Here is a 144179-nt window from a genome sequence, read left to right as displayed (position 1 = left end):
GACAATTCACATTCCCCTTAACTCCAGTTTTAGGGAATCTGAAGCCCTTTTCTGAAGTCCTTGCGTATCAGATATGCACAGCAATCCAAAGATGTAGGAAAAACACTCATAACAAAATAAAGCAAAGTACATATTTAAAAAGAGCTCAAGAGTGAGCACAAATTATAACAGAGCTATGGTCATAGAATATGTCTAGTAAATATCCTCAGTACTCATTAGTTGTTTTTAACCAAATATAGGTTTCCAAAGGACTTTGATTATTACTTGAAAGAAATTTGGTGGTATTTGAACACGCTCACCTGTTTCTTCTCATCTCTGTAGAATTTTCTGTCAAGCAGACACAACACAGCCTTAGTAAATGCCCAGAGAGCTAGTCCAATGCCGAAGTTTTTATTTCCCATTTGAAATAAAAGTATGGAAACACCAGATTAGTGTTGGCAGTTATGCTACTGAGAATACCGAATGTACTCCAAGAGTGAATATGGCAGCTTCATTCTGTAGCTGGAGCACAGAGTCATGTCAGCGTGTTTACTGTAGACTACTGTAGATCAGAAACTAAGAAACAGGCATGGAACGGAGGCATGCTGGTAAGTAAGAACATCTTCAGCTATGGGTAGTGTGGTAAGCAGACTGACAATTGAGATGGGACATGACAGGAGGCTTCCAGAAGGTTCTCCAGTAGTTAGTAAGAGCAGGAATTTGTCAGAAGGAATAGATGTCCTCTCATTCTTGAAAAGTTTAGGTAGATGAATGGACACATTGCCATGATGGGGAAATGAATCCTCTTCTAAAGTGATTATTTTTTGTCACACCTCAATTAGGACAGATGACTTTGTGGCCTTGGAGATTGTGGGGGTTTCTTCCCATCAATAGCCAAATAACTAATTCTGTAGCAGACACTAGCTGGGGACCTCTAATCCAACTCGGTTCTGATACTACCTAGAGATAGTATCAAATTCCACAGGTTGACAACTGAGTCTCTCCTGTGTTCATCTATCCAAAAGTTCCCTACACCTAGTCCTTCTTGTTTTTCAGTGGGGTTTCCATTAACCAATACCCATAGTAGGCTTGGTATAAAACCCTAGCCAGACCTATCTGTTTCAGCATTCTGCAAGGCCTTTTTGTGCAGCATCCACCCTCAGGTGATGGGGAAGACTTGCTTCAAACATAGAGGGTCTCACTTAGAAGAGAGTGGGTCTGATTATTTCTCTATGGTCTGCTCCAAGAAAGCAATTGACAAGGAATAGAATCTCTCTGAGCCACTATGAGTCCTAGATATTTTACATCCTATAGATTTCTTTGAGGCAGAGGTTACAAGTTATAAGGGAACATGAATAAACATTTTAAACTCTGTGTGCATGTGTGTGTGTGTGTGTGGGTGTGTGTGTGTGTGTGTGTGTGTGTGTGTTTGAGAGACATTGAAAGCTATAATTCATGCTTTAAGTGTAATTAATCTTCTTCATGAATGGTTTGATCATTGAACTTTAATCTCATTTTTAAATTTTTTATTTATTTTTTGTAAATATGTGGTTTTGTCTGCATTCACGTATGCCTGTGTACCACCAGATATATGGCTACTATCCAAAAAGCCTAGATGTTGTTGGATGTACTGGAATTTGAAGTTAAAAGGTTGTGAGCCACCATGTAGGTGCTGGGAATCAGGACAGCGCTGTTCTTGGTTGAGCCATCTCTCCATTTGTGCATAGACCTCCATTTGTGAGTCTAAGCTCTCAGAATACTGCCTTGGAGTTAAAATGTTTGCACTGTAGTCTGTCTGCACAGTGGTAGGAGAACACATGGCACAGGAAACTGTGAGGCCAAAGAACCCCATAGAGCTGAAGAGAACCCTTCGTGTACAAAAGGGCATCTGAGAAAGGGCTCTCCGGTTCTCTCCAGGATTGCAAATCCATAAATGACACCCCTGATACCTTGTCAACTAAGAAAGGATCCTTGATCATGACGAAGATTAGAGATAAACAACATGTGACTAAGCACCAGAGAGGGAGAGCCTCTCAAACTACAGCCAGATAAATTATAGACACCAGACAGAAATGTCCTCATCTGCGGGGAGTGTTGCAATGTTGTGACGGACTAAGCAATGTTTTCACGTATGCTGTTGTTGGATTATTGGTAGTACATTGAATTATAAACACCAATTCATTAAAACCAACAGCAGGCAGGATCTCCATCCTTTACAAAAGAGAGTTATTTAATGGAATGGAGTATTTTTAAAATGTAAGCACTTTTGTCATTTCATGGGTAATTGATGCAGAACATCCACGAGGGTGTTTAAATTATGAAATACCACTGGGTGCACTATAAGAAGAAATTTTGCATTCAAATATTTACATTGTGCTATAACCCAAACACGAGGGAGAAGAAATTGATTTAATGACTTCAGTGTCTGTTTATTCGTAAGCATGACAGCCTTCCTCACTTGATCGCCTGAACTGACGTCAGCTGTGTATTATAAACTCCATAAGATAAACTTCATAAGCCAGAGTTTGTTTCTGAAAATGTTTGAGAAAGCATAAACATTACAACATTTGTGGACAGCTGCATGCTTGAGGTCCTATTTTGTTCAAGGGCACAGCTAAGTTATCAAACAAGATTAAAGTCCCAAGTAGGGAGGGTGTACACCCATAATCACAGTCCTGGCGACCCAAAAGGTCAAATAATGTGTAAATTCTGTAGTACTCTGTAAAAATCCAGGTACATAAATTACATTTGAAATGAATACAAAATTAGAAATGCCTGCTAAAATGTATTGGCCAAGTTGATTTTATTTCAGTCAGTTTAATATAGTTAATTTTACTAAAAGTTATTTGTACAATAGTCATTTCATCTCTGTGGTCCCACTTGGTATGATTTCAGTTACCAGTGAGCAACACTGAGACATCAAATTGTTAAGTGAAAGGTACCAGAAAGAGTTAATATATTTTTTTTAAAAAGCCATACTGAGAGGCAGGAGAGCCTCTCCCACCACCCCATCCCACACTTTCCATGACGTGAGTCATCCCTTTCCCACGTGTCCATGTGGTATACTTCACCCCTACTAGCCACTGAGCCATTTGGACTGTCAGTGTGATGTCTAATTAGTCCTTTTGTAGTTGTTGGACACTGAACAACAATAGTCCCATCATACATCTCAGTCACCTCATCACAGAGACACGGTCATCTCATAGCATCCCAAGAAGAAGGGGGCAAGGCCGTTATACAAAGATAGTTTGAGAACAGAGTCCAGCTTGAGCTTTAATCTCGAATCCTCCAGTGCTTTGGCATGCCAACATACCTAAATAGCATTTTATTTTATTGTCAGCTGTTATTTTTGAATCCTTATGGTTTTCAATTGATTGCTTAAATTTGACCATAGGTACTCGTATACAGAGAAAACATGGTAAGCTTAGATTTTAGTACTTCCTGTAGAGTCAAACATGTCCAGGGAATAAGATGACAGTGGGTTTTTTTTTTTTTTTTTAGCTATTCAACAAGTTTTTATATTATTTTTACTTTCCTTTACATTCCCACAAGTTAAAACTATTATGTTGGGTCTGTGGTTTAAGGGAGGATAACTCACAGTCCCCAGATAAACACAATCTCATCTGAAACACGATGACCAGAGACTGAGCTGTGGACTCCGCTGCCCCCCCCCCCCACTGAAGTAGACCCATCACTTCTGAATGTGTCTGTATTAGAAGATAAGGTGGTGGTTCTCAGCCCACTGGAGTTGTCTAAGACTATCCGAAAACACAGTTACTTACCTTGCTTCATAATGGTAGAAAATTTAGTTATAAATTTGGTAAAAAAAAAAAAATAATAATTTCATGGTTGGCAGTCCCTTACAACCTGAGGAACTGTGTTAAAGGGTAGCAACATTAGAAAGGTTGAGAACCTCTGCCTTTAAAAGATTAATTAAAAATAAGACCTTTAAGGCCTGAATTAAATCTATATCTTACGAAGATGGCTTTGGACACAGAGAGACTCCAGAAAAGTCTGGCTGCAAGGAACAATGAACACAGAGCAGCTGACCACAAAGCCATGGTGAAAGGGCTCAAAGCAGGGTCTGCACTGGGACATGAGATGCCAGGAGGGATAGCCATTATGTGGAGTCCTCCAAGGAGACTCTGTGTGTCTATTCAACACAATCTGACAGTAACACTGACCATCCTGCCATGAAAAGATGGCAGTGTGGTCAAGTGACTCTTCTGCGTGTGTTTTCATGGAGCAATGTCTTCTTCCACTACTGAGGTACATTGACACTGTGCTCCAGAAACATGTCCCTAGAAAACAAAGGACTGGTAAATCCTACTTCACAAAATGCATCAAATAATTTAAATAATTTCAGTGAAAGCAGCACATACCTCTAATCCCAGCACTCAGGACGCAGAGGCAGGAAATGTCTGTAGACCAGGCTGACCTACTCAGACATTCCTATAGGGAATGGCACTACTAGGAGATGTGGCCTTGTTGGAGGGAGGAAGTGTGCCACTGGAGCAGGAGGTAGAGGGCACTGAGGTCTCATAAGCTCAAGTTATGCCCAGTTTGGCACACAGTTACTTCTGTTGCCTTCAGATGAAGATGTAGAACTCTTAGCTCCTTCTCTACTACCATGTCTGCCTGGATGCTGGCATTTTTCTCTCCAGGACAACAATGTACTAAATCTCTAAAACTGTAAGCTACTCCCAAATTAAATGTTTTCCTTTAGAATAGTTACAACCATCACGGGGTCTCTTCTCAGCCAAAAATCCCCAACTAAGACACTATCTACAAGAGAAACTTTTAAAAGCTTATATATATATAATGCTCTTGTGGATAAAACATCTAAATAACAGCTTTACTTGTAGTAACAATACTTAGCTGTGAAAACATCAGGCTTATGTTTTTTTTGTTCAAAGATAAATTTACACACAAATTTGGGGAACATGGGAGTAAGTGACAGTTCACTGGGTAGAGAGAGACTCCTGCTGTACAAGCCTGGAGAACCAAGATCGATTCTTCCGACCTACAGGAAGGTTTGGGGAAAGAACCCACTCTACAAAGTTGTCCTCAGAGCTGCACACACATCATGACATGTGCCCCCCAGCACAACACCATGCACAGGATACACCATAATAATGACACATGCAAAGTTATTATTATTATTGTGGAATAACATTTGCAACACAAACAATAGGGAATTAATACCTAAGTATTTAAATTCCCTATGAATGGGACACTGTTGAAATGCTACTTGAAAGAGAAACAGTCTCTCTGAAAAATGAACAGGAAGCTCATAAAATAGAATTCAAATGCTCAATAAATACATAAAAACACTCAACCTCCCATCTAATCAAAGTTTATTTTCTTTCTGTCTGAGATGCTATTTTAATTTTCTTTCTTTAGTATATAATCCTCAATCATAAATATAAACGAGGAAGTCTCATAAATATTTTAATTTTCTATCAAGTGTTCTTTATGTTACCATGACATGAATGGGAGATGAAGCAGACAGCTGAAATAGGTTGCCCTGGACTGTTTTACCTGCTGTGATACTGTCCTTACAGAACAAGAGCTTAACAAGCTCAGTTATATGGCTATGACTCTCACTGGTCCACAAACTGCCTACATTTCCATTAGGCTTCATCAGACTTTGGGAACAGCAACATGAATTTCTCCTGACCTGAGTTAAAATGCTGCACATTGAACTTCGCCTCGGTTCAGTGGTCACCTGGATCTATCATTTGGTGGGGATATAGATCTCTCGGTGTATAGCTGAACCCTTGCATTTTCAATTTATTTTTTCTAATCACTAGTTCTCGGCTGTTTAGAATTACGAATACTCTAATGTATTTTAACTCACTTCTATAACCCCGTTGTTGTTTTCTCTAACATCATGTTTTTTTTTTTATTCCTTTATTTGTTTTCTTGTCAACTGGCTAAAAGCAAGAGTGTTCTCCTATGTTTTACTTACTCTCTTCTTTTAGAAGTGAGGCTACAGCATTTTTCCTTAAGGCACAAGCATTTGCTGATGAGTGCAGGCTTAGCCTCCCCCTTAAGTTTTATCATGTATGATCTCCTCTGAGCGAACTTTTCCATCTCTTTTCAAACAAGGTCTTTTCACACTGGAAAATTTTTTTCTGAATTTGCCTCAGCTGTCTGTGTTTCATCCTTAACATGATGCTGACTTTAATGTGTTGTCATGGATTGTACTTCATTATTATTATTATTATTATTATTATTATTATTATTATTATTATTATTATTATTGATTATTGATTATTCTATTAATTTTTACTTACCAGCAAATGTTTGACTTTTTATTCTTCTTCCCACTTACATGGGATATTTCTCACCCTGTGTTCTGTTGTAACCTATTGAAACATATTCTTCATTCTTGCTAAATTTCTTTCAGTAAGACTTTCTGTGGTAAACTTTCAGTCTTTCAAAAATGAGAAATATAAAACCTACATCTCTCAGTTAGATTTGCTAAGAGCAGCCAGGCTTTATTGTCTCAATGGGAAACTTTGGAACAGCATAGAAGCCAGTTATCTCTACATTTCTTGAGAAGGTGAAACATTGATTATTATGCCATTGATCATATAGACAAGGCATGAATGCATAAATTACTTTTGCATCACTGTGGCAGAATACCCAACAGAAACAATCTATGGGAAAAAAGATTTGTTTCAGAGGGCTTCAAAGGCTTCTGTAGCGAGGGAGGGAACAATTCCATGGAGGTGGAGAGAAAAATGAGAAAGAGGGGTGTTAGTGGCACTGAGGAAGGCATGCCATCATCTGCTGCCTCTAGTCAACACCTACTCATATGTCATCATATTCTAATCCACATTGATTAGGTCAGAGTGTCTGTGACCTATTATCCTCTAGAAATTCAGTCATGGACATACTCACAGGATATCTTACTAACCCTCGTAAGTGTTCTCAATCCTAGTCATTGTGACCATAAAAATGAACCATTGCCACTCTATCCAACTAGTTGACGCCTAAACATAATTCTGAAAATCCACTCCTGGCTTCACAAAAGGTCTGTGCCTATCTTACAATGCAAGAATCATTTCATTCATTTCCACGGGTCTTCACAGTCATAATGCTCTCAGCATTGTTCAAAGTCTCAGGTCAAAGTCTTCACTAAGAATCAAAGCAAATCATTATCTGTAAGCCCCTGTGAAATCCAAAACAAAATTACACACTTGTGGAACAGTGGTGCAGCAAAAGAGATCTTTCAGGTCAGATCCGGACACAGTGGGGTGATAGCCAAGCCCATAGTCAGTCCACAGCATCGAGAGAGTTCTGTGTAAGCATGGAGCCCTTGCTTCTGGGATATGAGGGAAGCATAGTGAACCCGTGATGTTTACTTTCATGATGACAGAATTGTGCTCGCAACAAGTGTTTATTCTGACTGAAGCAGGCCTGTTTGAGTGTAAGTGCTTTCATTTTGTGCGTCAGAGTTTTCAATCTATCTGAGTAGCTGCTTATGCCTCTAAATAGATGTGGCTTGAATTATACCATAGATAATAAAAACAGTTTGCTGAAATGAATGGGCTAAAAACTGAACCTTACAAAACCTCAAATGAGCAAAAATGTATGTACTTTCCATAGAAGCCTTTGAGGGAATCCTGTGGTCTGGAAGGAGGTCATTACTGCAGCCACGGCCCGGGTCACAGCTGCAACTTCCATGTCTGGGTTGACTAGGCAACTTTGTCATGGCTGGAACTGAAAATTCCACTGGCAGGCATTTCCTCTGTCCCCAGCTTATGGGGCTCATTTGGTGGCTCCGAAGATCTTAGTAAATAGGAGGCCTCTGGGTGACAAACGTGGAATGGACCTTTGGATTGGGTTGCTTTTCTTTTGGACTTGCTTGCTCTTGTGCTCTTAGGTCAGTCTTCTGGCCACTGAGTCACAGCCACGTGCTCTGGCCACTACCAAGACTGCTATAAGCTCTTCTGAGGTAGGTGACATTTCTCTGAAACCGTGGGTCAAAATAAACCTTTTCTCTCTTATGAAGGACTGCTGAGTATTTTGTTCTCTCTGCAACTTGCTCAGTCTCAGGCAGGGTATTGCAGTCACGGGGCCAGTGTTGAATAAATATAAGATTTCATCTGCTCCTTTGGAAATGCAATTTGAGACAGAAATAAAATGGTTTCTGACAAAGAACGCCACTAAAAATTCCAGGGCTGATTTTCACTGATCTGGTTAGTTAAGATCACTACAATACCTATCTAGTATTGAGCTTGGTGGGACATTCTGTTTGCCCACTTAAACTTCAGTATGCAAAAATCACAGCTAAACCTAAACACACAACAGAGGTAAACAGAAAGTCTAAGTGATCTTCAGAAGGTGACCACTAGGATGCAAAAAATAAATAAATAAATAAACAACTATTGTTTTGGCAAAGTTCCATATATTGTCTTAGCCCTGGAGGATGGGTGCTTGCTGAGCTCTAAGAAGCATCTGATAGATAGATAGATAGATAGATAGATAGATAGATAGATAGATGATAGATAGATAGATAGATAGATAGATAGATAGATAGATAGATAGATAGAATGTTTGCTTACCCACAGGAGGCTGCCAACCCCTCAGGAAAATAGGACTGCAGGACCGTCCGTCTGTCCAGCATACAGTTCTAGATTCTGGAACTTGTAGTATTTCAGGCTCAAGACAGGACAACCGATGGCACCGTCTCTATTGTGTCCTACAGGATTCCTTTAGTCTGATGCTACCTTCTTTCTACTGAGTGTTTAGTGAACTCTTAACCAACTTCTTGCCCCTAAAACAAGCACAGTTTGGGCTAAGTTCCAATGCAAGGAGTGAACTGAGAGTCAAACCCAGAGTCGCAAGTGTGCCAAATATAACTTTCATTACTAAACCACACTTCTAGACCAGCTGAGGCTAATTTACTGCCAAATTTGTTGCAGGGAGTAAAAGGTATTTCTCTACCACTTGAACAGTTGATTAAATGTTAACAGTTTGCTCAGTGCATAAGGAAAGGAGTGGGTGAGTCTCAAAGAATGTGCCTCCAAATTAGCTCAAAAAGTCGAAGTCGGCAACGGAAGGGTAAAAAGCATATTATGTTTGTTAGTTTACTTAAGGAAAGTCTGAGTGTGAGGTCTTCTAGTCATTTACAGTTTAATAAAGGAATGAACAAGCAATGTGAAAACAGGAATTCAAATTCACAGTAACATGAGGCCTTGGAATCGTGTTCTTATAATTGTTACCAAGATTTGGGTAGATACGAAAATTAATGACAATTCCCCCACATTCCTAAGAACTTTCATGTTAGGAAAAACATTTCAGATGCTTAAAATAATTACAATTAAATCACTTAGCTTGAGAGACAAAGGCTGACATAATTTTAAACCATACATTTGTTTGAATGCCCATTTTGAAGCAAGTTTATTTGGCATAATGGAAACATTGTGGATTCTTAGACTTTTATATTTGCTTATGTAGGATTTCACCTGAGACAAATACTATATAGATGCATGAAACTGTTGAGAAGAGTTGATGTGGAAACACACAATACATACATACACATGCACATGTAAGCATACACAGTTACCTTGGTTCATATTTATGTTGTGAGCCATATGCATTCTTATCTGACATTATAAAATCCTATCTAACTAAATAAATACTATTCAAAAAGAACTCCAAGTCTACAACTCAGGCAACGCATAAACAAACCATAGGTCATTGTAAGATAGGTTCCTTATTTATAGTATCATCTATGTATGTCTCAGATATCCAGAATGTAAAAGGCTGTATGACCATCTTTATTATTGTCCATTGCTTGTTTTCTATGTTGTCAGTAACATTTTTGGATATTGTTCTGTGGCCCTAATTTTCCAGTAAATCCTGTAGGTATTTTTCTCCACTTGGGGGTGTGATAATTTTCAGAAACTTGTATGTCACCTCACCATAAACTTGGGATAATGGGAATTTAATTACTTATTAAAATGCCATTGCTTGTCTACATACATCAGCTATCTAATATAATCTTATTCACTTTGTGAATGAAGCAGCTGTCACTGAAAGGGGTGCAATTCTCATTCTCAGTTACAATGCTAGTTGGATTTCTGACTAATATTGTATATCCAGCTTCAAATAGCCTTCTTGATGAAGGTTAGCCAAGACCACAATATACTAAATACAGTGTCTTCAAAAAGTTGGCACCGACCTGCCCTGCAAGTAGACAGATTTGAGATCACTCCATTCCATAGTGTACCAGAAGAATGTCCTTAAACATTGCTTAGCCTTGCTGAATTTGAGTTCCTGATCTGACAAGACAATCATAACAAAGTACCCAAGAACCACTGAGTATTTCTTCTATAAACAGATGTTATCCTCTTCCAAGTGACAAAGCTTAAGTCTGAAGAAGTAAAACCAAACAATAAGAATCACAACAAAAACCAGCCCCCAAAATGAGATCAAGGTAAGTCATGGTTAGAAGACAGAGCTAAACCTCAGTCTGTTAAGCTGAAGTGACATTTTCTGTTAACCAGTTTGGCCCTGTGCCTCATAGTTTCTTCCTTGCTGTCTCTAGGATGGGAAGATGCTGGATGTAAATTTTTTTTTTATTTCTCTGCCTTGTCCTACCGAAGGATGCATTGGTATTGCTGCCACCATTGGAACTTAGTCAAGAACATAAATATAACACATGATTGCTATCTTCATCTCTGTCTTTGATCTATGGAGGGGCTACCAAAGATGCTAATACACTAACAGGATTGTGATATGGATTGGAATCAGGGGAAGGGGAGATGAGTGGGGAGTTCTCACTCGGTACAGTATACAACTAGAAGTCAGGGTCACCCAGAAAGTCATGCATGGTGTGAACTCATTTATAAGAGGCCATTAGTCACAGAGTAGAAGATGCTACGATCCACAGATCCAAAGAAACCGAGTAGTCAGGACGGCCGAAAGGAGGGCTTGTGGATCTCACTCAGACATCAGGGGTGGCTAGAGGGAGGAAATTGGGTGGGAAAGGTGATGAGGAGGGTACAGGGATGGGGATCAGGTATGGGGAGAAGGCTGGGAGAGAACATAAATCAGTGGGAATGGGAAATCTGGGAGTAACTAAAGATCTGGAGTGGGGTAGGCTCCAGGAAGTCTATGGGAGTGAACCCAGCTGAGACTCTCAGCAGCTGGCGATAAGGAGACTGAGGTGGCCACCTCTTGTAGCCAGTCAGGACTTCCAGTGGAGGGAGGAGGACATCCACCCATCCACAAAACCTTCTACCCAAAGTTGTACTGCCCCCAAGATGTACAGATATAAAGATGGAGCAGAGATTGAGGAAGGGGCAAACCAATGAGTGGACAAACTTGAGACCCATGTCATGGAAGAGAGCCAACCCCTGACACTATTAATGATACCCTGCTATACTTGCAGACAGGAGCCTAGCATCACTGTCCTCAGAGAGGCTCATCCAGTTGCCGATGGAAACAGATGCAGAGACTCACAGCCAAACATCAGGTGGAGCTCCAGGAGGATAGATTGAGCTGGAGCTGAATGGGTCAAGGACACCACAAAGGACCTACAGAGTTAACTACCTTTGGCCATGGGCGCTCACAGAGACTGTACCACTTAACCAACGATCATGTGGGGACTGGACTTAGGCACCCGGCCATTTGTAGCAGATGTGCAGCTTGGTCCTCTCATGAGGGCCTCTAACAATTGGAGCAGGGGCTGTCCCTGACTCTGTTGCCTGCCATTGAGTCCCCTTCCCCAAGGTGCTCTGCCTAGTCCAGCCTCAGTGGGAGGCTTGCTTCGAACTCGTGTCCCAGGGTGAGGTGGTCACACAAGGGGGGGATCTTCCCTTTCTCTGGAGAAGGGAAGGAAGGAACAGAAGGGGGGATTTGTGAGGGTGAGACTGGGAGGAGGAGATCAGTGTATAAAGTAAATTAGTTAATTAATTAACGAAAAAGACATTAGACTAATATTATTAAGGATAATAGTCAAAAGGAGAACTGAATAAAGGTTTTTATATCAGTTGTGGGGCAGGGGGTGGGAGAAGCTGGTGGGACCTGGGAGATGACTTTAGCTGGATAGCTCACTGAGAAGATACACCCAAACTGTACTGTAGCAGAAAGCAGCTGGTGGGGTGGCCAGGGCAGTGTCTGAGTCATCAGATGGTACCTTGCCAGCTTCTATTGTGGCTTCTCCTACCAATTACATTCCTGGGCAACTCTTTGATCTGAAGTTTCCTCTGCCCTATCTGTTTGCAGTACAACAAGGCCCTCTAGAGGCTACTTGGAAACTAAGTTTAGATGAGGAAAAACCTTTAACACTAATCCAAACAACCAAGTTGGCAGGTTTAAAGGCTCCTTGAATTGTCAGTTTAAGCACCAGAGGCTGGTGGCGGTTGAAGACAGCAGCATTCCTAAGCACAGCTATGCAGGACAGTTTCTTACCTTCTCTTCCCAGGGAAATACCTTGGCTTCCAAATGTGGGCTTGATTTAAAACAAACACATAGAAGCCAAAAAGACAATGTCTGCAGGTGGGATCTTCCTGATAACTCTCTCTCTGTTTTTTTCTTGTTTCTTATATCCAGGAATAGAACTTCATACCCAAAGCACCCCAGGACAGCATAGAAGCCTTGTAACTGGAGTGACAGCCATCATACAGATGTTTCTCATATCTCTAATTGTTGCCTTAAGCTAGTTCGTCAAAATCAAGCATTTTTCTCTAGTGGGCAATTTGGATAAGGGTGGGGCTGAAGGTAATGGAGAGGAAGACAGTTTCTACTGAATTCTCCTGACAACCTGAAGGCTTTACTTCTTGTCTCTGATCACAAACCACAGTCAGGTGCGCCCGTTGAAGTTAACAGTGCCCAATGACACTTGTCCACAGACTAGCCAGAAATATTCTCAGACTGATCTCTTTATCTCCTGAGGGTCAAGGACAAACCAGGCTTTATTTCCAGTCCCCAGTCTCCACGGCCATGAACTCTCCTGTCAGCTGACTCTGCGCTCTTGTTCTGGCTCCACCCTGAGACCGGTATGCATATCTTAATCTGAAGATGACAGTAGGGAATTTTGCAGTTGATCCATAATAAAGGCTACTATATATATATATATATATATATATATATATATATATATATATATATATATATATAAAATAAAGAAAAGAACTACTATTTTTCATTTGTAGATCACTTGGCTACCTCTCTGGGTTCACTGTGGAGTTAACCTTCAATATGAATTTTTCATACTCTTTTTGGGAAACATGGTCTAGACTATGGCATAAAGAAAGAGCTGAACGTTGTGTGTCCTTGAACAAGTCTGCACAACTGACCGTGTGTCAGTTAGGTTAATTAAAACAATGCTTTGAGAGCCTTAGAAATGCTCATAAGTGGCAATGCTGGTACGCTACTATCCCCCCTTGATTCGTTAAAGAACTTTATTATGATTTAATAACAGTACAAATTTAAAAGTCTAGAGATGTCATTCTTTCTAAAAAGATCTATAGCACAATTTGCTGTTTTAATTTTTAAAATTTTGTTATTGTTGTTGTTGTTGTTTTGTCTTTAAGACACTCTGGATAAATAACCCAAGCTAGCCTTGAAGATTTGAGACTGTCCCTCTGCTTTCTAAATGCTGGGATAACAGACCCACCACTAATCCTGGCTTCTCATTAGCAACGCCCTGAGGACGAGCCACATGCTTGCCTTTGATCTTAACTGCATTTCAATCTGCATACATGTGTGCTCCTGTATCTGAGGTGTAAACGTGAGAAAGAGAGGCCACGAGGTGTTTAGATAAGACCTGATGGAGCAAGGCTATCCACCTCCTCATGGTGGAACCACATTCCTGACCCTGAGGAGCATTTCGGTTATAGAGCAAAGTGAAGTAAGACAACAGCGCACATGTCACTAATTGCTCAGTCTCCTGTGGTCACCAATCAATCCGAATGATTAACATAACTATCATCCAGGACTTGAAAAGTATGCTCTTAAATGTGCTACTGGATGTTTGTGCCAAAGGTTTGGACAGAAATGTGGACTCACCCAGATTAGCAGTGCCAGACTCTGACAAATTCAGTTTCAACACTTCCACTGCATCTTGGCAGAGGATCGTATCTGATGTCATCGGTCAGTGATGTAAGCCAGAAAGAGTACTATTTTGCAATAGGGGTTCTGGTAACCCTTCCCATATGTGTGGGTTGCAAGCTATCAATATTTATATCACACGCAGATAGCATGTAACATTTGTAACCTAGACAAGTTAGTTGGTTTACTCACAAGTCTTTTGCACACATGAATTGCCCTTGCGTTCAATGTCAACAGTTTAAATTGCCGATGTTTGTCTTATTTTTATAAGGCTTTTTTTTTTCAATTAAATATAATGAAGGAAAATCTTATTGACGTCACCAAAATGAACATGTCAAAATTAAAGGATTAGATTTGTATGGTGGCAGGAAATTCTAAAAGTTGGCTTAGTTTATAATTCCATTCTGTGAAAACACGATTATAGAAAAAGTTAACTTGGAATATAGTGACAAGCTGTTGTAAATTTTTTTTTTTTTTTTTTGCTAAAGTTACTAGCTTGGTGTAGCTAACATTACAGGATTTGCTCCACCCCTTCCATAGTCAGAAGAACTATATATAATGAAGTGCTCATAAATGTGGCAGACCTCAGGGTGTACTCTCACGGAACTCACAGGCAGACACAAGGAGGCAAAGGGGAAATGAAGGTGAACATCTTGGACTGTCTGGTTTTGTCACAAATACCATAAACATCACCAATGGTCTACCTACAGAGTTGGAAACATAGCTCTGAGGCAAAGGTTTTATTGGGTTGTTTTTCTCAGAATCTTATTGTATACATATTTCAGTTTTTTGTACGTGCACAGAAGTTGCCAGATGTTCCTTCGGCTCCACAGGTATGCCAGAGATTATTTTCTGAAAAAGCAACCCCCCCCATTGTTGTATCAGAAGATCATTTTACACAATAGGCGATAAACTAATAACCTTCATATATTCTGGGTGAGGTTTCTTTGTTGTTCTGTTGGGTATGTTTTCTATTGTTAATAAATAGCACTCTCTGAGTGAAGAAGATTAAACATGTGTGTTACTGTTTTTTTTTTTTTTTTTTTTTTTGAAGGGAGGGGTTCTTTTGTTTTGGTTAATATTTTGATTTGGCTATCTGGAACTCAACTCTCTGATGTTCTAATTTTGGGTTATTGTGTCTGAAACAGAGTAAGCACTTATAGACAGTAAATGTGTTTGACCTTTTATGGTGTCTTTTGTCCTTCCTCAAGAGGTAGTTCAGGGTCAATTAAAAGTAGGCCTCCCGTGTTTCTTCAAGGATGCTTCTCAGCTTTTCTACCTCTTTTTTTGAAATGCACAGGAAGAGGTAGCTTTCTAGGTGTGGTTACTAGAGTCACTGGGTGGAACCGACACTCCCCACCCCTTGGCATGATGTAACTTTGCACATGCAGAAAGTGCTGACATACATGGTGACATTACATTCCTTCTGGAGGAAACACAAAGATGAGGAAATTCCTTCTCTCCAAAGGAAAGCAGAATGGGATATTCTTAAGAATGGATGAAAAGCTGTGCCAATACATGCATGGGTCTTATGACTAACTGCTACTGTAATGATATTTAAGTCTGATTTTTCTTTAATTACTCTCACGACCAAATCATTCTGCTTATGAGAAAAAGAAACAAGCCCCCAGCATGAGACTGAATCCAGGAAGAAAAGACAGTAGCTGTTATTACTTTGTCATTTCATTGTCTATTTCCTTTTAAAATAAATTATTATTTTACAAACTGAACATTACAATTAGAGATGGGGTTGAGAATGGAAGCACTGAGGTTACTCTCACTTGCCATGCAGATATAGAATGGTTTTTATCCTTCTCTTATAGTTCAGTTTTAGAGCTACATGGTTCTTGTAGAGAATGAAACCGAAGCACAAAGAAAGTGAGACTTGCCCAAGACTGGATCATACAGCAGAAACAATTCCACAGAGGTATATTGATTCCCTAATAAGTATTTCTACGATTTTTTTTTATCTATGTGCAAATATGCTATCAACCAGTCAAAACTGGTTACATTCCACACGCAGTTGTTCCTATATCTAGTTTTCAGCTTCCACTTTGGGAACACTTGTAGGCTTTTAGTCATTAGGACTTCAGTTCAAGTGATGGATACCAAGTGTGAGTTTTCCAGCGAAAGGCTGAGATGCTGAGCAAAAGCATCAGGGGGCAGGTGTACCATCACAGACTTTATAATCCACATAGGAACAGCGCTTTGCCTGTTCTTGTTTGCTGCCCAGGTGACGTTCGGTCCTTGAGAATTCACCTGCTCATTCCCTACTACACAGATGGAGTTTGCAAATTGTTTTCATAAGCTGGGTATGATGTATGCTTGCTGTGGACAGTCCATTTTATTTTAATCGTTTAAGTTTAATGCATCTTGATTTTACTCAAGGAGCAAAGAAATTCATTGTTCTCATCTAAAAGTTGATACCAAATTCCCTGAAGTCCCTTGAGGACAGAAGGTTTGCAGTCAGGTCCATTGGGAGAGGTGGCCTTGAGTACCTGAAGAACCCAGGAGTGGCATTACTTTGACTTGATGTGTGGTAGACAACAATTAAAATGAAAATTCACATTCGAGATGATCAGAAGTATGGAACAAATCTTCCTGTGGTGACAATAAGCACCTAATAGCAAACCCAAAGAATGGAGTGAAATTGTCTTCTGTTACTGTAGCTCATTCACCACTCACATAGCTTCTGTGACACCCAAAGATGGCCAAAGCTAAGAACCAATGGTCAATTACTATATTGTGACCCAAACTGCTGTTATTTCCAAATCATCTTGTCAAGTTTTTTATCATCCAAAGATCTCCATGGGAGTCCCTGTTGCTTTTGACAAATGGCTTGATGACTATGTATTATAAGGTCTCACAATGGTCTCCCTCCAGAGCAGGCTATGTATGGTGATTTCATATTTAGACACCTGAAACAGAGAGAACATTGGTTTCCATAGAGTGCTGTGTGTTGATCATTATGGATTACACACACAAGTGTGCTGTTATAGCTAGACGCCATTTATCTACTGGTGGATAATGGATCACACAGTAGCAGTAACCCAGGCACAGTAGCATCCTCTTCTAGAGGATTACCCAGGACCAACAGGGTGCCTTGCTAACAAGTTTCTAAGAAATTGTAAAACATTAATGCCTACCCCCACCATGATCATCATGACCCATGATTGATTGATATGAAGTGTTAAAGCCAAGAAGGACTCCTCTTTGGGATGTCTTTATGATGACATTCACATCCCATCCCTTCCTGTGGAATCAGGCTGAGACTCCACTGGAGCTGAAACCACATCTTTGCTTGGCAGCTTTGGGCTATGTGGTCTTCTCTTATTAGCTCACTACACAATTTGTCTTAACTGTCACACCACCACCATAACATGCATAGCCATATCTATTTTTGATTCTTCTTCTAGCTCACCTGACTTTCCACATACAGCCCATGAATGCATACAGATTTTTCCTCCTCCTCCCCTTTCCTCCTCCTCTTTCTCATTATTACTCTTCATCTCTTCAACCAACATAAAGCTAATTGAACATATATTTGATTCGTTTTGATAGACATCTATTAAGAAAAACAAACTTTTCTAATTTTGGCCATGGAATTTTAGTTGCTTTTTAAATGAGAATAGTGAAAGTACCATAATATGAATGTTATTGTAGAAATACATTTGTTCTTAATGTGACACTCATTAAATTTTTACTTTTTCCTAGGTGTGTAGATTTAATGAAAAATAATCAGTGTGGGAAAACTAGAAATAACATGATATATACCTAACTAATGTGAACTTGCTTATAGATTAAGTAGATTAAGTTCTTAATTTACAGTGGGATTTAGCAGTAAACAATATTGCTGAAGATAAGTCTCTTTGGTGTCTATGGAGAAAGTAACCAAAGCTTGTCATGTATTTTCACTCACTTAATATTCACTTCTTAACTTTCTTTTTACTCAACAGTATTTATGCTTTGGTGGACACTGTCTGCTCATCAGTAAGATATATTTCATCTCTGCCTTCTAACGGCCTGCTCTTTTTCCCACTTAGAACTTTGACCCAGGCAAACATGGAAAAGAAGAATGGAAACTATAAATTTGCACTGTTCTAATTATATTGGTAAGGTTTCTTTCTTTCTTTTTTTAAGCACTTGTCTGGGTTCTTGAAAAGGCACAAAAAATATTACAGAGGGTCTCCTTGAACACACACATCAACAGTAGGGACTCATAAATATTTGTCAAGAGAACATGACCAATTTTACGCTTTGTCTTTTTCATACCTTTTTCTTACGTAGCAATAGAAGACAGCAAGAAAAGCACTAATTAACAATCCAACGCCAATCCCAATTGCAATGTATTTTTCATAAGAATCCACAGCATATGAAGTTAGGGTCAGATGCTCACACCGTTCTCCCGTATAACCAGTAAAACATCTTTAAAAGAGAGACATGAATATACAACTGTAAAGTCTCCAGTGACAGAAGAATCAAGGATGAGAAAAGAAATGTTTGGTAAGGCACATGGGAGCCAGCTCATGAATGAACAGCCTGTATACCTTAGCCCAGTCAGTTCAATGAGGCCTCATGTGCTCCCTCATTGCTAGGGAGGAAAGGCAGAGTGATTGACAGGAAACTGAGCAAATCAGTGTGGGGTGAAGGAGAGTCATGGTAACCCCAGGTCTTTAACTTCCTGAATAGATTTTCTTCCTGTGGGAATCTGTCTGTCTTGGAAACCTGGGAATATTCAGAGTTGCCTTTGCAGGTTGTTAGAAATGCAAATACTGACTTGATGGTTGTCTATCTTAAAGTCAGCATTTCAAACAAGTTTCAGGTTCTTGTGCATGCTATCATCTGGAAACTACATTGTTGAGTAATATAGATAGGTAGTTTAGAAAAAAAGACAACTCGATATTCAAACACAATGGCCAGTCACATTCAGATCAATTACTGTTCTCCCCTTCTCTTGCCATTCCATCATCCTATTCTTTTAAAATTATTTTTGAGATTATAATATAATTACATCGATTTTTCCCACTCCTCTTTACCATCCAAGAACTCCCATGTACTTAAGAGAAACAAGGAATTTGCTGTGAGACTGTATCTCCTAGAAATGACAGAAGCAGTGCTCATGAGGTCTCCCTAACATGGCCACTGAAATATGACTCAAACAGCATCAAGAGGCTAGCTAGTGTGGACCAGTGTTGAGGTAGTACTCATAGTTTCTCAACTCTATACAAAGAACTATGAGTAACTAAGGAATGCTGGGAGCAGGAGAAATAGTCTTCCCCAGGGAAGTACAACACCCATTGGCCAACTATTTATAGTGGACAAGACAGAGGAGTTGCAACTGTGCTATGTGTATCACCTTCTACCATCTCCAAGACTTGCTAAGTTCCTTACAGTAGTTACCTGCAAATGACTTTCTTCAGTTCATGGTGGAATGTACATGCTCCATTAATGCAGTAGCTATTATGGTCTTCCAGACAAGGATGGGAGAGCTTCAAAGCTATGGGTTCTTCTATGTAGTCAGCTAGGGAAAGGAGATGTATTAATTAACAGTTGAGTGTGTCCAGATTTCATAATACACGTTCAATACATATGTAAAGAGACCTTTTATTTTAAGAATACTTTGTCCTTTGAAATGTTGGAATTTTGGGGGGAGGGGTGTTCTATCTAAAAGGTTGGGTTCATGTCTCTCCACACATTGATTGTCGTATTCTTTAGAAGCTACACAATAAAGCATAGGGACCAGTTGGTCAAAAGGTGGCAGCATTGGTCTGGTTTAGGAGGTAATTTTGAACCATGTGTCCCAGACAAGTCACCAATGCTAATTGGGGCAGGAGGCCTCATGACACTTTGCATTGTCCCTGCATATTTCTAGGGAGTGATATGTCAACACCTACGCATGTAACTTTGTTCAATAGTAAAACAGATGTTTATTCCCTCTTCAGAGGAGAGGATGAGAACCCCCTCTATTGCTCTTCCATGAACTGCCAGGAAATGCTAACTAGATAGGGGACATTTTCATCGATTAACTAGAGAGGGGTTGTTAAAGACTGATGGAAGAAGCCAGAACCAGCATGGGCTCAGGTGGACAGAGCTAACAGCAGCACAAGAAAACACTAAGTGGAAGTTCTGCTCGGTTAAAAGGTGTTGTGGAGAAGTAGCAAAATCCTGGGGGCGGGACTGTAACAGCTTTCTCTCTCTTTCCTTTCAACACTGCAGAAATGACTACGGTGTGGAGTTAGTGATCAGAAACCTCCTCACAAGACAGCAGTGTCAGGAAGGGGTACTCTGGGAAATCATCTGGGATTCAGGATGCTACTGGTGCTGGTGCACCAGATGAAACACCTCCTTGTACTGTCTTTGGTGCTTATGCAATGGAAAAGACTCGTTGGGAAAACCGCATAATTGAATCATTGCCATCTTTAAACTTTTCTTGAGTACAATTGGTTGCATTTTATGGTGTGTTCAGTGCATAAATCCACCTCCTTACTATTAGTCATTCCTCATGCTATACTACTGTTTGTGTGTTTCTACAGAGGTTAAGACACTCCTACTTAGGTGTCTTTATGGAAAAAAAAACAGACCTAAAAACATTCTTCCTTGTGTGAAAAATACTAAATCTCTATATACCAGGGTACCAACAAGACACCATATTGCTTTCCTTTGAGAGTACACACCAGAACTTAATATTGACATTCAAATTTGGTGACTGTGGTATCTTTAACATAATATATCCCTTTAGGAATGTATTTGGAGACATTGAGAGGCTCTGCTCCAGAGCCTGAGGCAAATGCTTACAGCCAACCATTGGACTAAGCACAGGGTCACCAATGGAGGAGTTAGAGAAATGACTGAATGAGCTGAAGGGCTTTGTAACCCCATAGGAAGAACAACAATATCAACCAACCCCCCCAAGCTTCCAGAGACTAAACCACCAACCAAAGAGTACACATGGAGGGACCCATGCCTCCAGCCCTATGTGTAGCAGAGGATGACCTTGTTGGACATTGATGGGATGAGAGGCCCTTGGTCCTGGGAAGGCTTGATGCCCCATTGTAGGGGAATGCCAGGGTAGGGAGGTGGGTGGGTGGGTGGGGGAGCACCCTTACAGAAGCAGAGGAATGGGAATGGGATAGGGACTTATGAAGGGAAAACAAGGAAAGGAGATAACATTTAAAATGTAAATAAGTAAGTTATCCAATTTATTTAAAAAAAGAGAATTTTTCACTCAAACTGTGCTAAGTTTCTCTTAATTCAAGACGAACCAAGTTCACTTAAGCAAATCTAAAAGATTCTCTTGAAAATATGAGAATTTGAAAGCAACCATTTCCAGAGAAAGAGACTCATTTTCCCTTGGAGGGGAAGAAGCTGGTTATGCCTTTGTTAAACATTTATGAGATATGAGATGTATGTCTTTAAGTTATAGAGCAAAGCAAGAGGCTATAGCACAGTGCTGGATGCTTCGCAGGCAAAAGGCTCTGGGCTCTGTCCCTGCATTGCAGCAAAGCAGAGGGAAATAAAAAAATTCCACAAAGAAGGAAAAGCAAAGAAATAGCTCCTTCCTTTCTTCATTCTGTTGTTATGTAAATCAGAGACTTCATTTACTGTTCAGCAGTATGAGAGAGAAAAAGGGTGGACGTGGTGGAAACATGTCTATGACATAAACCTCTGAGATGAAACCATGTCTTCAAACTTTCTTATATTTTTGGTTGTGAGCCCAGTCTTTAACGGCTGAGCCACCTCTCCGGCCTATCTTTAAATTATTGGCTAGACCCTGAAAACAAAATAAAGAGCTCCTGGGTCCAAATCACAAACCATGGTCTTCCTATCGGGGGCCATTAGGAGTTCTGTGAGAGTCACTAGCCACTAGCCATTCAGACTCAGGTCTTGACAGGCAAAGAGCTCTCCAAGTTCATCTCTAGTTTGAAGAAGTTTGAAATATGTACGACGGTGCCATGCTTGGCAGCAGCCAGAAGTCGTTGTGATAAGCACACTGAGATGGAAAGAAAATGTGGCCAATACCAATAACAGTCAGAGCAGGTGGGAGGGACCAGGAAATGCAGCACACACTCACACAACCACAAGGCACAAGAAAAGACCTTCCCAAAACTGAAGAAGCATTGCTTCTTGTCTCTGTGATTTCTGTGGCTGCTGAGCCTTCCTGTCCCAGGTCAAAATACAACATCTCTCGTCCAGAATGTCAAAGTCATATTCAACTACACCCGGTATAAGAGGGTCATTGGGAATCAAGCCAAATCCCAGCAGAGCCCATGGCAGGTCTCAGGTTTGGGAGAGTAGTGGGGGACAGGCAGCTTTTCTCACCCCCTGCTTCACTTTCTTCTCAAAGAAAAAAGAAAAAAAGAAGAAAGAGGCTACCCTTGGCACACACACCCGTCACTTCAGTTTTACATCATCTCTCTGAAACAGCCAATTATCTACAAAGATTTAGTCAAACTTTTTCAAATGTTCTCTATCACAATGCAATTTTCTGTGGAAAGTTTTGAAGAAGTCACTTGAAATTGAGTGGGAGGAAGATACCTTCTGTGTTGTTAAGTGTCCAGTTGCTCTGCGCTGTGCTGGGAGAGATCACCGCTGCTTCTTCACTCAGAGTCGCCTTCATGGCTGGGGGAGGGGCATGGGGAAACATCGTTCACAGTGAGCTTCCTTTGTGTATGAACAACAGACCCCAAGTGGCTCTTCTCCAGGGGTTCCCATTTTCTGTTCTGGTTCTAAGTCATTGAAATTCAGACAGAGCCTGAGGAGGGCAGTCCCAGACTACGTTTTAGCTGTCCCTTGACAATAGTACAATTGTAGAACGCTGAAACACACTCATTCTCAGGAGAAAGTTTCTGTGTTCACATAACTCATTCAATCACCACACATAACTTACTGTAGGGCAGTTCCTGTTATCAAGTGTGCTTCAATTATGTAAAGCAAACACTTCAGGCTTGAGAGAGAGAGAGAGAAAGAGAGGGGGGGGGGAGAAAGACAGACAGAGACAGAGACAGAGACAGAGAGACAGAGAGAGAGCACATATTCTATAAAAGCATAATTAAATCCACACATTCCTTGTTCTGATCACTGATTGCCAGGAACAACTCTGAATTCAGAGAAAGAAGTCTTCCCAGTTGAAAGTAGTCCAATTGTAATGAAAGGGAAGCCACGCACCTTTGAGCAGGAGGCAGAGTGCTACGAGAACCCCCAGAGCCATGTCCTGCAGCTGCTGAGGTTCTTTCCCAGGTCCTCCTAGACCGAAGGGTGGAGGGTTTTTATTGCACTCTCCGAGTCTTTCTTTCATTTATATTTCATGAAGCGTCATTTGGCCGTTCTTACCAATCCAAAAACTATGTGCTCCTGGCAGCAGCGTGAAGCCTGCAGGCACTCGCACACTTGTTTAGGATACCTACGTTATCTGGAGATGTGATCAAGTTCCTTCTTGAAACACTGGTTTCCTGTCACCTGTGGGCATAATCGTCCATGTAAAAGTTCTGAAAGCTACAAAAGTGAACGCAAATGCGGAAAAGTCATTGCTGCTAGGAACTGAACCACAGCTTTCCTAGTGGACTATGAAGGATCACAGCCAAGATCCTGGCAGACAAGCAGACAGGTAATCTGGTAGGATTGGTGAAAATCCCTGATGCTACCCCGATTACCTTTCATTATGACCTTGGAAAAACGTACAAAGCATATTTTAAAAACATTTTATTTATGTGATTATAAAGAAGAAGATAACATGTTTCTTATTTCATTTTCACTTGTTACTTAGCTGAATTTATGATAAAGTTCATTAAGATTCCTTCTAACAAGCTAACATTAACCTCTATGTCATGCTGACATTTAATGCTTTATAAAGAAATCAGATGGACTGCTAGGTTCCAGCACTAACTGTGCTTAGATCTGTTCTCATGATTGGCTGCAGAGAATCAATATACTAATAATATTGGAATTATGTGTGGTGGTAATAGCCATTATAAATTTTTCATTGATGTTGCCTCTGGTTTGCCTAACTCTGATGAGCATCTCGTCCTAATGCATACAAACTCAGGGATTTTTGACTGTTGACCCAGTAATGATTAAAATGACATTATAAAAGCCCAAATACATTATTATGCCTATGCCTTCTTGTTTAAACTGAAGGGGTTACTCGTAAACTTTAACTGCCCTAAAGAACTTTGAATACTTATGAATACAGTGTGCTGAATCGGCCTGCCTTTCTACCTGGAATTTTATTTGATTATATTATCTGAATCTCGAAAATTTGTTCAAGATTGGTTAGCGTGTGAATCGTGTCCACCAAGCAAATTAGGTTTATCGGAAGGATCCTTTTCCATATTTAAATGAGAATTTGGCTTTAGAAATTACACAAGCACAAGCTTGCTGCAGTCATTACAGATTGGGCAATCACTCAACACAAGTCATCAAAGCTGAACGAATGTGTACCGATTGGCTTTCGTGTCTACACTGTAGCTCCAGTTCTACGATCTTCAAGTACTATTTGTTACATCAATGTCTGGGCATTATTCTTCACAAGAAAATAATGGTTGCGTTATAAACCAAAAGCCGTCCTAGCACCTTGTGGAGAAGTTAAGACACAGTCAACTAAGAATTAAAATACTATCACAAGTCTTTTGGCATTTCTGGGGAAGAAATGTTGGTATCTTCTCTATTCATCTATCTATCTATCTGTCTGTCTGTCTGTCTGTCTATCTATCATCTATCTTTTATCTTCTGTTCATCTTTCTCTAACTAGGCAATAAACAAACAAACAAACTTCAGGTAACTCGAACAGATGAATGAACCTTCAAAATGTTTGAATCTTTGAGGGCATAGCTGAGAGGCTGAGCAAGTATCTGTGGAGTGGGGACTCATGTTTAATTTCTAGTGCACAAAAAAGAGGAATGAGGAGAGAAAGGGGGAGGGAAGGAGGAAGGGAAGGAGAGAAGAAAGACTCAAGACTCAAGACACAGAACATGCATGAGACAGGACTTTAATCTCATTTTCAGCTCCTCCATCAGAAGACCTAACCTTTCCAGCTGTGCCCTGTGGCACAAGTTTCTGTAGAGATTACAGAGGAAGTGCCTTTAACTCCAAAACTCAAATTTTAAATACATTTTCTTTTATTAAAAAAAAAAAAACTCTAAATATTAAAGGAACCAAAGTTTTCCGAGGACAGAGGTAAGAGTTCCACTGTGGGCTATACCACATCTGGTCCTCTGCCAACCTGGTTGCATCCTTGGCACCCGCTGACCCTGGGGAACAGGATTAAGCCATCCCACCTCTGCTTTTTCTCTGAGGTCTGAACTGACAAGCCCTACTTCACTCACTGTGTGAGAGTCACTTCAGTTCTCTCACCAAAAGGGCCCCATTTCCAGTTTTAAAGGTAGAGAGATGCACATTGCAAGACAGACTCCCTGGCATCCTCTTTACTGGTAATACGAATTTAGAGTTAAGAAAGAGGGCACTCCATGGCCACCTTTCCTCAAGCCACACTTCTCTGTAGAACATTCGTCTCTCTCTGATCCTAAGTACCTCTAGACATTTATTCTGCTCTTTGTTTTCAGCGTGTTTAGTTCCTTTGGTTCTGTTGGTTATTTGCTAGATGAGAACTTATGGCTAGTTGTCGGCAGGAAGCATTTATGAGGATTGTTCGTCCCGCTGCATTTATCCTGTAATTCTTTGGAATTTGTTGGCATCCCTGGAATTATGGATGCTGGGCCACAGGAACACTTTGTGGAAAGCAAATCTATAGAGAGTGCATATTTTCTGACCTTCAGAAACGAAAGTCAGCCAGGGAAATGCCTGTGTAATGCAGCAGCTGCACCATGATGTCCAACACATGCAAGAGTGGAATTCAACTTTTCATGGCAAAGTTTCATTTGGATTAAAGCTCAACAAGCAGGATTTTTCTAGGTATTGATAAAACATTGTAGGTGAAGGCCATCATTGGGAGACACTGTAAAGTGGTGAGTAGGCTCCGAGTAACAGCCTCACAATGAGCCTTATTCAGATAGTAAGGTATGATCTATGCCCTTGACTTTCCGTAACTAGGACTTTCCTCACCTACCATAGAGAGGGTTAAACATGAAAAGACAAGAAGATTGAGAGGAAATCTTTAGACCACAATAGCCACTCCATTAAGGAGAATCTGCAAGTACTAAGTGGGGTGAAGGGACTCAAGGTGGAGAGCGGCCTCCAAGTCTGGGAATTTAGTTGTTGGTACGTGCAGTTGGAGCTTGAACTTTCATCATCGGCCATGAAGATCCACCCACTTCCAGGATTGTGTATTGTGTCATGTGCCTCACGTTCAGCATGTCTTAAATTGGATGTAATGTCTTTTCTCTCAAGTCCCCTTTCTTAATAATTCCCTTATGATAAATAGGAATGATGTCTCTCCTGGCTCTCTGTGCAATCCCATCTGCTCGTTCAGTACAGTCTTCATTCTTGCTTCTCCCACTTTCTTCTGACTCTTACCACTTTACCGAACTACATTGTTTTCATTCTGCTTCTGTTTCCTTGTGCTACTGTACAATGTCCATCAACCCCTAATGGCTTAGACTGTGTGGGGAGAAAAGTGTTTCTGCACATCTCTCCTCAGGCTCATCATAGACCCACACACTGCTGACTCCAAGTGCCCGTGGATGGAGTCATACCGTTCAGCCAAGTTTTGTCTCCAATGTATGAGAAAAGGCTGCAGTCTTTACTGCACAGTTATTTATACCCATCTGAGCCCTCTTGTTAGTGCAACGTGGACGTTAGGCAATTCAGCTCAGTTTTGTCAGAGAATCTTACTAAGTCAGCTCATGGACACATCAACCCACACCTTAAATATTCAGAATGTAGCTCCTGTCTGGTAATGTGCCCTGATGTTAAAAACTCTGGCCGGCTGTCATCAAGAAAATGGACAAGTCAGGTCAGTAAGAACTCGCTTCTCCTTGATATCTATACATCCTCATCCATTGCTTTTCCTGTCTTGGGGACTCTGCTGGAAATACCCATGAGCCTTTGCTTTTTTATGGCCATGACATCAATATCTTTCCTTGACTGTTGACTCCACTGCACTTGTTTTGACAAAATTATTCCTTTTAGTGGAAACAAGCATAACAATCTTCCTTTTTTTTGTTTAGTCTCCAAGAAGACTGACCCCTAAACACATAATATACCAAAATAATTCCTTCATCCTATTGGACTACTAGCCCCCCAATTTTTTTCTTACAACTTTATTTTAAAAATCAGAGATACATGTACAGATTTTTAAAAGCATTTTGGCACAAAAGTGTATGAATATATTTTTGTCAGTACTTGAATTTTTAAAGGTTTGATAGTATGCATTGAAATCTTACTAGTTACAATAAGTAGTACCAACATTTTTAATATTCAGGCCTTTCTGGGCCTTTTAATTTTGAAATCCAAGCTCCTTTAAAATGTATTTAACCCATGCACTTTCTAATATGTTTGCATGCAAACTGAATTTACTGCCCTGTTAGGAATACTCGCCCAGCTGTTCTAAATAACTATAGAAAACATTCAACTATCTTTTCTAGCTTTGGGCAGTAGCATTATTGTAGCCAATGAGGTTTATCTGAGGTATGATTATTGTTAATTGAAAACTAACTTTTCTTTTATATTTGGGAAACTTGATACATTTTTCTCAGCACATAGTAAATGAAAAGATAACAGGTACAGTGAGATGGCTCAAACAGTAGAAGTGATTGCAGCCAAACCAGATTTCTCTCCCTCCTACTCCAACACACACACACACACACACACACACACACACACACATATGCACACACACAAATAGAAAAAACAAACAAAAGAAACGGGTAACAAATATGTGAACCAACATATTTCAAGCTATCTTAATAAAAGATGTAGCTATAAATCTTTTTCAAAATGCTTTTATTGGACAGCTGAGATATTAGTGATAAACAGCTAGTCTATTTCCACACTGATAAAGACATGCATTGAACAAGGATCATTATTAGTACATAAACATACTGGGATTTGGGCATGAAACCACAGTATCAATTATATGGCTCTAGTCATTAACTAACCTTCATGTAATAGTCAAACACATTTACCCATTTGAATGATGTTAAAAACACAGCATCTATCTTAGGAAGATCTGTGTGTGCACAAAAACTAGCTCTTCGTTATTGCCAAGGGTTCAGTTGAAACAAAATGGTGGCATTGCAAGTCTACCAGACCCCTGCTCCCATGAACAGACACATCACTGCAGTTACTCAGTGACAGGTTCACACATTCTACTTCAGCACTGTCCTTGGATATCTGTGGGCAAACACTATGGCTTGACTTTGTCCATTCAATTGTTTGGAGAGTTTGCTCTTACCATTAGTGAGCTGAACTGAACGGTGTGAAAACCGAACTCGCATGGCCATGGCCTTACACTACACAAAGTAACCATCTTAGTTTTCAAGTGTTGTTGCAGCCTCTGATTTCTGGAATAGCTTTCACTTCTTGAATTTTCCACGGGATTGCCTTGAAGAATGCTCTTCTCCACAGACAACCGGGTGTATAGACTATATAGTAAATCATGGTTATAACAACACTTAAGTTACAGTTTACATGGCACCATTTAGCTGGCAAAACAGTTTTGAAAACATACAGTGTGTAGTACTTAGGTTATGCCAAAAATATATTTATTAAATATGAACTCGTCATTTGTGTGAACATTATGAATAAATGTCCATAAAATAAAGAATTGTTACCACAGTTGTCATTGAAATTGTTTTGATTTTCTTTTTCTTAAGACTCAAATCTATTAGCAAGAAATCCATAAAGTCATGTAAATAATCAGTTCCAGAATGGTTCCACTCATGAAAAAATAAATACATGTAGAAATAAATAGCTTTGTAGTAAAATAGAAAGAATGTCGCCTGTTGTGAAATGAGTGGCAGTAGAACTCCTTTTGTGTGCTCTCCCTGTGCCCTAGTAGGTGCTGTTCTTTGCAGCCAGAAGAGTATTCTTCAGAAGCATGGCCACGGTCATGGGTCCCACACCTCCTGGGACGGGAGTGATAAAGCTGACTTTCTTCTTAACGGCTGAGAAGACAGAACAGTTCATTATTTAAAATGTATCTAAGAAAGTTTTCAGCACACTGCATCATTTTCCCCATTATACATATAAAGTTACCAGTCTTCAATCATTTATAAAGTAGGTAACAATGAAAACAGACAGACAGACAGACACAAAAGGATATGCTCGAGCTCCTTCAGGCTCAGTTATCATCAGCTTTATATGAACAAAATCAATAAACTACAATCACTGTGATAACTTGTCATTCTTGTAATAACATGTAGCAAAAAGGCAGGCTTATAGAAAGGAAGCTGATAGAACGCTACAGTCATGAGCCTTGGAGTAGGAGCTCATTATCCTTGCTTAGCTTATGTCACAAGGAGTTACAGGGAAGGACATTTCAAGTTGAGGCATCAGGGGCTACTGGGCATGATCACAGATATGAGGGACAGAGAGTGGGAGGGAGAGGGAGGGAAGAATAGAAACAGAAACAGAGTTGTAGAGAGTGAGAGAGGGGAAGGAAGGATTCTGAGAGCTGCTAGGTTAGTCATAGCAGCCTTCCGTAGCTGGCCTCCGCGGGTAAGCCTAGGAAACTTCAGGAAGATGCGGGCTTAGGGAGGAGACAGTTAGACAATCTGTGACCTAACAAACACTGATTAACTAATTAAAAAAAATGAAGTCGGTCCCACCAGGACAGCACAAGGCAGCCACTCACCCATCTGCTTTTTGACAGAGGTGCACACAACTAGGTTGGAAAAATTCTATATTTTTAAAATTGCACTCCATCTCCTGTATAGCTGTATTTCATAGAAAAGGATGGAAAAGTTCCCTGTAGCTGAAGGGTCAGCAATGGATAGGTAGGATGTTCCTGCTCCTTTAAACTCTTAACACTCACAGAATAAGTTACATATTACACTTTAACTCACACAGCTGCTTAGCAAGCATTGTGGGTAATTTTCTTCCTTGGGTGTCCAATCTGATAAACTAGTGATCTGCCTGAGTCTCATGATCTTTTTGCTGACTGTTTTTGTTTTTTAACCACATTCTCACAATTATATTCATTCATGGACAGAAAGTAAGGACTAGGCAGAGGGTAGGAATGGGAATAGACCATTGCATGAAATGCCTGTCTGACAGGTTAGCTCAGAGTCTGCATTTTTGCACAGGTTGTTACGAAAAGTACACACATGCACACACGCACACACTGTCCTGCCTTGTGCTCTTCATGGAGATCTTCATCTGTCCAGTTTGGGCTTGTCTGAATGTTAGCAAGCATTTATTAGCATCAGTAGATATCTCAACATTACTCCGTGGGCAAAAGATTCAGCATTGCTATGCACAACTGAGCATCCAAGTAGTTCTGTCAATTTTTTCTTTTCACTTTTTCCTTTATGTTTGAAGTAAAGTGAACACACATAAGGTGTGAATGCTGTAATAGTAGGGAGGCAATAATAAATTTGTCTTAGTCAGGGTTTCTATTTCTGCACAAACATCACAATCAAGAAGTAGGTTGGGGAGGAAAGGGTTTATTCAGCTTACACTTCCACATTGCTGTTCATCACCAAAGGAAGTCAGGACTGGAACTCAAGCAGGTCAGGAAGCAGGAGCTGATGCTGAGGCCATGGAGGGATGTCACTTACTGGCTTGCTTCCCCTGGCTTGCTTAGCCTGCTTTCTTATAGAACCCAGGTCTACCAGCCCAGGGATGGCTCCACCCACAATGGGCTGGGCCCTCCCGCCTTGATCACTAGTTGAGAAAATGCCTTACAGCTGGATCTCATGGAGGCATTTTCTCAACTGAGGCTCCTTTCTCTGTGATAACTCCAGCTGTGTCAAGTTGACACAAAACCAGCCAGTACAGAATTGATTTTAAAACACTTATGAGGTTTGTCTGTCATTTTGTTTCATACTTCTGAGTGACTGTGTCAGACAAGAAATTAGTTTTTATGTTATTGCACAGTGTTAATGTAGTTTATGGTCTATTTCTATGAGGAACAGAATATGAAAGTACTTCTTTCATGAGAAAGATGTCAATGGATCAGAAAAAGTGCTCACTCGGGGAAAGATGGGCAATGTAATAAGTAAGTAATTATGTAAATAAATAAATAATATTATCAATAACAGTTTGGCATAACCATCTCCAGGCTATGGTAAGCTATATGTTTATGAAGTACCACAGACGGCTTGAGATGAAATTAGTCATGAGAGAAGATAAAAGTTCAGTTCATGCTTAATACTGTGAATTGCATCTTCCTGATTGTGTCTAGAAGAGAGAAAGTTAGTGAGCACTGAGTCATCAGAACTTCCTCTCTCAGGCTGTCTCCTTCAGGCCAGGCAGGCTTTGCACCTGCTTTTAAGGGAGATGCTTTCAAACAATGTGTGTGTGTGTGTGTGTGTGTGTGTGTGTGTGTGTTGGGGGCTTCTCTATGCTTCATTGCAGAGAAACATAGAAGACTCATGAGGCAATGATTCTATTCAGGAATGACTTTCCATGAGTCTAGAAGTAGGGTAATATATGTGAGAGTGTTTAAGAAAAACAACAAAGGTCTTTGCTGCATTGTAATAGGCCCCAGAGATACCAGTAATTTCATGATTCACTAAAGGACAAGCATTAGATTCAATTCCATAAAACCATCAAAACTTTAGAGTTACTGAAACTGACAACTAAGGCAAATAAAATACCTGTCAAGTTCTATTGTCTGTGTGGCATGTGCCCTGGGACGAGACTTACATGGAAGTAACAATTCTGTTTAAAGCAAATTATTGGAAATAAGAATACTTTTAGAAAAAGCAACAATTATCACAATATTTTATTTGAATGACCTCTCCACAAACCTTTAGATGCTTTAAAGTAACTTGTGGAGATTCCTTGGAGTGTGAGAATATGCGATGGGCTGTAAGAGCCTCTGTGCCCTGTGCACATCACCTCCTCTGCTTAACATGTCCTGCTCTCCCTTTTCATCCGCCGAGAGCCTTTGTTCGTCATCCTCAATCTAATACAGATGTCACTAGAGTTGGTTAACTCCCTGGGCTGAATTCACTGTTTCCTCACAGGCCCATGAAATTTACAGGATAGTTTTTTCTGAGTAATATCCTGAATGTATTGGGATATCAAAAGGAGTCAAACTGTGGATTTCCCTTGCACACTCTCCATATTCTAGTGTGAACCGCTCAGTGTCATAGTCTGAAGTCTGAGAGGACTGTACTGGAGAGAGAGCAGAGTTTCCTGACGAACAAGGTGGTGGAAGCTTAATGCTTGACCGAGATTATGATTCATTGTTTTGGAATTATATGGCAGCTTGGTGTTGCTAGGCAAACCCTGATGGGCAGACACTTTTGAAACCTCTATAGTGCCACAGCTGATAATGTCTCCTCTGCTAAGGCAAGTCTCTAAGTTATGGGATGATAATAACAGCAAAGTCATTTTGAGAAAAGGGTGTGAATGTGCACAGGAAATGCATGACTACCTTTTGTAAAAATAAAAAATCAAAAATCCCATTTGCCATTCCAGCCACACTATCTCTAAAACAGATCTTGTCACCCAGATTTCAGATATTTGTGGAATTGTCACTAACACTAGAATAGAATAAAAAGTGTTTTTTATGGCAACTTGGATCTATTGTCCCCTGGTCCTATCCCCATACCTGGACATTAGTGTTCCTACACATGTTACAAACTGGTTGAGATAAATTCACAAAAAATGTCCCTTGGATAGAACTAACCTTTGGAACCCACAGTCTTATAGAGATACTTATTTAAAAATGCAGTTACTCAAGCAATAATTGTGTGATGGTTGCGGTGTGCGCTGCAGTGTGGTGTTTGTGGCTTTGTGAGTTCATCTGGAGGACTTCCCTAAGCCTGTGGACGGTATGTAGATGTAGAAAGGACAGAGTTTCTGGGGAAGAAACAGAGAAGAGCCAGTGCACTTGGTAAGGGGGGAAGGGAACTTCTCTTGGGTGGAAAATGGCTTGAATCTTGGAAATACTACAGGAAGGCTGATGTTGCTGCTCTGTAGGTAAAGGGAGCTACAGGACAGGAGGCAAAACAGTAAGTGGTTTGTAGGGCATGGAATATACAATAAAACCTGGAGTTAATAGTTATTTCTGAAGGGAAGAATGGGGACAGGCTTCGTAACCATTTCCAACATTCTTACTTGAGAAGAACTGTTTTTTACTATCCGAGGAAGGACAGTAGGTAGGGAGCAAAGGTTACTTCATGTTCCAATGGAGGTGGTGAAGTGGGTGATGAAAGACACTGGGTGCTCAGTCTGTGCATGTGCTCAGAAAAATGCAAGGGTGACGTGTGGTCACAGGGTGTGGAAGATTACTCACACGGGGCTCTACTAGAGACGTAAGGCATGCTAAAATGTTCTTTAACAACTGAGTTCGCACAAAAGAAAAAGGATGTGATCGTTAACCTTCTGGAGGCAGCCGCTGGGTTTCACGAGAGGGTGTCTCCAGCTTACGTTTCCTGTGTCATTGGTTCCTTGGGGAAACTTTATGCTCTTGGTTCCCAGAGATGGCATGTAAGAACCAAAATTCAAATTGGAAATATGTCATCTGGAACATTTTCCCATTGCTTGGCAGGTAGTGAATTTTAAACTTCGGTGCTACTGTGTATTTCTCTATGGTTCTTCAGTAAGAGGATGGATGGATCTCAACGGAATTGGCTGTGCGAATATTTAGTGAAAACTATGTTCTGTATTCTGGAAAGAAAGAAAGCTATTTGTGTTCTCACAATCTGAGTTTGGGTGGAGCAACAGAAACTGATGCCAGGATTTTCTCCATTGTTGTTTGTCTTTCTAGTTTGTCTGTTGGTCGTCTTTAAAGAATCACTGTGTGGCCTCTGTTAGATTTCTCACAATGCAACAGCAAACTTTGAGCAGTAACTTCCCTTTAGGAACAGCAACACAAGAGAGGTCCCAATTCTCTCATGAGATTTCTCAGCCTCCTAGTATACATATATAATTGTCTAAATTAAATGGTTGTAGGAGTTTCCCATGCTTCTAATGCAAACGAGTAGGCATGGCCTCTCAAACACATCCACTCTAATGAAGGGGGACATGCTTTAGGGAGACAAAGGACAGGAGTACCAGAAAAACCTGAATGGCCAAGGACTGGAGGAATGGTCTGACTCAGGAGGTGCTATAAAGTGCTGCTTTAGAGCATGTCTAGCCAGAGAGCAAAGAGCCCCTCAGTGAACTTGCCATGGTAACAGGATCCAGCACAACCAAGGTAATGTACCAACCAAGCTTATCTGAGCTGGTGATCCTCTTTTTAAAATTACATTTTACTGATTGATCAATTGATTGATTTACTCTGTGCATGTGCCTCCCTCTGCCTCTCTCTCTTTCCTCCATCCCTCTTTATATTAAATCAAATCCTTATATACCTGGCTAACCATTTAGTAGATGTGAATGCCTAAAATAATGTCAGCCATACAACTTAGGAAACACTGAATGGAGCCATATAGCAACACCGTTGCCAGGAAACATCAAAGTTGCTGTCTGTTAACTTGCTCATCCCAAGTGAAGCATCTTTGCTGGCTACGGATGATGTCAGCTATCACTGCAGTTTTATTCGGATTAAATACTGCAACGACATTTTTATTAACAGCTTGGAAACTGATTAACAACGCCCCCCTTCTCAATGTCTTTTTACAGACAACATGATGATCCTGTGCTATTTTTTCACCCTCTGTTTTTAATGACTCCTCTCACCCTCCTCTTTTCCTTCAGGCACCAGACAGACTGCTCTCAGTGGTGAACTGAGAGACTACCCACAATTTTGGTGAGTCTTCTGTTCCTCTTGGCAGGTCCTTGATCTCTGTAGTTTACCATAATCAACCTAAAATAGGAGATGCATGTCTTCCTCCTAGGTAACTGCATTGTAGGGTGCTGAGAAAAAGCTGCACAAACAATCTCCTCATAGTATAAGAAAACTTTACAAAGGCGTCAGATGTTCCCTTTTCTCCCATGGATGTGGCTTCATGAACCTTAACTCTTCCCTACAAAAATATGACCACTCCATGTCAAAACACCCCACTAATTAGAATGTGCTTAGAGATTTACTTACTTTCAAAGACCCCTACTTCACAGCTACCTTGTCCTCTGTGAGCATCAGTGAAGGTGGCTGTCTGGGAGATCTCACAGTGACCTCTGTGCTTCTGTCCCCTCTCAGAAGGAGCCTGAGTGGGTGCTGTGAACACAGACTGGCCAGACAACTACTTCCGCAACCTCTACCAACTTGCCAGCTCACAGAGATAGACCGTGTCTGGGTTAAAGTCTTATTCTTCCTTTATTGCAAAGCTACACTGTGGGTTGAGCTGGTAATCACACACCCCGAAAGGCTGACATTTCATTCAGACTGATCAACCATACCACCGGCTTAAGTGAGTGGCCCAGAGACAGAGTTGAACATGGGACGTAGCTGAAGGACAGTCTATTTACTCAGAGACCGGGAACATTCTCTTTCCACTCCATGTGGCAAAAGGCACATTTAGAACTAAGAGGCACCAAAAGACATTATTTGAAGTGAATTTTGACATATCCGAAAAAGATGAAAATTTTAGAGGCTTATTTACTGTTTGCATGGTGATGGGCCTCATACTCAGAAGGTGCTTCACATGACACAAACTCAACCAATACAAACAATGAGTCCTGAGAATCCAGTCACTGGAGTGAGCTCTGGACACACTAATTGTGTAGAATCTCTCTGGAGCCTCCTTGTTCATCAGACAGTTCTGCAGAGGCTGCCCGGCTGGTTCATTCACATCTAAACAGTCTGCTTTCACGTTAAAATATGTCTGACTATGCAATAACTTTCCATCCAAATTATAGACTTGTGGCTGAGAATACCAATATCAAAAGCTTTTTGGAATGCTTAATTACTTCAGTCTCTTAAACATAAAAGTCTCAAAGCGAAAGATCACCTGTCACCTCTCAACTGCTTAAAAAACAAACAATGGACCCCCCCACTTAAAAGACATGGGGGGGGTTGTCCATTAACAAGCAAAAAAGCATAAAGACCTTTACAGACAATGTTATTTCTTCTCCAAGCTATAAAAAAGACAGATAACCAGGAGACAGGCATCCACTGACTTACAACAATAGATTCTCACTAAGCCTCTAAGTGTTCCAAATGTAGAAATCAGGCCTTGCCTTTTCTAGAGCTAGTAACATTCTTACCAAAATAAGTAAGCTTGCAAACAGGTCCCCCATGGGGAAAACAAATTCAGAACTACCATGTTCTTGTTATTATTTCTTTATCTAAATTCATGATTTTATGTAAAATTTCTTTTGGGCCCAATCTTTGTGGGAGTCTTGTCCTCTTCATAATTTGGAGCCAAGGACTACATCAGTGCTTTCTCCTACAGTGTTGGTTTATTTGTTTTCTGAATCCCAACAGGACTGGTAAAGCTATACCCTTAACTGACACTAGAAGACACGACTTGGTAATGAAATAGGGACACTTTCCTAACTCTCAACCACTGTCAACTGTATGCTTCTTGTAATTGTCACCCCAGCTAGCAGGACTCTTCAAGCTCACACTGGCACCGTATTTTGTGGACTTCTTGTCGTTATCCAATGTTATTAATACTTTTACTCTGCTTTTATAATATTAAAACAACCCCCCTTCATATGTGTTTCCATAAAACTAAAAGAAAAACTGTCTTTAGAAAACATAAATGCTACTTTGGGAAAAGTATTGTTGGCGTGGAAAAGCTAGAAGTAGTAGCTAGAGGGTTGGTAATTGCTGGTACCTTAGTGCTCATTGGAATCATAACTGCTACTAAGGCAGGCATACAAACAGCTCAGCTTACCAATAGGATCGCTAAAAACATTTCAAGGACAGAAAGAACCCAAAAAATTATACATATCTCTTTTAGAAAGGCTGGATTCCCATAATAATATCATTGACTGGCTTGGGCAACAAACTGAAGCTACTAAATCCTGACTATAAATTGCCATCACAATTCACTTACATTTGTAGCTGCGCTTTGCCTGACAGGGACAATATAAATATCCAAGGGAACTGGCTAAGAACTATCCAGATGGAGTATGGTCTCAAAACGATTGTATTAACGACCTTGGACAGTTACGTGGAGACATATATTCCTTAGAATAGTCCCATTTGTCAAGTCTGTGACCAATAGTTTGCAGATGAATTGTGAGACACATTGCACCTCAGTCCTCTTAGTATTTTATGTGGTCAAGCTTCTAAAACCCTGATAGATTTAATATTAGCTGCTATTGTTCTTTTATTGCTTCTAATAGGCTGCCTCGGAATGCAAAGAAGCCAGAGATGATTAATAGCCCAAGAAAAAGCTGATTATGTCACCATGGTGCTACAAAATGAGAATGGGAGAGGTGCCAGAGAACAGAAGGTGCTCTGCAATTTCTTTCTCAAACCCAACACCTGACCCAGATGTGCAAATGTGACTTCACAAGTCTCCATGCATAGGATAGAGCCTAGGAGAACTGTCCTCCAGGGCAAAACAAAGCCACAAGGGTAAAGAAGCTCAGGAGAACTCAGATAAGGGATTAAATACACTGATGCCAAGCTTTGCTGGCAATGCTATCTCTAGCCCTATATATATATAAAACAATGCTATCTCTAGCCCTATATATATAAAACAATGCTATCTCTAGCCATATATATATATAACAATGCTATCTCTAGCCCTCTATATACAACATATAAGCTCATTGAGAAGAAGTAAAACTAGCTCTTGAAGTGAACCAAGCGTCTTGAGCCTTTCTACCATCCCCCTCCCTTCAGGGCCTTGGGGTGCTCAAGGTTGTGTTGTTTGAGGTGCGAGAAGATGAACTTAAGGCTAAAACTTGGTGTGGGAGAGAAATACAAAATATATGGAACAAGAAGCTCACACTAGGAAGGACTGGTTTAGTTGGGACCAACTAAATGAAAGGCAAGAGAGTATAAAAGATATTGTCTTGTTGGCTGAGCATTCTAAGGAAGCCTGAAGAACAGAAAAATGAACATGGAGGCATGCAGGTTGAGTCCTTTGACAGTTGGACAAATAACAAAAAAAACAAAAACAAAAACAAAAACAAAACACAAAACAACAACAACCAAAAAAAAAAAAAAAAAAAAAGAACACTGGAGGACAGAAAATCAGTGAAGAACGAGGTGGTAAGGTTCTGAGGGGTAAAGTCACAGCCTTCTAGGTCAGGAGTGCAGTGGAAAGAGAAAAGGTGAGCTGCCAGCAGTGTGCTCAGCAATTCACATGCATTAATTAGCTCTTAGATGGTGATTACTGTGTTTAACCTTTTGACAACTTTCTAAGATAGGTATTATCACCGCTGCTTTTTCAATGATAAAATCAATTCTCAGGGGTGAAGCGATTTACCTAAGATCATAATTGTTTTAAGCAATAGAGCCAGGATTCAAACCCAAGTGGGCCTGACTCCAGAGTGTAGTCACCTATGACAGTGAGACACGACATAAAAAGGAGTGTGGAGTGGAAGGTAGCTGAGGTGTCAGAGGCTTCAGAAAGAAGAGAGACTCAGCAAAGCTGTCGGCATGAACTTTTCCCAGCAGTTTCTTAGAACAAAAGTAAATGCCTTTGCTGCCCCGTGTTGTCCTGGATTTAAATGTTGAGGAGCAAATTTCACCAGGATTTCTGCTGTCTCTCCTGTCACTTCCACATGAAAACGCCTTTGTCCTTCCCATCCCTGCTCCCCATACATGTACATCCTCAGTCAGCCCCCCCCCCCAGTTCACACTCCACACCAGCTAAACATTCTGGGTCAAATTTCAAGAGGATTATTGAACTAGAATCCCCACTCACACTCATTTCAAGGCCCTTAAAGTCATACATGATCCCAGTTTCCTTTTTCACACGTAATCATTTGACCAATCATCCGAACTCTCTTTTTAAATTATATCTACCATCTAACCACCCCATAATATTTAAACCTATTACTACCCTTGATCACACCCCATCATTTCTTATTTGGATAATTACAATAGCCTCTTAGCAGGTACCTCTGTTTACACCCTTATTCTCATCAGTCCAGCAGGCAATCCTTTTAAAAACAAGTCAAACACCACGTCTTTGCTAGCCATTCCTTAAAGAGCAAGATCCAAATGCCTTTCTGTAGTCCCGATGTGATATACAACCCCCACTGCCTCTTCTTCTGAGCTTTTCCTTAACATCCTTCCTTTTATTTACTGTGTCTTTTTACAAGGGTCCCCTTGTAACTCACCAAAACTACCAGGCACCATGGGACCAGATGGCACACACTAGGTAGTCAGGACTTCCCAGTACTAGTTCCATTACTAGGGATGTTGCCTCAGAAGAGCCATGAGCGAACGTTAGCATTGGGAGCGTAGCACATTTACAGCCAGCCCGCACACAGAAAGCCTCTGTCTCAAAGATCACAAAACAAAAACAGAAACAAAATGACAAACATGGTCTCCTGATGATCTTCACAATGACCCCTCTAGGTACTTAGGTATCTAGAATGATCCTCCCTTATGACCACATGCGTGTTTTCCCCCATTGTGCAGAGGTGGGCAAGAAATAGCTATTCCAGAGGGCTGGAGCTAGTTCCAGATGAGGCTATTAGCATCTGGAACAGCATATTCCTATCTCTCGACAGTACTAATCAGTTCTAATCAATCAATCAGTCTTTGTAGACATAGTTTCTTTCCATGAGTTTGTGTTCATTGTGTAAATGTGTGTGTGTGTGTGTGTGTGTGTGTGTATGTGTGTGTGTGTGTGTGTGTGTGTGTTTGCCTTCAAGTCACAGCCATATATATCATGTGGATAGTATTCCAGAGTCAAGAGAAGAGTGTTGGGTATCCCAAAGCTGGAGTTAGAGATGTTGTGAGCTGTCATGTGTGTGCTGCTAATCAAATACAATTGTCTGGAGGAGCAGCCAGTGCTCTTAATGGCTAAGACAGCTCTCCAGCCCAACATTTTCAGTAACATTAAACACTATTTCAAAGACTATAAAAAGTAATTATTTCCTTATTATTGTGTATAAAAATTTGTCTATTTAGACCATAATTGTATCTCATGGGATGGATTTATAACACAGAGTCAACAAATAATTGAAAACTGAATATACCTAAACTGAAGGCTCCCAAGGACAAGTTAGATATGCACACTCTTCGGTTGAAGATAACTTTCTATTCACTCAAATAGGACCACACTTGTAGAAATGATGGATTCCACATCCTGTCCACGTGTGTGTCAAGGTATGCAGGGCTATAATGAAAACTTCCAATTTAGTGTCTCAAAGGTGAAAGGGCTTGGTTGCTGTACTCTCTCCTCCCCTTACCACGAAGAACCACACACTTGCAAAGGCGGGGTGTGCAGAACTGTGCTCTCCCCATCTCTTCGCTTGAATTTGAGCATGTGGTTGGATAAGGTCTTTGAAATATATGCCACATGAGCTTGTTACGGTAAGGTCTAATGGAAGGTCTGGTGTCATCATGAGGGGGAACTAGTTCACAGACATTTCCGGATGGAAGGCATTATGATGCTAATAAAGGCCAGATGAATGCCTGTGTGCAAAAGAGAAAGAAGAGAGTAGGAGTCTTCACACTACCTCTGAGTGATAGGCCTCTAGAACTGTGCAGCAATCCGCTGGTGCTGTGTGAGGGGACTTGTTTGTTGCTTGGGCAGCTCTGGTGTTGTGCTACAGATGTGGATGGAGACAGCATCCCTGGATGAGGAGCTCCCAGTGTCCCCGACTGCCAGCCTAACTCGAGACTTTAGCTGGGGACGGCTGTGACTTGAGGTGCTGTATTTAGATATACCCTTGTTATAATAGTTTACCCTGTATCAAAGCATCATCTTATAAGGAAAAACAAAAGAAACCACCAAATTGTTTAAGAGAGGGAAAGGCAAACCACGAATAGTCTTTGAATATATCTGTGCATTTGAGCTTTAATACGTAAAATACTGCTCATAGTTCACATGTGTCAGCCATATTCCCCCAAACTATAAGCAGACAAACCATCTGGAAGGGGTGATATGTGTTAGAACTGAGACATGTTACATATAAGTACCAAATCTTCAAGGAACAAATAAAACTAACAAAGTGGCATTTGAGGGTAGGCTGTCTTCCCAGTCAAGTGTAGGCTCTTTGCTCTGCACACGTGACAATTGCCGCTGACAGTTTGTATGATTACTGTTGCCGTCTCTACTTACTGTCTGCAGCCTTGAAACAACAGGTTCAAGATACCCCATTTCAGACACTGAGCCCACCTATTCTGATTGAGAGAGGGAGGGTGGGAGGGAGAGAGAGAGACAGAGACAAAGAGACAGAGAGACAGAGAGGCAGAGAGAGAGAGAGAGAGAGAGAGAGAGAGAGAGAGAGAGAAAGAGAGGCGGGGGGGGGGTGACCATTCCTGTTCCATCTCTCTCCCTCCTTGTTAGCAGCCCTTCCCTGTGCTGTTGCTCTGTTTGGTGTAAACCTGCAGAGAGGTAGAGAGGTGTGGTCAGGACTGTCAGGGAGGGAGGAGGGAGAGGCAGGCAAAATGGAGTAGATATTCCAGTTCTTTACATTCCCTCTCAACCCCTGTGGAATAATGCTTCATAAAACCAAAGCAAAGCCATTAAAGCTTCCAACGTCTGTAGAAACCCCTGTGGTTCAGGCCTGGGGCATAGAGGAGGCTGGCATAGTAACCCACAGGAGCAGGGCTGAGTTAGCAGCAAAGGACCTAGTCAGTTCCATGTCCAGCTGACCAAACCCATTTGGCGAACAGTGACAATCAAAGCGGTGTAATTATGAGTGTCTAGGCTGGAGGGAAGTCAAAGGTATCGCTTGCCACCCACACTCTGTGATGTCTTGCTTTTGTATCTTTGGACTGTAGACTGCTCTGTCATACATGGGTGCTGTAGACTTCAAAACTTCAACAGAAAACGGTCGAAGGAAATTATAGAAGAAAGTCAGATGATCACCCTAAAGCAGTAATCTATAAAGGAAACTGAGATATCTCCAATATTTTATTTATTGCATGATTATTCATAGAGGAAAAAATTCTATATGTGAAAACTGTTCTTTCATATAGATGCTTTAAAACACTGCCTTCATTGGAGAGATGGTCAGCAGTTTGGATCCTGTATTGTAGGGCTCTTGTAGAACCCATATTCAGTGACCCACACCAATTGTACCTCCATCTCCAGAGAACCCAACACCTCTGGCCTTCTCAGACAACTATGTGCACATGTACACACTCCTCACACAGGCACAAAACATAATTAAAAATAGTAAAAATGAATCTTTGAAAATGAAATCCTGCCTGAAGGTAGATGGATGGTAGAGACTGAAGGCAGATGGATGGTAGAGGCATGCTCCGAAAATGGAAGGAGGATAATAAATATTGGTCATCCTATATTTACTAGAGGCTAGAGTCATCCCCAAATTCACCTGAGTCTTATAATCGAGGATCAACGCAAAGTGAGAAACCAGATCAGTGTAGTACTAATTTTAAGCCTCTTTCTTATTCTTGGCACTGCAGGAAAGGTCTACTGGGCCTCTGGGGTCTTCACAGATGTTCTAAGAAAGCAACATCCCCAACGCTGGGCAGCCTACATGGACAGTGCTGCAGTGGGTAGGGTGAGAGGCTGGAGTCAAGCAAGCTGGGCAATCATGAGAGGCGCTTACATATTGGATAGGAGTCTGACCTACAGAGCCTCTCACTTTGAAGTTCTACGGTGTGTTCAGATAACTACAGCTGCAGGGATACTGCAGGACTGCCAAGCTCTGATTGTAAAAGCCTCATACAGCTGCCTCAATAATCAGTGCAGTCAATTAGATTTGCTCTAATCTAATTCTAAGTGGGTTGTCTTGTCAAAGTACAGAAAAGTATCTTCCCATAATTGATAAGTAATACGGAGAATTGAAAATGACAGTCAAGCTAACAGCTATTAAAATCCATTTAAAATGGAAACACCCAAGTTCAAAGTTTTTTTTTTGTTGTTGTTGTTTTTTTTTTTTTTTTTTTTTTACTTTAAGAAAACTCTTAAGAGTCTGGTACTTGCCTTCCTGTGGAGAAAGCAACCATCCCATCCCTCAACAAATTCCCCTTTCTTCTACAGTTTCCACTTTGCTCCTCTGATGTCATGAGACACCCCTTTAGCACTGCTTCCTGGTAACTCTGGCTGACACCCCACCCTTTCCCTACTGGGTTCATTTCCATAGGAAGGCCATTCCCACCGTGCAATCTGCTTTCAGTTCCTGCATTAATGAGCCAAACTTCTCTGCAAGAAAAATGTTCTCCACCATTTGAACGTACCCACATTTGCTTTGTTCATCTTGACTGAAGTTATTGCAAAACTTTTACAGATACTTACAAAGCAGTCACACTTCCCTGTGGCAATTTGCAGCCAAATGCTACCTGTGAGATCCTGGTAAAGTCCCTCCCTCTCAATGGGGAGAGGGAAGCATCCCTTATTTAAGATCCATCCTGATGAAAAACTGAAGAGCAACATGTCAAACCTGTCCATCTGTGCAGCTGTCTCAACCTCCTCAGCACAGTTGTCTTCTTCACAGAATCCAGCTCAGTGCTGAGGATCTGTGAGCCCCCAGGGTGGTAGAGGAAAATGAGAAAAACCTCACGTGTGCTTACTATGATAGGAGCAAAATATTCTGATCTTTGAAACTTTTTCCTTACAAAAGTTTCTGTACTTTTATGTGGTCGTTTCATAGTACTCTGATGAATGTCCAAGACGCTTAACTTTAAAACTAAAAGGGACGCTGTGAGACATTTGTCCCCATTGCCTGTGGCGACTCATTCGGAGACCTCTGGTGGCTCTTTGGAACTGTGGGATAGCACTGTACTACACAACTATGAAGCCTCCATCTTTACACAACTACGTGTGATAAATAGTTTATAACTTAGGCATAGAAAATAAGAGGATGGGATAATTATAACACCATATCATAACCGTTTTGTGAACATATATCTTCTCTCAAAATAATTTACTGATCCAGACGTGGTGGTGCACTCCTTTAATTCCATCACTTGGGAGCAGAGGCAGGCAAATCTCTGGGTTTAAAGCCAGGCTGGGCTATTTAAGAAGCTCCAGACCCTCCAAGGCTCCACAGTAACACACTGTCTTAGAAATACAAGTGAACAAAGCCCCAAACCCACAGGGTCTCATTGTGTTAAGATCATATTTTTTGAATGGAATGAGGTGGTACCGTGGTGTTTTCCTGATTTACTGTGCCACTGAAGCAAAGCCCTGAGACAGGAGACTGGTTGGAATCACCACTGAGCTGGCACACAACAGGATGCAGAGGTCTTAGGTGATAGCCCTGTATCTAAAGGACCCCAAGAGTTCTCAGCCCAGCACTCTAGCCTTTCCTCTTGCATTGGTTTTGAAGATCTCCTTTGTCTTAGTCTTAGTTTCTATTCCTGCATAAAACACCATGACCAGGAAGCAAGCTGGGGAGGAAAGGGTTTATTCAGCTCACACTTCCACACTGCTGTTCATCACCAGAGGAAGTCAGGACTGGAACTCAAGCAGGTCAGGAATGTTACTGGCTTTCTCAGCCTGCTTTCTTATAGAACCCAGGTCTACCAGCCCAGGGATGGCACCACCCACAATGGGCTGGGCCCTCCCCTCTTGATCACTAGTTGAGAAAATGCCTTACAGCTGGATCTCATGGAGGCATTTCCTCGAGGGAGGTTCCTTTCTCTGTGGTAAAGCTTGTGTCAAGTTGACAGGAAACCTGCCAGTCCACCCTTCATGCCACTGTCTACTTTAAATACCCAGCACTGTGGCTTCATTAAACAGAAGCTGCCAAGTCGAGTGAAGCCTAAACAACCCTCAGATGCTCCGTTTAAATTTTTCAGCCTTCCTAAGCAAAAACTTGGTTCATTTAAAAATAAGAAAGCCTGTGTATGTTCTGTATCGCCTGGGCGAGCATTGCTGCCCCTGACAGAAGTCGGAAGAGGAGCCCGAACTGCAGCCACCTCTGCTCCTCTTCCGCTCTCTCCTGAAGCCAGTATTGGCTGCAGGCATGCTAGGTGCGAGAGGAGTTTGCCACGAACTCAGAGTCACTATGTGTTGTCAAGGAACGAAATGAGATTGAGAGGGGGAAAAAAGGAAACCAGGGTTTAAAACCGAATGCATATTGATCCATTTAAGTTGAGAAACTCCAGTGCACATTCAAACCCTGTCTGGAGTTGGCGTGGCATAGTACATGAAGATGCGGTAGAGAAATGCCGTTCTTTTAACATGTTTATAAACTTTATTATAAAAGCTTGTGCGTAAATGAAAGCATCCTATGCCAAGATTGGCCATAGCTAAAATCTGTAGAGGGTAATGAACTTGGGTGGGCCTCTGGAATAGACGCTGTAGAGCTTCACATTCCATTTTACACTCTCAAGATAGAATAAGGTTATGGGCTTATCTAGTACCCCGAACAAAAGGTCCACGGTGGTGTTAGAAGCAGAGCAGTCAACTCTGCATCCTCTGTCTTAGCTCAGGCCTTCCCATCCTCCACACAGCTCTTCTTCCTCTCCCTGCCATGGTATTTCATACTCATGTGCACATGTGTTTACGTGTGTCTTATTGGTTAGAGTCTGCATATGGGAGAGAATATGTGTTTATATGTTCGTGATCGTGTTGCCTCATGTAACATTCTCAGTTCATCCATTTTCTTGTAAATTTTTTAACTTCATTTTTATTTAAACTTGAGTATTATTCATATGTATATGTCTATATTTAATTATCCACTCATCCACTGATGGGAAACTACGCTGACTTAATCCTTTGCCAAAGCAAGAGAAGCAGCAAGAAACAGGTGAGCACAAAGATCTTCGTGTTACCGTGGGTTCTCTGCTTCATTTTGTCCAGAAGGAAATAGAGGAGTCATGTTGGAGTCCCAGTTTAAATTTCTTGAGAAACCTCCAAAATGATATCCCCAATGGCTGTATTGATTAGCATTCCAACGACAGTGACAGACTCTCTTCATGTCCATTCAAACATTTGTTGTCAGAGTTGTCAATCCTGACTGGTACTTTAATGTAGTTTTAATATGTATTTTTTTTTTAATGTCTAAGGTTACTAAACATTTTGAAAACAGTTGTTGGCCATTTGCATTTCTTTTTTAGAAACTGTCTACTTAGTCCACTTGTCTATTTGTTAATTGGCAATTTTATTCGCTTGGTAATTAATTTCTGCAATATTTTATAAATGGGGGATATTAGCCCTTTATCTGAAGTACATCCAGCAAAGATTTCTCTCTCTCCCATTCTGAGGGCTATTTACTGTGCTTATTGTTTTCTTTGTTGTAAAGTTTAAAATATAGATGTTTAGGGGCTGGACAGCTGGCTCAGTTGTTACAAGCCTGGCTACTCCTTCAGAGGACCCAGGTTCAAGGTCTAGCACCAAACCACTGACTTACAACTGTCTGTAACTCTCTTTCCTGGGGACCGAACTGCTTTGGAACTAGGCTCCTTGTGCTAGGCATGCATGTGATGCCTAGATATTCATGCAGGCAAAACACACATACATATAAAGAAAAAGAAAATGAAATCCAAATTTTAAAATCACATTGTTCATTCCTTTCATTTGTAACGATACACCTATAACTCATAAGTACCCAAAGAGTCCTGCTGCCTCGGTCATGACTCCCAGCCCAGACATAGAATATCTAACAAAAGTATCACTACCAACCATGAGAAACTTTGTTTGAACTGTTGGACAGGGAGGTCTAAGGGACCCCAAAAGCTTATGTGCTATTGCCAGTAGACTTGACTGCCTGTTAGAACTGGGAAGTAGGACCTATTGCTTAAGACACCACACACTTTAGACACAGGACTTAGAGGGATCCACCTGGAACAGAAGTGGAAGCTTCCTTGATGAAGATTCTCTCTCTTGTTATCCAAATGTACTCTTCGAGATATCAGGGGTAGGGGAGATAGTCCTGACCACCTGTAAAGCCTAGGAACCACAACAATTCCTTGTCTGCCAATTACCTAACCTGATAGTGCAGTGGTGGCATTTATATCTTGGGGACAATCAATAACTGTAGATTTAGGGTCTGTTCACCTGGATGGAGTTAATGTCTGGTACTGTAAAACTAGCTACCCATATGTGACTGGAGAGGTCATAGACCCCAAAAAAGAACCTCCTACTGCCATTTTCCTAAACCAATATTATTTCTAATTATATTCTACTTGCACAGTTGGTACACCTACAATACAACACCTACACCTAAGGCTTGGAAAAGGGGGTGGGAAGATTGTAAGAGCCAGAGCACCAGGATCCCTGCTGTTAGACAATGTTTTGTGCTCATGGAAACTCAACAACACGATTGCCTAAACAGAATCTGCATGATACCAGTCAACTCGGATAAAGGAAAAGTCATAAGGCCCCGCCCCTCGATGAACAGCTACAGGCAATGAATGGGTGCTGAGAGAGGAAGACTAGTCTTCTACAGGGTCATCTCCCTGACAGACTATCCAGGCCTAGGCTGTCAGCCCTGAACATGTATACACTAGAGGCATCACTAGATGAGATGAGTTCAGTAGGTTATATACAGGTGCACACATGTGCACACACGCGCGCACACACACATATATACAGTAGTTGTATGAAATTCATAGAAACAAATTGAAAAGAGTGAATGGCTAAATGTAAGCATAAATGTCTCCCTATAGTGTAAACTGATTGTCATAAAAACCACAGTGGGGGTGACCAAAGGACTACAAGGGTAAAGCTGCTTGTTACCAAGGCTGATGACCCAACACGGATCCAGGGATCACATGGTGGAAGATGTGAACCAACTCCCACAGACTGTTCTCTGACATCCATATGCATGTGGTGGCACATGAGTGCCTTCCAACTCTACATGAACACATGCAATACAAGTTAGTTCAAAAATAAAACAGGTCTCCAAGTCCACAATCAGCTAGATTCACTGTTTCATTTAAAATATACAAGAAGAAACTTAATCTCATTACCACATATTGCCAAGCCTGGCACCACACTTCTGTAACCTCAGCTACCTGGGAAGCAGAAGACAGAGGAGCTCAGATTCTAGCCAGCCTGGGAAACCTCTTGAAATTCTCTCTCTCTCTCTCTTCTCTCTCTCTCTCTCTCTCTCTCTCTCTCTCTCTCTCTCTCTCTCTCTCTCTCTCGGTCTTTGTCTCTCTGTCTGTCTCTGTTTCTCTGTCTCTTTCTCTCGGTCTTTGTCTATCTGTCTCTGTCTCTCTGACTGTCTCTGTTTCTCTGCCTCTCTGTCTCTCTCTATCTCTCTCTCAGTCTTTGTCTATCTGTCTCTGTCTCTCTGTCTCTGTCTTTCTGTCTCTGTCTCTATGTCTCTGTCTCTCTGTCTCTATCTCTATGTCTCTGTCTCTCTGTCTGTCTCTGTTTCTCTGTCTCTCTCTGTGTCTCTTTCTCTTGGTCTTTGTCTATCTGTCTCTCTGTCTCTGTCGGTCTCTCTGTTTGTCTCTCTCTCTCTCAGTTAAAATTCAGAGCTCATTGGTAGAGTGCTTGCCTGGCATGTGGAAACCTAACACAGAAAGAAAATGAATGTCACATTTAGAAGTCTGAGAGCATGGAAGGGAAGAGAGTGAGGAACGGGCAGAGGAAGGGGGTTACAGAAGTGTGCCTGTCTTCCCTCACACGGAGCGGTGGTGAGTAACAATACTGTTCTTAGCACAAGAACAGTTCTTTTCTCAAAGCAAGAAGGTCAGAATATGACTTCCACCTCTACTTATCAAGAGGTTTGGATTCTTACCTTCAAAGTCCACATCTCCAACTAACTTGCTCTTTCCTGTCACAGGATCTTGTACATAGTTGATACCCACATCAATGACTGCTGCGCCTTCTCTGACCATGTCAGCCGTAATCAACCTGGGAATACCTGCGAACAAAACAGTCATAAGACATTTAAATACAGATGTGGTTGCTGGGAATTGAACTCAGGACCTCTGGAAAAGCAAGAGAAGACAGTGCTTTTAACCTCTGAGCAATCTTTGCAGCCCCAGGATACAGGGATAAACAAACAATTCTCAACTGAGGAACATCAAATGGCTGAGTAGCACCTAAAGGAATGTTCACCATCCTTAGTCATCAGGGAAATGCAAATCAAAACAACCCTCAGATTCCACCTCACACCAATCAGAATGGCTAAGATCAAAAACTCAGTTGACTGCAGATGCTGGTGAGGATGTTGAGAAAGAGGAACACTCCTCTGTTGTTGGTAGGATTGTAAGCTGGTACAATCAGTCTGGAAATCAGTTTGTAGATTCCTCAGAAAATTGGTCATAGTACGACCTGAGGACCCAGCTATACCACTCCTGTGTATATACCCAAAAGATGCTTCAACATATAACAAGGGCACATGTTCCACCATGTTCATAGCAGCCTTATTTATAATAGCCAGAAGCTGGAAAGAAACCAGATGTCCTTCAACAGAAGAATACATACAGAAATTGTGTAATTTACACAATGGAGTATAAATAATGACGTCATGAAATTCTTAGGCAAATGAATGGATCTAGAAAAATATCATCCTGAGTTAGGTAACCCAATAACAAAAATATACCCATGGTAAGCACTCACTGATAAGTGGATATTAGCCCGAAAGCTCGGAATAACCAAGATACAATTCATAGACCACATGAAGCTCAAGAAGAAGGAAGACCAAAGTGCAGATGCTTCAGTCCTTAGATGGGGGAACAAAAATATTCTTAGGAGAAAATATGGAGACAAGGTTTGGGGCAGAAACTAAAGAAAAGCTCATCCAGACACTGCCCCACATGGGGATCTAGCCCATATTCAGCCACCAAACCCAATATTGCTGATGCCAAGAAGTGCATGCTGAGAGGAGCCTGATATAGCTGTCTCCTGAGAGGCTCTGCCAGACCATGACAAATACAGAGGTAGATGCTGGCAGCCAACCATTGAACTGAAAATGGGGTCCTCAGTGGAGGAGTTAGAGAAAAGACTGAAGGAGCTAAAGGGGTTTGCAACCCCATAAGAACAACAATACCAACCAACCAGAGCTCCCAGGAACTAAACTACTATCCAAAGAGTTCACATGGACGGACCCATGGCTCCAGCTGCATATGTAGCAGAGGATGGCATTGTTGGGCATCAATGGGAGGAGAAGCCCTTGGTCCTGCCAAGGCTTGATGCCCCAGTATAAGGGAATGTCAGGATGGGGAGGCAGGAGGGGTGGAAGGGGAGGAAAAAAAAGAAATCATCTTTTGTAGACAAAAATGAAAATAAGACAAAGAAATCCCCCCCAAAATAATAAAATAATTACTGTAAAAAAAAAAAAAACACTTAAATACTTCAGCATTTTTCCATGTCTTAAGAGTAAACCCTTTGCAAGTAAGAGACCAGCTGATTATTGGTCATTGGGCAGAAGGACAAGATGATCAGAGAAGCACATCTGGCTTTTGAGGAACAACTGGCCTAGAGCTGTTCTCTGCCCTCAGAGATTGCCTTCCTGGCCTCTCCAGATGAGCATTTGTTTGAGCAGCACGCTTGTGTCTAACACAAACTCAGAGAAATGACGTTTCGAAGAAAATGGAAAGCTACTTGGGAATTGGAGAGGGGAAGCATATGTGGGAAGGAAAACTGATAGCCCTAACTCCTCCTCTGTGGTATGATACAAGCACGCTCACCAGCTCCAAACAGAAACACTGTCTTTCGTTCTTTTCTGGTTTCCTTTGATCCCTGTGTCTACACAGGCTCTGAACATGCATGCTAGAGCAGGTGTTCTCATTCTGCTCCCTTCTGGTTGAAAAGAGAGATCTGTAGAGATAATATGCCACCATCTGTGATCTAGAACTAGTACTGGCTAACCCCCAATGACACTGCTGGGTTGTTTTGTTTCCCTTTAGGAGTGACTCTTGAGCTCATTCAAAACAGTGCACCAACATAACAGTGCACTGCCACACCTGACATTGTGTGTGTTGACTGAGTTCAGCTGGATGCTCAGACTTAGATGGTTATGTAACCAGAGTCAGGTAAGTTCTGACTGGAGCCATCTGAAGACATGATATAGGGGTCTGAAGTAGCTCGCCCATGGCTGCAGTTGATGCTCAGGGTAAACTAGTACCTCAGGCTAGGTTGAGATTGTCACTAGTCCAGTGTGTGTAAACTTTCTCTGGAGCCTGTGCTCATCCAGTCTGGTAGCTGACTACCAAGTATGCAGAAGGCAGATAGAAAGTAGATGCTGCCAACCCCTAGAGGCAAAAATCCTGAGACTAGCTTCTCATTCTCTCATTCTCTCAGTGAAGAAATAATAGCGCCCATTCAGATTCACGAGCCCCTCCTAGTGGGAGTGCTTGAAGAACCCATGGCATTTCTCACCTACTCTGTGGACAGAGGGCTGACGAGTGGTTGACTCACATCGGTTGTGTGTCCTTTGCCGGTAGCTCACTAACATGATAAATTTAATATGGGAGCATTTTGAAAAAATCCTACCTGTTCCTTGGTTAGGCACCTACTTCTAGCCTTTCAAGTGTCCTTTGAACATGCCAAATAGCTTCAGTGTTGCCTTGTGAAGTACAGTTCTCGCTTAGGTGGGATGGTCAGACCCATAGAATGGTCAGTGCTAATACAGTTGCTGCAGATGTGCAGTCCCTGGCTGCAGAGGCACCAGCATTGGAGCTGCATCGTCATTCCACGTAGGGATACAAACTTCATCAGTTCTAATGTTCCCACTGACCAGATCGGTCTCCAGAGTCAGCCATTAAATCTCCGTTCCTCCTTATACAGAAAAATGAGACATACACTGGTTATAGCTTCAGGGGACTTCCTCAAAGGCAAACACTTGGATTACTGTAAAATAATTATTAAGTAGTCATTGTTCTCTTTAGCCAAGATTAAAATCTATATTTAAATCCTATGAGATCTCAGACAATTTCAGATTGGCAATGGACAATAACCACACTTTTTAAAGCACAAGGAAACTTGAACTTCATTTTAATTCCCAGAAATACTACAAAATAGAAAAGTGTTTGTCTTTTTCCTACTAAGGGCATTTACTAGTATGTCTACTGTAGAAATGTTGAATAATATTGAAAAGCTTATGACCAAAATGAAAATATTTTCATAACATCCAAAAGTAAAAGGTATTAAAATTTTCATTACATTTCTTTCTAGAATTTTAAAATATTTAGTAGATATAAAATATGATGCCTAAAATTCATATATATACATATATATATCACTTCATCATTAAAATTTAACTGTGATTCTTTTCCCATTTCATCAATTATTTGAAACTTAAAAATTAGACCAAATAAATCATGAGTTGCTATTATTCCTGTATCATTTCTAGGTTTTGTATTAATGGGTCATGCAGTAATGGTCCCTTGTATGCGGTAACCATGGATACATTTTGCTGCACCAAGATTGCAGAAATTTTCCACTGGATGTTTGAAAAGAACATGAGTCCATGTAGGTTGGATGGAAACACGACTGACAGATCTGTGGCTGATTAAATAGTGCATCCCCAACAGTACAGCTGGTGAGCGTACCCACCTAACACAATAGCCACGGGAGCCCACCAAAGGCCTTTGTCCTTTGTCACTATTTGATCAAGAATTTGGACCCACACACTGGTGTTGTGATAATGATTTCCTCTCTCTTCTCTTGCTTTCCTTTCCATTTTATTCTCCCAGGTCTGATGTCAGAGGTGGGGCTGATCCTTACACAGGTTTACATACGTTCTTGTTCTCTGAAATCCTGTCACAGTCAAGAGAAGAAGCTCCAGCGAGCCAACAGGAACACTTAAGGTCTGTAGCTGGCAAAGAGTGATTTCAGCTGGAGCTGGTCTAGACTGGTCATCTCCCAGGCAACCACGGGTGGCAGCAGATACCTGAGCATCCCTGGTTACAGGCAGGTGAGATGGGTCAAAGCCACTACAGACTCTCAAAAGCTGTTTGTAAAAGGTGTTGCTTTGGCACCTGGGCTTTGAGACATTTTGGTACCAATAGCTGAATGGGCCATATTTGAAAACAAGGCACAGTTGGCTACAATAACAGCAGGTGATGACTTTGGAATGATGGATTCTAAGTGTCAAGAAGAATTTGAAAGACAAAAAAATGTGTAATTCTCAATAAGTGCTGAATGTGGTTCAAATTCAGTAAGAACCATGGTGTAGTATTTCAACTTCACCTTTCAGGAGGGTTTTCTTGGCAAAGCTGCCTGCATCTGGCCTGGTCCAAAACAGGGCTTCTCATCTTTTTCCACCATGACTCCTATCACCCAAAAAATTTCTACATGATCTTGGGTATATAAGTATAAAATGGGCAAACAGATCAAATACTGACATAAATGATAGATTTATTTTAAAAGAAATCTTGGGTATACATGTAATCCCAACATTTTATTAAAAATAAAGCTATGTTTGCATACTTGTTTTTTACAGAAAAAAATAAATGCTAACTGGCTATTTCATACTTCGAAATGCAAAACATAAACATCTTTCAGAGCTCATCAACATTTGCTGTTTTAGGCTTTGTTTGTTTGTTTGTTTTAAACGTGATATCGCTGCGTAGTTCCGCCTGTCCTAGAACTCACTGTGAAGACTAGGCTGGCCTTGAACTCACAGATGTCTTCTTGCCTCGGCTTCCTGAGTGCTGGGATTAAAGGTGTAGTTACCATACCTGGCCTGGTATTTTGATTTATGTTTTTCAGTGGTAAGAATTCAACCACACATCACACATAGGACAAAAATGGAAGAAGTCTGTTTAGGGTCATTTCAGAAATTTATTAAAATTATGACCTAATCCCAAGCCCAAACTGAATTAACAGGTTTTTATGTGACTTAAATCATTACCTTTAAACAGCAATTTTAAAAGTCAAACATTTGTAATATAATATAATCCCAAGAAACACTAATTTGGCAATTTCATGATGGACAATATTAAGTCTTTATTTTCTGTAATTAAACCATTATTTTCTCTTCTTTCCTTCTTCCCTTCCCTCCATCTATCCATCTATTTCTCTGTTTATTTCTTCTGAGGCAGGGTCTCCTGGCACCCCAAACTGGCCCCAAACTCAAGATATAGTGAAAGTTGACCTTATAATCCCAATCTTCCTGCCTCCACCTCCCAAGTACTGGTATCACAGGTGTTTACTACCATGACTGGATTATGTGGAACTTCTAATTGAGCCCAGGACTTGTTCACACAGTAAAAACTCTTCCTGTTGAGTCACATCCCCGGCCCACCACTTCTCTGTAAGACCAGAAAGCTTTGTGAGTACAGTAAAAACATTGCAGTTCTCAATATGCCATAGTCTGGAATCTGAGCTGAAATGTTGTCTTAGTCCAGGTTTCTATTCCTCCACAAACATCAAGACCAAGAAGCAAGTTGGGGAGGAAAGGGTTTATTCAGCTTACACTTCCACAGTGCTGTTCATCACCAGAGGAAGTCAGGACTGGAACTCAAGCAGGTTAGGAAGCAGGAGCTGATGTCACTTACTGGCTTGCTTCCTCTGGTTTGCTTAGCTTCCTTTCTTATAGAACCCAGGTCTACCAGCCCAGGGATGGCTCCACCCACGATGGGCTGGGCCCTCCCCCCCTTGATCACTAGCTGAGAAAATGCCTTACAGCTGGATCTCATGGAGGCATTTCCTCAACTGAGGCTCCTTTCTCTGTGATAACTCCAGCTGTGTCACACTGACACACAAAACCCGCCAGTACAGTATCTGTAATTCTCACAAAGTCCTAAGAGTGGTGCATCTTTCAAGAAAGAGGCAGCATCTGAACAGCCTACGCTAAATCTTTGTCTCTCATAGTGCGTATAGAGCTTAAGTGCAAAGATCCTGGCAGGTGCGGTTAACAAATTCACAGTGGACTGCACTTAGGCGTCCCTCCTCTGTGTGCAACTAGGACAACAAGGGACAGGAGTGTTCCTGAGTCTGGAAGAGTGTCTTGCCAAGGACCAGAGGCATCTGTCTATTCCTGCTTGCATTTCTGTGATCAATATTTTTCCTGCATTCATTATGAGTGTTCTGTCTCATCCAACTCATGTTAGTTGTAAAACATACTCAAGCTCCTTTTGTTCCTCACTGTCCCTGTGGGTTCTGAGGACATCCTTCAGGGCTGCATCAGTGCTGAGCTTCTAACTTCTAGAGCCACAGTGCCTTCCAAGTCTTCAGCTTCTACATTCTCTTTGATTTTCAAGGAAAAAAAAAATCTTCCTTTTGCTAACTAATTCATTTCTGATCCTTTGTATACTTCTGACCTAACCGTTCTGTTTAAGAAGAGAGAAATAATAGGAATAAAATTTGTATTATAAATATCTAGAAAAGGCCCTGTGCTAATGACTTTGTTGCCAGCTCCTGGCAGTACTGGCAGGTGGCGGAAAGTTTTGGGGGCAGGGATAATGAAAGGCAGTTGGATTTCAGGTGTGTCTGTGACAGAGGTACTAGGACCTGGGTTCCGGATTCTCTGGGTCTCCTGCCATGAGAAGGTGAGTGGTTTCTTGTGCACACTGTTACTATGATGCCCAGTTTTAACACGTGCCCCAAACAGTGGAGCCAACTCACTATGGATAAAAACAAAAGCAAAACAACAACAAAAATACCCGACAACAACAAAACCCTAAAGCCCAACATTTAAAAGAGGCCACTGCTGGTTGATTAGCTCAGATATTCTATGATGGAAAGCTGAATAACAACTGGTACTTTATGGTTGTCTGGTTTATGGTACTTTATGGTTCATTTTGATGAAGATTTGAAAGATATAAATGTCAGAAAATATAGATCAGGCTCTGAATGTGAAGTGTCCAACAAGTTCAAATTATCATTATCTTATTTTTGGCCTGTCAGCAGATATATTTCTGAATTTGAAACAAGAAGCAATCCATTAATTTGCAACAATACGCCAGTGATCCGATTTCCCAGAAAACCCCTACCTTAATATTCTGGAGTTTTCGGAATTTTCTTATCAGTTGTCTACATTTCCAACTAAGTAGTTAAGTAGGTTTCCAGTGACCAGCATTCTGAGTCATTTAGTCAAATGTGAAATTGAGTTGCTGTATGCCTAAAATCTTATCATTAGATTTCCTATATTACAAATGTAATGACACACGAAAGCTTGTGGCAGGCTGTGAAAACAAGCTGCCATCTTTCCCACAAGCTAAAATAATATCTATCTATGAATTTATTTCTGGCAGAAGAAAAGATTTGTTATTAATCTAGGATTTAAAAATTAACTTAGATGGTCACACTATTCAGATAGAATAGTCTCACGACAAAAAGTATGGTTTGCTATTCGGGTAACACTCATGGAGTGATGACATCTAGTTGCTAATTAGACCATCAGTGGATGCTTACAGGATTACATTGATTTGGGTACTATAGCTGGCTAATCAGGTGTTGCAATTTGCCATTCTCTCATTCTTTACATGGACAATAAAACAATCCACCCCTATCCTTTAAGCAAAATGCACTGAATAAAATAAGGTAGCAGTGCCTAAGGTTGCAGGTACCAATCTTCACGGTACTGGCTTAAGTTCTTAGTACAAAGCATAGCCTTTCCCACTGGTGTTAAGTGTGACGTTACTTCTTATTAGACACAATGATAAATGGGTCTCTTCATACACCAATGTGACAGGTGCAGAACTGTGCACACACAAAATAAAGTCTCCTCCCCACAGCCCCTCCTATCACAGCCATCTTCACGCCTTTATGAAACTAAACGGCCCAGTCCAGGATCCTGATAAAAGGAAGTACTGTATTTACACATCGCTCTAATTAGTAAAGTTCAAAGAGCTCTGTAAACATTACCTAATTAAGGCCCACAATGATTCAGTGAAGCAAGAGAGCTTTACCCATTATCCTTACTCACAGAAGCTAGATTTTGAGGTACTGAGAAGCCAAATGATTTCTTGGTTTCACAATGTTGAGTCAGAGGTGAGGCTGGGACAAGACCAGAGCTCCAGTTCAGATATAAAACTAGCACCAGGGATATGCATATTCAGGTGGGTTACTCCTGCAGCTGAAGTCATCCAGAGCTGCAGTTCAGATATAAAACTAGCACCAGGGATATGCATATTCAGGTTACTCCTGCAGCTGAAGTCATCTAGAGCTGCAGTTCAGATATAAAACTAGCACCAGGGACATGCATATTCAGGTTACTCCTGCAGCTGAAGTCATCCAGAGCTGCAGTTCAGATATAAAACTAGCACCAGGGACATGCATATTCAGGTTACTCCTGCAGCTGAAGTCATCCTACTTCAACAGCAAGTGTAGCAGGTGCAATTTGTGTGGATGCATGGTTTCTTCTAAATCAAGAAACGTTTTCTAAAGTATTATTTGCTTCGGAGGCAAACATATGAGGGACAAAGATGGACTAGCTCTCTTAGCTGTGTTTGTGTAGCTGAGATTATAGTATCTAAGAGAAGATTGTAAAATTAAGGAATTATTTGTTATTAATAATCCCAGAGGCTTCACTCTGTTAGGGAAGCCAAGAGAGAAAGTAGATGATACCAGGTCGGGCAGAAAGCAGAAATGGAAAGAAAGAGTCAGATGACTAGTTGTCAGGAAGAGCCTACTTCCTCCTGCTAGGCTCCTGTCCTAAAGTTTGCAGACCCTCTCAGACAAGAACCATGAGCTTGGGACTCAGTGTTCAACATCCCGAACCATGGAGAGTCATTCAGACTGAAACCATAATGTTAGCTGGATAGAATCCCCATTAACGGCCAGACTATTCCCTCCTAAGTATCTTCCTATTCTTTCTAGGAAATCTCAATGAGAGCTGAGTTAGAGGACAGCCACACAGCACACTCTGTTCTTTCTGTAGTTCTTTCTCTGTTGTCTTTGCTTCCTAACTAAAGCATGGCTTCAAGATGTCAGAAAAATCATGTTCACAGCAAAGGCAACATCTGTGGATGCCAGGATAGGGACACGGTTGTTAGCAGAGCTAAGGACTGTGGTCTGTACTATATTACATCAGCTTGAAATGCAGAATTTTCGTGGGGTTTGCAAATTCACAGGAAAGCTATTAAATAGTCTCATTGGCTTCTATCTCAAAACCTTTCCCTGCAAAGCTCATGAGATACATGCTCCTCTTTTGTTCCTGTAAGCAAATCTTACTCTCCACAAAGGGATACTGCTGAATTTGTGGGTCTGCATAAGGACATAGCTTGGAGGCTGATGAGCTAAATATCCAAATATTTGTATTAACAAATACAATTTTATATGTGGAACACAGAAGTCAAATGGGGTGGGTTTCAAATGCCTCAAACTCTTTATTCCGTGCTCCTGTGGTGTACATTGTGTGCCAGTGTGCTTACACAGTGTCATACACATAGGGGACAGAGGACAATATTAAGTACCATTCATTCCCCAGTTGCTGACCACCACAGGGTCTCTCATTTGCCTGGAATTGGTCAAGTAGGATCTCCCATGCTCCACCTTCACAGTGTAGAATTATGTGGTGTGATGATCTGTACATGTTTGGCCTGGGGAGTAGCACTTTAAGAAGGTGTAGTGTTGTTATAGTGAGTATGTCTCTGTGGGTGTGGGCTTTAAGACCCTTGTCCTATCCTAGCTGCCTGGAAGCCAGTCTTCTCCTGTTTGCCTTAGGAACAAAATGTAGACCTCACAGCCCCTCCCATACCATGCCTACCTGGATGCCACCATGCTCCTACCTAAATGATAATGAACTGAACCTCTGAACCTTTAAACCAGTCCCAATTAAATGTTGTCCTTATAAAAGTTCCCTTGGTCATGGTGTCTGTTCACAGAAGTCAAACCCTATTTAAGACATGTGGGTTCTGGAGAAGGAATCAGCCTCATGCTGCAAGACAAGTACTTTTTGACAGAAATAATTTCTCCGCCTCTGTTTTTTCTTAACTTGTTTTTGAAATGTGTTTATTTTTAGTGTACATGTATTGGTATTCAGTTTGAAGGTATGTTTGTGTGTCACATGTATGCACTTCCGTGGAGGCCAGAAGAGGGCATCAGATCCCCTGAAGCTGAAGTTAGCGATGGTTGTGACCCACTGAGTGCTGCTCCAGGCAACTGCACACCGTCCCTTAATTACTGAACCACATCTCTGGCCCTGAAAAGTTTGTGTGAAAGAAAACTGTTTTCTGGGTTAATAGTTTAAAACAACCAAAGGACTGAGATGTATGAACTAAAAGGAGAAGATGGGGATAGACTAGGAAACAACCATCCCAAAGCTGCACCCTGGATGCGACCCAGTCCAAGATGAGAGTCAAGCAGCTGCACTTCTGCTTTAGAGATATAGCTCCCAGAGGCCAAATAATCTAATTAACACATTGAGATAAAATGGATAGGTACAATCTGGTTTTATAATTCCAGTCATCTCCTTTACATGCAGCTGTAGACAGCTCCCTGTTCCTCCACACTTAATCATTAAAGCAGCTATGATTTTCATGTTCTGTGTCTCATACATGCAATATACAAAGAAGAAGGAGGAGGAGGAGGAGGAGAAGGAGAAGAAGGAGAAGAAGAAAAGGAGGATGAGGTGAAGGAGGATAAGAGGAAAAGGAAGAAGAAGCGGAGGAGAAGGAGGAGAAAAAGAAGAAGAAGAAGAAGAAGAAGAAGAAGAAGAAGAAGAAGAAGAAGAAGAAGAAGAAGAAGAAGAAGAAGAAGAAGAAGAAGAAGAAGAAAGAGAGAAAGAAAGAGAGAGAGAGAAAGAGAGAGAGAGAAAGAAAGAAAAGAAAGAAAGAAAGAACTTATTTTCTAGACTCAGAATTTCAAAAGCCAAGGACAGAAGGATTCAACTAAATCAGAAAACACAAAGAGTAAATAGGAAAAAATTAGAATAAGGTTTCTAGGGAAAGTCTAGGGAACCTGGCATGTCTTAGAGACCTAACAAGATTTGCTGCACAACATTTGTGAAATTTAAAAGTGAAGGCCTCTTTTCCACCTCTTGGAGGTAAGGAAAGTGATATGATCCCAAATAATTTTAAAGCTTGAAATTCAGCTTAGAAATCTGCCTAAGACACTTCCAAAGAGTCTACCAGTGTGTCATAATTAGCAGAAAACTTGAAGCAATTGAACACAAAGATGCTACAACAAAAGTGGGAACATGCCAGCAGGCGCATGTACAATGAGCGAGTCAATCACCAGAAGAACAGATGCCTATCTCACTGGGTCTGTGTGCACACAATCATGAAAATTAAATGTCTCCACCGTGTCTTGATATTTAGATGCAATCTTAGGGAAAACAAATGAAGACTTTCAGTAGGTTAAACTTTGGTTTCTACTGCTTTTAAAAAATGGAATGAATTTTGGGAGAGGGTTGGGCTGTAGTTTGAGACTGTTCCCCAAGAATTCATGGGCTAGAGGTTTGTTAAGAGGTGGTGACTAGTAGAACATAGTTATGTTTCTGGGGTTCTGTTGATTGGGATTAATGCAGTCCATTCAGGACTTTGTTTGGTTCCTATGAGAGAAAGAGAAAGAGAGAGAGAGAGGAAAGAGAGAGAGAGAGAGAGAAATGGGTCTGGGCCTGGCTATTCATTGTATCCAATAAATTCACTTTCTTTGTCTGAAAATGAAGTAAGTCATCAAACAATCCATCTGGGAGCCATCAGTTTTTAAAAGAATAGTAACAGCATACCAGAGCACATAGAGCAACACATACAATAAAGGTAAATGTTCTTTTACTAAAGTGTGAGTTAAATATTAAGACAAGAAATGAATTGCATGTTTCATTAGAGGCCTAATTATTTCCATCTTGCCTTCTATTCAGCACACTAGGATTCCTGCCAAGGCATGTGGTTGCACCGTGCATTCAAAAGCAAAAATGTCCACTCTGAGTCTGGGCCTGGTTATTCATTGTATCCAGTAAATTCACTTTCTTTGTCTGAAAACTCAATAATTAGATAAAGATTATAGAAATGTATACACATAACAAAGATATAATTCAGAAAGCATAAAATTAGAAATAGAAAATCCCATATCACTGCTACTCGAGTTAAAATTTATGTTTATACTTCAAAATGGCAAAAACTCATGTTACATTCACTAACCCTTAAACTGTAAGTATTGTGTAAATAAAACATTTATCAAAGGTAATCCTCATTCTCATCCTCTTAACAGTCCCTTGAATAATCTTCAAAACAGCCAACCTTTTGATTCCTTTTTTTCTTCTACATTGTGGACTCATGAAACACAAAATACACATAAAAAAAAAGCTGCAGTGGCTTTAAGATATGTGGATAAAATAAGAGAATCATATGCATATAAGATATGAATCATTCAGAATAACATAGTTCTTGGATCGGTAGTTTGAGTACATAGCTTTTATGGTTATATTAACGTTGCAGTAAATATTAAAAATTATAAATGGTTTATCTCTTTATTGGCCCTGAGGTCTCACTCCTCAGGGCTGACCTTGATACAGAGCTGTGAGCACCTGGTCCAAACCACCACCCAGATTTCACTCTGTTCCCACAACTCCTTTCCCTTGGTGGTTTATTACTGCCTGTTCTCTGCCTCTGTTCCAGGGTGTTTCTGTACCCCAAAATCCTACAAACTCAACTCTATAGCCTGATAGCTTTTCATACATGTTTATATATTCAACTCTCAATCCACAAATCCTCTACACAAGATTGCATCAAATAGACAAGGGTACAAACTGCCCTTCCATGTGAAACACTAGAACTATAAAATCCTTAATGTTTCTAGCTATTTAACACCAATCAATATCACCTGGGTCTAGCTGGTCCTTGGGAAACTTCATCTTGCCATGATCCTTCCTTGTCCTCTGGCCTCTCTTCTCTCCACTGCCCAGCCCAATCACATGCTTTTCTTAATTTTGCTAATTAAAATGGGCAGGTTCAGATGAAGCCACCACTTGGCAGCTCTTTTTGGGGAAGTGAAATTAACATTAAAATACAAACAGCTTTGGGACAATCTACATATTAATATAATGATTATATATTCTTTTAGCCTCTTAGCTTAAATTATAAAATTAATTTGTTCTTTTTCACTTTATTTTTAGAATAGATGATCATGTTGTCTGAAAATAAAGTCACCCAACATGGATATATATCTCACTACTTTTCTTTACTTGTTTGTGCTATCTAGACCAATAGCAATGTTAGACAGAAGTTATAAGTATATTCCATCTTGTATAAGACAGAAAATATTCTAAAGGGAGGTAACACATTTTAACCTGCAGGAAAGTGCCTTAAGCTCAGGAAGTAAACAACTCAAAAGCTTAAGGAAGTCCCTGAAACAGAACAGAATCACCAGGTCTCTATAGTCCTGGGTGTATAAAAGCTGTAAGGACTCTCAGAAAAATCAGGCTTCCTGGAAAAGATTTTCTCTAACCTGTTGAGCTGCAAATTGCATAGTGTGCTTCAGGTTCCAGCTTTTTGTGGATGGGCTTTTGTTCATACAGTTGTCTGAGTTGTTCTTTGTCCAGTAAGTAACCCCTCACCTATATTCTTTTAGGTAACTTCAATAAAACTTATTGGACTACAAAGTTGGAATTTAGTGGTATCCTTACTTGGGTCTTTGACAGTACTTTGTCTGGGGTATTTAGATGGTTCTTCACATCTAAATACCCCAGGAACAGAGGGGAGCCAGGAACAGAGTTACACTGTTGAAAGAACATTCAACATGGAAGAAACATTCACTCTTTTATGAAGTGCAAGGTTACCTGTAAGATTTTTACAAATACTTTCATCATGGAGAGAAGTTTCTTTATACTCCCAGTTTGCTAAAAATATTTATCAGAAACTTGTGCAATATGATTTCTATGATTATGAAGACTTTGTAAAATTTGTATTTTGGTTTGGGTTGCTAACACAGAAAATTACATAAATGATTTTACAATGTTAGACTGATCTTGAATTTATGGGATAAACATTATTTTAGACATGATGCTTTATCCATTAATGTATTGGGTTAAATTTGGATTAAATTTTTTATAAACTATTTTATTGAGGTGTGACTGACATACAAAACTGTGTATCTATTTAATATAAATAATGTAATGGGTTTGAAGGTAAAGCATACAGTCATGAAGCCATTAGCAGAATTAATGCTATAAAAATATCCATCATCTACAAAGTTCTTTCTCCCACATTTTAAATTGAATTTCATGTTGTTTATTTTAAGGTGATAAGAGCACTTAACATAAATTCTACCTTCTTAGCGAGATTTTTACTATGTGACAGAGTACTATTAATGATGGACACTGTGATAAACATGTCTCTGAGGATTTATTCATCATGTGTAACTGAAACTGAAACTTTACAACACTCAAACACTGCCCTTCCCCCTCATCCCACTCTGGAAACTGTCATTCCAGCATCTGTCTCTATGAGTTTGGATAATTTAGCTTTCTCATGTAATCATGTTCTCGTTATCACTTCACGTTTGCTTTATTTCATTTCTAATACTGTCTTTTAGATTTATGGTAACAAATGCTTGCATTTTTATGTGTGTGAGAGATATATACTTGTGTGTATGTGCTTATGTGTACACATGCACATGTGTACACATCCAGAGGGGGCGTGGACCTGTTCCTCAGTCACTTTTCAACCTAGTTTTTTGGGTCAGGGTCTCTGTGAACTGGGTCCCTTGAGTTGTCTAGTCTGACTTGATAAAGAGCTAGAGCCCCTCCTCTTTCTGCCCAGTTCTGAGGTTACAGGCGTGTTTGTGCCCTTGTGTTCATTGTTGTGTGTGTGTGCTGGGGAGTCGAACTCACATCATCATACTTACACAACAAACACTTTACCAACTCAGCCATCATCTCTCCAATATCAATTTTCTTTCACTTTATAGGTGAATATTTTATTTAGATCACTGATAGACAACATGTCCATGAATGGATAAATAACTGAACATTTAATTTACATACCTTGACTCCTGTGATTGATGTTCAAAAAAACAAGTGAATACAGGTAATTCAAGATGCTGATTTCTGATGCTTTGGATGTGTACTTAGAGGCTACATTGCTAGAATAATTTTTGAAAAATAGAGCATTTTCTATAGTTCCTGTATCGGGTTCCATCCCAACAGTACAAAGATGCCTTTTGTTATACCGCCATGTATGATCTCTTTTTTTTTTTCAGAGAAATCATCATGATAGGTAAGGTGTGACAGTGTAGCTTTGGTGTGTATTCCCCTGTGATTAGTGATACTGAGATTTTCATGTACCTGTTGCTGTTCATTTTTTTCTTCATGGGATAAAGGTCTGTGTATCACCATTGTCCAGTTTTAAATCAGATATCCTTTCCCTGGGCCTGGCTTTGTCCTGTTCCTTGCTGTTAGTTTTTTATGTAGTTTGGCCACTGACACTTTCTAAGATAAATGATTTGCTAAAGCTGCCCTCTCAGTTTAAAATCTGCTTCAAGGCTAAGTTAAGAATTTGTAGCTAATAACTGTCTATGTTTGCTTCTGTTACCTATACTTTCCTTGGGCAATAAATCATAAAGAAGAAATTTGTTTAAAAAAATAATTATTGCTGGGCCTCTGTCAGTGGAAATTGGGATCTACCCCAAAAGGCTGTGCTTGTAGACCAGACGCACAGGCTCTTTTCCACCTGGAGCAGCAGAGAGCCTAAGACACAGGCACAGTGAGGTTGTGCCAGGAGTTCTTGTAATGCAGAGAGTGTTGTACTCTCAAAGAAAGGGTCCTTTCTGGCCTACAGTGAGGGCCTGGCCTCTGCCATTCAGTCTCGTAATCTGCTCAAGAAAGGCTGTGCTCAAATATCAGCTCCACAAGTGATTTTACACCTGGAACAGAGATGAGTCTGACACATAGACCCAGGGAAGGCACACCAGGAGTGCTCAGAGAGCAGAGAGTGCTATGCTCTCTTGAAAAGGGTCCTTTTTGGCAAAGAGATAGAGCCAAGTCTACACCAGTAGGATCACCTGTGCACAGATGGCTGAGTTTCCAGAACAGCCTCACAAGAGCTCCCATACATGAGCCCAATAAGACAGAACTGAGTGACTGCTATCAGAACTCACTGCTTGTCCAAAAAAAAAAAAAAAAAGGCCAAACACTCAGAAGCAATTTTCTTCCTGAGCCCACGGGCCCTCAAATCCACAAGAGAGACAGGCACCAGTCACTGACAACAAGAGCACCTATAATTACAGATAACAAGATGGCAAGAGGAAAGCAAAAGAGCTTAAGCAACGTAAACCAAGACAACCTGGCAACATCAGAACCCAGCTCTTCAACCACAGCAAGTAGTGGATTGTCAAACACACCAGAAAACCAAGATTTAGACTTGAAATCATACTTCATGATGATGATGGAGATCTTCGAGAAGTACATAAATAACACCCTTAAACAACTACAGGAAAACCAGAAGAAGTCACTCGGAGGACTACAGAAAAATACAACCAAACAGATGATGGAATTGAAAACAGAAGTAGAAACAATAAAGAAAACACAAAAAGAGACAACCATGGAGATAGAAAACCTAAAAAAGAAATCAGAAGTCACAGATGAAAGCATCACCAACAGACTACAAGAGACAGAAAAGAGGATTTCAGGGGCCAAAGACAACACAGAAAACATAGACAAAACAGTCAGAGAAGATACAAAAACCAAAAAGCTCCTAATCCAAAATATCCAGGAGATCTAGGTCACAATGAGAAGAACAAACCTAGGGATAATAAGTGTAGAAGAAGACAAAGAATATCAACTAAAAGGTACAGTTTATCTTGGAGAAAATCATAGAAGAAAACTTACCTACCATTAAGAATGAAATGGCCATGAGTATAAAAGAAGCCTTACAGAACTCCAAATAAATTAGACTAGAAATGAAATTCTTCCTGACACATGATAGTCAAAACACCAAATGTTCAAAACAAAGAAGGAATACTAAAAGCATTAAGTGAAAAAGGACATGTAACATATAAAGGCAAACCAATCAGAATTACACCTGACTTCTCAACAGAGACTATGAAAACTAGAAGATCCTGGACAGACATTATACAGACACTAATAGAACACAAATGCCAACCCAGTTTACTATATTCAGCAAAACTCTCAATTACAAAAGATGGAGAGACCAAGATATTCCAGAGCAAAACTAAGTTTACACAATATCTGAATACAAATTCATCCCTACAAGGAATAAAAAGATGAAAAACCCAAGACAAGCAGGGAAACTACACACTAGAAAAAGCAAGAAAATAACTAAGCAAGAAAACAAACAGAAGAAAGACACACAGACATTATTCTATCTCTAACAACAAAAAAACAAGGAAACAACAATATTGTTCCTTAATATCTGTTAACATAAATGGACTCAATTCCCCAATAAAGAGACATAGGCTATCAGACTGGATACATAAACAGAATCCAGCATTTTGCTGAATACACGAAACTCATCTCAAAGACAAAGACAGACACTACCTCAGAGTAAAAGGCTGGGAAGAAAAACCTCCAAGCAAATGGTCCCAAGAAACAAGCCATTCTAATATCAAATAAAATAGATTTTCAAATAAAAGCGATCAAAAAAATAAGCAAGGACACTTTTTACTCATTATAGGAAAAATCTATGAGGATGAAATCTCAGTCCTAAACATATATGCTCCAAATACAAGAGCACCCATATTTATAAAAGAAACTCTATTAAATCTCAAAATATATAGTGCACCACACATAATAATAGTGGGAGACTTCAACACCCCACTCTAATCAATGGAAAGATCATGGAAGCAGAAGCTGAACCTAGATGCAGTGAAACAAGCAGAGGGTATGAACCAATTGGAATTAACAAACATCTACAGAACATTTCACCCTAAAACAAAAGAATACACCTTCTTCTCAGCACCTCATGGCACCTTCTCCAAAACTGATCATATAATCAGTCACAAAACAAGCCTCAATAGATAAAAGAAGATTGAAATTCTCCCATGTACCCTATCAGAACACCATGGACTACGGCTGGTCTTTAATAAGAAAAAAGTCAACAAAAAGCCCACATACACATGGAAGCTGAGCAATGCTCTACTCAATGATAATATGGTAAAAAAAAAAAAAAAAAAAAAAAAAAAAAAAAAAAAAAAAAAAGAAAGAAAGAAATAAAGAAAAAAAATCAAAGATTTTCTAGAATTTAATGATAATAAAAGCACAACATACCCAAACCTATGGGGTGCAATGAAAGCAGTAGTAAGAGGAAAACTCATACCTCTGAGTGCCTTCAAAAAGAAACTAGAGAAAGCATACATTAGGTACTTAACAGCACAGCTGAATGCTCTAGAACAAAAAGAAGCAGATATACCCAATAGGAATAGAGAGCAGAAAATAATCAAACTCAGAGCAAAAATCAAGTAAGTAGAAACAAAAAGAACCATACAAAGAATCAACAAAACCAGAAGCTGGTTCTTTGAAAAAAAAATCAACAAGATCAATTAACTCTTAGCCAGACTAACTAGAGGACAAAGACAGAGTATCCAAATTAACAAAAGCAGAAATGAAAGAGGAGACATAACAACAGAAACTGAAGAAATTCAAGAAAGCATCAGATCCTACTCAACAAAACTGGAAAATATGGAGGAAATGGATAAATTCTAGACAGATACCAGATACCAAAGTTAAATCATGATCAGATAAACCATCTAAACGATCCCATAACACATAAAGAAATAGAAGCAGTCATCAAAAACTTCCCAAACAAAAAAAGACCAGCACCAGGTGGCTTCAGTAAAGAATTCTATCAGATATTTATTGACGACCTAATACTAATACTCTCCAAACTATTTCACAAAATAGAGTCAGATGGAACACTACCCAAATCATTCTTTGAAGCCACAATAACTCTCATTCCTAAACCACACAAAGACCCTACAAGGAAAGAGAACTTCAGGCCAATCTCCCTTATTTGATGCAAAAATACTCAATAAAATTCTTGCAAACAAAATCCAAGAACACATCAAAAAAATTATTCAACATGATCAAGTAGGCTTCATCTCCGGGATGCAGGTATGGTTTAATATATGGAAATCCATCAAAATAATACATCATATAAACAAACTCAAAGATAAAAAACCCACATGGTCATCTCTTTAGATGCTGAGAAAGCATTTGACAAAATTCAACACACCTTCATGTTAAAAGTCTTAGAAAGAGCAGGCATCCAAGGCCCATACCTAAACATAGTAAAAGCAATATACAGCAAACCAATAGCCAACATCAAACTAAAAGGTGAGAAATATGAAGCAATCCCACAAAAATCAGGGACTAGACAAGGCTACACACTCTCTGCCTTACCAACTCAGTAGAGTACTGGAAGTCCTGGCTGGATCAATTATACAGCAAAAGGAAATCAAAAGGATACAAATAAGAAAGGAAGAAGTCAAAATATGACTATTTGCTAATGAAAAGATAGTATACTCAAGTGACCCCAAAATTCCACCAGAGAACTTTTACAGATGATAAACAACTTCAGCAAAGTGGCTGGATATAACATTAACTTAAAAAAATCAGTAGCCTTCCTCTACTCAAAGGACAAACATGTGGAGAAAGAAATTAGGGAGAAGATATTCTTCACAATAGTCACAAACAATATGAAATACCTTGGTGTCACTCTAACTAAGCAAATGAAGGATTTGTATGACAAGAACTTAAAATCTCTGAAGAAGGAAATTGAAGAAGATCTCAGAAGATGGAAAGATCTCCCACGCTCATGTATTGGAAGAATCAACATTGCAAAAATGGCCATCTTACCAAAAGCAATCTACAGATTCAATGCAATTCCCATCAAAATTCCAACTCAATTCTTCATAGAGTTGGAAATAGCAATTTGCAAATTCATCTGGAATAACAAAAAACTAAAATAATAAAACCTATTCTTAATAACAAGAAAACTTCTGCAGGAATCACCATCCCTGACCTCAAGCTATATTACAAAGCAATTGTGTTAAAAACTGCATGGTACTGGTACAGAGATAGGCACATGATAAATGGAATAGAATAGAAGATCCAGAAATGAACTCTCACACACATGGTCACTTGAATTTTGACAAAGGAGCTGAAAACATTCAATGAAAAACAGCCTCTTCAACAAATGGTGTTGGTCCAACTGGCAGTCAGCATGCAGAAGAATAAAAATAGATCCTTTCTTATCTCCTTGTGCAAAGCTCAAGTGCAAGTGGATCAAAGATCTCCACATTAAACCACGTACAATGAAACTATTAGAAGAGAAAGTAGGGAAAACCTTAGAACATATAGGCACAGGGGAAATTTTCCTGAACAGAACACCAATGGCTTGTGCTCTAAGGTCAAGAATCGATAAATGGGACTTAATGAGATTGCAAAGTTTCTGTAAGGCTAAGGACACTGTCAAGAAAACAAAACAGCAGCCAACAGATTGGGAAAGAATCTTTACCAATCCCACATCTGTTAGAGGTCTAATATCCAATGTATAAAAGATATCAAGAAGTTAGACTCCAGAGAATCAAACAATCATATTAAAAATGGAGACAGAGCTAAACAAAGAATTCTCAACTGAAGAATATCGAATGGCTGAGAAACACCTAAGGAAATGCTCAACATCCCTAGTCAGCAGGGAAATTCAAATCAAAACACCCTGAGATTCCACCTCACACCAGTCAGAATGGCTAAGATCAAAAATTCAGATGACAGCAGATTCTAGCAAGGATGCAGAGGAAGAGGAACAGTCCTCCACTGTTGGTGGGGTTGTAAGCTGGTACAACCACTCTGAAAATCAGTCTGGCGGTTCCTAAGAAAATTGGACATAGTGCTAACTGATGACCCAGTCATTCCACTTTTGAGCATATACCCCAAAGATGCTCCAACATATAACAAGGAAACAAGCTCCATCATGTTCATAGCATCCTTACTTATAATATCCAGAAGCTGGAAAGATCCCAGATGTCCTTCAACAGAGGAATGGAGACAGAAATTGTGGTACATTTACACAGTGAGTACTACTCAGCTATTAGAAACAAGGACTTTTTGAAGTTCCTAGGAAAATGGATATATCTAGAGAATATCATCCTGAGTGAGGTAACCCAGTCACAAAAGAACAGACATACATGCAGTCACTGATTATTGGATACTAACCCCAGAAAGCTCTGAATACCCAAGAAACAACTCACAGACCATATGAATATCAAAAAATAAAACAGAAAGACCAAAATGTGGAAGCCTAAATTCTTCTTAGAAAAACAAAGTGTATAGCACCCTCTCAGAGTGTGGTACACTTAGATCTCAAATCAACAATAAATCAAGAGCTAAGAATACAGTCTTGTGGAAATTCTTGGTATTTAAAAATCATTATGTTTAATCTTTATACACCAAGAAAACTTTGACTATTTCTATGTTACATTTTGTTTTACATGTACTTTATGCTCATTGTAACTAGTAAGATTCCAATGCATACTATCAAAACTTTAAAAAAATCAAGTACTGACAAAAAATATTCATATAGTTTTATGCAAAAATGATTTTAAAGATCTGTACATGTATCTCTGCTTTTTAAAATAAAGTTGGGAAAAATTATTTTATTTTACCATTTACACAATGCAAATTTTTCATTGGGATAGGTGTAATAAATTATTTTTAATAAAGAATTAAATCTTGGATTAAGTATTTGCTATTTCAGGCCTTGGAATATGTTCAACATTTGAGTTACAACCATCACTTCACATAAGCATGTGCCATGAAAGGCATGTGACACGTGTGGAGCCTAACAGTAAAGCAGCAGCGCTCCACAGCCACACTGTACGTAGCGAACTTGACTAAATTCCACCCACGGGTGTGTGAAGCTCACACTCATGGTTCTCTGTAGTTCTCATGCTGTGTACTAAAGGCTCATGTAAAAATAAGCAATTATTATAAATCGAGAGCAAATGCACTCATTCAAAACGCGAAGAGTCACAGCCTTTTACTGGCGATATAAAGAGATTCTGTTTGTCTATTTAGCTTTAAGACCGTCACACGCAGTTGCTTGAAGAGGTGCAGAAGATGCTTTCCGATCCCTGGTCCTCCTTTTGAAATAAAAGCAGATGTGAAGCAGGTAGCCAGGATCGCAGCCAGGAACACTGTCTCTATGCCAACAGGAATGTAGGCACTGGGGGAGGGGCAGCACTTCAGCCACTGGTTTGTCACTTTTCCTAATCTATGTCCGCGGGTCGAGCAGTGCCACAGCTGAGAATCACTGACTGTAAACCCAGGGAAAGCGTTTTCTCCCTGCCAGTCAGCACACGTCTGTAAGAAACATGCAGCGACGCCACACACTGCTAGCCCACACGAATGATGAGCTCACCTGCAGAAGGGCTCACGTTCCTACCCACACTAGGAAGTGCACTGGGAGTGTTTTCTTCTACTTCAACTGAAGAGAGTCACCGGTTACTCTTACTCGGTTTTCTCCTCCTTCCCTCACCGTGACCTCTGCAGGTGCAAGCCCTGAGTCACAGCGCTGATGCAACGTCATATTTACTCTTCATAACGTGAGACAGCCCCAAACAAGGAAAGAAGAAGAATCCAAGGCTGGATAGGTTCAGGAAAAGACTGTCTTCCCCTGCAAAGGCATCCTCATCTTCTAGAAGAGCAGTTTGAACCAAGATAAGGCCATGGCTCTGAAGAACTCATCAGTCGGTTGTCTGAGAACAGGTTCTTCAACAGGCTCAGGAGGCAGTGGCCAACAAGGCATACCTAGCTGCTGAGGTCCCAGCATAGTGGAAGTCACTTCAGGAATGTTCTACAGTAATTCTCAGTATTTCCCGTGTCACATCTCAAATATTTCTTTACAGTTCTGGTCTCCTTCCCAGTTATTTAGCTTTTGTTTGGTTGTTTTTTTTTTTTTTTTTTTTTTTGTTGTTTTGTTTTGTTTTTTTTTTTTTTTTTTTTTTTTTGTCTCTACTACTGAACTTTATTTGACTGTGAGAGAAACAGTAAAAATCCTATTATGGCATATCAGAAAAGTCCTGACTCTGCAGCGGCCTTTGTGCTTCTTTAACAGAAACCCTTGTCAATCATTTAGAGCCTTCGGCAGTGTCTCACACCTCCCTCCTAGCCACAGTTCAGGTGGAAGTCCGTGTTATACACTCAATGGCTTCACTACTCAGATGTAAAACAGAATTTATGTTTACTTTCCTTCTTCAGACACCCACACTTCCCTTCTGCAAGATAAACCTTATAACTGCTTTAAATCATCCCTTTTCTTCCTGTGATTACTGAGAGAATGGCAGATTCATGAGCCTAGGACCATCTGTGCCAAGAAAAGAAAGCAGAGATTTTCCCCCCTTAATAAAAGAGATTGTTCTCTGTCACTTTATCTGCACATAAGAACCCTCCATGTGTGACCTGTAGGTATTCACTTAGCACATCGTGAGTCTCTGCCACTTTCCTATTCTTCTCAAGAGGCCAACGACACAGGCCCACCTGTATGCCAAATCAGGGTATCTCAGCCCCGGCGCCACTGGCATTTTTAACCACATGATTTTTATTAGTAATTTTGCACAATATCTTTTATTCATAGTCGCCTTCCCCCATCTACATTCCCATCCATATTTTTTCTTCTTTTCTTTATTTGTCATTCATAAAACAAGGACCAACAGAACAGAAGATCCAACAGTTGACCCATACTGCTACAACCACATGACCAAGGAGTCAGAACCATGTTAGAAAAGAGGCGACCTCTTCTAAGAAACGATGCCAACTGGGCCATGGCTATCGACATGTAGAACCAGATCTTTGTCGCTCAGCTTGTATGCAAATCAACCCTTGGGTTGGTGAGGTGGCTCAGTGGGTAAAAACACTGGGTAGTTCTTGCAAACAACTCTAATGACTTACATTCGAGCTCTGAAGTCCTCATAAGTTTGGAAGAAGAAACTGAATGCTACCAAACTGACCTCTGATCTCTATATACATGCATGCATGACATATAAAATCTTACACACAATAGTAATAATATTTTTAAAAATCATCTCAAAATGAATTAAAGACGCTAATTTTAAAATAAAAAATTTTCTACTTTAAGCAGATAAGCAATGTCATCCTATGTGAGATGACATATTTGTGTTATATCAAGGCATGTTTCATGCCCCAGATAACAATAATAAACATCATCTTCATAACTATCTACTAAAACTTGATATAATAGACTAAGACATAGTAATATTTACTGATAAAGCAATAAACCAGAAAGAGGTAAGTCCAGAAGTATGGTAGAAAAGATACTATAATCTCTTCTTTTGGGTTGTTTTATTGGAGCTATAAAAGTTAGGGTAATACCTTTTGTCATTTGATAAGCCAGGAAAAGTGTAATTACTTTAATTACGACTCTGTTAGAAATGTCTTAAGATACTCCAGACTCCCCTGTTTTAAATACAAAGAGAACTTCACTAGCTGAGGGAGACTGGGGTTGTAGTGTATACTTGTATGAAGCACGATATAGGCTGCGAATTGCATCCACAGAGTTGAATGGACAGCCCAGGTGTGGACCAATAACAAGACGTGAGGAAATCGTAGAGAACAGACTGGTGGCTAGGAAAAGCCACAGAGCACATCCACAGAGGGCAGAGCCTCTGTGCCCAGGCCATAGCCTCTAAAGAGCAACGGTGAACTCAATAACATACAAGTCAGAAAGAGGAAAACGGGACTCGAAATAATCAAGTAGTAGAGGACTGAGAGGGAATTTCTTCTTCCTTTTAGGAGCAAACACATAGCTTAAATATAGGTGAAAGAATTACATGTTTAGAACTGAGCTCTCCTTGATGGGTGAACACACAATGCCAACAGAGTGGGCTGAGGATGGAGACTGGGTTAGGTCTGAAACCTGGACAGGTCACGTGGGAGAAGCAAATGAAATGAGTTGAAAGCATTTTGGATTTCCATGACAAATCTCCCATGAATATGCAGAGTACACAAGCATGGGCAAAAAACGTATGATTTTTTGAGTCAATCATTCTAGTTATAGAACATGAATTTGTCTCTGCCAGAGGATATGTATTGAGGCTTATCAATTGTCTTGTGGTTCTTATATAATGCTTTTCACTGATGGAAGAGGAAACATAGCACGTTTTCCTTACCCATCAATGCGATTGGTGGAAAAGGAAAAGGTTATCATTAGTGATGGTACAGAGAGACCAGAAGGCAGTGAGGCAGTGGCATAACTGCGGCTGACACGGTTATTAAAGGACAGAGTAGGGCAGAATTCAACCCATACACAAAAACAATATTCCTTTACAAGCTGTTGCCATGCCTTGACCACTACCTCTGATAGACTTGGTTACTCCAGAATACTGATCTCCCCCAAACACCAGGTTATATCCCATCCCCTTCCTAGACAATCATCTGCCCAAATACATGAGAAGTGCCTGCAGCTCACATTGAACTCTTCCCACCCACAGATGTTCATCTTTCCCAATCTCCTCTTCCATTGTGTTGTCTCTTACTGTTGTGACATGATGTACACAGTTTCCAGTGCCAATGTGTCTTTTTAGCAGATTCCATTTCTCCTTTTCATGTCTCCTTGGTCTTGTGTTAATTCAGAGCCACTTCTGGTTTCAATTTTACCCAGAAATATTTCTTAAAATTCAATTGATAGTATGATTCCAATCATCATAACTACATTAAGGTTGCCCATGACATAAAGCACAAAACCCATGTGCTAGCAACTGTGTTACCCACCCCTCAGCTAAACACTCAGCATCGCTGCCCGTCACTCACAGACAGGCACCTCCCACTTTAAAAGTTACTGTCTTTGTTACAGTCACAGCATCTTGACAGTGCTAATCTGTTAAAAGTATCCTATTCTCCTACTCTTTCTAATGAATTCATATTACTAGGTGGGGCCCAGCTTGATCATTTAATTTTCACACTCATTTCTTTTCTGGTACCACTTTCTCATCTCTCTCTTTTTCTCTCAATAGACAGATTCGGAAATTCATAAACACTGGTAGAAAATTCTAGAAAACTATGTTATACTACTTTGGTAGTGTTTCTCTCTTCTCTGCTAATGTTTATGATTCTTATCCTTGACCATTTAAATATATTTTTATTCTAGCATCTTATATAGCTGGAAGATGCAAGTACTACCGGAAAAATCGATAAGCATCAAGTAAGTAATTAAGTCCAAGAAACACAGATGTGCCCTGGTAACTGCAGAAAACCATAGGCAACGAGACAGAGATTAGAGGAAATGTCCTTGGGAAAAAGCAAGGCCACAGGCAAAGGAATGTTGAAGGAAAAACTTTGATAAGGGGTCAAAGATATTCAGACTCCCTGCACAATGCTGTGTCTGGTACCTAGCTAAACAATTTATAAATGGCAATGAGAAAAATAAATATTGTTCATTCTTGAAGTGAACCCAGTGTCTGTGTCTCTGTCTATCATTACTCTCCTTTCCTGGTTCCAGTGACTTCCACAGCTGTGCTGGCTGCAGCAAGGGGCACCCGGTGTGTGGCCGAAGTTATACTGACTACTCAAGATATAGAGGAGTTTCAGTTTGAACAAAGGGCTTCACAGACTTGTGGAATATATGAGGAATTCCTAAAATGTTCAGAAACATAAAGACATAATATATCTTTACTCAATAATATATTGAGGTTAAGAGGAGTCAAAAATTAATAAAGATAACTTAGATAAATATTTAGCCATCATTATTGAGAATAACCCGGGGTTTGTAGGATGGAAAATAGGAAAGAGTAAAAAAATGAAGCATGGGCAAAGTAAACAAATTCCTGTACAACAGTTCAGTATTTGGAGTGCTGATGCTGATGCTGATGCTGTTGCTGTTGCTGATGCTAATGCTGTTGCTATTGATGTTGCTATTGCTGTTGCTGATGCTGATGCTAATGCTAATGATGTTGCTGTTGCTGATGCTGATGCTAATGCTGTTGCTGATTCTAATGTTGTTGCTATTGATGTTGCTGTTGATTTGGAGGCCCTGGAAGACAAACCCAAGAGCCAGCAGACTGATGGGAAAGTTAAAATTTCTCATCCTCCTGCAGCATCCTAAATGAGGCCTTTAGGGCAGATTAAAGTGGCAAGACTAAGAAAAAGTCTTATTTTTGAGATCCAGAGAGTGGCCAAAAGAAGTCATTCTAAGTAAAGATTTTAAGAGACTTCACATGCTTGCCTGGAAATTCCAAACTATTTCCCTTACAGCAAACCTGTAAACTGTTTTCCTCTGGATACACCATGCACGCACAGTTTCTGTGGGGCCTCCTTGTCCGGGGCCCTGTTCTCAGCAGACAATTCAACAGCCCTGGCACCTGTGGCTACAGCATCAAGTGGGCCTCTGCCAGCTCTTCCACTCCTCCACTGAGGCCACCTGCGCTGGCCATCCATGTCTGAGAAGTCTGCTTTCACCTTACAAAAATTCTGACTTTGCAACATCTTTGACTATAAAAGATGGACGTGCTACTTGCCAATAATGTAAACCTGAGAACTTTTTTACTGCCAACACTAATTTAGTTAATAAATCCATGGAGCCTCCCAACAGGACATTCATATATATATGCACAATATATATTCTCCCCCCACACACACAGCACAGGACTTTTGTCATGTTTTCCACTTGTCACACAGAAGAGCATCTTACATTAAGCTTCTGTACAGGAAAGAAAACAGTAGGGGTGGTTTCTTGCTAGTTACTCATCTGATAGGGGATTAATACTTAATAGAAATACCTCAGAAATCAAACTCCCGAAGAGAAAAATGAGCCCATCAATAAATGGGCAAATGAACTGACTGAATAAAAGATATCAAAGAAGAAGAATTAATGAGCACTATACACACAAAATGCATTTAACATCTTTATCCATCACAAGAATGCAGAGCGAAACTTATACTATAATTTGTTATATATGTATATATACTCAAATTTTTTCTAAATATTATGTATATTTAATCAAAAATATTTTTCTTACAATAAATCCCGATGGAAATGAAATGCAAGATGAAGAAGCTCTAGATATTGTTGATTTGAATATGAAGAGAGACGTATTTCAGGAAGATGGGCTGACTTGCCCAAATCATCAGCAGTAGAACTAGATTTTAAGTATTTCCCCTTCCCAGAGGTGTGCACATTCCTCTATACTTTTTAAGGTAATTGATAAATTTGAGATAAAGGAGGAGATGAATTCTAAATGGAGAAGGAAAGTCTCGATAACAAGGAGAAACTGGAGGATGAGAAACGGTATGTGAAGGATATTTCAGTGTGGCCTCACTACAGCGGTGGTATCGTTCAAAACTGCTGTGGGCTTTATGTGAACTCACTACGCTCCCAGGGTCCGGAAACGATGAGCAGACAACAGCCATGTCCTGCCCCTCGGGACTTCGGTGTTCGGCTATTTTTTAAATCACTAACTCTTCTCCGAGGAGTAGGAAATCAGAGAGGAGAGTCTGAGACCCCAGGACAGGCCGTGGCCGTGGACTCGTGCCGCCAGGCGGATGAAATCTCCACATCACGGCACTGACCCTTCATCGCTGTTATGCTGTCTGTCATGAAAAGTATTGCCATGGAGGTGTTGAGGTCAGGCTGGGAGGTGCATCACCCTGCGGAAGGGGTGGCCTTGGGGACAAGACTGGACCTATTCATGGACTCACCAGTGACTCAGCATCTCTCGGGAACCCAAGTCAATCTGAGTTTACCCAGAAGGGTGGAGGGACTTTGGAAGGTTTCAAAATAGAATTCTGCCCTGTCTAAACGATAATTCCAAAGAGTTTTTACAAATTTACTCCATCCTTCGGTTTCCTTGTAAAACTACATAAAAGAGGGCCTGAGGCCCCCTACTGCCATCTTTTAATGTATGTCTTGTCTTCAATACCCTCATACAAAACAGATCTTGTCTTGGTCTCAACTACTCCTGCCCATTCAAAGGTATACTTTAGACACCTATAAGAGTATATTTTGTCTTCAATCTCGAACTTCCTTAATCTTAAAATGTAAATTCAAACCAGCCCATTTGCCACTTAACACTATGAGAGATTCTTTATAAATCCACTTCTTTCACATGACCTTATTAATGATAATACAATGACACCCTAAAAATACTAGCAGTTTTTCAAAATAATGTTGCACTATGTAAATCATCCAATAACTAGAATAAAGTTCTCATATTTTAAAAATTATAATCTTAAGGTATATCAGCTAACTTCCAACCAGTTTGAAGATGTCCTTACTTCCAATGTAATCTTAAGATCACTCATCACGTTTAACTTGGCTGGTGCTGCGCACCTGTCTTAGTCAGGGTTTCTATTTCTGCACAAACATCACAACCAAGAAGCAAGTTGGGGAGAAATGGGTTTATTCAGCTTATACTTCCACATTGCTGTTCATCACCAGAGGAAGTCAGGACTGGAACTCAAGCAGGTCAGGAAGCAGGAGCTGATGCAGAGGCCATGGAAGGATGTCACTTACTGGCTTGCTTCCCCTGCTTGCTCAGCCTGCTTTCTTATAGAACCAGGTCTACCAGCCCAGGGATGGCACCACCCACAATGGGCTGGGCCCTCCCCCCTTGATCACTAGTTGAGAAAATGCCTTACAGCTGGATCTCATGGAGGCATTTCCTCAACTGAGGCTCCTTTCTCCATGATAACTCCAGCTTGTGTGGAGTTGACACAAAACCAGCCAGTACACCATCAGATGCTGTGTGTGCTGTGGCAGGGGTACACGTTTATGTACCTGAGTTCAGGTCAGCCTCGTGTCACCTCTGGAACCATTTACCATTTCCTTTTTGACATAGGTCTTTTACTATCCTACAACTCACCAGTCTAGGCTGGTTGGACAGTGAGCACCCAGGGGCCTGCCTACCTTCTTTTCCCACAGGAGGATTACAAGCATTCTCTCATGCCTGGACCTTTCTGCATAGCAAACCTAGAACTCAGTGTTTATGAGGCAAATCCTTTACTGACTGAACTCTCTTCATAGTTCTCTGCCTATTCCAAGTGTGTGTCTATCAAGCTTTGAAAGAGGATAAGGAGAGGAGGAAACAATAATCAGGCCTGTCCCTGCTCTTAGAAGAACCAAGATGGCAGACAACTACAAATAGGTATTCAGTGACCTAGAAGCTGGTTGTCTCTGTGACTTCAGAATCGTAGCTTCCCGTAGATTTGACGCCTAGTTTAACAGGACCTGATTTTCTAATTTGAGCTTCTGAGTAATTCCAACTATCAGTTCTGGAGACACGTTCAAGAGTTAAGTAACATACAGTTAGGCCTCTACAGCGAATACTACGGGAAACCGGAGGGATGAGGTCAATATTACCGTAAGCTAATATCTCTCATGGCCCGGGGTCATCACACAGGGATTTCTTCTTTTACTCTTCTTCTGCAAGCCTGATTCCAGAATTTGTCAGCAAATGAATTGCCTTCGTTCTACAGAAGGTTATCAATCTTTCTAACACATAACACCCTCACCACCCGCTGCTCTTTCTGACTTCTAGGTGTGGCTGCTTCCATATTTGCTGACATTCTCGTTGTGAGGCCGACCCAGCCCTCGCTGCTCTTGCTGCCTCTGCCATTAGGTCACTCTGCCTGGCACTCCTAATAGTATTCGTCGGTTTCCCACACAGGATGCAAGCCATGCCCTTCTGGTGATCCTCTGTGGCTACTGTGTAGTTAATATAGACCTCTTTTTAGTATAAATTACTGGGTTCTGTCATTACCACGATTACTAATGTCTCCGTGTTTTATCCTTAAATTTTTCTCGTGACTCTTAATGAATGAATGTAACAACCATCTTTATTTATCTCTCACAAAGTCTCAGTGTTCTTCCCAGAAATGTTCCCATAGCTGAGTATTATTTCTTTGGGATGAATTCCGGGCTGCATATGAGGCAGTCCTCCAGCTCTCAGAGAGGGACGCGCTTTCTGAAAAGAACGAGGAGTATAAATTGTTCTCCCTCTCTTTCTTCAACTTGTCTTTTTGCCATGGTGGCCTGTGGCCAAATCGCCCTTACATAAAATAGGAGTGGAACCCCCAGTGGTGAGAGGGTCTTCCCAGGGAGATGGGCTGTAGTGGAGAAACTAATCAAAAAGACTTCCCATGCAGCTTCCTGCGTCCTGGGCCTCTGTGTTAACGATGGATGAGCTCCGTTCATCCTTTGCTACCCTTTTTGTTTGCATTTCCTGGCTTTTGCTACACCTTAGTCTGGGTTCTGATCTCAGACTTTATGGGAGAAGCTTGAAGTTGGTGACAGTGTCAGGTATAATGAATGACTTGCAATATATGTGTTGGCTCAGTCACAAAAGAATGTCATCAGATCTCACAAGAGGGTTTGCCACTTGTCATGATGACAAGACAAAATGTGAGCTTGAATACATGCCAAGGAAGTTTTCTCCGCCAAAGAAGCTATTTATTCAATATTAGAGCTGATAGATGCAAACGCTTTGAGACGTGGCTCACTATTTACAACTTACTGACATTAAACACACTTTCAAAATATAAATATTTGTGACATTTACAGTCTGGAGAGTGACAGTAACATGTCATGAAGCAGGAAAATGAGAGAAGCTATCATTCAAGCATTGGATGTGGATGGAAGAAATGCAACACTTGACTATAGGTAAGAAATAAGCGCCATGCACTCCAAGTAAGGGAGAAGATGGAAAAAAATCTTGGATCCATTAAATGAAATCATAATAGTTTTTCTCTTTGTCTCTGTTCCTCACTCGATAGAAACAATTCTCGACAGTAGTTTTGGGGGCTTTAAAGTGTGAGCTTGTCTCCTGTTCTCTTCATCCCTGGTTCACACCAAAGTCCACACCTCTGAGATCACAAATAAGGTGACCTAATTTGTGTAAGTATTTCTTACACTATCCCTCAAGATGTATTAATGTACAATCATATCCAAACAGTATATACAATAATATCCTGATATCTCCAGCTTAGACCTCACCATGTACCTTACCTCTAAGGACTTGGTGCGCTCTCTCTCTCTCTCTCTCTCTCTCTCTCGCTCTCTCTCTCCCTCCCTCCCTCTCTCTCCTCTGCTTAACATGCTGTTGTCTCGAATTTTTGCTTCAATTATGTTTTTTCCACTTTACCTAGGGCACAGAATCTACCTCAGACCATCACAGAAACAGTATACTGTGATTTACAGAGCTATGTTTGGGGCCACTGAGATCCCTGAGTGCAAGAGACAGGAATGCATGTGTGCCCTGCCTGGGGGCAGGTGGAGGACACAGCCTTACTACAGTACAGTGGGAGCACTGACTGTGAGTAGGGCATCACCAGCAGACCATAGACACTGCAGAAAGTAGCAGGAGCGAGGCAGGAGAGAGAAGAACCAAACCCTGCCCCAGCTTTCTTCTTTCCCTTCATATTCCCTGCAGTGCCAAACCTATCCACAGGTCATAAAGACCAAAATAAGACAAGGTAGAGTGGATTCAGTGGGCAGATGAATGACCAGGAATGAGACCCTACCCAATGGCCATTTCTCAAAAATTATTATCAGTGATCAATATTATCAGTGATCGATATCTAAAACAGTGTCTCATTTGTATTATTCTCCCTTATTAAACCTCAACGTGGCTATTATCTTTTACCTGACATGATTTTCGAGTGATTGAGTTCTTCAGTGCTGTTTCCCACAGATGTAACCTCCCCAGTAGATGTACTTCATCATTTTATTAAGTATTATACCTTTACAATCTATAACGTCTTCTGCTATGTAGCAAGAGTTCAATGATTATTGAGTTAACAAATCCAGTCTTCCCTTTGCTATCTGCAAGTATCTATGTTTGACTAAATCAGAGACATCCTGTAGACTCTCAGTGTTTCTAAATAACTCACACATAGGAACTAAAGAGAATAACAGTATTTAGTGATCACAACCCACTGCTCTGTGCTCCGTGCTCTTTAAGAGGTGGCTTAAATAGAAGGAAAGGGATACATTCTGAGGACAATGTGTCTAAAATCCTCCTGATTACCTGAGCTTGTACTCCATAATACTCATCCCTTACAACATTTTAACAAAATTAAGAAAGAACACAAATATTTAGCCATCAAAATAAGGCAAGAGTTCATTCTTAAAATTAGCAAAGATTTCTCCAGACTTCCTGGGGACTTTTTTTTTGGGGGGGGGGAGGGTTGTTTCTTTGTTTTGTTTTAATTTCTCCTCCTAAAAACTTCAGTAACAGGGAGCTGACCAGCTCAAGAGCTGGTGGCTTTAAGTGGCCCCGTTTATAATTAAGTAGGAGTTGGCTCTTCTTTTTCCTTATTCTTAAGAAAATACAACTTTTTAATTTTTCTTTCTGTACCTTCTCTCAGACAAAGCGGTGGCTCTCAGTTTGATGTACCAAATTGCAGACACCTTCCTTTGTGAAAAGCACCCTGGCTCTCTGCCAGACGTAGCCACTGGGACATGCTCTGGTTGACTCTGCAAGCTGTGCCTCATGGCCAGGGTTGCATGGTGATTACCTGTCTCTCCCTCACTCAGACATTCTGCTTTCATGAGCACAGTCTTAAAGTTCAAATACAGTTTCTGTTTGCTCTCTTCATCAGAAGGTATTCCCAACCCGCTCACAACTGTTCGTATAACTGTTTCTCAGTCATGTTTGTCAGTGTGACAGGTGCTGGTGCAGGTAGGGCAGGCCCAGTGTGATGACCACACAGAGTCGAAACTCCAGTTCACAGGTGTCAGTCACACATCTACCTATTAGGGCCGAAATTACTCTACCATGTCACGCTACCAGATAACCGTCAGTGTGAACTTACCTGCAGCCACTATGATAATGTCTGCTAGCTGAGTAAGGGCCTTCAGTTGTTCTCTGGGGGTGTGCCTGTGAGCTATGGTCACCGTTGCATCACCTGCAATGCAGAAGAGCCTCTGTGAGTACCTGCCACGCTTTCTGGAATTTGACAAGGTTTTAAATCTAACTGTAGTTTTTGTTATTACCCACGAACAGGAAAGCTGCTTTGGTGTGATTAAATCACGTTAAGAATTAAAAGGAAGTCTAGATGAACCAGAATTTTAAAATCTACCTTCAACTGGATACATGGAAAATCAAACCAGTCTAAATGAGGGCGAGAGGTTTTCTTCTAAGCTTTTTATCAACTGGTTATTCCTCGATTGGTGTTAGAGTTATACACTGGTGTACTAATGACAGGGAAAAATACAGAGAGCGGGATAAATGTCCTTAAGACAGATAACGTATTTCAGAAGAATTGGTGAGGGTTTGATCCTGCCAAGAGGAGATATAAAAAAGGGCCCTTAAAGGAGGCCGAGCATCTTTTAATGTTTCCAAGTAGGACTGTAACAATTTGGAAAAGGATATCTCAAGTGAAAAGGTAGAGCTGGATAAAGCAGATTATGGTGGGGGCTGTGTTTAGGAAGAGTGAAGCAGATTAGAGTAAGCAGGAAACTTTGGTATGGAAACTTGCATGGCTTACAGAGTAGCAAAGGACAACATCTGTGCCATCCCAAGAAAATGAGAAGAAGAGAAATGAGGCAAATTCAGTGTTGAGAAACGGCCCAGAGAGGGTTGCCCTGCAAGAGATTCAGCTTCTCATCTTTCCTGGAAGATATCAAATCCTTCCCAGGTAGAAACAACCACAAAACTGTACCACGTAAGGCTTTACAAAGAATGAAAAAATCCTATTCTCCACAGACTTCCCGGTGTGTAAAAGTCACAAACGCAGCAGATAGCAGATATCACACAGACAGATACAGGAAGTGACAGCAGTGGCGGACATCCGAGAATGACTGTCAATGGACTTCGGAAAGGTGATGGGCTCAGCTCTAAAACACACATCCAGTGGAGGCTGGAGCATGCTGTGGATGACATTGTGCTTAATGCACAGGATGACACAGAGCAGTTGTCCCAACAGGAAGCACCGGGAAAACAGTAAGAGGAGTGGAAGGCTGGGTATACCTCCACCCTAACCCCCAGCAGAAGTGTCCCGGTCTACAAGAATCCATCCGTTGAATGATGAGTAATAAGTAAGAAGGGTTTGGTGAAGCATCAGTAAACAGCCCGACACAGAGCAAGGCTGGCATGAGCTGTGGAGGTGACGAAACTGTTAGGGTTCCAGTGGTGACTAGTCTAGTCATGATGACTCTGTGCATATATTTAAATCAATGCAACTATGCACCAAAAGTGGGAAACTTTACCTTACAAGAAATGTTAAAGCCAATAAAAGGAAATGTTTCCAAAGTGGCAAAAATTATTTTAAAAAAATAGACAAAAATGAAAGTGAAATCTGTTTTAACTAGTTTTCCAGTGTATCAGCAAACAGCAAAAAAATTTTTGTGGAAAACTGAACAGTTATGCACAAACATTGTAATTTTTTTGTTAGAGTTTAAAGTAATAAAAGCCAGAAAGAGCAGGTTGAATCCATCCAAACTGACCTATAATGGTCAATTCCCAGAACGACTTGTGTAAATAAACTGGGGCATAAGAACTTAGTCAAGTTTCAAACAATTTTGAAAATTCAAGATGGTGGAGAATCTTATCCATAATAAAAGGAACTCGCAAATATGTGTGCTTCGATTTAGCAAAAGCTATTTGAGGAGACTTCCAAGGGATTATTGAGAGATGTGACATGTTTTGATACAGAAATAAGACTTCTAAAAGATGTGGGTTGGACTGATAACTATCATGGCTCCATGACCCTCTCCTCAGTCATGTTGAAACTTAATTGCCATGGCAACAGTAGTAAAAGGTGAGACAGGAAGTGCTTATTTTACCCGCGAGCGCCCTCGTGGGACCGGAAGTGCTTATTTTACCGAGTGAGCCCTCATTGGACCAGAAGTGTTTACTTAACTCATGAGAGCTCTCTTTTTTTTTTTTTTTTTTTTATTTTTTAAACAACTTTATTTTACAACACAAAGATAAATGTACAGATTTTAAACCTTTTTTTGCTTAAAATTATACATTTTTTGTCAGTACTTTTTTTTCAGATTTTAACATAATTTTTATATAAAACTATATGAATATATTTTTTAGTCAGTACTTGATTTTTTTCAAGGTTTGGTTGTATGCCTTGAAAACATAATAGTTACAATGAGCTAAAGTACATATAAAACAAAATGTAACATGGAAATAGTTAAAGTTTTCTTGTTTTGTAAATATTTTTTTGTTTTGTTTTGTTTTCTTTATTTCTTGGACTTCATACAGTCTGTGAGTTGTTTCTGGGCGAGTGCAAGCCTCTGGGGTTAGCATCCCACTATCAGTGACTGCATATTATGTCTGTTCTTTTGTGACTGGGTTATCTCACTCAGGATGATATTCTCTAGATGCAGCCATTTTCTTAAAAATTTGGTTAAGTCATTGTTTCTGGTGGCTGAGTAGTACTCCATTGTGTAAATGTACCACAATTTTTGTATCCATTCATCTTCTGAAGGACATCTGGGTTCCTTCCAGCTTCTGGCTATTATAAATAGAGCCGCTATGAACATTGTGGTGCATATATCTTTGTTGTGTATTAAAGTGTCTCTGGGGTATATGCCCAGAAGTGGAATAGCTGGGTCTTCAGGTAGTACTATATCCAATTTTCTGAGGTATCGCCAGACAGATTTCCAGAGTGGTTGTATTAGCTTGCAACCCCACCAACAGTGGAGAAGTGTTCCTCTTTCTCCGCAGCCTCGAAAGCATCTGCTGTCATCTGAGTTTTGGATCTTGGCCAATCTGACTGGTGTGAGGTGGAATCTCAGGGTTGTTTTGATTTGCATTTCCCTGATGGCTAAGGATGTCGAGCACTTCCTCAGATGTTTCTCGGCCATTCGGTGTTCCTCAACTGAAAACGTTTTGTTTAGCTCTGTACCCCATTTTTTAATAAGGTTATTTGATTCTCTGGTGTCTAGCTTTTTGAGTTCCGTGTACACCTTGGATATTAGGCCTCTATCTGATGTGGTGTTGGTAAAGATCTTTTCCCATTCTGTTGGTTGCCGTTTTGTTTTCTTGACGATGTCTTTAGCCTTACAGAAACTTTGCAATCTCATTAAGTCCCATTTGTTAATCTTTGACCTTAGAGCTTGAGCCATTGGTGTTTTGTTCAGGAAATTTTCTCCTGTGCCTATGTGTTCTAAGGTTTTCCCTACTTTCTCATCTAATAGTTTCAGTGTATCTGGTTTAATGTGGAGATCTTTGATCCACTTACACTTGAGCTTTGTACAAGGAGATAAGAAAGGGTCTATTTTCATTCTTTTGCATGCTGAGTGCCAGTTGGACCAGCACTATTTGTTGAATAGGCTGTCCTTTTTCCATTGAATGTTTACTGCTCCTTTGTCAAAAATCAGGTGACCATATACATGAGGGCTCATTTCTGGATCTTCTATTCTATTCCATTGATCCACATGCCTATTTCTGTACCAGTACCATGCTGTTTTCAGCACAATTGCCTTGTAATATAGCTTGAGGTCAGGGATAGTTATTCCCGCAGATTTTTTTTTTTTTTTTTTTTTTTTTGTTGTTGTTGAGGATGGATTTCGCTATTCTAGGTCTTTTGTTATTCCATATGAAATTGCACATTGATCTTTCCAATTCCATGAAGAACTGGGTTGGAATTTTGATGGGGATTCCATTGAATCTGTAGATTGCTTTTGGTAGGATGGCCATTTTTAAGATGTTGATTTTTCCAATCCATGAGCATGGGAGATCTTTTCATTTTCTGAGATCCTCCTCAATTTCTTTCTTTAGAAGTTTGAAGTTCTTGTCATACAGGTCCTTCACTTGCTTAGTTAGAGTCACACCAAGGTATTTCATAGTTTTTGTGACGATTGTGAAGGGTACCTTTTCCCTAATTTCTTTCTCCACATGTTTGTCCTTTGAGTATAGGAAGGCTACTGCTCTCTTGATTAATGCTGCCGTAGGAGTGGACTTCTTAAGAAAGATTATTTCAGCAGCAGCATCGTGTAACACTTGAGCTTCAGATCTGTAAATAAATGATCTCCACTCTTAACAGATCACCTGCCTGTGGAATTCTACCTTAGCAGCAGAAAACTGACTCAGGTCACGGACACATGTAAATGCTATCCACTCTGCTTAGATTATGTAGAAAGAATGCAGTACAATGGTAGACTAAAAAGGGAAGGGAAAGTCCGCTGGTTATTCATATATAATAATGAGATCAACAAGTCCTCTTAAAAGCTGATTAGCCAACAACGCAGGCATATATTTCGAAATATAAATATCCTTAAAGGTGACTTTATATCAATAGATATCAGGTAAGAAACAAAAACTGAAACAGGGTGGGAACATTTTTATCAATCCATAGATACTACACAAAAATAAAGAATTAAATCTACTATGTATTGTAATTTTTGAGATAATAAAGATCTTAAATGCTAAAAAATAGAGGCAGAAAATATTAAAAACAAAACAAAAACAAACAATAGGAAGTGCATTCATAATTCTGACCATATGTATTTACCATAAAAATAAATTTTAAAAAACTTTGTGACCTATACAAGATAACAGAGGGAGAAATTCCATATTAAATGAGACAAAAGTATATAAATTAGAAATCAAAGGCAAAGGCTGGGTGTGGTGGCAGAAGCCTTTAATCCCAATATTTGGGAGGCAGAGGCAGGAGGATCTTTGAGTTCATGGTCCGTCTCTCACAGAATGAGTTCCAGAACAGCCAGGGCTATGTAGACAGTCCCTGTCTCAAAAAAAAAAAAAAAAAAAAGAGGAAAGAGGGTAAAGGTAGCTGATATTTTATGACTAATTCCGGCACTCGGGAGACAGAGGCAGGAAATTTCTAAATTGAGGCTATCCTAGGCTACATAACTAGTTTAAGGCTGGCCTGGGATACACAGGAAAGCCTTATCCAAAACCTTATTTGAAAGAGGAAGAAACACAAAGGAAAAAAAAAGGGACTACAAGAGGACAGAATGGGATACTCAGTGAATATAAACATAAGTAATAAAGAAATTGATATAATGAATTAAATGAATTCTAGTGAACATAAATGTATAATTAACAAATAAATAAGAAGAAATGCAATTCATAAAGCAGAAGCTACATATGATATACATAGAAATACATTGTAGTTGCTGAATTTAATACACCCTTTTCAGTTCATAACACATGAAACATAAATACAATGAACTTCATATGATTATAACTTATTCAACTGAAAATAAATAATATGTTTATGAACCTATCTTGGTTTAGATTTTCATTGCTGTGGAAGGACACCATGACCATTTATTTGGGGCTAACTCACAGGTCAGAGGTTCAGTCCATTATCATCAAGGTAGGAACATGGCAGTGTCCAGGCAGATATGGTGTAAGAGAAGCTGAGAGTTCTACATTTTGTTCTATGATCAGTTCTACATCTTGATCCATAAGCAATAAGGAGACTCCTTTCTACATTGGGTGGAGCTTGAGCATAGTCGACCTCAAAGCCCAGCCCTACAGTGACACACTTCCTCCAACAAGGCCACACCTCCTAATAGTGTCACTTCCTGTGGACCAAACATTCAAATGCCGGGAGTCTATAGGCACAGAACCTACTCAAACTATCACATTACCTAAACAACCTTTCTAGATGCTATTATTTTGGGTAACACATTTTCATCAAATCAAAGCAGATAATTATATCATGTAAAATATTTATCCAGGACCCCAGCTAGTAAAGTGATTATTATTGACATAAAAGATCTTTCCACTGGAAATTTTAAAAAATCATTTCAAAGCATTAATGGATTAAAAAGAAAATACTGAACAGTACTATACAATTTCTAGAAATCCTTATAATAAAGAAGTTTGTATTAAATCCAACAAAATAAATATAAAGCAATTTCTAAGAGATAATAGGCCAAAGTTACTGTATCAACAAAACAAAACCCAGAAAATTTAATCAACCATCTGTATAACTTGTTAAAAGTTATATAAATATAAAATACAATAACAAAAAAGACAAATGAATATAAGATTTAGATTTATTTAATAAATAAATGCAGCAATTGTCAGACTATTAAAATATCAAGAAAATGTATTGGGTTATCAATAAGAATGAATATGCAAACATAAATACATTATATATAGCAATATGTTAGAAGACAAATGGAAGAAGGCCACATTGTAATAGTTAATCAAAATGTACCATGACCAGGAATGTATAAAATCTATGTGATATAAAATTCCCTAGAACAATACCAAAAGACATAAGTTATACAGAGGTATTTGACAGACAATCATGTTCCCAGGCTGAAAGCCCCACAATAATGACCATTCTTCTATGTCTGCTAAAAAAAAAACAAAAAAAACAAAAAACAACAACAACAAAAGTACATCTTTTGGAGACAAGCATCTAGTTTATTATAAAATTATTATGGAAAACATGAAAGTTCTAAAATAATTCTACACGTATAAGCATTGCTATACAAATATTTGAGAGAAAATATTTGGGATCATAAGTTTAGAAGTTTTAGCCCGCAATCAGACAGCCTCCTTGTCCTGGGCATGTGGTAGATGTTCTCACAGATCTACTTTTTACCAGAAGTGAAGGAACACAGGGAACCCAGGGTTCCAGAGTTCTCCCTGAGAATGTGCAGCCAACAGCTTCCCAATAAGTTCTGCCTTCAAAGTTCTCTTCACTCTCTCTTCACTGCTCCTTCAGTCTGCCCAGGGAGAAAATCGTTACCACATGTGCCCTTAGAGGACACTATGGGCAAAGCAATGGTCAGTAGTAAGGTTCACAGATGGAGTGTGAAGCATGTATGGAGCCTGTGAAACGTTGAGTGTAACCATAAGTCTAGGGCAGAGCTGGTGTTCTGAGTCATGGAGCCTCGAGATGGAGATCTGAAGTGTGAGGCTCAGTCTGAGCTCTGAGAAGTGAGGGTTTTGATAATGGTGTTTCCTCACAGCAATGGGAGCTCTAACCAAGACAGCGGGTTAGCAAAAAACCTGTGGATTTCCACATAGGACATCTCAAAGAAAGTGAGCAAGAAGCACATTAACAGGCCAGGCTATCTGACTGGACACCATATAACCAGTGCAGGATGTTTGCTCATCTCTGTACTTTCCTGCCATGCTCCCTGGCATCACTTACACAGAGACTGTCAGTCTATGCTCCCCTAGGCCTGCAGTACCTGTGCTCGGTAGCAGGCGGCGCTATCCAGAATTCCTTTCCATTCTCTCTCTCTCTCTCTCTCTCTCTCTCTCTCTCTCTCTCTCTCTCTCTCTCTCTCTCTCTCTCTCTCTCTCTCTCTCTCTCTCTTTCCTTCCTTCCTTCCTCCCTCTCTCCCTCCTTTCCTGCCTTTCTTCAATTTGTTTTTTCTGTTTTCTTTTTCTTCTTTCTTTTTTCTCTCATCAAATGTATTTACATACATAAAATGTATGTAGACTTTCTAACTGCAGTTTCTCCCCTCCCTCCACCCTTCCCACTCCCCTCCCCCAGACAGTTCCACTTTTGTACTTAGAGATTTAAGGACATTCTTAATGTTGAATAGTTCAAGCCCCAAATAAAGGAAAAGATTTTTCTTACAAAGTATTTCAGCTTTGTGCTTTAAATATCAGAACTTAAAGTGAGCTAGGAACAGAAACAGATTAAATGAAGTGACAGTATTATTATTATTATTATTATTATTATTATTATAGTGAAAATGTTTTTGCCTTTGAGATAAATTTGAATGATTAGGCTTTTCGGTGTCTTTTGGTAAAACAGCACACTGTGTGCTAAATGCTCAATGCTGTGTCATTAGAACAAGTTCTATAGATTTGGATTTGCAGCTAATCCCCCTTCATTATCTCCATCAGCTAACACTGCATGTAATTACTGCTCTACCGGGCGAAGACTGAATAAACACTAGCTTTCCCACAGACTCCAGATATTCAGTAAGCACATGCTACAGCTCACTATAGTAATGATATATGTCACAATGCTTCTATTAAATGTGTAATGTTAAACACCAACCATGTAACAAACCTTCAATGTCATTTTTACTATAATTTTTTACCTTTAGGATACAGTAATTATTATAAGGGCTGCAAGGTACCACTATAACAAAGGTGAGGTTAACATTGTAAAGTGTAGCATGTAAGCAACATTGTAACAATTCCAAATGTATTTCATTTTTAGCATTCATTAAAGTGGAGAGATTTCATTGAACAAATATAAAATGTTTTTTTAAAGTAATCGGTTTTAATTCCATAATCCCCTTCTCAAAAATCATTACTGTTAGAAACCAGGTCTGCCCAGCCCACCTTCAGGGACAGAGCCAACAGCCACATCATCACTAGCCACACACGCAACATTTCCACGGCTGCTGGGACTCATGTACCCTTTAAAAAGTTTACAGGGTCACAGCCTGCTCTCTGTCTCTCTGTGTGCCTTTCTCTGGTCTCTGTCTGTCTGTCTCTCTCTTTCCCTCTCTCTTGTTCCCACTCCAAGGCAGCCTTTCACCCCTCCCTCTCAGTAAGTGCCTTGCATGAGATTAGCTCCATGGTGTGAGTTCTGTACCATTCCTTGGCCTGTGCTCTGCCAGCATCCTCTTCTGCCGCAAAACTCAAACAACTACCACCATCACTTGTGTTTACTTTGATATTTTACTTGATTTGGATTAAAGGGGGATGGATTTTCTAGGGTACCTTATAAACAATGCATAATTGAAATATGACAAGAAATTAACACATAACATACAGAAGCCTACAAGAAAGAGCTGCTGTCAAGCAATATTGGAATATTATGATATCAGATATCTAACTGGGGCTTTATAAACCTTCATAAACAGAATCTGCCCAAATTCTTACAAAAAAAAAAAAAAAACCCTAAGTATGATTTTAAAAATCAAAAATAAATCTCATCAGGAAAAGAAACTAAATCTCAAATTAAAGTCAAAGAAGCAAACCTCTGTGACCTTGGGGCTTCTTTTGTAACCATGTGGGGGGGGGGGAGTTATAGGTTCTTAACTTAGAAATAATTGAGACAACTTATGTAACCCACTGTGTGCCAGGCACTAACTCCTCAAACCTGCTGTAACTAGTGCTTTGTTAAATAAAACTCACCCCCCCCCTTTACTTTTCACAATAACTGTGGAAGGGAGATGCTAATGCTATGCATTTCTTACAGACAAGGACAATGACATCTCTAAGGGGAAACTGGCCAATGAAGGTCATAGGGGCTCAACATGGTGCTTCAGAGGCGTGAGGAGGCATGGCTTGTTGCTTTTGATCAGAGTTTCCATGAAAAGATAGTAGGTCCTTCTGGTCTTACCTTGCTTAACATAAAACTATTACATGACATCCATCATCCACCAAAATTGTACACCTGGGAGAAGGGCAGACAGTAAGAGGGACTGGAAGGGAAGAGTGAGCCGGGAGGAAGGAAGCCTTGGAGAGAAGATGCTCGGACAACTGCCTGGAGTCACTACCAAAGCCCTGAGTCACTGCGATCCATACACATGCATTAGTTTCCTGTAACAGATTCTTGAAACAGAAACAGAAAGTATCCAAAGGCCACCTGTTCTCCTCCTTATTCACCTATAATTTCTTTTGAGACAATGTCTCACTAAGTAGCTCAGGCTGGCCTAGATCTCACTTACATAGACCAGGCTGACCCTGCTTCTGCTTCCTGGATGTTAGGACAGCAAATGCGTGCTGTCCATCGCTTTAGATAAGTTAGCGTTGTGTTCTCTTTTCATGGGGCTTTATGGTTTTCAAATCTTTTTATGCGAATTATGACAGTCAATACCGTGAGAGAAAACTTGTCAAAAACTGATATCAGGAAACTAAAATTCAACATGATTAATAATCCTCTAAAAAAAAATGAATCCCTATACACCTTTGTATGGCAGTGTACATGTGAGGGCATTTTACACTGTATGGCAGTGTACATGTGAGGGCATTTTACACTGTATGGCAGTGTACATGTGAGGGCATTTTACACTGTTTGGCAGTGTACATGTGAGGGCATTTTACACTGTTTGGCAGTGTACATGTGAGGGCATTTTACACTGTTTGGCAGTGTACATGTGAGGACATTTTACACTGTTTGGCAGTGTACATGTGAGGGCATTTTACACTGTTTGGCAGTGTACATGTGTGGGCATTTTTTAAAGTATGCCCCTCTCGTTACAATTAAGGAAACCAGTGCTCACTGTATAAAGCTTAGGCAAAAGGTCCTGCACAGGAGGCATGCTCAATAAAGGTCCCAGGGGCATCGCTGGCACACAGCCTATCAGCTGCTTCTACGGAAACCATGACCTTGGTCTGAATAGCCTTCTGTCCCTGCCACAGCATTGGCTGAGGCAAACTGTGAGCAACGCCCCTTGTCTTTTGCAAAATATCCTTTCTACCTGGTCAGTCGTCCTCACTGTGGATCTGCTCAGCGCTAGGAATTAGACAGCAGAGAACAAGGTCCTGGGAGCGCTGGGCGGCAGCCCCGGAAGAACGCAGAGCATTCCCACCTTCCTGTCCGGAAGTCTTCCTGGCTTTTTGTGCTGAGTTGTCACTATTACCGCAGCTCAATACTTGGTCAGCTAGGAGCCCGAAGGCCCATGTCCCTTTCTGTGAAGGGAACTAACCAGTGGTCTTGTGATGTACTAAACCATTTTACTACTCAACACCCAACTGTAGGCTGATATTTCTTAAAACCTACTTTAGTAAGTGTTCTTCAATGCACTAACCTCCCTTCTATCCCACTACCCACCAGAGGGAGGGGAAAGGAAAAGTTACGCAAAAGAAATAGGCCAAAGGGCTCACATCTTTTCAGCAGTGGTGGTGTGAATTAGGCTAGCTCTGATAGGCTAATACATTTGAATACTTGGCCTCCGGTTGGTGTGACTCCTTGAGGAATGATTAAGGGGCGTGGCCTGTTGAGGGATGTACCTCAATGGGTTTTGAAGTTTCAAAAGCCTCCAGCCCTTCGGTTTTCCACCTGGTGCTTACTGCTAGGGATGTGAACTCTCAGCGGCTGCTCCCCTCCACCATGGTGACCTCTGCCCCTCTGAACCGTAAGCCTGAGAAAAGCTCTTCCACGGCCACTTTGGCCATGGTATTTTATCACAGTAGCAAGGCGGTAACTGTGACATCAGCAGTTCCTCTGCAACCAGGCTTTCACACGTGGCATGCGCTGCAGAGACCGGCACTCACCTCCGGGGCGTTCGTGCTCGCTGTCCGAGTGCATCATCAAGGCGATCGGCATGCCCACGTTCTTGGATCGGCCCGCCACCACCACGTTTTTCCCAAATGTCTCAATGCCTATAAAAATACAGTCTGTTTAAGTGCATGACTAACAACAACCGGCGAGGTGAGTATGTGAAAAGCCTTCTGTAAAAACTTCTAATTAAGTGTGGATTTCATGCCCGTCTATAGCGTGCCTTCCATGGATTATTTATAAATATTTCTCTTAATGCATCTTGGGTTTGCCATTTCCTCTCACATTATGTCCTCATTTAAAAACCACAAAAAGTCTCAAGTTGCCATTAAGATCCTTTTAAATAGCAAGTTTCCCATGAAGTGTACAGTCCTAAAATATACTAACTGCTAATTACACCAGAAGTTTATACGACAGTATTAAGCACAAATGACAGATTGGACTTTTAGCGAGACTGGGATACATAGAGTGGAAGGCTCACACACTCCACGTGACCGAAAGAGGCAGAATTAAGCAGAGGCAGCTCTACCCAATCAAGGCTCCCAAGGCTCATCTGCAGATGATACTGGTTTCCCACACACTCAGGAGACCAACCTGCTCTTTTGACGATTTCCCAAACGGCGCTGGCAGTGGCGGGGATCAGCGAATGCTGGTCCAGGCACAGTCTTCCGATATTGATAATGTGAAAGCCATCAACATCTTTTTCTGGAGCAATTCCATTGGATATTGTCCTCTCGTCCACGTGGTCTGAAAAGTCAATACGATTGATCACCTTTAAAATGTGTGCCCGTGTGAGAGCTAGAGAACCAGAAATGGGGTGTCTAGCTGGGTCCCTTACAATCCCACTCAAGAGACTGGCTACATCCAGGGCGTGGGCTACCAAGGCCTTAGGGCAGTGGGACTAGTGAATTGTCTGGAATTGAACACTTCTATGGGAATGCAGCAGCAAGTAGGTACAAGTCTTTGCCCCAACATGCTTGCGGGTTTAAGGGGGTTTGAATCCACTTTTCTCCACCACAAGATATTTCCACTAATAGACTTCTGTTAAATTTAAACGCTGAAGATTAACACAGGGTAAGGGAGAAAGCCACAGGGGATAACCCAAATGTGCTGTTTAAATTCTGCCAAAAATCTTTGGCTAGCCCCTAATAGCAAGGACTGAAGCGGAAACAGGGTTACAGCTCTGACACATCAAACAAAATCCAGAGCTGGGATGTCAACCTGGTGCAGGCATTTTCACAGAAACCCCCCTCCCCCATGCGCGCCTACTTAACTGCAATGTCAAATAAATATTCTCTGGATGCTACATTTAAAAAAAAAAAGCAAGACAGATAATATCAGATAATATCTACCGGGTGCCTGCTTGCCCAAATATCATCCATTATTGCTACAGCATTGAGAAGAGAGGAGCAGAAGAAGAGTGGGAAGCAAGCCTAACCACTGAGCAACCCCACCCCAATTTGAGTCCATTGTGAAGGTTGAAAATGGGGTGGGTAGGGTCGTCTAGGCCACTGGTTCTCAGTCTTCCAAATTCTCTGACACTTTAATACATTTCTTCATGCTGTGGTGACCCTCCCCCCCAACCATACAGTGATTTTCATTTTATGCTTCCTAACTGTAATTTTACTACTGTTACAAATGGAGTGTAAGTATCTCTGTCTTCTGATGGTCTTAGGACCACATGGTGGCACCCGCGGATTGAGGGCCACTGCCCCAGACCACTGAAGGTGTGGAGTGCTTTCTCCACACATCTGCAAACTTCCTCTGCTCAGGTTTCTGGGGACGTACCAGCCTTCACATCCTGCGAAGCTCTCTCTGAGCCTTCCTGATTCTCTGGTGTGAGCAGTTGTGCACCTGGACCTCGAACAAGGCCATGTTCCTCTGAAGAGGTCGGGGAAAGTTATGTTTGCCCAAGTCCTCTGCCTCTGAATCACTATATGTGGTGATTTATGTCAAACGTTACGACCTTCAAAGCAGTATATAGTTGATAAAAGAAGAGTCCAAAAGCATTTCTCCCCAATAAAACTTAAACCCACAGTAGAAAGAAATGCTGCTTTGGGGGCCTCGCACGCCAAGCCCAGGTCTCTGGATCAGTAATTTAGACCAATTTTTTTTTTAAACTATCCTTCTCCCCTAACTTGTCTGGACAGTTTTTTTGCAGATTAGATTAATAATACAGAGGACTAGAGACAGGGACTATGCATACACATATTCTAATTTTTTTAGTTAAGTTATTTTAAAATTCTCTTGTGTACTGTTTTTATATCAGCTCCCTTCTCTTCCCTCTGACCTCACACCCAGACCTGTGCCTCTCGGGTTTACAGCCTCTACCGTAATTGTAGTGTGTGTGTGTGTGTGTGTGTGTGTGTGTGTGTGTAAATGCAACCTGCTAACTTCATTTAGTATTGTATATATATTCTTGTATATGTTTTGTATATATTTATATATATGTATAGTGTGTGTATTATGTATATATAATATAATTTCGTTTTTAAAAAAGAAATATACACCATACAAATCGTATTTCTAGGTGAATAGACTCAAAAACAGATGATAAAGCAAAAATCAAAGGGTAGGAAGAAAAGCAGAAAACTACAATAGGTTTTTGTTTTGTTTGTTTGTTTTAAATTCCCGAATTTGAAGGTTTTGCTTGTTTGTTTTGAGAAGTCTTAAAACAGTTATGTCCATGAACTTGGCCAGAAAAATCATTCTCTTGTGATGTTTTCCACATGGGTATGAAGGAAAGACACATTAATGGTTACAGAAACCAACCAATCCCTCAAAGACACCAATGGTCTCGGGGATTTATTGTATGATCCCCACAAAATTGTAGCGATAGTGTTAAAATATACTTGCTCAGTGCTGCCACCTAGAGGTACTACACTCCATTTACAAGACTGTTGTCTACCCTTTTTTGTTCTTTCTCATTTAAAAAAAAAAAGAAAAATGTTACTTTAAAAAGTTTTAAAGTAGATAGACAACATTGCGAGGATGGGACCATAAAAACCTCGTCAAAATTATTTGAAGCAAAATTTTCTTTTAGAAATAATATTTTTCCTTTGAAATGAATCTTAAAATGAACTAACGATAACTCACAGTTTATGACATAATTTACTATTGTTAATATTTTTTACTGTATTGTGTGTGTGTGTGTGCGAGCTTGTGTATGTGTTGTACATATATGTATGTGTTCATGTGTGTGGAAGCCAAAGGCTAACCTGAGGAGTCTCACTCCTCTCCTGAGCGTTTGGACTGGAGTGCCAGTAAACAAAGGCACACAGATTTGGTGAGATGAGCTAGTGAGCAGGCTGGAGGACCTCCCGCCTCTGCACACCGATGCCAGTGTTAAAGGCAGGCACTGCCTTGACCATGTTTTCACACGGGTGCCAGGGACCCAAACAGATCGTCACATTTGCACAGCAGATACTTAGCTAACTAAGCCGGCCACAATATCGATTCCCAAATACCCAAGCTTCAGAGAATTCATCATTCTCCACAATGAACTAGGTATATCCAAATCTGCCACCGAAAATGAACACCGTGACAATAACCTGTATCTACCCCTTAATCAAATAACCTACCTATGAAGCCGCCTCCGTTCCTGTTCTAACCTGCTTTTGATTTCACCCTGGTTCCGCACCTCTTACTCTTCTGGCGCCTTTTCTGAAAACCTAAATCTAAAAGATCCAGTGGTGGAAGAGGACATCAGACTGATGTTCCTACACATGTGATAGACCAGAATTTTAAATTAATATTCCCGTGGCAAGTCATCCTTTCTGCTGGTTATTTTATTTGAATGTGCCAAACCCCGTAGGAAGCAGCAATGTCTTGACTTTCCAGATGGGGAGAATGGCGCACAGGGGTGACTAGGGGTCAAGATTCAACTCCAGACAATTTCATGATTAAGTGTGCCTTTCCATCCCTACTGTCTCTCTGAATGTTTAACGCAGTAACATGAATACATACACGTCAGACATGGACAGTGTGATCAGCTTATACGGATATCCTGGAAGTGTTTTGACTGTGGTAAAGCACTAGCATGGGGGGGACTAGTCCACCTGGAATAAATTCTGTTAGCCAGAGGGAAGGAACTTAACCTCCACATTCTTATCACGGAATACACATAAATAATAGCTCCGCTCCCCAGGGTTCCTGTAAAGATTCAAACTGGAGTAATAAATGTAAAATCTTCATAACAACAAAGATCAGTCCAGGGAATGCTGACCACTGGTGTTTTACATACATATTATTGGTTTTGTATTTAGAAAAGTACCTTTTCCCAAACCTCTCTCCCATTTACTGTTTCTTACTTGGGGAACTCAAGCAGTTTGTCTGTCCAACAGATAGGTATCCAGTGCCATCTACTGGCTGTTAATAACAAAGTCGCCAAATAAATGTCACAAAGGCTGCCTGTGTATGTGTGTTTGATTTTGTTAGAGCAAACTAAATATAATGTCTGACAAAAGATATATAGAAACTCTGACAAAGGATATATAGTCTAAAACATTTTTAAATTATAATATATATATACATATACACATATATTTGTAGTATATAATATGATGTTCTGTCACATTTACACTTTATGTAATAGCTACCTAAATCTAAACAACATATTATGTACTTGTTTTTGTGTGGTAAGAATACTAGACCTGTTTTGTGGCAATACATTATCACTATCCATGTTGTTGTCCAATAGGTCTCTGGAAGTCCTTTATCATATCTAACCAAAGTGTTAAGTTCCTTGGCTAATGCTTCAAACACACTCCCCAGTCCCCTATAAACACCATCATACAGAGTGTTTCTGGGGGTTGGAAATGTTTGTTTGTTTCTGTGTTTATGGCATGACCTCACTATGTAACCTAGGCTGGCCTAGTTTGATATATTCAATACTGTCCAGATGTGGTTTGTTTCGCACACAGATCCTTCAACATGCTTAACATGACCGTTTTCCTGCTGTTTGGGTGGATGAACGTGTCTTCATTTTGAATGTTAGCCTATTATGAGATGCTCACGGCTCACATTTTCTCCAACTCTTAGTGCGGCCCATCACTCCGCTGCTGACTTCTTACTGTAAATCAGTTTGAAATGTGCAATTGTCTCACTGTCCTTGCATTTGGGGGTTGGTGGTGTCACAGCAGGAAATAATAGTCCAGACCAAACGCTAAAACACTCTCTGAATTTTCCTTTCGTAGTTTACAGTTTCATTTAAGTGCTTAATATAATTTTAGGTAATTTTGCACTTACGGGTGATATGAAAATCTAATTACGTTTGGATATGTATGTCTTCACCCATACCATTTCTTGGTGAGAGCATGGTTTCTCCAGGTCTATTCATAGAAATTCTGACAGATACACTTGGCCATGGGCGGGGTCATCCACTGTGTGCAGTCTGCTTTGCTGACATGCTGGTTACCACGATGCTTTGACTGCTGTAGTTTTGCAGTGGTTTTGGGAGGCAGGTGCCTTGGTGCTTCCATCTTTCCAGTGAAGCAAACTCTGAGAGGATGGGTGGCACTTAAACCAGACTTTCCACCATTTGGGCATGAGCTAAGCAATTGTCAAGTTTTGCCGAATAATTTGGACAGATTTTTAAGGCTGGTAAACTCCCTATCATCCTAGAATCTCATTTCCCAGCAACATAGAGTACCCGTACATTTGGTCCTTTCCCAGTTTGAAAAGCAGGAGATGTGACCCTGCATCAGCTTTACCAGGATGCGTCTGCAGCATCATCTGTGGGACCATTTTTCTCGGTGGGATACTTTTTTTTTAATGAGTGTTTTATTGGATATTCTCTGCATTTACACTTCAGATGTTATCCCCTCCCCCTCCCATTGCCTCCATGAAGGTGCTTCCTCTCCCAACCTCCCTCTCCCACCTCAGCACCTACATTCCCACCTACAATCTCTTCTGATTTGGTAATGTTTTAAAGCACTGGCTCTCAAGCTTCCTAAATTTTAACCTCTGAGACATGTGTTACACTAACTGTATCGATGTAAATGCTGTTGTCTCTTAAGCTCACCAGTCATGCAACAGTCAAGTGTTGGTCACCGGCCCTCCTGATGTGCTTTTATTTAAAAAAAAAAAACAATAAACCAACAAAAAGCCAAATACTTTAATTCTTGTGTCTAATGCTTTAAAAGATAATCCATATTAGTCTTGCTACTTTGTATTTTCTAATATACCTTCAAACCACGATAAGATAGTTTTTAACACTTGACCAAAATGTTTGAGAGACACAAAAGAAATTGCTAAATTTCCCTGTTGTTGTTTTGTTTTTCCTGTGGTTTTTAGGATCATGGCCTGCTGCAGCTATGCCCTGCTGTACAGACAGGTATGTCCCCCACGTACCTGAATTCCCCATTTAGTTTTTCATCTTGAAAGGATAAATCGTTAAGGAACTGTGAGCTACCGCTAGGGTGCTAAGGAGGTAGTCGGTCTGCTTCTAACCGTGTTTTATTACATGCTGTGTCCCGTGCCTCTTCTCCCGCCCAGCCCAGACATACAGAGAGCACCTGTACCTGGAAGAGGCAGCTGAACCAATATACCGCTGACCCTCGGGTCCCTGTTCAGTTGATCAGTGATATCCAAAAGTTCCTCCTGGGAAACATTCTTGGGCTTTATGATGAGCTCACTGCAGATGCCTGGAGGAAAACCAAGCAGAGAAAGTCACTTGAGTACCCTGTGGCTTTTCCATTAAAGGACTCTTCTCCAGTGAGTAACTGTGCCTGCCCCACTGGAAGGAGAAAGTCCTTATGCCAAGTCTCTGTTCCTATCCCCAGGAGGAGGGACTTCTTTGCCGTACATGGCTTCTCTCCTGATTGCTGTGCACTGTTTGGCTGCTACTGCAGGGAACAGTTGGGGCTGATTTGTGATGCTGGCTCATAGTAGACTTGAAGAGGCCACGGAAACAGGAAATCAGTGAGGCTTAGCATTCAGTTAAAGCAAATGTGGTAAACATTCAGGTTCTTTAAATGCGAAGAGGCCTAGAGCCTCACCCATAAACTATAAAATAACACTGAAAAACTTCCTCAGGAAACATGAAAACAGTAAAAAAAAAAAAAAAAAAAAAAAAAAATTCACCTAAGCTTTAGTAATTGATAATTGAATATCTGTAATAATAATAACAATCCATGTTATGTGAATGGTGCTTATTGAATAACCATTACTCATAATTGTATAACCTTATGTGATGTCTTGGTCAGGGTTTCTATACCTACACAAACATCATGGCCAAGAAAAAAGTTGGGGAGGAAAGGGTTTATTCAGCTTACACTTCCATATCGCTTGTTCATCACCAGAGGAAGTCAGGACTAGAACTCAAGCAGGACAGGAACCTGATGCAGAGACCATGAAGGGATGCTGTATTACTTACTGTATTACTCCCCCTGGCTTGCTCAGCCTGCTTTCTTATAGAACCCAGGTCTACCAGCCCAGGGATGGCACCACACAGAAAGGGCTGGGCCCTCCCCCCTTGATCACTTTTGAGAAAATGTCTTTCAGCTGGACCTCATGGAGGCATTTCTTCAAGGAAGGCTCCTTACTCTGTGAAAACTCCAGCTTCTGTCAAGTTGACACACAAAGCCAGCCAGTGCATGTAATATCAGAAACGTTTAGTGACAATTGCAGCTGACACACATACCTACCTACAGCAGAAGCAGCTTTTATCTTATTCCTGACGTAGGTGTGGCTTGCTGGGTTATCGCCCACTAAGATGATACTGAGGTGAGGCCTCCTGTTCCCGAGAGCAATCCATGATTCCACACCTTGCTGAATTTCTTTCTGGATCTGTTTGGCCATTTCAGTTCCTGAGATGATAATGGCTTCATGTCTGTAGGAAACAAAGCACTGTGTATAACACTAAAAAAGCCAATGTGAAACATTCAACTGAAGAATAAGGTACAGGAAGGTTCAAAACACCTGTGGCGACGGCTAAGATGGCCGAGTAGTTAAGAGAGCCCGTTACTCTTGCAAAGGAACAATCGGGTTCAGTTCCCAGAGCACACATGATGCCTCACAACTGACCATAACTCCACTTCCAGAGGAGTACTTGCCCTCTTGTGGTCTCCACAGGCACTGCACACATGTGGTACACAGCCATGCATGTAGGCAAAGATATCTAAAATAAAAACTACTGTGAACATCTAAACTTTAACTTTTCTAGCTACTCCTGACATATATGTGTGTGTGTGTGTGTGTGTGTGTGTGTGTGTGTGTGTGTGTGTGTGTGTGTGTCTGTGTTCAGTTGTTCAGTGTTGTGTATTTAGAACCGACCACTTGATGCTGGGTAACCTACAATGGGGATCATCCCTAGAGAAGACTGATTTCCTTCTCGTGGAGTTATCAATTGCCTTCCTCTAGGACTTATGAAATTCTCCCATCCACACTGGCATGTCCACTGTTAGAGTCATTGTGCAGGTCTTATTTAGGTGATGTGTACTACCAAAGAAACAAGGGATGCATCAAAGGATCATGGTGAAGGAAGTGTTGAAAAGGGACACAGGATGGCACAGACTCCATAAAGAGAGGCATTAGAAAAACAGGAGGCTCTTAACTCGGGGAAAGAGAGGAAGGCAACCAGGGGGGAAAAGAGGGAATGGGATAAAGAACCTCAAGGAAAAATATTTTCTGTTCAACTAAAAATATATACTATATAAGAGTACATATAATATATATGCATACATAAATAATTTAAATGAAGTTATACCACTTAGAGCAATAAACCCTTCCTCTCAAAGTCATACACTCTCCAACAAAGCCCCTAGTACCAGATGTGCAAAGCCTCCCTTCAAAAGTAACAGAGTCCTTTTCTGTTGCCCATTGTCTATTAAAACTTGAAGATAAGATTCTTTTGCTGAAGACACCATCTGTGTTAGCTCAGGACTTGGAGGAACTGAGCTAGAACTGATCTCAGAGACACTTAAGTTTCATAATTTAAGTTTAAAGGCTTTCTCACATTGAGGTCTTTGATTGCTTTTTTTAAACTGATTTTTATTCTGGGTGAGAAACGTAGGAATCTAGTTTTCGCACTACCCTTTGCTAAAGAGGCTGACTCTTCTAGAGTGTTTGTTTTTGATGGTAGTGCCTGCGTGGGTTTATGTCTTGTATTCTATTTTCCTAGTCTACATGTCTGCTATTGTGCCTGCATTGTTTTTGTCGTTACAGCTCTGAATATAATTTGAGACGAGGTATTGTGATACCTCCAGCATCGCTCTTTTGCATAGGAATTGCTTTTACTACTCAGGGTCTTGCACTACCACATGGATCTACACAGTTGGATAGTTCAGTGAAAACTGACATTAAGCTACTGAAGGGCAGATTGTTTGGGGTTAATATAACTGTTTTCATAATATTACATCTGCTAACATATGAGCCTGGAAGAGTTTTCCATCTTCCAATGTTTTCAAATTCTTTCTTCACTGTTCCACCCTTCCTGGAGGTCTTACATGTCAAGATTTTTTTTGAGTTACTTTTAAAAAAACCTATTATAAATTTGATTTTTCTGGTTTCTGCTTTTGGCAAGTTGACTACTGGTATGCAGAAAAAGCTTCCGATTTTTCAGCATTGATTTTGTACTCTATTAGTTTGGTAAAAGTACATGTCAGTTGTTTTAGGGTCTTTTAAGTATAAAGTGATATTTGCAAATAGGGGAAATGTGATTTCTTCCTTCCTTATCTCTGTCCCTCTATCTCTTATAAGCCTAACTAAGATTGAGAACACTATATTGAGTGAGAGTTGAAGGAATAGATGCTCTTATCTTATTGTATAATCTAAAAGACTAGAAGTTATTTCCATATTCAGCATATTACCTATGGCTTTGAAATGTGTAATCTTCAATATGTTAAGGTAGGTTCTATTTCACTCATAACTATATCATGGAGAAAAATTAAAATGGATTTTCCTGCATTAACTAAAATGATCACATGGTTTTCCCTTCTTAAGGATATGAATACAGTCATACAGAAAATATTATACATATTGATTATCATCCATTGAATTCAACTTGCTTCCCTGGAATGAAACCAGTTTGGTCTTGATGTAATCTTAATGTATTCTTGAATTCATTTTACCTAGTTTTTTTTTTGGAAAAATTTTATGTCTTTGTGTAGCATTAAATAATAATTTTTAAAATGCAGACAAACAGTCCCCTGCCCCACACCACACTATCCCCAGCTACTCTGTCCCTGGCGGTCTCAATGTCCCCAAGGCTAGCCTCCCTATCCCGGCTGGCTCTCTGCTGAGAACTCTGCACCACACTACCTCCTGCTATACTCTCTGTCCCAGACAGTGGCCACCCTCCCGTGGCTTCCTGATGAGAGCTCTGCTCTCATTCCCTGCAACTGTGTCCTGTGGTTATTGTCACATTTCCCAATAGCCCAACAAAAATCAAAACTCTAGAAGCTTGTAATTCATCAATCAGGTTTATATCAGTGAATTCGTACTCACACAACATCCGCACAATACACTCAGAGCCAATTGATATGCTACAATCTGCCCACCTAGACAAGATAAATCACGCCATAATAATCCATCACTATTAAGACATTTATAGCTATCTGTGGCTATCCAAACCCATATAGAGATGGACCACCCTCTTCTTCCTCCATCTTGGCTTCTCCCTCTCTTAGCTTCTCTCCTCCTTTCCAAAACTCTGTCTCCACCTGACTTCTTCAGTGTCCAATCACAGGCCTTGCCTTATCTTGTGCCTGCCCTCACCTGTATATCAACCACATCTTTGTGCACCAGGGAAACTGACCTACAGTTTCCTTCCTCATATTGCTGTTTCTTTGAGCAAATTTGGCTTTGTGGATGAATTTTCTGTGTTCTGTCCCTTTCTATTTTATGTAACAGTTTAAGACAGCATTGACATTAGTTCTCCCTTAAAGGTTTGGGAGAATTTTGCAGTGGGTCTACCTGGCCCTGCAATTTTGTTAGGAGACTTTTTATTACTGTTTCAATCTCAATGGCTCTTCCGGTCCTGTTTAGTATTTTTGTTTCTCCTTGATTTAACTTTGGTAGGTCATAGGTGTCTAAGAATCCATACATTTCTTCTGCATTATCCAGTTGTTTGTAATATGATGTAATAATTCTTGAGATACCTTGACATCTACAGTACCCCCCCCCACCACATCTCTGTTGTTATTAATCTTGGTCTTCGTTCTTGCTTCCCGTTTGTTACTTAGGCTAAGGGTTTTCCAGCTGGTCCTGTCTTTCATCCATTTAATTTCCAGTGTGTCATTGCTTCTTGTTATTTACTGCTTTTTTGAGTTTAGATTGTTGTTTTCCTAAACTCTTGAGGTGCATCATTGGATTGTTTATTTGAGGTCATATTGATGTTTTAATCCAAACATTCATAGTTACACATTTCTCCTAAGAATGATTTTAGCCCTATGCTAAGGTTTCTGGTGAGCTGTTCACTCTGTTGACTATAAATGATTGGTTTACTACCAGGCACCATATTGCATCAGTTGATCCTCACACCTATGTATAGCATTATGTTGGTTACTATATTAGTACTCTACATTAAGATCAATGCTGTTTTGCTATTTAAGGTACTTCGTGGTCTGACTTTTAATAATAAATAAGGATTTGCAACAGCCACGTTGCTTCTTGATTATACATGAATCCTTCAGTCCTTCCTCTCTCCCTTACTCATTTTTGCTAATAGCTTCATCAAGAGTTCCTTTGAATAAAATGACTTGTTTTTCTTGCTTTCAAAATCTTTGTGAAAGCCTGTCCTGGGTGCCTGTCTATGCGTGGGTCTTTGGCCTTTCTCTATTTCTTTCCACATTTAAGGGTTTTCTCTCATTTCTTTAAGGTTTAAGTTATTTTCATTTTCTGTCTGGAGATTTCTATAATTTGTACTTTGGATCACTTAAGGAGTGCTGTATGTATAGGACCATAAGATTGAAAATTTTTCTTCATTTTCTCTTTTGTGACTCTAATGGGGCAAATGCAAGGAACCTGTCTTTGAGCTCATGCAGGTTTTTGTTTTTAGGTTTTCTCTTTCTAAGCTTCTGATTTTTATTTTCATGTCTCTGGTTCCACTTAGGTGTGTTGTTTTTGTGTGTTTTCTGTAGCTTGCTGAGCTTAGGCTATTTCAAATGCTGTCACTGAGACAAAATAAAGAGGAGCTATCATTCTGTTGCTCAGCTGATGACGCATTGCTGTAGTTATCTGTGGTGTATGTAAATTTAATGCTGGGGGTGGCCATTTCAATTTTACAAACTTGCTTAAATAGAGAATCCTTCCACTAGCCAACTCACCAAGAGATCCTAAGTGGGCCTTGTTAGAGTTCTTAGGTGAGCAAATACCTGGACCAAGTATTCATTAAGCACACAGGAGTCACTGTGTTGCCTGCATCTACCAAGACAGACCTTAAGCTTGGGTGTGTGAACCAGCCTCGCTCCACTGTCTAATTGGATGACCATCAACTGGCATTGCTATCAAGGTAATGTTCATTTCTCAACCATAAAACAACGAGCTAAACTAATTAAATCATAATTCAATGTGCACATAATTTTGAAATTACATGGTGCATTGATCTGTCTCTTCATTAAAAAAAAGAATATGTTAACTCCTCAATTTAAGTAGCTGTGCCTTTGATGTCATAGAGAAGTTAACCCAGAGATGGGGAGAGAAAGCATGGTGCCACCATAACCTAATATCAGACTTCTGGCTTATGGAAGGGTTAAGAATAGATTCCTCACTCCTTAGAGTTGTTTTTGAAACAGTCATTTTGTTTTCTTTGTTTACACAGCCTTAGTAAATGTGAACACCTATCCAGTATCCCATCCCCCACCAGATTCTGACATCATAATCTCACATTCTTTACATATGTGAACACAAACACCACCATAGCACAACTTATAACACGAGGCTGCTTCTGAATGAACAACGTGCAGGTCACACGAACAGCAAGCGTTCTGAACAAATGAAAGCGGAGTGTGTAGAACCATGAGCTGTTTGAAGCACCCTTATCTCTGGGATTTCTCATTGAATGTTTTCAGGGAACTGCAGCCATGGGAAGTGAAAGTATGGAGAAATGCAGACTACTATAACCCCAGTGTAAATGCTCCAATTTATGTAAAAAAGTATTGAATGAGTGAGGTTAATATTTTCATGTAGATTATGCCTTTAAACTTAAAAATACAGTTGAAAAAGGTTTTACTACATCTAAATATGACAAAGCTGTTCTAAAATCGAACAATTATTGTGATGGTTGATTTTATCTTTTTGTTTTTTCCCCTCTTATTAAACATATATTCTCTCCTCATACAATATAATCTGAATAAAGATTCCCCTCCCTCCACTCCTCCCACCTCCTCTTCCATGATGACTGTATCTCAGGGATTGTGGTGCAAAGACACTCCAAAAGGAGACAAGCTTCACCTGTGAATTTATATAAACACAGATATCTTTCTATTTCAATACGAAATAAAGTAAGGTTGAAACTGTTTGATTTACACGTTTGTCCTCAGCTTAGCAGCACTTTAATATCTGTGGGTGAAATAAATTTTAAACTAAAGTTATTACTACTTGGCAAAAGAAAACACTTAAGGTTAAAACTTATAAAATATGGCAAGACATTTTTAAACTTAAGTATATGCTTAGCTTTTCTCAGAAAAATCTAAGTATCGGTATTTAAAAAGGCATAATTGTGAAAGTCATTCAGATTTGTCATAAATACTAAGAGTAACTATTCAATCTTACTAATTCTAAAAGTTTATATGAAAAATTTGCTTTACTATATAAATATTTCTTAAAATATTACTGAAAACATTCTTAAGATACTATTTCATACGTCACATAACATGTTTCCAGGACAACAATTATTCTAAGTGTATAATTTTTCACAATTTTAAAATTCTTTTTATCTATCAGAAACTTTTTGTGGTCACTGGCTCACATCAAAAGTACCCCTAACTTGACCCCTTAGACATGGCCCTCACAGCACACCTGTGATAGCTTGCTTGGATGCGATTTCCCGAATTTATGGAAACATCACAGTCAGCACCCAGGGAAGGCAAGAAGTCACTCTTCCCACGGCCTCTCCTGTGACTGAGCTGGTTGCTGAATGTGACTTTATTAGTAAGCAGTAAGTCACCGCAGAAGGCAAGGGGATTTGTAAAAGCAGTAAAAGCAGGCCTATGCAATAAGTTACTCAAAGGAAACCAGATGATTGGGTATAAGCCTGGTCCACAGACAAACTACACAGCTGCTTCCAAAGAACCAGAATTAACTTGTGTATACAGTCAGAACGCTCCCTGCTGATTTTACACAGGAAGGCTAAGAGTTGCCTGACTACTTTACAGAAACGGTTCTGCTTTCTAGTTCTCTTAAAGAATGGAGAGACATTCACATACCCTGGAGCAGTATATGGGAGGAGAGCCACCCACACTCAGCCATATTTCTAGGAGCTAATTTGTTTGACTTAAAAACTTGTAATTTTCTTAAACTATGGTACTATAGTCAGCTGCAGTGTATAGAGTGCAATGAAACTGAGCAGACCAATAAACCAATGTTTTGAATATTAACGCATTCCTCCATAGGTACCAGAGCCTAGTCAAGACCAATACGGCACTGAACTTGGACACTTGACAAGCCCTTCAAACTCCTGTTTAATTATAACTTTAACTAGTGCATCACCAAACTGCATTAGGATGAAAAGATCTCATATCATCGTAAACCATTCTAAGGTCTTCACACGTTCCGCTTCATCACTGCATACCCTGAGGCACCAACACAGGTATTTGAAATTTGTGTTAAGAATATCCAAAAGAACCAAGGCAAAGTCAGATATAGAATAAACATAATACTAACAACAATAATCCTGTGCCTTCTGTGGCATATTTTTAAAGTAGATGAATACTAATGAAAGTTAAGTTTAAGTACTTCACTCAAACCTGGAAGCAATTTATAAAAAAAAAATCACATATTTGTAATTAAACAAAGCAATAAAGCAAAGCATGGTCTGTTGTGTATGATTTGTTCCAATGTCGGTTTTATACCTTCCCAATTTAGAACTCTCAAATAAAACCAGAGTATTAGTAATTATCAAGAATATATACTTTTATATACCAAACAGATTGCATGATCATTTACATTCTCCCGAAAAGAATCTGATGCCCTGAGAAGCCCTGTTTCACCTGCAGAAGTCCCTGGATATTCTCAGGAGAACAGTTTCAGATGCGAATACACAGAGTTAAAAGGGAAAACCGGCTTTATCAAGATAGCCTAGGGTGGCGTTAAGTCTTATAGGAAGCACCATGTCATCAAAGTATAGATGTTTTGTGATACCTTAATCAACTGTGACGCTAGAATGTGTCTGCGTGTTAGTGACCTTACAAGTACTGACTGGCGATAATGTTAATGTGATTTGTTGCCAGTATTTACAAGGGAAAAAAAAAAAACTCTGAATCAACCAGATGTTAGTGACTTTCCTTCCAGGTTCATGGGTTCCCTCAACTCTATCTATGGGGTCCTACATTAAAATATACTACATTATGGGGATCTAAGAAAACAGTAAGGAACCTGGCTATATTTAGAGTTTAAGAAAGTATATTTTGGCCAGGTGTAGTGATGCGTACCTTTAATCTGAATGCTCAGGAGGCAGAGAGAGATTCAGATCTCTGTGAGTTTGAAGCCAGCCTATATAGTTTCATGCCAGCCAGGGTTATGTTGTGAGTCCTGTCTCAGAGAAATACGTATATTTGATATGCCGAGACCACCCTTTCTAACATATTTAAACATCATAAACTAGGATCTTTTGCTGACTCCAAAAATACAGGTTGTTTAAAATGCTACATCAGCAGCAAGTATTATAAAGCCAGTGGAATATAAATGCAAATCAATAGGAAAAGCTATAGGCTGGTGTCCCAAATGTCATTGATGCTAAAAGGGATTTGTAGGGAAAGCAAAAAGTGAACCTGCTCATCCATGGCTTGAGAAACCACTGAGGCAATATCAGGGTGGAGCAAATGCTACCTGGGATCCCACTGAGCTACAGAAGTGGTGTACACCAGCCCTGCAGAACGGCCCCTGGTGTGGGTTACCTGCAAATCTTCCTTGAGCCCTGTATTAGCTAAAGTGCAAAGTCTGTGACCTTCCGGCCCCCACAGGGCTTAGGCTAAGTCCCTCCCAGTGAAAAGCACTTGCCCCAAACTTATGCAGTGTTTTAAACCAACCAAAGCAATTCTGACTTGTAAAGTCCTCACATAATATCACAAGGAAGGAATAATTTAAACACCAAGAATGTTTTTTTTAAATATTTTGACCACATAGGAGTTCTTTTCACAACAAAAGAAGCTTCGAAAAATAGAAAGACATAAATGTATTTACATTAATTTCCTTCGGTTACTAAGCTGTAATTTTCATGCATGAATAGGATACCTAAGAAAGAATTTTAAAGGGATAAATTATTGCAAAATGAATAGTAAATAATATTATGAAATTTTATAGCTTCTAAGCTGTATAAAATATTATTTATTGAAATTCAACTTACTAAACTAACCCTCCATGTAAAAAAGTACTTAGTGTGTTCCATTTTTATAGGTGTCTATTTAGACAAAAAAATATAAAAATGTCAACAATCTTCTTCATTTAAGACCATAAGGGCTCTAAAGCATGACAAATTAGTTAATTTAAAATAGTTAATGTCACTAGATAAAGAGTCTATGTGATCAAGGATAGTTTCCAATTTAAAAAAATACTACGATTCAAATGTCATGCCAACGGGAGTGACATTACATGTCACTATGAGGGACCAGACAAATGAAGTGTCACTACAAAAGATGACTGTGTGGGGAGGCAGACAGTGGCGACCTCTGGAAGATGGAGTCTCTTCTCTCTGCTGGTCCTAGAAGAGAAAAGAGACACCAATAAACATCACACACACTGTCCAAATTCCTCCCCACCCGAGACACACCGTGTACTGGTGTTTCTTGTCCTTACAGTCAGCCTTGCCTTAAGGTATGGCGGTCAAGGCCAAAAGAACCGTAAAAACAAAAACTATATATATATATATATATATATATATATATATATATATATATATATATATATATATATATATATATATATATCCAAACTTGATTAGTGCCATCTTAAAAACAAAACCACCACAAATGGCGCTTCTTTTTTATGTGATTGTAACCTGCATCAAAGAGAACGGAAAGCAGGCAGGCACGGAGTAATGTCTTTTATCATCACAGTTTGAAAAATAGTCTTACAAAACCGACTGTACCTTTAATTCTAAGGTGGACATGTTTTGATTTATTTATTCTCTATGTACGTATCAGAGTTCAAATCGGAGGCCTGCCACCAGAACAAAATACAAATTACAGGATGGGAAATCTCCATGAGTAGATGAATATCTATATGTTTCTGAGTGTGAAGCATGAGCCTACAACCAAATAGTGGGGTTGTTAGTGTTGTTTCAATAGGCATTGGGCATGAAGCAAATGGGGGGAAGGAGGCATCGAACTGCTGAAGGACATTAATCAACTTATACACTGACAACGGGACTGCCTTTACTCTAGAGAGGGGCACTAAAGACTTGTAATTTCAAGGGTAATGGTTTAAATAGAATAGCTTTAGCTGATAATCCCTTCCATTCTGGATTGCAAGCAGAACCCCTCCGAATCTCTTCTTCCAAGGGAGCTACCACCGAAGAGCTAACATTTTCCTCATAGACCTGGTCACTACAACCCACCTCTGAAGTGAAAACTGAGAAGGCACTTCAGATTTCAGTGACGTCGAGACTAAATACCCAAATATGTCTGCTGGGAAGTTAGTTTAAATTAAACAGCATCTACGGGCACAGCACCCCTGCTTAACTTTACTTGGGGACACAAAGTGACTATAAACCGGACGAGTCACCAGCCACTAAGAAAACAGCGGAAAACATTACTGGAAGCGTTCAAAGTTTACAGACGAGGTTTTTCTGAACTCGAAGGCCCTGGGTAAGACACTGTGAATTGCTGTGCCATAGGTTGGCTTCTCCAGCAGACTGGAGAAGAAGCAGCCCAGCCAGCAACCAAATCTGAAGGCTGGCAGGACCCTACAAGCTGGGGAGGCCAGCGACGAACTGCAGCAAAGTCGGCGACAAAGGCACGCAGAAACCTAAACGCTGGTCGACTGTGTCCACAGCGCCTGCTCCGGCTCGCCCAAGACCAGCCGGAACAAAGCCGGGGTGCGAGCGAGCTGCCCATGCCCGCCGCCCTCACCGAGCGCCCGGCACCGCGGCCACCCCGGGCCTCCGAGGCCCCGCGGCCGCCCCGCGCGCGGCTCTTACCTCCGGCCGCTGCTCCCGAAGCCCCGCCACGCAGGCCCTCGGCCCAGGCCGCCCCGGAGCAGCGAGAAGCCACGAGCCCGCGTCGCCATGCTTCGCCGTCCACCCCCGGGGGTCCCGCGGTCAGCTCTGCGGCTCGCCCGGGGCCCTCAGCAGGGTTCCGGGCGCGGGGCGGGGCGGAGCCCCGAGGAGGAGTCGCCGAGGGTGGCCGCGGGGTGGCGGGTGACTTGGCTCCGACCCCGCAGGCTGTCGCCGCGGGAGTCCAGGGAAAGCCTCCTGCAGACTGCACGTCCTCTGTGTCGCGAGGCCCAGCTCTGGTTCCTGGTCTGGTTTCCATGGCTACAAGCACCGCAGTTTGGTGCTGTGACATTTTTCAGGTCTTTGTTTTTGACTCCCTGTGTGACTTGAGGAAGCACTGAGAAAGAAACTCCGAGAGAGGGAGAAGCAAAGATGGCCTTGGTATTTCTATGCCCCTGCAGCACCGTTGAGATTTCCAGAAGATCCATTGCACTCCTAGAGTTTATGGTCCTTTGAAGCAGTGGGACTTTGCCGCCCTGAGAAAGCAAACATTAAAGCCAGAGGGGAAAAAAAAACAATCCAATCAAATCAGCCATAAAGCTAACAGGAAATATTCCTCCCAAGGTCAGCCACGGCTGTGCTGTGAGGAGCATGGTCTGTTTCAGAGCAGCCTTCTGGCTGAGGGAACTTGATGTGGAGAGTCCCAGATGTTAGAGATCTTGTTCTGTGAAAATCCTGTCAAGAACATCATCTGGCTGGTAGAACTCAATTAAACACAGAAATAAAATATGGAAGAAAATTTTAGCAACAAGACATTATAGCACTTTTTCACAGTGTGTAAAAGATTGTTTTTTCTCTTTTTAAAGATTTATTTATTTATTATATGAGCACACTGCTGCTGTCTTCAGACACACCAGAAGAGGGCATCAGATCTCATTACAGGTGCTTGTGAGCCACCATGTGGTCGCTGGGAGTTGAACTCGGGATCTTTAGAAGAGCAGTCAGTGCTCTTAACCACTGAGACATCTCTCCCGCCGTTGTAAAAGATTTTAAAAATTTCTGTTGTAGGAGGAAAAATCTGTTAAGAGAATGAAAAGCCAAGGAAAAAAATTGCAGTGTGGGTGGGGTGTTTGCAAATTACTTGTTGTGAACTTGTACCCTAAATATACAAAGAGCCAAAACATACCACTATGTCCAGCTTTAAATGGGCTCTAGAGATCTGGACTCACCACCCAATGTTTGAACAACAAACATTTGACTATCCACCAAACCCTGTTTCTGTTTGTGCATTAAGGTCTTTAATCCACTGTGTGTGTGTGTGTGTGTGTGTGTGTGTGTGTGTGTGTGTGTTTTAACAGAGAGTTAAGTGTGTAGGTTTATTCTTCAATGTGCATATATTCCAATTTTTCAAGCATTATTTGATATAGATGTCATCTTTTCTCCCACATGCTGTTGGCAATTTTTTTTTTTTTTATCAAAAATTAGATGACCTGCTTCTGGACCTTTTGTTCTGTTGGTTTTATATCGGTCTTTACGCCATCACAACACTGATTTTGTTACAATGACCATGAGTAAATCCAGATATTCAGATCAATTCAGTTATAAAATTGTGTTTGTACCCAGTGAGTCTCAATCTGTGACCCCTTTGGAAGGTTGAAAGACCCTTTTACGGGGCTCACCTAAGGCCTTCAGAGAGCACGGGTGTTTACTTACAGTTCACCGCAGTGGCAAAATCACAGTTGTGAAGTGGCAAGGAAAATCATTTTATGGCCGGAGATCACCACAGCATGAGGGACTGTATTAAAGGATCACACATTGGACGGTTGAGACTTGGTACCTGAGAGATGGCTCAGTGGTTAGAGCACTGACTGCTCTTCCAAATGATCCTGAGTTCAAATCCCAGCAACCACATGGTGGCTCACAACCATCTGTACTGGGATCCAGTGACTTCTTCTAGTGTGTCTGACAGCTACAGTGTACACACATACATAAAAAATGAATATTTTTAAAAAGAAAGGTCGAGACTTAATTAACTAGGCCCATTATTCTTGCCTTGAACACTGGCCCATAGGAGATTGCTGTTTGTGGTCTGATGATCCACTATGTGATGAGGGCAGGGGATGCTTTATCTGTGGTGGCCATGGAAGACCTTCCCCTGACAGTGTGCAGCAGCGTGGGCTCAGGTGATGGCCCAGAGGAACAGGAGAGCTGGCTTAACTGTGACATTTGTAAGGGTCTCTCCATCCCCATGCTGCTGTGCCCTTGCCTATGGCCTTCCCTGCTCTTCCTTAACACATGCACTTCAGCCTTTGCCTCAAGGCCTACGCCCATGTCCTCTGCGCCAGGGATTTGATGGCTGTTTGAAACCTATTTTGAACAACAGTAGGTTGTAGATATAGGGTTTCCTCCAATAGAGAAATATTTTAAATTTAGCTTATTCAATATATTGATATTCAATTTGCATGTGACCTACATGTTGGTCTGAATAAGAAGCTCACCTATAGCTTAGTGGGGAAAATATAGCATTGGTCACTCTCAACAGTCTACCACATCACATAAAATGTATGGCCCTAATCACTCGAATATAAAGTAGACGTTTTGTGTATTATCTAACAAGGAAAATTCCATCTCTGAGGAATGGAAGCAATGAGGAGTAAAATTACAATGTATGTCAGTAGTGTCAGTAAACTTCAGTTTTAACTCTTAAATTGGCCAAAACTTCACTGCATGAACGAGAACAAAGGTTTTGAGAAATAAAAGTGTGGGTTGATGTCTATATGCAGGTGAATGCAGGCACAAGGTACGGCAAGGACCGTGATTGGGCAGTGAAGAAAGAGGCCATGATTGGGCAGTGAAGGAAGAGGCCTGTGATTGGGCAGTGAAGGAAGAGGCCCGTGATTGGGCAGTGAAGGAAGAGGCCCGTGATTGGGCAGTGAAGGAAGAGGCCCGTGATTGGGCAGTGAAAAAAGAAAGGCGGGCACAGAAGTTTTGAGAAGCGAGAGAGGTAGGAGGAGGAAAAGAAGAAGAAACCAAGATGGAGGAGGAGAAGGATGACCCAGACTCATGTGGCTTTAAACTGTCACAGGTAGCAATGAATATCTTATAAGGGTTGGATTATTACAGGGCAATTTATCTTATCTAGGTGGGCAGTTTATATCATTTCAATTGGCTCTGAGTTTATTGTGTTGTCGTTTTGTGGAGTGAGAATTTACTGATATAAATCTCAATGATAAATTACAAGCCTCTGGAGTTTTGATTTGACCGGGTTACTGGGAATGTGAGCAGAGATCCTGGAGATAGGCAGTCTCTGCATGGTACTGGTGTGGTGGCAGCGACCCACCATTGAACTAGATGGACAGCCACTGATGGGGCTAGCCATGGAGGCATAGAGACTACTGGAGACAGAGGGTACCAGGGGGTAGCATGACCTGGTGCTTGGTGACTTTTATTTATTAATATTTACAACTACAAAAACATGATTGGTTTTGTGGATACAGAGAGACCTGAAAACTTTGTCCAAACGCAAAAGCTACTTACTTGGCCATTGACGGTTTTTAGCTTATACATCTGCACAGAGCACAGAAAACAGCTGAAGAGCTAACAATGGATCTCTTCCATTACCTTAGGACTTCACTCAAACAGAAAGAACATTACTCTCATGCCAACTGAGACAGAACTGTTTGGGGAATTTGACCATTATCTCTCAACCTTGGCTTGGATAAAGGTTTTCAAAAGCCTCATGTGTGAAAGGCATATAGTCCCCAGCCCATAATACTGTGGGAAGGTGGTGAAGCCTTTAGAAAGTGGGGCCTAATGAGAAGTTTTTAATCTCCCAAATAAGATTGCAAGACTCTGAACTTTTGCTGCTGTTGTTGTAAATATTAAAGAACCTTTTATCTGCCCCCATGGTCTCACTCCGCAGATGCAGACACATCTGGTGCAGAGCCGAGCACACACATGCGGTCCCCATAGCACTTGGCACTCTAGACCGTGGAACTTCCATGCGGCTCACTCCGCTGCCCCTTTGCTACTTCTGTCCCGCGTGGACACAACCACCCTGGAATGTTGTTTTCACTAACTTCCCCTTGGTGTGTTATCACCAAATCCTAAGACATCCCAACTCTGTGTCGGGCTTTATGTGTTCCTTCAGTACACCTTCTGAACTCAATCAAGTATTCACATCAAAGAACACACCAAACTACTCCGATCCAACAGGCATTACATAATTTGCTAACCTTCATAAGTCTAAAGATCTTGTACAGTTCCATTCCTTATAAAACATTTATTATAACCTTGTTTATGAAGAGATGCTCAGAAAGAAACATAAACATCTGCTTCCATCTTTGTTCCTCCCATCCCTCTCTCCTCCTCCACTTCCACTCCTCGACCTTTCCCCCATCTCTCTCATGTCCAATCATGTATCGCCTTAACATAAATCTACATTCTTTCCTGGCTTTACGCCTGGCTGTGAAATGAATACGTCTCTTCATTCATGTCTTCCAGTCATGACATGAATGAGCCACCTCATTCGTGTGCTCCCGCCTGGTTGAGTGTCCAGCCACAGACACTTGCCAAGCGAGCCTGTTGATAGTTCATTGACCTCAAAGATACGTGGCATATGTTTAACTGTCCCTCTTTTTTGGTTGATGCATCTCAACCGCTACTGTATTTGAAATTTGACACACATGCACCAATCCTGGTTTCTCTAAAGGTCAAGTAACTGGCTCAGCTTCAGCTTGGTCGTTGAAATATTGGATAGTGTCTTGATTCTCATTTTTAACCTGATGTGTGCAGAAACTTATCCTACTGTAATTTTTAAAACAACATTTGCCGTGTTTAAATCTTCCCTATGGTCACTATTTGCCATACAGTCATCGGAGCCTCTATAATAATTTCCATTTCTGTATGTGAACTCCAAAAAGGAAACTGTTCGGGTTTAAATGCTTAAAGAAACTGCATTATTGTTTTCAACAACTATATTTACGTTCAAAATAAATTTGCTTCAGATGTTGCATTGTCAGCCTAATTTATGATATGATGTTCTCTTGGTGTTTCTGTATTTATCACTTCTCACTAATACCACTTTAATTTAAGATAGGGATGGTTTGTAACAAACTGTCCAGCAACCATGTGTTACTTTATATAAAGCTATATAAAGTTATATGCTAGGTTTGGTTGCTTACACAGCATTTTCCAAAGTTGCTGTCACAGAACTTTTTCTACATGCTATTTAACATTGTCTCTGACAGTTCTTCTTGCTTTTTGTTTGTTTGTTTTATACTCTTAACGGGCCCTCAGTTATTATTTGAGAGTACACAGAGTCTGCCCGAAGTGGCACAGAGCATCATGATCTCTGTCCTCCTAATGTTTAACTGTTCGGTGCTGCATTAAGCTCTGGAAAACCTAACTCGTATTTACTTTATAAACTTACTATACAATTCTCTGGCAATTAACACCACGGTACAGCAGTGGAGAATTCAGTACGAGATTCATTGTTCAGCCTCCCTTTTATTTGGTGAGTCAGCCAAAAGCCTCCCCCTGGCCAGGGAGCTCCTTCACTCTTTTCTAACCCAGAGAGAAAGGGGAAGGAAAGATGTCACTCACACACACACACACACACACACACACACACACACACACTGGGTGAAATGGAAGATGGCCACACCCCCTTTCCTTATTGCTTTCAGCCTTTCATATCCTTAGTACAAAGTGTTCTCTATGTAAGAAAGAATTACCTCATGGACAAAATGTTACATAAAAAAAGGAATAACAGGAAATCAATAGCAAGTTCAAACCAGCATTTCATTCTGTAAACTCATTATAAATTAAAGGTAACATCTTTTACATGGCCTTGCTTTAACATACTGCACACCTGTGCTTTCATCCTTGGACCTAAATATTCTTCCTTGAATATAAATTCGTCCCGAGCTATTTCTTTAGTATAATTATGAAAGCTCATTGTATTTCTGACTATGCAGCCTTGACATGCTGTTATCAAGAGCAGGCAAATTCTATTCTTTAATTCTCACTTTGGTACATCTTTCTTGTAAAACAATTAAAATCACTTCTTAAAACTTTTTTTCCTAAGATATTTGAGTCAAATCAGGAATTCTATAGAATCATTAATTAAACAGCATTAATGCGTGAAAGTTGATCTTTATATCACTCTGCAGGAAGTCTGCCCAACAGGCTAGGCTAATGCACAGAGATTATTATATTACTTTAATAATGGCAGAAAAGGCTTATTATTGACAAGAAGCAATCCTAAGATGAAGTCTCTTTGGGACCCTGCTTCTCAGAACTCGATCATCACAGAGAATGAAAAGAAAGGTGTGTCACTTCCAAGAAAGCCACCTTTCTGCCTTAGCCCATCCTAGATGTCTTCTGACCAGAGAGTAGCAGAATTGATAGTCCAAACCATAAACAGAGATTTCTGAATTTTTTAAGGATTTTAAAACATTAGTTCTGGCATTTCAACTGCTCTTCACAAAGAATCAAGTTTTTCCTCATCCCCCAGGATTTGTGAGGTTCATTGGGTGTAGACTTGGCAGCAATGAACCAGGAGTATGAATAGTAATAATAATGATAATTATCACAATGGTGATTAATAATAATAGTAACAGCAACAATAGTAGCGATGAGAATAAGAACAATACAGGTTGTGTGACTTCACAGTATTAAAGACAAAAACACACTATATTCTTACAACTACACACATGGGGTGAAGGTGAAATGTTTAGGTTTGTTGAGAGCCAAACAGCAGTTCAAATATGCACTGCACTGGAACATCTCACCAGCACAGTAAAGCTAGATAACGGTTCAGTGAGTGTGAGAAAATGAATCTGCCATTGCTGACATATGCCTTAACGGTTTATGAAGAAAGTTCAAAGTAGCAACTGAGTACATCATTACAATACCAATGGATATAAAAATGACACTTCAAGCGTCAGGAAGTGCATCTGAAAGACACTACCCACAACATTCAAATAAAAGCCACAGAAGTTTATAGACACAAGTTTGAGAAGAGATATACAAGAAGAAAATCTTTTAAACATTATTTAAAGAATTTAAGGATCTGATTTCACAGGCTATATGAATATTATAAAATGACTTAATATTTTAAAAGGTCCAGCAACGAGCTCTCTTTAAACTAATCTATAAATTAAATATAATCTAATTCTAAACTGCTATATTCAAATTTTCCATAAGTACATGAAACTATATTCACATATCGTTATTAGAAAATGCATTTGTAAGAAGGAAAAAAACCCACAGAGACCAGTAATTACTGCATGCATTCAGTGGTCAGCAGTCTGACTGTGACAGTGAGTGACAATGACCAGCAGGTGGCAGAAGAGGAACGCTCATGGACCACTTTTCGTTGTTTGTAGTATCACTTGCTCGGACTCCATGACTTGAAAATGACGTGATAATTAGCACCTCATAACCAGGAATCCCATTTCCGTATGCATATTCTTGGTTCCCTATAATAAATATAACTGAAAAACCAAAAAATTTGAATTTCAGCCAAACTATAAGCAACTAAAATGTCTAGCCCTTGGTGAATCAAACATAAGCTGATATGAAATTCTACAAAATGGAGAGTTTTTGTATGAAGTGCACATACAGTTGACGAAATGTTACACCAAACTCTCGTCTATAAAGCATCATCTTATGAATCTGAAGTTCAAAGATAAAACAAGAGACCTGTTTGAAAGTTCAGTGACAGGTTACCCTTAGTGACACATGTAACACATGGACTTCAGGGAGGAAGTGTGACACTCAGGGTGGAGGAGGGGCTGAGCCATGGTGAGAATCCCAGTGAAGTTCTCTGTCTTGGTAATGGAAGTGTGCATGCGGTTAGTTTTGTTAATGTTCCTAGAACAGTACATATTATAAATGTGTGTGGATTTTAATATGCATGTGAATATACAAATGCTTTATAGATGCCTTAGTATAAGTATAAAAGTAGATTTTCCTATGGTCTGTATTTTACATTTTTTGCATCCGTATTATTATGGAATTACAAAGTTTGTAAACAGGAATGTGTAATGGCTCAGTGGACCAAGGGCTTCCATCCAGTCTGATGATCTGATTTGATCCCCGGAAGGAAACTACAGTCTGGGAGAAAACTGAGTCCTGAATGACATCTTCTGAGTCCCACGTGTGCTCCGTGGTTCTCATCTGCCCACACACAGAAGTGAGTGAGTAGAAAAACAAACAACAAAACTCAAATCCAGCAAAACATGCTGTATCTTTTAAATATTCTCTTACATATGTGTGAAAGAACTACAAATAGTCTATAGTCTATAGATTATTCACATAACCACATGACTTTCTGCATGTGTGCGCTTATTGTGTGTAATTGTTGATCTTCATCATCAACTTGATGGAAATTAGAATCACCGTGGAAACCTAAGTCCCCGTTGTGTTTATGACACTGGTTTACAGAAAGGCTTGAGAGAGCAGAGAAACCCACCCTCAGCATGGACAGCAACATTCTGTGGGAGAAATCTCTTAAAAGGGTTTGGGAAAGGGAGAAGGTACGGAACTGCAGCATTAGTCAGCCACTCTCTGATGCCTGACTGTGTATAAAGCCTGCAGAACTCCCTCAAGCTCCTGTGCCAGGGCAGCCCCACTGCAAGGCAGAATGAACCCCAAGTTGTATTTGTGGGTGTTTTATCACATCAGTAAGATGCTAACTAAGGCACAGTGGATGCCCATCCACCTTCAAATGAACCCTGTGCTTTCTAAGTCACACCCTTGCTCTCCGGCAGTCTCCCATACTCCGGTTAGGTAGTTGGCATTCCCATTCGGAAAACACTGTCGGACATCCTTGTTTCTGCTGTGTGGTTCCCAATTCTTTAACTTCTTTGCGGCTACAGTGAAAGCTTCCAGGTGTCAATTGTACATTTTCAATAAACAAGGAAGAAGAATCCATAGGCTTCAACATGTGACAGTGCACTCATTCCCACAAGTTTCGCTGTGCGAACTAATGACAGTAGTCACATTGCCTAACACTAGTGAGCCTTTAAAATCAACCTAACTGGCCCCCGTGTTGAACTAAAAACTCAACATTAAGATAAATTATCATGGAGAATTTGCCAAAATCTAATTATTTGCTAGTATATTAATTAATACACATTTATCAAATAATGACTGTGGAATGCTGTTGGCCATTCCTAAGGTTCTTAATGTCACCAAGATAACAAGTCATGTGAGTCTGAAACAATTGCTTCAGGCAGAGGTGGATCTCTGAGAGTTCGAGGCCAGCATGGTCCACATAGCAAGCTCCAGGCCAGGCTGACATAGAGACACTCTGTCTAAAACACAGCAAAAGCAAAACCACTCCAATTCAGAGAAACTTTATTAATATAATAATTAGACATGAGATCTCAGTTGAATATAATAATTCAATCATTTACCAAACAGTCTGTATTGAACTGTAGGAACATTACCACCAGTACTCCTAGTAAGAAAAATCTAACAAACAGATCTTGTAGTCAGAACTACTAGGTAGTTGGAGTTTTTCCACCTCTACATGGATTTTGGTGCTTGGCAACCCGCCTGGATGCCCCACTTTAATTCTAGTATCTTCCGGGTTCTCTTTCAGTCAAAGCCAAATGTCATCTCAAGCCTGGAACCCCAGCCTTTTGTAGACTGATATGGGGGTGGGAGGGATCAAGAGTTGGGACCAGCCTAGGTCTCTAAAAAGGCTGTGTCTCAAAAGAGAGAGGAAACAAGAACTCTCCACAGCTAGACGCTGTCTTCTACCAGTGTTCCAGTGGACATAATAAATGGGTAAACTACACAAGAGCACACAAGGACAGCAGAGGGCGTTCTCCGACTCTCCACAGGCAGCCCTGATGAACTCAGGTACCACGTTCTCAAAAAGAAAGGAAAAAGTTATCAGACATTTGTCAATAAAGAAGTAGTGGAGGTTTTGTTCCAGTTTGTTTTATTTGAGAGGGAAAGGAAGAATGGGATGCAATAAAACTCTGAATAAAGTCATGAACTTCTCTAGAGGAGGAACTATGAAATTTTATAGGAAACTGATATTGGCAGTTAATTTAAAGAGTGCTGTAATGAGAAAATTGTGTGTGTGTGTGTGTGTGTGTGTGTGTGTGGCAGAAATTAACACATGCCCATTTTTAAGTGGGTGCAGGGAATCCAGACTCAGGGTCTCATGCTTGTGTGGCAGAAATTTTGCTGACTCAGCCACCTCTCTATTTCTAGAGACAGTTTTTTTTTTTTTTGTTTTGTTTTGTTTTGTTTTGTTTTTGTTTTGTTTTCCCTTTGAGAATAATCCAAGTTTGTACAAAGCAAGTCTCAGCATGCTGCAGTGGTCTTTCTTTTTATGTCCTTCCTTATAACCCGATCAATTAAATCCACTCTTTGTGTGTAGGCTGTCAGGACAATGGAATTCAAAATATGGAAATAATTTGCATTTGACTAGATCTATCTGCTCTTTTCATGTACTTAAAGTAGAATTACAAAACATGAGTTATGAGCTACAATTCCACTGTCTTGTTAAATGTCTCAGTTATTCCATATTTAACATACCTTTGCTATAAGAAGAAACCAGATTAATAGAATTGAGAAGATCATGTCCCCTTCCATTCAGTTTTGTGTAAATACGTGAATTTAGTCTGGAACAAGTGATCTGACAGGAAAATGGGGGTGGTGAATTTTCTAATAGGGAAGTTCAGGGAAATAAATGCAGAAAATGGGGAGTATGGAAAAGGAACAGTAACGGTGTCTGGAAGGGCATAAGGAGTTATACTATTAATAAGTGCCAGACCACCAGGCAACCTATGACCTTCAAGCTGTACCTCAGTGTATACTCCAGCATTGATGGCCCAGGGACACGTCCCAGTGAATCACCTCTTTCTGTCTCTGTCTTTTTCTCTATCTCTGTCTCTCTTTGCCTCTGTCTCTCTTCACTCTTTCTCTTTCTCTGTCTTTCTGTTTCTTTCTGCCTCTGTCTCTTTCTGTATCTGTCTCTTTTTCTCTGTCTCTATCTCTGTCTCTCTGTCTGTCTGTCTCTTTTTCTCTGTCTCTGTCTCTCTGTGTCTCTTTATCTCTGTCTGTCTCTACCCTCTCTCCCCTCTCCCTTTCTCCTTCTCCCCCCTCCCTCTCCCTCTATTTCTCTCCTTCTCTTTCTATCTCCACATACATACACTCCCTTTCTTTCTGTTCAGGTTTGGAGGGTGTTACCACAGCTCTGCTCCGGTCCTCACCTCAGGTCAACCTGTGTTTCTGTTCTGGAGGTTCCATGTGTGTCGGTCCACCTGGGAAGCTTACATTAAAACTGACATGCTTAGAGAGCATTAGAATTTGGTGACATTAGAAAAGCATTGCATTTCGGGAAATGTCTTAGTCAGGGCTTCTATTCCTGCAAAAACATCAGGACAATGAAGCAAGTTGGGGAGGAAAGAAAGGGTTTATTCAGCTTACACTTTCACATTGCTTCATCACCAGAGGAAGTCAGGCCTGGAACCCACGCAGGTCAGAAAGCAGGAGCTGATGCAGAGGCCATGGAGGGATGTCACTTACTGGCTTGCTTCCCCTGGCTTGCTCAGCCTGCTTTCTTATAGAACCCAGGTCTACCAGCCCAGGGATGGCACCACCCACAGTGGGCTGGGCCCTCCCACCTTGATCACTAGTTGAGAAAATGCCTTACAGCTGGATCTCATGGAGGCATTTCCTCAACTGAGGTTCCTTTCTGTGTGATAACTCCAGCTTGTGTCAAGTTGACAAAAAACCAGCCAGTATAATTGACCCCTTGTCAACTTGACACACAAACACATCATATTAAGCCTCAACCCTTACTTTCTTATTCATCCCCAAGATCTAAATAACGTTAAGTGTCCCAATCTTTATGAAATCTTACATATTAAAATTTCAACTCCTTTAAAATATCCAATCCCTTTTAAAATTCAAAGTCTTCTTTCAGTTCAAAGCCTCTTAACTGTGGGCTCCACTTCTTCCTTCAAGAGGGAAAAAATCAGGGCATAGTCACAATAAAAAACAAAATCAATCTCTAACCATCCAATGTCTGGGAATTCACTTACAAACTCCTAGGCTCCTCCAAGGGCTTGGGTCACTTCTCCAGCTCTGCCCTTTGTAGCACACACTTTGTCTTCTAGGCTCCAGATGCCTGTTCTCGACTGTTGCTGCCGTTCTTGGTGGTCATGTCATGGTACTGGCATCTCCAAAACACTGTCAGTCCTGGGGCACTAATTGCCACTGAGGATGCACCTTCACCAATGGCCTTCCATGGCCTCTCACAGTGCTGAGCCTCAGCTGCTCTCCATGACCCCTTCATTCCTTCAAAACCAGTACCACCTGGGTGACTCTTACACATTACCAAGTGCAGCCACAGCACAAGATATAACCCTGGCCATCTCTGAAACACATCCTCTTTATGCTCTCAGAAAACACTTTCCAGAAGATTTAACCTCAATGATGCTGGTCTCTTAATCATTAGTAGTGATTAAGAAATCACTACTAATCTCCCAGCTCCAGCTGACCAGCATTAGTCCCAGTAATGCTAAGGTTTTGCTTTAGTAGTCCTGGTATCTTGTTAATCACAGCTGATTCTTCAGCCCCAGCTAAACAAAACCACAGAATCTTCACAATCAAAGCAGCAACAGCCCTGATCAAGGAGTCTTTAATCTTTCCTCTGAAATTTCAGAAGCCAGGCCTCCATCTTCTGCACTGTTCTCAACATTATCTTCCAATCTCCTATTGAACATCCCACAGAGTTCTTAATATGCCAATGGCTCTTCTAGCTCAAAGTTCCAAAGTCCTTCCACAGTTCCCCCACCCCCCAAACATGGTCAGGTTGTCACAGGAATACCTTACTATACTGGTACCAATTTGTCTTAGTCAGGGTTTCTATTCCTGCACAAACATCATGACCAAGAAGCAAGTTGGGGAGGAAAGGGTTTATTCAGCTGACACTTCCACATTGCTGTTCATCACCAAAGGAAGTCAGGACTGGAACCCAAGCAGGTCAGGAAGCAGGAGCTGATGCAGAGGCCATGGAGGGATGTAACTTACTGGCTTGCTTCCCCTGGTTTGCTCAGCCTGCTTTCTTATAGAACCCAGGTCTACCAGCCCAGGGATGGCACCACCCACAATGGGCTGGGCCCTCCCACCCTTGATCACTAGTTGAGAAAATGCCTTACAGCTGGATCTCATGGAGGCGTTTCCTCAACTGAGGCTCCTTTCTCTGTGATAACTCAGCAGTGGTCAAGTTGACACAAAACCAGTATAGGAAATTAAACCATCTCTCCCTGAAGGTCAGGAGAAACCCCTCACGGTGTTCTCTCACACTGATGCAGTGCTCAGTCTCTGGGTCTTTTAAGCATTGTCTTCATTGCACAAACTGAGTTCTGAAGAAGGACGGGTCACATCACTGCAGATCTGAACAACCTCATTAGGAGGGACAGCAAAACATGTTTATAAAAACCACAAATAAGCAAAAGATTAGGAAAGTAATTTAAGTGAGAAGTTTTAAAACACTAGTTAAAACTTCCACAAACCATTGTGCTAGTGTTGGACCTCAAGCTGTTCCTAGTGGAAAACATACGTCAAAGAGGGGATCTTTCAGACAAATCCCCCATGGGCTTTGAAAGGGCATTAATCAAATGTGCCTTTGACAGAAACATGGGAGGCTCCAGCTAGTAGCTGTCCCTGTGGGAAAGATGGTTTCTTTTGCCTTCCTGACACCTTCCATACTATGGAAAAAAGAACAACAACAAAAATTGAGGCATATAAAACAAACTTAAGCACAGGATTTTTTTTAATGAAAGTTTATTTATTTTTTGTTACTTGTAAAAGTACAGAAATAAATAAATGTCTCTACTTCAGGACAGGAGAAAGTATGACAAAATAATTGCTAAACAAGGCACTGTGCCTTACAAGGAAAGACATAAAATGTCCAAGGGATATTTACAACATTACATTGAAAATTCACCACCACCAATGTCGTACACATCGTGGGGAAACTGAGGTATAAACAGCTGCTCCGCTCTTCTCGGTGCCTTGAAAGGGATCTGACTGCATGTTTGCCCTCAACCCTATCTATCACAGTGTGGGTGTGGTTACTACCCATCTCACCCTCCCCCAGAAAGTAATGAATAAATAGATTTTAAAATGCATCACCTTCCAACTACATAAGAAAAATAACTTTGAACACATCAAACCTTATTAAAATGAGTTTTAACATATTAAAACGACCTTTAAGATATTGCAGTGAATTAGCAAACACATCTCCTTAAATATCATAATAAACATAGCACCCGGGCATTGGGAATAAATAAATAAATACATATATAAATAAATAGATAAACTCTCAGACAGCGAGGCACATCAGGCTTCCCCAGTACTTTTTGTGTCTTTTCGCTTGTATTCTTCCCGCTGAGGTACAACAAGCAGCTCACATTCCTTCCCAGGTCAGTTAGCCTTGCCTCTGTGATGGGGAAGAGGTTGCTGTTAGTGGGTATTTGGACAGCTGACTGCAGAGACCTCTTCTTTCAACTTGATCCTGGACCATCTCTAGCCCCCACCAGGGACCTGTTACCTAAGCCATGGTTGTGCTATCTGGCAGTAAACACTCTGGGTGCGTCGAAATCACACTGGTAACTAGCTGGGGTTACAGTTGTGCTAGCTTCAAACTTTCCAAAGGATGCTAAGATTGAAAATGTACAGGCACGGCTTCTGTCACGTTGTGAATGAGATCAGCACCCAGTACTGCCTCACATAACATAGGGAAAGAGGGAGCGGTCACACCTGATTTTATTTTCAAGTGGTCTCACTGCAAACCCCAGTTCATCAGGAAGCCTCAGAGGTCACCCTAACCAAAACCAGGAGTTAGGCTTTACAGCTCAAAGGCGTGGAAAGGGCAGGGCGAAGTATCTTTACAACAGCACTAGCCAATTAATTCTTAGACATGAATAGCGACCATCCATTAGAGAAGGACTTTTGATCGAATTCAAATTGATGATCACAAGACAAACTTCTCACTTATAATAATACTAATAATCCAGGTCCCCGAACTGCAGTTAACGTTGACTACCCCCGCTGTAGTGTTCAGAAATCAGATACCAAGTCTCTAGCCAACTCTCCTGTCAGGTGTAAGCACAGATCACCACTCACTTGTTCAGTATCTTCTGGATGAGCCTCTGAACCAAGGGGGCTTCCGGGTTGAGACAAACTTGTTGACCATCCTTCAGAGTGGCTCTGCAGAGAGATGCGGGGATCATTATAAGTCATGAGGTTTGAGGTTCAGCTGGGGTGAGCATGGGGCGGCAGGAGGGTCTGGGCAACTCTGGCAAGGTAGAGGGTACTCAGGGAGACACTCACATGACTTCTGTCTGGGTGCAGTGGGGTCCCGGGGGCGTCACCTTCAAGCTCTGGATGTTCTTGAAGTCAACCCTTGGTAGGGTGCTCAGGCATTGACAGCGCAGCTCACTGGCCACAACAGCCCCTGTAGGAGAAAACACTGGGTCAGAGGGCTGGGGGTGGCTGTGCCCACCAGAGGCTCCTCCAGGAACATCAGCCTCGGGTCCCAAGTGTACCCTGGTGGTTGGTGGCCAGCAGCAGGAGCAGCAGGACCAGCGCAGCAGTGAGGAGCCGGCAGGTGGGAGGGGCCATGGCGCTGGGCTGGAGTGTGGCTGGAGTCTGGAGCGCAGGAGTTTGCTAGAGGCACTGAGGTGCAGTCTGGGGCTCTGAGATTCTGTGAGCTGCTTTTATGCATGATGGCTGGAAAAGTCCCGGGGACCAGGGAAATTCCCTGAGCTCAGGGTCCCCGCATCAGGAAAAAGGACAGCGCCCCGCCCCGAGCTGAGTGGTTGGGGACACTGGCGCCTGTGCTGCCTACCTCATCCTACTTCCCTGCCCTTCCCCCATGGGACCCTGGGATGTCCTACCTCAAACCCTCAAGAGGAAGGAAGTGATCTCTGCGCTGAGGTGACCACCTGCTAAAGGACAGTGGTCACTAAGCGATGTCATCAGTGGAGACTTAACAGTTTGGGGAACTTTAGTCATTAGGACTGGAGAAATTAAGGTGTGTGTTCGCGCGCGCACGCGGTGACGGGGGAGGGGTGCGCCTCTGTTGTTTACATACTCATAGATAATTCTAGATGAAGATGTATTCACGTCTGAGTAAGTACACTCTTGAAATACAGTCATCCCAGGCTGTACATAAGAGTGCTTTGTTCCTGCTGTGTACCGAGCACGAGTAAATCACATTTTTTGTCATATCCTTCTATCGGGCTTGGGGGGAAAAGATGTGTCAAAAGCTTAACTCATGTTTAACCTAGGACAAAGTGTTGTAATCTCATTTACTTCCTCTGTGAAATTCTGGGACTTCCGAGGCTCCGGTGTGCCGGTGAACACCACATTTTCATGAATTCTGGAAACAGAGATGTGGTCTCCTGGTGGAGGAGACAAGGGCTCTCCAGGGGACAGTCTACTTGCCAGTCAGTGCTGACACCTAGAGGAGGTAGCGCCCTTCACCTGTCGGTCTAGCAAAAACCTGTAAATGCCAGATAACAATCTCATTCTGTCCCTCTCCTTCTTCCTCCCCCCTCCCCTCCTCCTGCTCCCCCTCCCCGTTATCGAGACAAATGTTGTTTTTCTCCCACTGTATACATCCTTTCGCGTCCTGGTGGGTGATTTGATTTCTCCACTAGAGGATCCTACTGTGCTTTCACTGATGGTGACAAACTATTGTGACACTCAGCTGTAGCCTTTGTCTTTCACTAGCTCGTTTTTCCCCCCTCATCCTGGGTTTTGATTCTTGGTCACACAACACACAACTTAGAGATAGTTGTGGGTCTGAGTACAGCTCTCTGAGGGCCATGTTTTCAGAAAAGTGTGTGATAGATACCGAGATAGAAAATGCTGTGCCACCAGCGACTGAAGCTCTGTTTTTCTATTTCCCACGTGCTACTAACTATCACAAAATGTTAAGATGAATTCACGTTAATTTTTGTAAAGGCTCAGTGTATATTAAATCCTAAAATAAAAAACAAACAAAATTTGTTTTTACTTCTATATTACTAAAACAAAACTCACCTACAAATAAAATCCTTGAAAAACAAAATAATTTTCTACTAGTCTTTTCTGTCATAGGGGATAAGTTGGAGCAGGGATTGATGGCCCACATGTTTATTCCCAGCACTTAGCAGACAGAGGCAGACAATCTGATAGCTCCAGGTGATGGGGGCTGTATAATGAAACTATGTCTCAAGAAGCAAAAGAATTTAGATGAGTTTCCTGCCTAATTTAATTAGTTTTCATAACTAAAACTACTAAAGTGAACATAGTCATCTCAATTATTAGAAAACTTTATAAATAATTAGATGTTTTCTGAGATAAGCGATTCATAGGTTTAGAAGAATTTTTTTTTTTTTTAATGTTTGTATCTCATGGCTCAATTTCGGCTTTCCTAACGTTTAAAGTTGGTGAAGGGGTATAACCTGTCTGGGTGTTGTGCTCACAGTAAGAATTTACATTTGTAGAATAAATGTGGTGTATTTAATTTAACAAATGTGTGCGCTTTGTTCTCCCCCCCCCAAATAATTTAATATACATTCTCTTCAAAATTGAAGCTGGTAGAAATTGAAGTTTCTAAGAGGCATTTTATTCATAGGCATTTTATTTGGTTTTTATCTGCCTAGATAAGGCTCACAGACTTCTGTGGATTTAATTTGACCACTTTATCAGGTTTTAATAACTGAAAGATTTGCCTTTCGTATTAGCAGGATGCTGGTCAGCCCGTTCGTCTCTTTATGATAGTGGAAAACAGAAAATATCTGCTGTTGGGATTTCCAGATGCAATCTGATACGTTGACATAAAGAAATAAGAAATACTCAGAGAGAAGAGAATAGAGCACGGGGTTTCTACAGTGGTCTCCAAAGCATAAAATGCTTGAAAAAAGAGTAATTGCTGAAAATATACCAGTAACTGTAGAGTCAAACAACAGTAACCTTTGACTTGCTGATTTTGAAACTTTAAAGAGAGAAATGCCATTATACTAAAATAATTCAATTTTTTCTGGAAGTGTTAAGTACCATTGGCCCGTTACATTTTGTATGAATAAAATTACAAGTTTGGGCCCAGACTTTGACACCAATTTGGAGGGAATGAAGTCACCACTAAACACTGATTTGTAATTCCTCCATCTTTTACTGTATTCATTACATCTTTCCATTTTAATGAGGACAACGTGATCGATAGTCCAGAGCTGTGCTGGTCCTAAGCGTAGAGGAAGCCGCAGGATAGCCTTGTGGTCGATGCCGCTTTCCCCACTTGCCAGCAGCGATCAGGATGTCTCAACTGCAAGCCCTCTTGCAATGAGTGCTTCCTGAATTATGAATAAATCCGGTTGAGGGAACAATAATGGCATCATTATGATGCGTTAAATCCCTCGACTCTGAGATGGAGAGATGACTCAGCAGTTAAGAGCCCTTGCTGCTCATTCAGCGGACTCGGGTTTGGTTTTCAACACCCACATGGCAGCTGACTCTGTAACGCTGGTTCTGGGGAATCCAGTGCCCTAGAACTAGCCTTTGTGGTGCCTGTGTATGCATTTAGGTAAGTACTCACCTGCGTATAATAAAAAACGACTAAAGCATCCCTAGATGAGTACATCTCTAACATGTTTGTCCTTTATGCCTGATTTAAGCATTTTCCTGTTGACCATTGATGGCAGAGCCCCAACTACTCTTCGGAAGACAGGACTCCAGTCCTTTCTTCCCAGTCTGGGCTCAAGACAAGTGACCAATGACACAGCTTTGGGAGGAAGCTGACAGAAGGAGCATTGCCAGTCCTTTGTGTCTGAGCCTAAACATTGTAGAGGCCTTGGTAAGCTTGCCAGTAGGCAAATGACATAACCATGTGCAAGTCACAAAAATTCCCTCTAGTCCTTTTTGTCAGAAAATTATTTTTTCTTAAAAAAACAAAACAGGACCTTACTTCCTGCTGTGTTGCAGCTCTCAACTGAGAACCTTGGAGTTCAGCCAGTGCCTGGGAGAGGCTGCTTGAAGCTGAGCCAGGAGAGAGAAAAGCCACCTATCCTGAGTGACTGAGTGACTGAGAACAGTCACCAGGTAGAAGAACTTGGAAGTTCTGCCTTCTGCCCACCTCGCACCTGTCTGTTGGTGTCCCAGAGAGAAAAAATGTTTTCAATCGGTTCACTTCACCGTGGAGGTGTGTGCTACCCATTCAGCGTACCGACAGATACTCTATTATGAGGGACATTTCAGCTTGATTTCACACTTCCTTTCTTCCTTTCTCTCGGGTTTTTCAATACAAGCTCTCTAGATTTTTAAAGTAAGGATGAAGTTAGTTAGGTGCCTCAGACACATAGAGAGTTAGGAGAGCCTATGACCCTTGACCTCTCCTTTAATTGGGAAGACACATACCTGAGGCAGAAGACACAAAACCCCAACAGATGAGATACAGCTCCGTGAAACACTCCCATAGTGTTTGTAGAAAAGCTACACCTACTCCAGTCAGACATGCTTACCCAGGGGACAATATCAAAAAAGTTTTCAGGGAAAGGAGATAACTCTCAGAGGCAGGGGACCTTCTGGAGGGAGAGGACACAGCAAGCAGGTCTGAAAGGAGCATAGGCTTAGTGGAGGCAGCAAAAGATGACAGTCTAGTTCCCTCCCCTGGGTCCTTTGTGAGTTGAGACTAAAGAGATCAAGGTCCTGCATGAACCACGACCCTTATTCAGTGAGGCTCTTGGCCAGGACTCAGTAAATCAGCACACCTGAGACTGTCCCCTAAAGAACCCTTTCCTGTCACAGAGCTGAACTTCCTGAGGCATGCTTGTTTGTAATGTTTTCCAGCTTTATTTTGAATGTATAATGAGATAAATTTAATCTTTTGAAACAAAGCTCACTTGTATTTTGCCTTGTAGTTAAACGAGATACTTCGCTTTTTGAGACTACCAAGTAACATATTCATAATTCTACTAATTATTCACTTGATTTGTTTTGTTGCAGGAAAAAATATGTGAAATGTGGGATAAAACAAGATAAAAAGAACTGAAACCCATAATTCATTCTTAGGGATTCAATTTTAATTTTTCAGCATATAGCTCCTCGATGAATACAAATTACTCATTTATTCCAAATTCCGTTGTCCAGATACTTCCTCTTAGGGGGTGGATTTCATTAGATCTTGACACAGTTATTGGAAAGGACAAATAAAAGAAAGATAATTGTTGAGTATTGTTGGTACATGCTGAGACTTGCTGTATGCCAATAGTCTTAAGGAAAAAATATTCTCCAGGAATAGGGAGAAGGTTATGTAAGCAAAGTATGTGCTATTTAAGTGTGAGACCCCGAGTCTGGTTTCCCTGCACCCACGTTAAAGCTAGGCATGGTGTTGACTTCTGCTTTACACCCACCCCCCACACACACACAATTTTCTCATTATAGCATTCCTTAAATTAGCTGCAAATGTCATTGTTTCATATAAAATTTCATAGTTCCTCCTCCAGAAGAGATCAGAGCTTCCTTTAGAGTTTTATGCCATTCCATACTTCCTTTCCCTCCCAAGAAAACAAACTGGAAAACATTGGCTAGTGTTTAGTAACTTTCCCCTTTCTTTTTCAGTCTTGAGAATGTGGTGCCTGGGTTCAGAGATTCTCTGTGGAGAGGCGGGCAGCATTTTCTGTGGTCTGCCTTCCCACTGCTTACCCTTCTCTTAGGTCCATTAGGACACTTAAGGTGAGAGAGTGTTTTCTTTTGTTTCATTTGTTTTGTTTTGATCTTTTCCCCCCAAGGCATGTCCTCCTTAGAGACCCAGTCTGCCCCTAATTCTTGATCTTCTTCTTAGCCTGTGTGCAGGAAGAGGGGCACTTGACCTTTAGAATCTTGTCAATTCCTCTGGATGTTGCTTCCACTGGGAAGCTGTTATTCAAACTGTTTCCATGGCCAATTTGCATAATGTCAAGCTGTAAAGTTGATACACTGTCTATCCTGAGGAGGATGAGAAGGCTGGGAGGTTTTCATTGTTCAAATTACAAGACAGAAAAAAGTGATGATGAATATTAAAATCAAAAGCATTTATTTTTTCCCAAAACTTTTTTATTGGAAATTCTCTGCATTTACATTTCAGAAGTTATCCCTTTCCCATAATCCCATCCTCACCCCCTCCCATTGCCTGCATGGAGGTGCTCCCTCTCCCAACCACCCTCTCCACCTCAGCAGCTTGGTGTTTTCCTACACTGGGAAAACGAGCCTCCATGGGACCAAAGGCCTCTCCTCCCATTGATTTCAGAAAATGCAAAAGATGAATAAAGTAAAACAGAAAAGGAAGAATTCTTTTCCATGTAGAATACTTCTATCCACTAATACACCTAGTTTGTTATTATTATTATCATTATTGTAGTAAGTATGTTTTATGCTTTCAATAGTTTGTAATTATTTAAATTCATTTTAATTAATACTAAGCAATAACTAATACTAATCTAATATATTTGGTCTGGAACATATTCCAAGACGGTGTGATAAAATGACTCTTAATATATATAAACCTATGTGTTTCCGTTTCCTTAAAAAAAATTAAAGCCTTTTTTGGAGGTAGTATCACATAATTGAATTACATTGCATTCCTATAATGCAACCTAAGAAATATGGGAACTCCAAGATTGACAAAACTGTTTCTAAAATAAGCATAAGGAACAAGGACGTGTCTCTATGGTGATTCTTTTATCATGCTAGAGGCTTTAGCTACATAGGAAAAATCAAGATGACTCTGGCGTTGTGAAAGCAAATTTAGGAAGCTAAGGGATGAGTTATTAACCACAGTAAGCATGCACAGGGCATGGTCACATCTATTTCAACAAGAAAAGCAACATCCTTATAAAAAAGGGATAACCAGGGTGTGTTTCTGTAACATTTTAACATTTTCTATGTTGAATACATTCTTCAAGGCCAATATGAAGCCTCCTGTAGAAAAAGTTTCCTGTGCACTCTTAAAACAAAGCAAAGCAAAACAGCAAACCATAAAACAACAACAACAACAACAAACCCACAGTGATTTACGCAATCACAGACAAGCTGCCTAGAGATGTCAGTCAAGCTAACTCTGACTTTTCAACCTTTTCGTACTTTTAGCAATATTTCACTACCTTCCCTATTAGGAACTGAGGTAAAGATAAAGTTAGAGTCTTTGTCTAGTAGGAAGTTAATGAGGCAGCTGTGCTGATAAAATACACAGATATAATTCACGGTAGATGAATTATATAGTTAGGGCCAGCATTAACCATACAGTGGCATTCATCTTTAATTCTTTTTTTTAAAGACAATTTCACGTAGTCTGCGAAGGTTTCTAAGTCTCCATTGCAGACCCTTTAAGCACAGACACTATAGATGTGTGCCACCAGCACACAAGGTGTGTAACCTGAGGTTTTGATCCTAGTCATTCTGACTGGTGTGAGGTGAAATCCCGAGGTCGTCTTGCTTTTCATTTCCCTGATGACTAAGGACTTTGAACATTTACTTACATGCTTTTTGGCTCTTCAAGATCCCTCTGTCATGAATTCTCTGTTTAGCTCTGGACCCCATTTTTACTTTTATAAATAAACCGTAGCATCAGATCCCATTACAGATGGTTGTGAGCCACCATGTGGTTGCTGGGATTTGAACTCAGGTCCTCTGGAAGAGCAGTCAGTGCTCTAACCACTGAGATACCTCTCCAGCTTTGTACGGAGTCATTTGTTAGTTCCATCTAAGTTTCTTGTGACTTTATTACAGTTGTATAAACCTGTCACCTAATTGTTTTATTTACTGTACATTTTCCAAAATCATGCTGAAAATTTGAAATTTAAATTAAGAATAATTTTAGACTTAGAAAATATTTATATGCGGGAAATTTTCTGTCTGAATTTTCATTCTGTGTCTTGCATTGCTGATATGTTACATAGTTACAGAGTATTTATCAAAACCAAGAGACTGGTCCCACTGCACTGCTGTTTACTAAACTCAGCCTTGTCTTTTCCCAACTCTGGACTTCAGTATATCACAGGCATTGTGCCTGGCTCTCATGTCTCTCTGTCTTCTCCGATCTGTGTTAATTTATGGTTCTGTCTTGTTTTCCCTCAGGTGAGCTGCTCTCTTGCACTGGGATTTTGGATCATGTGGAAGATGAGCCTTTTTCTTTCCTGTCCCCTTTCCTCTCAGGCTGCACCACAGTTACTCAAAAGCCCTGACCAGTGTTGTACAGTTTGGGGCTTGCAAACTTAACCCAATTCATTGCTTTTTTCAGGTCTTCTACGGAAGCAAGTCAGCAGTCTAGCTCGGGGTACCACAGACTGAGAAATTACTCCTGACCTTCAGGAAGTTTTCTGTCGAATTCCCAGGTTATTTCTTCAGGTTTTTGCATGTATGGTTGAGGTCATTTCTTTTATTCTATTTTATCTACCTTTCATATCTTTTTAAATTCTAAACTTTCTCTTATCTTTTTCAACCTTGCAATGTAAATGCTTGCCTGGTTACAATTCTCCTTAATATATTAACCATGGATAAAACAGGGCATACTCTGAACCTGTACCTCTCATTGGCTGTCATTCTGCTTCCTTAAACCACCCATTTTCCCCACAGTGTGTGCTTATCCATGTAAGTCACTGCTTCTATTAGCATTTTCGTTAACACAGAGCTTTAAAGTCCACAGAAAGAACCCAGTTTTCTACCTCTAGCCACTGGCCTCAATAAAAGGGAAAGATAATTGCACTGTTTGGAAGACCCACATACCAAAAGGGTTGTTATTGTTTATAAGACTTCAGGAGTTTGTCAAGAGCTTTAGAGCCAGGTGTGTGCACCCTGAGTGACTGTAATCCTGACATTCAGGGAGCCTGAAGCTGGAAGACCGAGAGTCAAAGCTAAGACAGCACTGCGTGACCCTTCTCTCAAAATTAAAGAAAACAATAAAGTTTTTTAAAAAAATAATAATGGAACTAGTTTTGAATAGAAAATTGGTCAGTGTAGAATATAGCCATTCTTTTTTATAAAGCTAGAATTACCAGGAAGGTTGGGGGAAGCATAGGTTGTTTTGTTCAGGAACCAAATGTTCCTTCTCAAGTAAGCAAGCTGTAAGAAATTCCAGCCAGCACAGGTACAGGGTTAACTGTAAACCACAATGTCAAGAAGAATAAAGCAAAAAGCACCCATGCTATTTCTTTAAATAAAACTTTTATTTTTACTTCATTTGTAACAGTCCTTTGAGTTCCTCTGTCCTGAGAGACGGAGAAACATTGGCTGATGAATATAAAAGGGCATTATGCCCTACCAACTAGACATAAAATGTCCAAGGGAAGCTTCAACACAGCAATGTTGACCATATAACATGAAAGAGGACTTTCAATAAATAACTGACATTCTTGTTAAAACATATAAACATGGTCTCTCATACTTCCTCACCTAACACGGAGCATGATCACAAGCTTTCACTCTGCCCTTCTTCCCACACAACACCTTCTAGCACAGCGGTTGACACTCATGGTCTCCAGATAAATATTAATTTAACGAGATATTTTAAGCCCATCAGCTTTAAACCGAACAGTTGGAGCTGAGCTACACCATTGATGAGACGCATCCACACCGTTAAATATTAATGTAAAATCAAAACCACACACTTTGTGGAAATAAATAAATACATAAATAAATAGGAGCATCAAAGGAAATTGTAAGATGTGTAAAACTAGTGTTGTCAGAAGCCAGCCTTCACCGGACAGGTGCCATCAGAACAGTCTGTCTTCTTTCTCCATTACTTGGGGACCCCCCTGCAGTCAGAAAAAGAATCATCGTTACAAATAGTCATCAAAGCCTTTCTTCTCTTTATCCCAGATCTTGAGGCTCTAGACCCATGTTCTACATGTCTACACATGCACCCAGAGTTCTGTACACCTGAAATTATGTGACATTCACGGAGACCTTAGCCTTGAACTCAGCGAAATCTCACTGATAAAGAAGGCTCAGGGGTATGCTTTGTCAAGGATCCTGGTTTTTTCCAGCCCTTAAACTTTATAGGCCCCTGGCCACTTCTACTTATAGGGACACACGTTGCCATCCATTTGCATAGGGGTTTTGATGTGTTGATGGCCAAGCAGGAAACAGTTCTTTAGCATCTCTAACATCAGGACCAATTAATGATCTCAAATTAAGGTCAATTACCAAAATAACCACAACTTTCTGACGTCCAGATGCCAAGGGTCAGATGCCACTATTCCCATGCTTAACTCTAGTCTCAGGTACAAACACAAGTCACAACTCACTTTAGCATCTTTTGGACAATCTTCTGAACCATGGGGGCTTCAGGATCAAGACAAGCCTCGCGACCATTCTTGAGTGTGGCTCTGCAGAGAGAAGAACGACCCACATGAGGAAGTTCCCCTAGGAAGAGTGTGGGGTGCAGGAGGGTTTGGGCGACTCTGGAAGTGGCAGAAGCTGCGGAGATATACTCACATGACTTCAGTTTGGGTGCAGTGGGGTCCTGGGGTCATCACCTTCAAGCTCTGGATGTTCTTGAGGTGAATCCCAGACAGGGTCTGCAGGCACTGACAGCGTAGCTCATTGGCGATGGGCGCCCCTGTGGGAGAAGACACTGGGTCAGCAGACTGTGGAGGGCTGCGCCCACCGGAGGTCCGTTCTCCCCACATAGCAGTGCCTAGACCTACCGGTGGCTTGGCGGCTGGTGGCCAGCAGCAGCAGCAAGAGCGCTGCACAGAGAAGCGAGCGGGTGGCTGGGGCCATGGTGCTGTGTTGGAGTGTGGCTGGAGTCTGGAGTGCTGGAGCTGGTTTGAGGATCTGATTCGTGATCTGGAGCTCTAGGGCTCCCGCTAGCCCCTTTTATGCTCGAAACTCCAGAGCTCCCGGCCAGGGAAATTCCCGGAGCACAGGGTGTTTCCCCACAACCGGAAAGGACATCGCTCCTCCCCTTGCTCCTCTCTCATGGATTGGAATCTGGGAATTTTGCTTTTTGCCCCAAAGCCCCAAAGGGGAGGGAGTGACGTGCTTCGCTGGACAAGTGACGGCTCGGGGACAGTGGTGAGACTTCACAGTCCCCAGTGCACAGGGCGAGGTGGGTCACACGCGTTACGTGCACGTGGGCGCCACGCCACCTAGGACTCCACTTGGTACTACAGTGATTTTTAGGATGGAAGTTTCTCTTGTCATTTGAGTTTTGCAGATTCCGTTCATGTCTCAGATTAAAGCATTCTTTAAAAATACCCACGCGAGGACTTCTGCTTTTGCCTACTGTTTTTGTGGTAAATCACAGCTGATTTTTTTTTCCTTTTAACCAGGGAGGCATGTGAAAAGGGTGAGGAGAAAGATCTTTGCCAAGGTTAGGTCCCCGTTTATTTTGGAATGCTGTAGCAATCAATCTCTTCTTTGTTTTTTGAACTCTGGAACTTCCCGAATTCCCGGTTTGGTTCCCGAAGCATCCTACTCCGCTGTGTAGGTCATCTTTTGTTTTGACTAAGGAAAGTCCACAGGAAAGCTGTGGGGTTTTTTCTGGGCTGAGGAGAGGGCCCCTAGATATAAAAGGGTACAGATGTCACAAGCACCAGTTTAACTGCAAAGGACTATGGCTTTACCTAACTCTTAGTGTACTGGCACAACTATTTTCATGCTATCTGAATCTGTCTGTATTGTAAAACCGAGTCTTCAAAATTATTATTATTATTATTATTATTATTATTTATACCATTTCAGAATCTGTCCCTGACTGCAGCCTTCAGTTTCCAGTTCTTTGTTGCTATTTGTTTTCTTTCTCTTTTTTGGCCTTGTTAGTATTTGAATGGAGATCCTAGCTGAACACCCATTGATTCTGTGCCTCTGTGAGGGAGACCCAGAGGCATCAGATAGAAGAAACCCTTTACCTGGAGGTACTCTGCCTCTCCAACCTTGAGTAGTTTATGTTTCTCGTCTGCAAAAAAGGCCTATAGTAGCATTTGCCTCAGAGAGCTGATACTAAGATGAGATGTGTTAGCATCCGGTGCTAGGTGCTATTTAAGTGTCTGCAAACACCCCTGGATGAAGGTGATTTACATCTGCATTGGCAACAGGTTGAATGATGGGTCCCCTCAGCCATGTCAAAGCCTTAAGCTCCGATTGGATAGTATTAGCAACTGGGACTTGGGAAGGCAATCCGGTATACATGAGGTCATAAAGGTGGGGTGCCCAGAATAGGACTAAAGCCCCCATGGGAGTTCAGAGATCGCCTGTGCTGAACCTTGTTACCCACCCCCTCCTTCCCTGAGGCTCTGCAAGGAGATGGAAAAAGACATCTGCACATAAGAGTCCTTCACCCAACACTCCATCTGTTTCCAAATTTCCTACGAGTGGCTGTTCTGAAATGGACCGTGATAAGAGAACTCCTCCTTGTTTGACTATAGTTGAATACCACTGTCTGTAGACAAGCTACAAATCACATAACAATTACCTCACAGCAATCATTTCTTAAAAATAGGAGCTCACTGGGGCTGGAGAAATGGCTCAGCAGCTGAAAGTATGCTCTGTGCTTGAAAAGAGGTATGTCCAGTTGCCAGCATCCATATTGGGCAGTTCACAATCACCTGTAATTCCAGCTCCAGGGACATCTATGCCTGCAGCCTCAGCGGGCACCTGTACCCACATATGCAAGCCACACCCCCGTGGATGAGTAAATGGACTCCATCAGCTTAAAACATTTTCAATATTTTTAAAGTCTCAAAAATATTCCTCATAGAACTGATATAGAAACACAACCGGTTAACATGTGTAAAGCACCCTTGAAGTGAAAGTTACCGAAAGTACTGTTAACTAAAGCAAACCAGTAAGGTAGGAAATTGTTAAAATTAAAAATACCGTTTTATACATTCCAGTCAGTAAAAGGAAATGCATAAACACAGTACATACAGTGGTGTCAGGTACTGAGGGAAAGAGATTTAGAAAGTTCCTATCATTGTTTTTGTGTGGGTGTGTTCATGTGTGCATGTGTGTAGGATGCGTGTGAGGAGCAGAGGTTGATAATGGGATGTTTTTCTTGAATGTTTGCCGCGTTGTTTTGGAATCAGGACTCCCCAGTAGCCTCACTGCTTTGGCTAGACTGGCGGACTGCCAAATCCTGGGATCTGCTTGTCTGTCTAGACCCCCACAGTGCTGTGATCAGAAAGACATGCATTTAGTCACCCACATTGCTATTTTGGTGTTGGGCATGTGAACTTAGGCCTTAATGTTTGCACAGCAAGTACTTTGCCCACTGGCCCATCTTGCCAGAGATGGAAGTTATCAAGTAGACATGGGATTTCCGTTTATTTATGAGGAATGCATTCTGAAAATGAATGGCAGGGATGGTTGCAAAACACGGTTATACAAATATCACTACGATGTGCATTTTTGTGCTAAATTTTATGTATATTTAGTTATGATAAAATTTAAGTAGAGCAAATAAAATTGAATCAAATAAGTAATAAATTTGTTGAGGTTAATAGGTTTTATTGACTTTTTGATTAGCACATGAGTTATGGGGGTTCAATTTTTAAACATAAAAAACAAATATCCATGAAGATGCTTAGGATAAAGGGAGGTGAGGTTAGGAATTGTCACACTGGAGAAGGAGAGAAGGCTTACTTCACTGAAGGATCAAGACCAGTGAAAGAGCTATGTGCTCCAGAGGAGTGGCTAGGATTTGGGAAGACAATTCTGAAAGTCCAGAGGTAGTGGACATTAATAGACAAAAGGATTTGCAAGACCTGGGAAAGCCCCACTAGGATCAGAAGCCATCCTGTTATATTGCTTCATAAAATACATCAATTTACAAAACTTGATTAACGATAATATCCTATAATTTTCGGATAAACCAGGATAAAGACAGTGAGAAAGAAGAAGCCCATGACTCCCTACTATAGAGGAAAATAGCGAGTCTATTAATTCTCTATGTTTAATACATTTATAAACTCGCAAGTTCAACAGCCAGAAGGACAAAGGGTCATAGGAAGATGTTCAGGCAAAGGGCTTTTTTTTGTCGGTGCTCTTAGATGTAGCACTTTCTGAAGAGAGTTGGGCTCTTGAAGACTGAGCTCATGAGTGATCTGAAGTAGAGGAACTTAAAAACCGTGAGAATCAGGTAAGAAAGCCGATGGTTAGAAAAGAGAACTCACTCATGGGCTATATGGCAGTCCCACATGTAATAAGTATTTATAAAACCACGTGATGCTTTCAGGGCACTCTGCAATTGGAGGATGTACGCGGAGAGCATCCTTGTCACGGCCTGGAAGCACTCATGTTCCGGCGACGTTCTGGCACACTAGATGGTGCTGCATGAAGAGGGTCATGTCTGCAAACTGCTTTATAAGAGATGAAAACTGGATCGTGGCAGTTGTAACGATGCCGTGTGAGTGGATGCTAGAGGGCAAAGAAAACGCTAGGGCTAGAAAGGCGAGGCTGGGAACGCTAGGCATGAGAAATGAAAGGGCTTGCAGCTGGGCATGAGACTATTAAACAGAGGAGAGCTCTGAACACTGTTGGCAGGCCCAGTAGCTTCTCAAAAAGCTTCCTGTCTTTGAAGAACGCGTGCAAAGTACCGTTGCCTTTTCCTGTATCCCTCTGCTAACATGGCTCGACGTGACCTACTGAATTGTGGGTAAGGAGCAGAAGTTGCATGATCATGTTGGGAAGTTATGTTCAGATCTAAGATTGACTCCTGGTCTTACAGCCAGCATTTTAGTAGACAGGAAAATCAGTGGCCAAAAGGAAAGGCCAGGTGGAGAATCTGTATCAAGTCTGTGCATTGTATTTTAGGTGTTTATTTCTCTTTGTTGAAAAATGTGTTGTTTTTTTGTCTGTTTGTTTATCAACTCTCCAGTATTTTAGAAACTTACAGAGATGTGTATGTGACAATAACAGTTTTTACCCGTAGTCACTGCAGCCCAGAGACCCTCTGCTATGCTTTGAGTGTCTCCTTTTAAAAGTTATTTCTCTTCCTAACAGTCTTGAGGTCTTTAAGATGTGGTTAGGATACTGGCTGGTAAATGGATTAATGCTATTATTTTAGAACTCGGTTGGTTGCAACTCTCTCCTTTCTCCCTCACTTGTTGACTTGCTCCTTGACCACGATATGACACCCAGCAAGTACCTCATCAGTACTGTGCTCTGGAACTCACCAGCCTCCAGCCTCTAGAACAGTGGGAAGTAAATTCATTTACTCCATAAACTGCTCAATCTGCAGTATTCCATTACGGTGACAGAAACAAGAGTAGGGAGCTCTCGTGTTCATTTGGCCATCCCAACACCAAATGCTTCAACCCTGACATTCCCAGGTCGAAAGCTGGAATTCTGGTGGAGTGTGGGGGCATGAGAAGGTCCCAGTGCTTCTCAGCTTTCCTGATGCTGTGACCTACAGTACATCTTCTCATGTTGTGACCCCCAACCATCAAACCTTTTATTGCTACTTCATAACTGTAATTTTGCTAGTTATAAATTATAATGCACATATTGGTGTTTTCCAATGGTCTCAGGCAACTCCTGTGAAAAGGTTGATTGACCCCCGAAGGGTACATGTTGGGAACTGCTGGTCTAACTGGTCCATGAGTCCTATCTTTCTTTACTCGATCTCAAAGTACAGGACGCAGTAGTAAGAAGGAAATCCGAAAACAGACTGGCAGAGCTTGGCTTTGTCATCAAGAGTCCAAATCAATCATGTATGACCATAGGTCACCATCCACACTGTTGTTTCCTAAAATGACTTTTGTGGGTTATACCAATATTTAATCATAATGCAATAACATGTAACAGGTTCCAATAGCTTCTTAAAGGACCCCATCACAGTGTGTTGTGTGTTCTTCACTGAAGTATTGTTTTGTGGCCCTTTTGTGTTTTATACAAGTGAGTGAATGTGTTTTTCTTCTCATCTTCCACTTCAACCAGAAGATAAAGAAGAAAACAACCTGGAAAACACAAAGCCCTTTCTTCAGGAATTCTGCTCCATTAAACATTAGACACAGAGAGAGAGAGACACACACAGACACACAGACACACAGACACACACACACACACACACACACACACACACACACACATATATTCCTGATTGTGAGAGTTTATTTTGCTGAATATTTCCAGTCAGGAAGAAAAAAAAGCCAAGAATGTGCTCCTCAGATTTCATCACTCCTTAGAACTTTGCACAGCAGGGAGCTACAGTAAATTGCTACACAGCCTGGTCTTTCCTGGCAGAAGTAGCTGCTATTGCTGATTGTAGTGGCAGTGTGACAATGTTCACAGCAGAGATAAAAGATTAACACAGCACCAGGACCTAGCGAATTTTCTTTGAATATTTGATCGATTGGGTCCTAGACATTTATTCTATTACCTAACTAAGGATGTTTCTTCTGGCAGGCAGGAAAGAAAGAGAAAGAAAAGAGCAAAATTATCACACCTTACCACTGAACCCCACTTCCTACTAGATAAAATGAAATTTTAATCAGTTGTGAGCCTGGAGGTATGGCTGAGGGGTTGTGTGTACACGCTGACCTTTCCCAGGACCAGAGTTTGTTTTTCAACATCCACAGGGGATGGTTCAGCACGTCTGTCACTCCAGTTCAAGAGAATCTTAACCTTTTCCTGGACTCCACTGGTACCACACACACCTTTATACACACACATACACCCATACACACACACACACACACACACACACACACACACACACATACATACACACTCACATAGCCACAGAATCTATACTCTGCTTTCTTGCTATTCTACAAGATCTCTGTCTGTATACTGCTTGATCTGTGTGTGTGTGTGTGTGTGTGTCTGTCTGTCTGTCTGACTGTCTGTC

The 144179-nt window shown here is 40.8% G+C and overlaps 3 protein-coding genes across 4 annotated transcripts; all 3 read right to left on the bottom strand.

Annotated features, from left to right (window-relative positions):
* Nucleotides 1-16915: 16915 nt before the first annotated feature.
* On the bottom strand, nucleotides 16916-23260 carry EPGN (epithelial mitogen; the record flags this gene model as incomplete). The annotated part of the gene is made up of 5 exons (XM_080930050.1): nucleotides 16916-16970; nucleotides 18325-18477; nucleotides 19453-19573; nucleotides 22588-22671; nucleotides 23218-23260. 5 exons carry the CDS (start codon nucleotides 23258-23260, stop codon nucleotides 16916-16918), a joined length of 456 nt encoding a protein of 151 aa, XP_080786176.1.
* Nucleotides 23261-28038: 4778 nt separating this feature from the next.
* On the bottom strand, nucleotides 28039-112461 carry MTHFD2L (methylenetetrahydrofolate dehydrogenase (NADP+ dependent) 2 like). Of its 2 annotated transcripts, XM_080913813.1 has the most exons (9): nucleotides 112313-112461; nucleotides 110842-110875; nucleotides 101664-101848; nucleotides 100539-100661; nucleotides 94612-94764; nucleotides 94014-94121; nucleotides 82690-82782; nucleotides 48817-48942; nucleotides 28039-29111 (listed from the first exon to the last, which is right to left on the bottom strand). In XM_080913813.1, the coding sequence occupies exons 3-9, from the start codon at nucleotides 101815-101817 to the stop codon at nucleotides 28999-29001; spliced, it is 870 nt and encodes a 289-aa protein (XP_080769939.1). In that variant the 5' UTR covers nucleotides 101818-101848; nucleotides 110842-110875; nucleotides 112313-112461; the 3' UTR covers nucleotides 28039-28998. The 2 variants fall into 2 exon arrangements, with proteins under 2 accessions (XP_080769939.1, XP_080769938.1); XM_080913812.1 differs by lacking the exon at nucleotides 110842-110875.
* Nucleotides 112462-137627: 25166 nt separating this feature from the next.
* Nucleotides 137628-138109, bottom strand: LOC308423187 (growth-regulated alpha protein; the record flags this gene model as incomplete). Its single annotated transcript, XM_080919825.1, has 3 exons — nucleotides 137628-137712; nucleotides 137822-137945; nucleotides 138034-138109. The coding sequence occupies 3 exons, from the start codon at nucleotides 138107-138109 to the stop codon at nucleotides 137628-137630; spliced, it is 285 nt and encodes a 94-aa protein (XP_080775951.1).
* Between the last annotated feature and the right edge of the window lie 6070 nt (nucleotides 138110-144179).

Source organism: Micromys minutus (genome assembly GCF_963924665.1).
Source record: "Micromys minutus genome assembly, chromosome: 1".
NCBI classification, from domain to species: domain Eukaryota; kingdom Metazoa; phylum Chordata; class Mammalia; order Rodentia; family Muridae; genus Micromys; species Micromys minutus.
This window is presented reverse-complemented; position numbering and strand designations above follow the sequence as displayed.

Excerpts from the sequence above, each read along its gene's own strand:
- MTHFD2L (XM_080913812.1), bottom strand. The coding sequence starts at position 112,401 with ATGGCGACGCGGGCTCGTGGCTTCTCGCTGCTCCGGGGCGGCCTGGGC. Across the intron at positions 82,783-94,013 it reads CGAGCACGAACGCCCCGGAG|GTGATGCAACGGTGACCATA; the intron begins GTGAGTGCCGGT and ends TCTGCATTGCAG. Across the intron at positions 29,112-48,816 it reads TGGAGATGTGGACTTTGAAG|CCGTTAAGAAGAAAGTCAGC; the intron begins GTAAGAATCCAA and ends CTGTCTTCTCAG.